Consider the following 142,876-nt stretch of genomic DNA (forward strand, 5'->3'; position numbering starts at 1 on the left):
GCGTGAATACAATATAGCGTGAATACAATAGATGCTTTCATAAGGAAGTATCCATTCCCAGGAATGTTATGCAACATCCGTTTTCTTCCTTCTTAATATCTTTCAGTGCCTGATTTCAGAAATACCATGAATCAGGACATTCACAACAGTTTCACAGAGCAACTGAGATTGCTTTACCATATTAAAAATGTATATTCACTTACATTGTATATTTTTAGGTTTGATCTGTAACGCCTTTGATGAATGATGTAAATTGTCAATTTAACGGGTATTGAATATTAAAACTCCAAGTCATCCTATTTTTATAACAAGAGTTAATAAAATGTAATTAAGCTTTCAAAGTACTAAATGAAAAATTTGGTTCTATTAAATGATTTTGATTTAAGTTTTTCACATTACCCATACATTCTATTCTCCTTCACATTTTAATAGATCATTTTGAATATTTTAGGAGAAAGTAACTTTTAAAATAAGAGTGATTTAAAATTTAAATCGTGGGATTTTACATTTATTTTAATTCACTTATATCAAAATATTTTCTAATTTTGTACACTTCGAATACATATACATGTTTAACTTCAGAATCATTGCTTTCAATAGGACATAAATTATATGAATATATTAATTTCATAGTAGAATTAAGCAATTTTGCTGAAATGACAGAAAAAATACATTTTACGAAATAAATATATTTTCTAAATTATTTATGTCATACATCAATGAGTAGTTTTAAAACTTTATTGTCTTTAGTGTTTTACCAACTTGCAATTACATAAGATCACACTTCATGAAAATTTTTGTTTTGTTTTTCTGAAGTTATGTCTGAAATAAGAAAATGGGACATATTTTACTTTACACTTTCTAGTTTGACTTATTGATTTCTAACCATTCTTTGCATGTTCTAGACACAACATGTATGGTTTGCAAACGTCACATGTATGGTTTGCAAATGTTCTCTCACATTTGGTGGGTTGTCTTTTCACTTTCTCGATAGTGTCCTTTTAAGGACAAAAGTTTCTAATTTTGAAATCCAGTTTATTTATATGTTCTTTGGTGGTTTGTGCTTTTGGCGTCATATATAAAAAACCATTGTCTGATCAAAAGTTGTAAAGAAAAAAAAAGTTGTAAGGATTTTGCCTGTGTTTTCTCATGAGAGGTTTACACTTTCAGCTCGTACATTTAGGTCTTTGATCCATTTTGAGTTGATTTATTTTTACCTGTGAGCAAGTGGTCTGACTCCTTTGTTTGTATGGGGATGTCCAGCCTTGGCAGTCCTGTCAAAAAAATCAATTGAATTGTCTTGGTACTCCTGTCAAGAAAACCAACTGCCCATAAACATGAGGATTTATTTCTCAACTTTATTTATTGATTCGCATGTCTATCCTTATGCCAGTATTACATACTGTCTTAATTACCGTAGCTCTATAGTAAATTTTGAAATTGAGAAGTGTCAGTCCCCCAGTTTGTTTGTTTGTTTTGTCCAAGATTGTTTTGGCCATTGTAGGTCCTCTGCTCTTCCCCCATGAACTTCAGGATCACCTTGACAATTTCTGGGGTCCCTGGGTGGCTAAGTCGATTAAATGTCCAGCTCTTGATCTCAGGGTCAGGAGTTTAAGCTTAATGTTGGGCTCCATGCTGGGCATGAAGCCTCCTTAAAAAAAGAAAAACAGAACAAAACCAAACCTTGTCCATTTTTGCAAAGAAAGCAACTGGAATTTTGATAGATTTTGCATCTCCTCAGTAACTAAATTTAATTAAACTTTTTAACATTTCTACATATGATATGTAGATCTTCAGCTCCCACAAATATAAAGTTGGGCATGACTTTATTTATGTTATTTTCATAACTCACACTGACCCTATGGGGAAGATATTATAAAGGAACTTTCTCAAGATCACACAGCTAGTAAGTGGCTGAAATGGACTAAGTGCCCTTGTAGGTTTGGTTCCCCAAACTGTAACTTTCTCATGGTATTATGCTATCTCTAATAATAATATCATATAGTTTTAGAATTATAGATTTTTATATTTTCTTGCATATTGTCATTATGCACAAAAACTATGTTGAGAAAGGATAAAATTATCACTTCCTAGTTTGCTGTCACAGCACACCGTATCTACCTTTATTATTGTAACTCTCCTCATGCTATTTGCCTTTTCTTCACCACACTCAGTGCTGAAGGACAGTGTCTATGTCTCGGTATTCCTGTATGTGATGGCTGAAGGAATACATGATCATTCAGAGGCTGGTGTTATAAATTCCTTTATTCTGGAGTGTGGTTCGTGTCCCCCCACCTACTCTGGCAAAGCTCAAAGGCCGAGCCAGAGTTTTGTTCACAGTAGGTGCTCAAAGCTTAAAACTTATGGTCCAGGAGGCCACCTTCCTGGGTCCAAGAAGAAGAACCAACATATCTTGAGAAAACAAATATATGCAGTTCACAGAGAAGAGAGAGAAGTAGCCCACCAGTAAGTAGGAAGAGGCATTCAACGTCTCTGCTGGTCAGAGAGACCCAAATGAAACAAGAATTTGCCTTATGCCTCTGAAACTAGCAAAGAGTGAAAAGTTGACAAAACCCAGTTAGGTAAGAAATATGAAGCAGAACAGCAAGCAGTGGTTCTATACATATATGTATTTTTTAATTTTAAAATTTAAATTAGGACATAGAGAAATGGGCCCTCTCGTGCAGTCTTGGTGAGAATGTAACTTGGTACAACTTTTCTGAAGAGCATTTTGGCAATGAGTATTAAATTGTAAAATATAAATGTAAATGTAAAATATAAATGTGCTTGGGAAAAATAAGTAAATAAATAAATGTGCTTGGATGTTGCCTGTCCACACTTTTCTTTACAAGTGTGCAGTGTTGGGAGAGATAGTTCTTCTTGGGCATCTCGTACATTTTTTGCTGGGGAGGGGGTGGGAGGGAGAGGGGTGAGGGGAGGTGCCAAGACTGCAAGACCCCCCCCTACTCTGTCCTTGGGGCCAATTCTCAGGATTATCTTGCACAGCTGGTCAACCGGAGGGATACGTTAACGTCTTCCTTTCGACCAAGAACAGACTTGTTTAGTGCCTGCTATAAAACCAGCAGAGGCTCCAAGCTCAGTGCTCCTCTGAGGCCACTCAAACCCACTCCGTGTGTGGCATCACCATGGCTCACATCATGGCCATGGGACCTGGAGGCACAGGGGAACCACACAGCCATGTTGATGTTCGTGCTGCTTGCTATGCAATGAGTAATAAGCCCTTTATCTCTGGGGAAAAAAATTATCAGACCCATTTTCTACAGATAAGCAAAGGGATTGTCAAAGCAAAGGGACCATCCCAGATGACATGGTCATTTACTGGTGGAGACAGGAGAGCCCAGACTGAGAGTCTATCACAAAACACAGAACACCTGGATAAGCATTTTGAGCGGGAAGGATGGGAGCAGCTCTCATCGTCAGACTTCATTTAGTTCGTTTACGTCATTTGCTCTGAAAATATCCACACTGTTGCCCACCCCAGCTACCAGATTACTCTCAGGGACAGCAGTTCTCCAAGTATGATCTCCGGGACCAGAAGCATCAGCATTCTCCGATAAATTGTTAGAAATTCAAGTTCACAGGCTTTAACCCAAACCAGCTGAACCTTTGCAACCTGTGTTTTAACAGGCCTGTGGTGATTCTGATGCATGAGAAAGTTTGCAATACACTGCTCTGTGCACAGTCCTACCCCACCTTCTCCAGCTGGGTTTGAGGGTCACTAAGGGACTCCTGGGTTTATTCCCCCACCTGTTTGTGCTGGTGTACTTGTCATTCCATTTACATATTTTCATTAACTATTGGGGCACCTGAGTGGCTCAGTCGTTAAGTGTCTGCCTTAGACTGAGGTCATGATCCCAGGGTCCGGGGATCAAGACCCGCATCACATTGGACTCCCTGCTCAACGGAGAGCCTGCTTTTCCCTCTCCCTCTGCCCCTCGCCCCCTGCCCGTGCTCTCTTTTATGGTCTCTCTCAAATACATAAGTCAAATCTTTAAAAAAAACTTTAATATTACATTTACCAATGAAATATGAGGGCAAAAAGAGAATTGCTATTTCTATGAAAAAGAAACTGAATCTTTGAGAAAGATTCAATGAAGACCCATCACTAAATAATTGTTTTTGAAAGAGGGTGAAAAGTAGCAAGCACCCACTGATTTGAACTCAGTCTGTGTCATCCATATCTTTAGGTGTTTATTCCACTTCAGATCTGGAGATGATAAAAAATGGATGTGGTTTAGGTAAGAAGTAGGGAGCAGAAAACCAAGCAATGATTCCATACTTTTTTTTTTAATTTGTATTTATTTATTTTAAAAAAGATTTTATTTATTTATTTGTCAGAGAGAGAGAGAGAGGACAAGCAGGGGGAGCTGCAGGCAGAGGGAGAAACAGACTCCCCACTGAGCACGGAGCCTGATGCAGGACTCGATCCCAGGACCCTAGGATCATGACCTGAGCCCAAGGCATATACTTAACTGACTGAGCCATCCAGGCATTACACTATCTATCTATCTATCTATCTATCTATCTATCTATCCATCTTTATTTTAAAAGGCTTAAATCTACATCAAAACATTTATAAAGATGTGGTATTGGGATTTAAGTTAAAATGTGTATAGTATAAGTGTTTTTCATAATTTCCCTTATAAATAATGTTTTTCCTCTATTAACTGACTGATTTCTGGCTTGCACTTTGTAGGGGAGAGAGCTTCCCTTGGATATAATTTAGACCCTGATATAAAATTACTAGCTAGAGGGAAGAATGAGACCCACAATATCTCCTAACTGCTTTTTCTTTCATTCTTGACTCTCTAAGAAAGAGCCTTGAGTCTCCCCTCTTTGGTTCTCCTCTTCTGCCTCTAAAGCAAGAGGGCACCATGGCTGATATGCCTACCCTTGAGCAGCTCTTCCTAGGGGCATGTTTTGTGAGAATATCCAGGACATGTCCTGGAGTCCATCATTAAGCCCAATGGCTGATCAGTTTGTAGCGTGGGCTTTAGTCAGAAAATTCTTTGTCCTGCCAAAAGGTACAGAAGCTCAAAGGACAGAACAGGCAGAAGGAAGAGGCTTCAGGAAACCCCTCATGCCCCTCACATCTGAGAGAAGCCATTTGTCCCAAGGCTCCTCCTCCAAGAAACTTCCTCACCTCCTTCTCAGTAATCTGGCTGCCATGTTGGCCCACTCCCTACGTTCCTTGAACTCAGGGCGGAAACCTGATTTCCACCCACCAGTCTCTTCGCTCTCCTGCAAACAGGGATGTGGCATATAGAGACTTAACCTCTTCCCTGAATGAATGAATTATAAGGGGTACACAGCTGGGGCGGGAAGGGTGCCAGGATGCTCCCTGGTGCTGGAAGAAGCAGAAAAAGCCATCCCGGAAGAGAGAAAAGAAAGGGCGTGCCTAGAGAGAAGCAGAAAAGAGTGATCCTGTAAATGGGGACAGAATAATCTTAGTTGGTCGACCAACTGAGATTATGAGAAACAGTGACCAACAGAAAGTACTTAGCCCAGACATCTTCAGGAGCCTATTCAAAACAAACATTGGCGATTCTATGGTAATAACTCTGTTGTTGTTTCAAATATGAACTTTAAGCAACTGCAGATAGAGGGAGTTTACTGATTAGGAACAAGAGCCCTGACACAGACAAACATGACTTTCTGGTAAGACATGGGAACAGCCTTAGTATCATTTAAAAAAAAAAAAAGATAAGCAGACTTTGGACAACATATTACAGAATAGACATTTAGACTAGAGCAAAACAGAGGCAATTATCTTAGTCATTCCTAGCAAAGGCAATATTAAAGCAATTCTTGCTTGATAAAGATATTAGAAATTAATATCAGGAACACTTGAAGTGTTTGTTTTATTGTTCGTGATTATGGTTAAATTCATTCTTATTCTACAGCATGGACTGAGTAGTTTCTCAGAAACCCTGTAGCTATTTTAATGAAAGCTGGAATTAAAGAACCTTCCCGCCCTTCTCACCCCTTCACCCAGAGCACTATGGAGTCAGGACATAGTCATGGGCCTTACCTGCCTAATATGGTCAAAGCTCAGGTGCCCAGAGGGGGAAATGGCCCCACTGGCTGAATATTCTTTTAGTGAGACTTCTCTTCTCTCTACTCTCTATGTGGGAGTGTGAGACACTCTAGAAACCACTGAAATGACACCACGGTTTCCTCCTGCACCCTTTCCCTTGTGTTCCCTCCTGACCTCATTAAGAAAAGAAAACAGATGGAGAAGGTATGCCGGGAAGGACCCAAAGGAAGAGGGTGAGCCACAGTTCAAAAGAAAACAATGCTGACATTGACTCAGGGCATCTCTGCTTAGGGGCTTGGAGAGGGGCTTTGGGAAGGAGGCATGAAGGCTGCTGGGGAAGCAAGGATCCTCAGCTAGGATGCACGGAGGCTCGGCCTGGCTGGGAGAGGCGGCTGGGAGGTTCTTTTCTCTCACACCCCACCCCCACCGCCAGGGGCTTTGAGAAGTAATGGAGGGATTCAAGTGAAAGGGTTGGGAAGAGCTGGGCTGGGGCAGAATCTGATGGAAGGGAAATAAAGGAAGACAGACCATAAAAAGGCAGAGAGAAGGGATTCACTCACGTCTGGAAGTGGCTGGGCGGAAGTCAGTAAGAGCCAGGTGCGTGTCTGTGTGTATCCGTGCGTGCGTGTGTGGTGTGTGTATGTGTGTGTGTGCGCGCGGGTGTGTATGCATGCATACTTCCACCAAGGAACAGACTTCTAGTGTAATGATTCAAGGGAAACAGCATATCCATTTCACCTTCTTGTTTGCTTTTTAAGAAAATATTTTAAGATTTTATTTATTTATTTGACAGAGATCACAAGTAGGCAGAGAGAGAGGGGGAAGCAGGCTCCCTGCTGAGCAGAGAGCCCGATGTGGGGCTCCATCCCAGGACCCTGAGATCATGACCTGTGCCGAAGGCAGAGGCTTTAACCCACTGAGCCGCCCAGGCGCCCCTTAAGAAAACATTTTTAAAAGCCTTATAGGATGAGGAGTGTAAATTCTGGTGTTAGACAGACCTGGTTTCAAAAAATGGGCTTTACACCTAATTAACTGGGTGACTTCAGTAAACTTAGTTGATGTAGTTAACCTCTCTAAACCTCCCTTTATTCAGAGTAAGTCACCTTCGTTCCCAGGGACTAGGACTGCCCTAAGAAAGAAACGAGATAATGAAGGGAAAGCAGCTAGGTCTTGGCACACGTGAAGTGCTATAAATGGGCTCCACCCGTTGACTGATCAGGAAATGAGTGTGGAGACCTGCTTATGCCAGTTCCTGTTTATACCTTTAATACCTCCCCGCGATTGGAGCTCCCGTTAATGACAGCGTTTACACCAAGATTTGTGACCTCATCCCTGTATTCTGTTTCCTGATGACTTTTCTCCATTTCCAGAGTAGACACGAACACCATGAATGTGTTCTATATGAATCAAGCACATAAAACCTGTAGTCCAGATTGAAATTAGTTACATATCCTATTTTAAGAACAACCTGGTTTTGTGATTTTTTAAAAAAGATTTTATTTATTTATTTGACATACAGAGATCACAAGTAGGCAGAGAGGCAGGCAGAGAGAGAGGAGGAAGCAGGCTCCCTGCTGAGCAGAGAGCCCGATGCGGGGCTCGATCCCAGGACCCTGGAATCATGACCTGAGCTGAAGGCAGAGGCTTTAACCCACTGAGCCACCCAGGCATCCCTGGTTTTATGATCTTGATATAAATATTTGAGAGGTGCCTGGGTGGTTCAGTACCTGAAGCGTCTGCCTTTGGCTCAGGTCAGGATATGAGGGTCCTGGGATCAAGTCCTGCATGGAGCTCCCTGCTCAGCAGGGAGCCTACTTCTCTCTCTCCCTCTGCCCCTTCCCTCCGCTTGTGTTCTCTCTCTCTTTCTCTTAAATACATAAATAAAATCTTTAAAAATATAGATAAATGTTTGAGTCGATGTCCATTACACAGAGGAACATACATATATGAGTTGTATAATGTAATGACTTTTTCATAAAGATTTTATTTATTTGACAGAGAGAAACACAAGGGGAGAGGGAACACAAGCAGGGGGTGTGGGAGAGGGAGAAGCAGGCTTCTCGCTGAGCAGGGAGCCTGATTCAGGGCTCAATCCCAGGACCCTGGGATCGTGACCTGAGCCAAAGTTTAAGGACTGAGCTACACAGGCACCCCTGTAATGATTTTACAAGGGCGGCTACCACCTATCAGCATGCAACACTGTCACAATACCATTGACTGTATTCCTTATGCTTTAAATGTGATTATTTTAAAATAAATTTGCCAGCATGTGCAAGAAAATAAGTTTCATGATTTTATAATCTCCCTTCTCTTTCCCTGTCTTTCTTAAAAAAAAAAAAAAAAAAAGCAATACCTAACTATTCACATTCCAAAGATCTTTGGTTCTTTTTCAAAATAATCACCCTCCATGGGGCACCTAAGTAACTCAGTCCATTAAGTTTCTGCCTCAATTTTGGCTCAGGTCATGATCTCAAGGTGGTAAGATTGGCCCCCAGTGGGGCTCTGCCCTGGGTATGGAGCTTTCGTGCACTCCCTCTGCCCCTCCCCACCCACACACATGTTTTCTTGCCCTCCCCCGCAAAAAAACCCTAAAAAACAAATCATCTCCTTTCTTAAATCTAAAGCTTTTCCATGCCAGTATAGTCAAAAGAATCTGCCACGGGCAGTAACAAAGGGGACGCCTAAGAGAATCTTTTGCTTTCTGGAGCACTGGCTCCTTAAGGCTACAGCTTTAAGGTTGGGGGCGGGGGACCACACTGATGTTTGGCATGTGAGTTAAATCCAGGCTTTTCCTCATACGCGTTCCTTGGTTTGCCTTCTGTACCCAACTTTAATTCTCTGTTCTACCTTGCCCAAAGGTTTATAATCCTCTATGCTCCTTGCAGTCCTGTGTCATTTTGTGGTAGGACCTCACAGGGTGACCGAAATTCCTCAGAAAGCGATTGCTGGTTTGGTTTCTGTCCCCGGGGACTAGTCTACCTACTATAGTATTTATTTTTACATTTAGTCCTTGGAAGCATTGTTTCTTTTTTTAAAATCTTTTTTTTTTAAACTTTATTTATTTATTTGACAGAGAGAGATCACAAGTAGGCAGAGAAGCAGGCAGAGAGAGAGGAGGAAGCAGGCTCCCTGCTGAGCAGAGAGCCCCATGTGGGGCTCCATCCCAGGACCCTGGGATTATGACCTGAGCCAAAGGCAGAGGCTTAACTGACTGAGCCACCCAGGCGCCCTGCATGGTTTCTTTTTATAAATAAGTATAAAGTATCATTATGGGTGGGCTCGGGGAAAGCATAGGATTATATAGTAGCATAGATAGGAAAATGTTATCTAGACCTGTACTATATAAAAATAACATATTATCTTCTATTCCTATGCAGTAAGAAAGCCCAGGTGCGATTTCTCTCTGGACTCTAGCCTTTTCTCTATCATCCTCACCCTTGATACACTATCTTGCTGTTGTTTTATTCTCCCTTGTCCTGCTTCTGCTGTGAATTTTTCAAACCAAATATGTACATATGCATGGTAGAGGCTAATTCAGAAACTGCATCCTACTCTATTTTTAAAGACCTATTTAAGGAGCGTCTGGCTGGCTCAATGGGTTGGAGTGAGTGACTCTTGACCTCGGGCTTGTGATTCTTAAAAATATTTTAAAATTATTTATAATTATTTAAATATTTAAAATTTTTTTAAAATAAAATCTTTAAAAAAATAAAAGCCACTTAAAAACCCGTTATGGTTTGAGCATTAGGAAAGCTCAACAAATTTACCTCATCTCCAGATGAACATCATGTCCTGGAACCAGGGAGCAAGGAATGAAACCTTAGTTAATTTTCATCACAGATGATGTAACTTCAAAATAAAAGCTTTCCCTGGTCTCCATTAGAATTAAGTAAATATATAAAATATGAAACATGAACTCAATATTGCATATAGCATTGATGAAATTCCTGGTGAATATTTTTCTTCTTCTTGCTTAGTTGGCTGAGAAATCTGTATTTTGGACAGATAGCCACTCACTGCCGTCCGGGCATGGCCAAAAAGCAGAATTTTTTTTTTTTTTCCTGCAGAAAGGTCTGTGTGCAATTTGTCTAATGATATTTATTTTCTGAAGGTGATTATCTGAGCTACATTACATGATCCTTCTGTGCTTTTTCTTGATGGGGATCAGATTCTAAGTCATACAAGTTGAAGAAATTTAATAAGCTTTCATTAGCATAAAGCTAAAAGAAACAGAAGCATGAGTCATTAAGTGATCAGAGTTCTTTTTAATTTATGGATATCATATTCTAAAGTGAAATGAATAAGGGCAATTATGAGATGAACTTTCTGAGCACATGTTATCAGAGTAATAAGCAATACTTTCAGAGGGATAGCCCGTCATCATTTTGTCAGGACCTTTGGAGCTCATATATAATCAGCATAAACATTAAAATGCCCAATAACTTAACATGCTATTCATTTGTGTTTTAAAGATTTTATTTATTTATTTGACTGACAGGGATCACAAGTAGGCAGAGAGGCTGGCAGAGAGAGAGGAGGAAACAGGCTGGCTCCCTGCTGAGCAGAGAGCCTGACGCGGGCTCAATCCCAGGACCCTGGGATCATGACCTGAGCCGAAGGCAGAGGCTTTAACCCACTGAGCCACCCAGGCACCCCTATTCATTTGTTTTTAATCACAAGCCCCAGCTCATCCAAATGATTACTAAAGTATATTTCATTCCTATTTCCTAAAAAGTCAAACGGGTGAAGTGACAAAAATTCAGATTCTGGGCTGCGAGGCTGATCGCCCACGGAATGCAGTAGTGGAATAGTGAATGTCTGGGGCAAATGTCTAGGGTACAGGTGGGAGACCTGTTCTTGAAGGAAGCAGATAATACAGTGAAAGACAGTCCCGTTCAGATCGTAAAACGTTTCCCTCAAAGCTCAGCATGAAACTCTAAACTTTTCCATTGCTTAATTAAAACCAAACCAGAGATTAATTGGAAATTAATCTGAAAACCAAACCAGAGATTAATTCTTGGGCTCGCCTTATTATAATAGTTGAATTCAGCATCTCTCCGTGTCTTTTAAGAAAATCAGGAAGACAGTGTGGGAAAATGAGGATGCTGATGGCTAGAAAAGCAATGATCAGGATTGGAGAATCCAGGAGGCGCCCTCCCACCCCGATCTGAAATACTTGTTCCTGCTTACCTTTCCTGAGGCTCCCCTCCCTTACAGAAGAAAGGGAACAGTCCTACAGGAAGTCCCCACTGTGGTTTGGCTGGTGACCAGAATTCAAACTAAGACAGAGTGGGGTATAGAACCAGAGTAGGGAAAAATAAGAGCTTTACATTACAAAGAATTGCAAGAAATTACTAACTCACGTCATGTAAACTTGAGAATGTTCGTGGAAATGGCTTTGGAAGGAGCTCAGTTTTCCCATAGCTTGTATTTCGATGTGGGTGTTGCTGTTCTTTGGGCTGGTTCAGGAAATCGCCTCTGATTCTCAAAGTTTGATGGCTGCACAGGCAACTATAAGCTGGCCATGAACCAATGTATTGAAAGGCAACAAGTTCCTTTGCATGAGGCTGTGGAATGAATTCAAAGACTTCAGAGGACATCCATGTCAGATTTGGTATTTGAAATCCTCCCTCCAAACTCCCCTGTCCCCAAAGCAGCCTTGAAGACTGCAGCCCTGCCAGGAAGGATAGATTGGAGAGAAAATAATCTGCACTACTAAAGGATGCCTTACTAGCTGTGCTAGTCAGCTGGGAAGGCTGGTGGGAAAAGCTGAAAGAAAATGGGCTCCCTAAGCTCATGGGGTCAGGAGGGTCCCTGAAGACAGTGCCCTACAGAATATCATTCTGCTCTGTATACTAGGCAACAGACCGAGCTTGTTAACTGCAGCTAAAACCGGGTGTCCTATGCAGAGATTTCACTGTGGTTGATTCATGGCGTCCACAGGGATAAAACCAATAAGCAATATATGAAGTTCTAATTGATTTATGTAGTCACAGCCACCAAGTAGGATCAATGTTAAGAGCAACCTTCATCCACTTCCAGGCCTGAATCTGTTCCCAACCCTAGAAGGTCTTGAGTAGACTGTTGGATATCCTTAGGAAAGTTTCTTTCCCTGATCATACTACTAGCCTCTGTCCTTGGACCTTGGCCATTTTACCTTGGAAACATACACTTGGAATAATAATTTCAGTTTTGAGGATTATTAAATACTAGCTAGCTAACACTCATTCCAGGGTCTCCAAACATCACTTTGATTCATCAGTCAGAGCAGGGGTATACGGGGTCAAGGGATACAGGGCTTCGATTCAAGTCGGCCTCACCCGAAGCCCAGTTGAGCCCAAGATATATACATTCTTTTTTTCTTTTAAGATTTATTCACATATTTTTAGAGAGAGAGGAAGTGTGAGTGGGAGAGGGGCAGAAGGAGAGGGAGAGAATCTCAAGCAGACTCCCTGCCGAAGCATGAGCTTGATGGGGGTATGGGAGGGGGAAGTTGGATGCTTGATCTCATGACCCTGAGACCATGACCTGAGCCAAATTCAAGAGTCAGATGCTCAACCGACTGAGCCACCAAAGCGCTCCTCAAGAGACATTCTGCAGTCATTTTCTCAGCTCCTGATTAAAGGGCTGGTGTAGCAACAATAATTGAAAACATTTCCAGGTTACCTCCTAACCCACGGAAGGAATATTGGCAACATGGCAAGACGCATCAGATGGAAGTTATCAGAGCTCCTTCTCAATATCAAAATACTAAGTCAAGGGGCACCTGGGTGGCTCAGTGGGTTAAAGCCTCTGCCTTCGGCTTGGGTCATGATCCTAGGGTCCTGGGATCGAGCTCTGCATTGGCTCTCTGCTCAACGGAGAGTCGGCTTCTTCCTCTCTCTGTCTGCCTCTCTGCCTACTTGTGACCTCTGTCATATGAATAAAATCTTCAAAAAAAATTTAAAAAATACTAAATCAAAATAATACCAAGGAAAATAGGGAAATCCTGGATGATTCCTAGATTTCTAGATAAATAGATGTGACAACAATAGAAGGAGACCATTGCTTAGAGCCAGACTAGCCTTCTCTTTTCTGTTTAATGAATTTTATTTTTTATTAAAGATTTTATTTATTTATTTGACAGACAGAGATCACAAGTAGGCAGAGAGGTAGGCAGAGAGGCAGGCAGAGAGAGATGAAGAAGCAGGCTTCCCGCTGAGCAGAGAGCCCGATGCGGGGCTTGATCCCAGGACCCTGGGATCATGAACTGAGCTGAAGGCAGAGGCTTTAACCCACTGAGCCACCCAGGCGCCCCTGTTTAATGTATTTTATATAGTAGTGTAATCCAGAATAGATTGTAGGTTAAAGGCTCATAGACGGTGACCTTATTGAAGGTAGTGTCTGCCTCTTTCGGCAAGACCACGACCAATGTTATTTTCCAAGTGCCAATGTTAAGCTAAATGTTAAGCTAAAAGACATTGTTTTATTATTAGTTCTTGCCACCCAATTATACAATGTGATATAAAGGACATTGAATGTTGTTAGCCTCGCTAGTTAAGCACAATGCAAATGAACTAAGATTCTCTTCAATTACTCCCTGCCCTAACCACCCATTTGCAACTGTTCCTTTCCATTTGTCAATGTAATTTTATTTCCAACCATGATATTCCTACATATTGAAAAGACGTTCATATCCAATTAAGGGTAAGCCAGTAAACACAGTTGTTTGAAAATGTCATGCTCTATAATCCTAGCATTTTCCAGTAGTTAAAATAAGATTGCTAGGGGCACTTGGGTGGCTCAGTCGGTTAAGCCCCTACCTTCGGCTCAGTTCATGATCCCAGGGTCCTGGGATTGAGTCCTGCATCGGGCTCCCTGCTCAGTGGGGAGCCTGCTTCTTCTCCTTCTGCTGCTCCCCGGGCTTGTGCTCTCTTGCTTGCTCTGTCAAATAGATAAATAAAATCTTTAAAAATGAATAAATAAGATTGTCATGTATAACAATACAAGAGGGAAGAACTGGGACCTGAATGCTGGGTGCTCTGTATCCAAACACTTATCATTCTTATTCTCCATCCCTCCACTCACCCCTTTCACCAAGATTTATTTAACACCTATTATGTGCCAAATAATGCAGCAGAGAAAAGGCAGTTTTCTGTCTTTTAATGTGCTTATTTTAAAAAGAAGAAACTATAATAAAAATAAAGATGCTTGACTTTTTGGTGTTTCAACCCAGTATTTCCTTCCTCCGTGGGTCAGAAGCCACACTGGAAACGTTGTCAGTTACCACTTTATAACCAGGCACCCAGCACAGTGCCTAGAAACCCAGCGTTCTCATTCACAGAATGCCCCCTTACAGTTTTCTCCATGATAATTGCTCTCCGCTCTACTGCCAGGCAGTTCCAGCTTCTTGAACATCACCAGGATGTCGTTGAATTCCTGAGTATTACTATGAAAACCTGAGTAGGGCTTCATTTAGGGAAACATTTCCTTAACCTCAGGAAAAGTCAATGAATCAAATCTCTCTGTCTCTCTCTCTTCCCCGACCCCCTCTCCATATTTGTCCCCCAGCATCTTTTATATGCTACTCGGTCACCCCGGCCAGTAGCTTTTCTCCTCTTCCTGTAGTCAGTCACTCATACCATCTTCCATCCTACACCCTTCCCAACAGGTGCCCCTCAGCCATCAGCCGACATGCTTTGGTTTCTGGTCCCCACCATCTTTTCTCGGGGACACCGTACCGGTCTTTCAGCTGGTGATACTTCACCTTTCTCATCCAGTCTTCATAGGGCAGTCAGATGCTCTTTTTACAATACGACCCGAATCCCAATAAGGGTCCTAATCCTAATCCTTATTCTCTCATGCTTCAAACTTTTCAGGGTTTCTTTGCTGCCCTGGGAAAACATCCAAATATAATCACATGGCTTTCCAGAAGCTTTGTGATCCATTCACACTAACCACTTTTACCCTAATGTGCTAGGACTGCAAATCCCCCAGGAGAAAGGAACGCGGCGGGTTTTGTGCCTGGGCAGAAATATTACAAAGGCTGCAGCACCCCCTGGCGCCGGCTTCGTGTTGCTGTGGCTAAAGACTAAAAGATGAAGGGGAGTAGGGACTCGCAGAGCCCTGCGTGTGCACAGTGACACCTGTGTGCTTCCAAGGTAGAAGGCATCTTCCTCCATTCCTTCCCACATATGGGGTAGAAGGCAAAACTGATGTTCTCAAGGAAGGGGGTGTGTGGATGACTGTCTTCAACTTCAATTTTTCGAAACACAAAAACATTTTCCCTGTGTATTTAAAATATCACGCCCTAAGAGTGGGCTCCAAACATAAAATCTTAACTCTACAATGTGGAGAAACGTCTCCGAAGAGGGGAAAACCTGGCCCTGGCTTCTGTGCTTTCTGATCGCTGACAGTAAGGTGGAGCGGATTTCTGGCCTCCAGGCGGTCTGTCATTGCATCTCCCCTGGGGAGAGACGTCTGAAGACTAGGGGCTTCTGAGTGTCTGCCCTTTTCTTGAGATACACGGGAGACTCGTGTGATTGGCCGACATCAGGGTTTCCTTGCAGGTGAGTTCTTGCCAGCAAGTAGACAGGCACTGGCAGCAACATTCTGAAGAGGTCACACCAATTTATTCTATAGATTTAGTGCCGCCTTGGAAAAATTATATGCTGTGTACAATCCTGGCAGATTTGGGAACTCGCAAGAGTCTGGCTGTGCGTCCTTGGGGACAAATCTGTGGCTATCTCTTCAGATAGATTAAGGAACAATAAAGAATAACAGATTAATATCCCCCTCCAAGTCTTTACTAGGGAGCTTTCTGTGGGGAGCTGGGCAAAAGCGCAGGGATCCCTCAGTTTCTGAATTCTCACCATCTGAGAACTGCAGACAATTTTACTCCAAGTTCACTCTAAATCAAAGCTCACTCTAATGAATCTGCAGGTACCTGCCAACCAAAATATGTATTCTAGGGACGCCTGGGTGGCTCAGTCAGTTACACATCTGCCTTCAGCTCACGTCATGATCCCAGGGTCCTGGGATGGAGCCCCACATCAGGCTCCCTGCTCAGTGGGGAGCCTGCTTCTCCCTGTCCCACTCCCCCTTCTTGTGTTCCCTCTTTCTGTATATCGAATAAATAAATCCTTGTTTATGTGGTTTGTTCATTATGGGTATCAGCTCTGGATTATTAATGGCTATGGAATGAATGTTTCTGTGCCCCACCCCCCCATCAAAAAAATGCTTATGTTGAAGTCCTAACCTCCAAAAGTGATGACATTAGGAAGTCGAGCCTTTGGGAAGTGATTGGGTCTTGAGGGTAAAGGCCACATGAATGAGATCAGTGCTCCCTTGCCCATTCCTTCGTGTGAAGACACAGCGAGAAAGAAGCACAGGCTATATACAGGAAAAGGGTCTATGCCAGAAGGCAACAGGGTGTAACCTTGATTTTGAACTTCCTACCCTCCAGAACTATGAGAAATAAATTTCTGTTGTTTATAAGTTTGTTGTATTTTATTAAAGCAACCCAAAAGACTAGGACATTAAATAAAAATGTCTTCTGAGAAATTGATCCTGCTGGTTAGTTGCTGGCTAACAACATTTCAGGGGTAGAGATCATCTCAAAGTCAAAAGTCACAGATATCGCTAACGTGAGAGTCCTGTAAATACACATGTAAATATAAATATATATATACACTATAATTATATAGGGAAAATGTGAAAGAACATAAAGTTCTGGTTCACCTTAATGCTCACTGTTGGTCAGCAAAAAGAGGAAGGGGAAGGAGAGTAAATACTCAGTGCCAAATGTTTAAAAGATACTTTAGGTCACACACAGGAAATGATCGTTGGTGTCAGTGACCGTGATCGTGACACGAGCAGAAGCATCACATCAGAACTGCATTTCCAGGCACGATTTTGTTCCTGGGGACTGCCTAGCAGGAAGATAAGGAAACGCTAGCCATTTTGAGGAGCTGTTTTATTGGCTGTTTGGGGTTTCGTCCTAGTGTTTCAGGCAGCGCTTCTCAGTCACTGACTCAGCCTTAATTGCCAAGTTGAGAAGAATAACTATTCCTTGAGTTTCGACCCAGATAAACCTCCAGCAGGCACCTACTGCCCACTTCTCTGTTCACTAGCCCATTCTCGCTCAAGCCTCACCAGTTGCCAGACCTCCACCAAGACCATAGTCCCTCTTCCCTCCCACCCACAAACCTCCCTGGGGTGGTTAGAAAGTAGCTATTTTTTAATTTCCTCACTTTATCCAATTTTCTTTTCCTACGTGTTATTACATACATTCAACAGAGTATGTCCTTTCTTGACCTTGCAGTGCGCCGTTCATTGCCTTGTAAAAGGAAAGCACAATCCATATCCGATACCTTATAGTCTCCTTGAGTGCTGCATACAAACATACTGTTCATGAGCTCAGGAACTGTCAAATAACTGAAAAATAAGTATTTTATTATGTTTTTAATATTTTATTTATTTATTTGACACAGAGAGAGATCACAAGTAGGCAGAGAAGCAGGCAGGAGAGAGGGAGGAAGCAGGCTCCCTGTTGAGCAGAGAGCCCAATGCAGGGGCTCCATACCAGAATCCTGAAATCATGACCTGAGCCGAAGGCAGAGGCTTTAACCCACTGAGCCACCCAGGCGCCCCAACAATAAGTTTTTTAAATGCTTCAGTCATGCACTTAATAAATCGTCACAGGAGTTGAAAAGCGATGTTACTGATATGTAGGAAACGTGGTCGCATTTTTCATATGGACAAGGCATGAATGAGTATTTTTCCCATTTAAAATACTAGCACAGGAACGCATGGGTGGCTCAGTCTGTTAAGCGTCTGCCTTTGGCTTGGGTTATGATCCCAGGATCCTTGGATTGAGTCCAATGTTGGGCTCCTTGCTCTGCCAGGAGCCTGCTTCTCCCTCTGCCTGCTGCTCCCCATCCTTGTGCTCTCTCTCTCTGACAAATAAATAAAATCTTTTTTTAAAAAAAAGATAACTTTTTAAAAATGGTAGTCTTTTAAAGGACAACTGTACAGAGTTTCTACTGCATTCCAAGCAAATCTCTCATTTGGTTACTTCTGGAGACTCTGAGGGAGAAATTTCCAGGCCTTTCTCCTACCTGCTGGTAGCTGTGGGCAATTCTTGGCATCCCTTGGCTTGTAGACCTATCACTCCAATCTCTGGTTTTGACTTCACATGGCCTTCTCCCTGTGTGTGTGTGTGTGTGTGTGTGTGTGTGTATCTCTAATGTCCCTCTCTTTTCTTTTATAAGGACACCAGTCACTGGATTTAGGGACATTCCAAGATCCAGGGTGATCTCAACTTGAGATCCTTACTTACTTCTGCAAAAACACCCTATTTCCAAGTAAGGTCTCATTCACTGGGATGTGGAGTTAGGATGCAGATATATGTTTTTAGGGGACACAATTCAACCTGCTATCCATGTCAACACAAATAACACATTTTAAATGAAAAATAGCCATATATTCTGAGTAAAAATTTAGTGGTGAGTGATATTGCTGCTTATTTTTGTAAATCTTTTTAATATCAGGATTCATGAGCTAAGTGCTCATCTGCTTTTTTATTTTCAATCCATTATTTTGTTGTTTCGGTTGAGATACATGATGAATAAAAAGCCTCCACTCAGAGAATCTCAGACCCTACTGGGAGGGTTTCAGAGGCTCCCAGGGGTCTTTGGGGCACACCATGATAAGCACTCTCTCAGGTGTACACTTTTTAAAATATATGCCAAGTGGAATTTCTAGGCATATGTATGTATCTCCTGCTTTCCTAGGTAATGCCACACTCTTCATCGTTTGTATCACTTTACACATGACTAGCAGTGTTTGAGGGATCTTCTTGCTCAACATTGCTGCTCACCAACCTCTGATATTGTTACACTAGAAGCAGGTGAGTGGGAGGGGCGCCTGGGTGGCTTAGTCCAGTAGGGCATCTGCTTAGTCCCATCAGGCTCTCTGCTCCCTGGAAAGCCTGCTTCTCTCTCCCTCTGCTGCTCCCCCAGCTTGTTCTCTGTGTGTGTGTGTGTGTGTGTGTGTGTCCAATGAATAAACAAAATGTCAAAAGAAAAGAAAAGAAAATAGAACCCATGTTTCCTACTTTGAAATTCATTCTTTCTTCCTCTCAAGGCGCAACCAATGCTCACCAAGGTGCATTCTCCTCCAGATCTTATCTCCTTGGGGGTCCTCTCCCCACTGCGGAGGCTTTGGGCACCACAGGCCAGTGGAGGTCCTGCATCTCCCTCCTTACCAACACCCCCCACCCGCACCCAGCCTCTTCCTCTGCCTCCCTCCCTTCCCTGCCTGGCTCCTACCCACCTCACCCTATTTACTTCTCATAAAGCCCTCTACCACCTTCTGCTGATCATCTTCGAGTGCGTGAGCCTCACCATGGTCATTTCTTTAAAAATGGCATAATCCCTAAGATGTGTTCATATGCACAAGAAAATGTATAATTTAAGAAATCAACACGTTTGTTACCATTACCTACAGTTTTTTTTAAGCTCTCCAGCACAAACCAGGCTGTGACCATAGGCAAGTTACTCAACTTTTTGGATCCTCAATTTACTCATCACGAAAATAGGTGACATCATACCTGACTGCGCAGAAGGACTTGTGTAATACTCTTGGCACGGTACCTGATAAGGAGCGCTCAAATGACGTTTATTTTTATTTAACAAAAGCTTATTGAGTGCTTAGAGTACCAAAAAGTAAGGTACTCTCTGCAAGTACTGAAGCCCTGTAATAATGCTGTGGGTAAGGCAGTACTGTCTTCATCGTACAGATGTGAACGCTGAAGCAGAGCGGTCGACGTGATACCTGCGGGCGGCACGCCCCACCTAGACACCGGCGGGACACACCCTTCTCTCTGGCCCCGCCCCGCCACGTTCAGGACGATGGCCCCGCCCCTCGCCTCCGGAGCCGGCGGCCCCGAAGCCGACGTCTCGCGAGCTTCCACGTACACACTCCAACGCCTCTCCGCCTCTGCGCGGGGAGAGCACATCCGGGTTGCTGGAGCAGGTGCCTCAGGCCCCGCCCCCTCTTTCCAGGCGCTCGCCCTACTTCCGGCCATCTCAGGCCTTTTCCGCCGGTGCCGTACCGGCCTTATCTCCGCTCTGTAGGTCGTTCCCGGCGCCAGGCCCCGGTCCCTGCGCAGCGCTCGCCGGCACCCAGCGGCTCGCTCCTCCTCCCGAATCTCTCCGAGGCTCGGAGCGACTCTGCCGTGCGTCTTCGCGGGCCGCCCGGGCCGAGGCCTGCCGCGCGCGGCGAGTCGGCGCCCACCTGACCCCGCGTCTCCCCGCAGCTCCGTTGAGGCCGCCGCCGTCGCCTCGGGATGCCGGGGCCGGGGTCCGCGCAGCGCTGGGCGGCCGCCGCGGGCCGTTGGGGCTGCAGGCTGCTCGCGCTGCTGCTGCTGGTGCCGGGGCCCGGCGGCGCCTCCGAGATCACCTTCGAGCTGCCGGACAATGCCAAGCAGTGCTTCTACGAGGACATCACGCAGGGCACCAAGTGCACCCTCGAGTTCCAGGTACTCCGTGCTCTGGAAGTCCAGGGGCCTCAGCTCGCGGTTCCGGGGTCGGGGCTGCAGCCTGCCTGCTGCCTCCCTCCTGCCGTGGTTTTTCCCTGCTTTGGCCGAGTCAGGACTCACCCCTAGGTAGCCGGTGCGGGGCATTGGCCTTTCCTGTTCTCAACCTGGGGCGAGAGCCATTTTAGACCAGATACGAAGATGCGTGGATTCCAGAAATGCTTCTTGTAGCTGTGACTTGCCCTTCCATGCTCCGGTGGCCTGCCTTTCAACGCCCATCGAACTTCCCTCCTTGAAAGACTCTCCTTTCTTAAGAAAAAGTTCTTCCTGTTCTGTGGTGCTCTCCCTGACCCGCGCCTCCACTTTAATCAGATTTGAAGGCCTGCCAGTATCTTTTCCCACTGATGTTGCTAGGACTCTAGGTGAATTCTGCCCCCTGTCATGGGAAGAGCTCCGTGGGAGGCCTGGTGAGCACCTGCCAAAGGTGTAGAACGAAGAGGTGTGATCAGTGAGAGGCCCCTTTTTGTCTTGGGGATTTTATAGAAAACGGACTTTAATTCACAGAATGTAGTTTATTAAGTTTGTTACAATAGCCTTTATTTCTATTTTCCTTGGTAGGCTGACTTAACATATGAGTAGCTGTTGAGTGGTAGGTGCTGGTGATTACAGAAGTGGTTCAAAAAGCTTGGGTCACTGCCATCATGCTTGATTCCCTACCCATCCTACTCCCCCCCCCATCCTACGCTTTTCTTAGTAATTGCTCATTCATCAAGACTCTGCTAAAAAAAAAAAAAAAGACTCTGCTTTAAAAAAAAAAAAGACTCTGCTTTAAGAGCAGAAAATAGGAGATTAAATGATCTATCTTTGGGAGCGAGGAGGGCTTCCTTTAGGAAGTGATTTTAAACTCAAGTCTAAAGGATTAGTTGTACATACTCTGGTATGTACCAAGAGTGACTGGGTCTTTGAGGACCACTGAGAGATCCAGTATGGTTAGGAATAAGGAGCCAGAGGAAGGGAGGTCAGGGGCCAGACCATGTGCCTTGCTGGCCTCGTTAAAGATTTTAGTTTTTCTTAAGAGTATGGGAGAGCTCTCAGGGTTTTAAGCAGTGCAGTGCTGTGATCCAGGTGTTTGGGGTAGTTATATGGATATTTATTTACTTGTGCAGGTAGAGATATTAGAGTGTTGGAGAATGGTTGTGGAAGACTGATGCGGAGAGTACTACAGTGGGCCAGCCTTCTAGGATGGGAGCTGTGGGGAAGGAGGAAAGTGAAGGGATTGGAGAGAAGTTAGTAGGTGAAATCAAGAACTTGATTTGGCTTTTGTGAGTGAAGGGAGGGAGGCTAAGGATCACCCTTTGGTTTGTTTAACTTCATGGATCAGAGCCAGGGGACGGAAAAGAAGATAGCAGGGGTGGCATTACGGAAGTGTGAGTGTGTTTCAGGTGTCAGTATCAGACACTGTGCTTGGTGCTGAGAATACTACCACTACTATTCCAGGCTAAAAAAAAATTAGATCTTTTATGTAGCAGAATATAGATACAGTTCTTTTTCACTTATAAAGCGGAGGCTTTAGAAGCTTTAAACAGGGTCACAAAACTTAGCCAGGAGCAGAATCAGTATGCAGTTCTAGGTTAAATTCTCAACTCCTTTAATAATATACACCACTTCCCAAAGATCAACAAGACTGACCTTGACCTCCGGGAGCTTCCATGGACACATTACCGTCATGCAGTGTTAAAAGCAAGAGCGAAAGTGCACGCTTGGTACAGTGCTAGCCAAAGGAGGAGGAATCCTCAAGGGAAAGGTAGCTGAGGGGTTGATGTTTGAGCTGTGTCTAGGAGATACAGAACTTACTCTACCAGATGGCAGAGGGGGAAGGGCATCCTAGGCAGGTAGATTGTGAGACTCAATTCCTGAAATCAGCTTGAGCCCCCACGAAATACGGTGAGTAATAGTGTTGCTTTGTAATTGTGGATCCAGTAGCACTAGTGGTCTATCCTACCAGTTTGTCAACACTGTTTATGGGTAACAGATCGATGATGAAATAGTCTTGCTGAAACTGCCCCCCTAAAAGGCTGCGTTGTCAAGACTAGTTACTAGGTAGGAATATCTCAATGTGACCAGCAAAATAGGGAAAAAAACCCAGGCAGGCCTCCATTTGGAGTTTACTGGCTCACTGGTACTTTGCACACTTGGGTGCTTCCTCATCTGAGAGTCTGTGTCTGGCTTCAGCCCTCACAGAGGGAGGACGAAGGAACCCACACCTAACTTCCCAAACTCTTTCTGTGAGACAGCTTTTGACTCTGGTAGTTTCTATTTTTCTCCTGTAATAAGCTGTAGATTGGTAAGCATTGCCATTGCGGGTCCTGATTCTTTAACAGACAGGACCTGTTTAACCTGTGGCTGTTCATGCAGGTATAGAACAGATTGGTTCAGAGACCTTCTGGCCCTCTGCTATTTCTGGAACACAGAATGAGGAAGGGTATAAAAGAGGTGCCAAGGCTACCTTGAAGGAGGTGCAGAGGAGTGGTTTGGTATTGTTTGCACTTTCTGGAGGTCACAGGAATTGAGAAAAGGTTTTAAGTGAATGAGGGATGGGGAGGTGGGGAGGTTGCCCCCCCACCCCCGACGTGGGAAGTGGGGAGGCTACTGGCATCTGGGGGTTGGAAACCAGAGAGGCTGCTCAACAGGCTGCGGTGCCCAGGGCCACCCAGTCCCCTCCCATGAAGAATTATCCAGCCCTAAGGGAGCTGAAGCTGAGAATGAACCCCTGGGTTGGAGGGAGGAGAGATCGGGTTGTGGGAAGACCTTTTAGGAAGTTGTGCCTTTAGTCCTGTCTAGGGTAGGCCTTGGATTAGGAATGAAAGAGATGGGATGAATTTGAGAGAGGCAGCAACGGCAAGAGATTTCTGTGAGAACTGGACAAGTAGGGACACTTAGTTTGGAATAATTCCCAGTTTCTAATTTCTGTGACCAGACAGATTGTGAAGGGGTACTTTAAAAATCTGAAATAAGATTATTTGTTTTAAAGCTTGGTGGAGGAGAAGTGGCATGACGATCAATTCTGGCCCTATTCCATTTGTGTACACATTTGATGATCAAATACAGCGGCCACATATGAACACTTGGATTTATAAAAAACTGCTTCTGCCTTTAGCTCAGGTCATGATCTCAGGTCATCTCGCTCTGCTCAGCAGAGAGCCTGCTTCCCTTCCTCTGTCTGCCTGCCCCTCTGCCTACTTGTGATCTCTGTCTGTCAAATAAATAAATAAAATCTTAAAAAAAAAGTCATGATTTTCACTTGGAGGAAAGGTTGACATTTGGAGGAATGGTAAATGTCTAATTGTTAAGACGCTTTTTATGTCAAAACATATCCTTATGTTAATATATGCCTATTTTTGCAGTTCCCTCAGTACACAATTATACTTCATTTAATTATCAAAATGATCTTGTAGTTAGTTCAGTTATCCATCTTGTCTTCTGTGTGACAAAAGGTCACATTAGCAGCTAGGCCTTCTTTGAAGTGCAGAGTTGGATCGCTGTCCTACAAATCTATAAAGTCAATATTAAGCTAACCAAGAGGGGTCAAGCCTGAAAGTACAGGCTTGTACCCACCCCCGTTCCCATCTCGGGTGCTTGGGAGCCCTCAAACGCTTGCCTCTCATATCTTTCCCACCTTTGCAACTTACACCCTTTCTTTCCTATGTCCCTCTCTCTATTCCCGCTTATTTCTCCCTCCTATAAGGAGGCCTTTCTCCTCCCTAATCCTTTTCTGACTATGCCCATCCCATTACCTCGGGAAAAATTTCCCTCCCCTTCTGTGCAACCCCGATGGCCTATAAACTGTAACTGATTAAGCATAAGCCCTTGAAAACAGCTCCAGAATCCTCTTCAGAACATTTCATTTACCTCCCCCACCCCAGCTTTCTTTCCAAATGTGCTTGCTCTAAAATACAGGCTTTCCAGATAAGCAGAAAATTTGTTTGCTTTTGTTTTGTTTTTGCTTTAATCACAAGTGTACAGACAATATAGTTTAGTCCTTAATGTTTCTTTGGAGAACAAATTCGTAAAATAATGATAAACTCTTAAATACCCCAGAAGTCTATTCAGTTCATAATGTAGTTCAAAACAAAATATGTATCACATTCCATATAACTGACTTATAGAAGCACTTATGAAACAAACCTGTCTGTAATTCGTCAGTAAAATGAGTTGAAGTTCTGTAATAGAAACATGCTCGGGGTGTCATGCCAGGGGCCGGTCTGCTTTCCTACTTTACTGAATTATCCTTGTGTGTGCTTGGATGGTGCTGAGAGGAAACCACGGGAGATTTGGGGAGGGAGAATATTTTTTTTTTTTTAAAGATTTTATTTATTTATTTGACAGACAGAGATCACAAGTAGGCAGAGAGGCAGGCAGAGAGAGAGAGAGAGGGAAGCAGGCTTCCTGCGGAGCAGAGAGCCCAATGCGGGGCTCGATCCCAGGAACCTGAGATCATGACCCGAGCCGAAGGCAGCAGCCCAAACCACTGAGCCACCCAGGCACCCCTGGGGAGGGAGAATATTACGTGACAGTGAGTTTGAGGGACAAGAGTCTGACTTTAGAATTCAGGTTCTGCCTCGGCCTTTTGCTAGATGAGCACTCTTGGGTAGGTTGCTTATCTTAACTCCATTTCTCAGCTTGTCAGATGGAGAGCAAGATCCCTCTCTTGTAGGGTCATTGGGAGAATAGAGTGATTCCCTCCCTTTACTAGAACGTGGCCTGACTGGTTAGCTAGTCCCTCTCTTGTCATAAGGAAATTTGTTTGGTTTCTATAAAGCTTCAGTTGAACTGACATCTGCCTCCCAAACTCCATCCCCTGCTGGATTGAAAAAAAAAGTAAAATTGCCTGTGGTAGGGAAAATCCTTTGCCAATAGCCTTATTGTCATTTTAACAGGAAATCAGGTTACTTTCTCAAACTCATTAGTTGCAATGATGTCTTCCTTTCCCCCTTCTCTCTACAGGTGATTACTGGGGGTCACTATGATGTAGACTGTCGACTAGAAGATCCTGATGGTAACGTGTTATACAAAGAGATGAAGAAACAGTATGATAGCTTTACCTTCACAGCCTCCAAAAATGGGACATACAAATTTTGTTTCAGCAATGAATTTTCTACTTTCACACACAAAACCGTCTATTTTGATTTTCAAGTTGGAGAAGACCCACCTTTGTTTCCTAGTGAGAACCGAGTCAGTGCTCTTACCCAGGTAAATAAAACGTCAGCAATATAGCGGTGTGTTTAAAGAGGGGGAAGTATAAATTAATATGCCTTAACTTACTGACGAACACAGAAGTTTGAGGCTTTTACATAGTCTTTAAGATCTATCTTAGTTCTTACAGTAGATTAAGCCCTTCACAGAGAACTTTGGACATTTTCGGTGAAAACCACTGTTAAAGGATGTTACGAACTTTTAAGGTGTAAAGAAAATAAACTTTAAAATAGGAGGATCACTTCAGTGGGAAAAGAAGTTTAGGAAGACTGGACAGTGCTCACACATTGTGAAGGCATGGAGGGATGTGATTTCATTAACTGGAAATAAAATGATGCCTTAATTGATGCATAAATACGCCACAGGCAGTGTTTAGTGTCAATTCACGCTGCTCTTTGAATAGTGTTTGCTGTAACTTAAAGTAAAATATTAAGTAAAGTAAAATATTAGTGGTAAATTTAAATAAAGTAAAATATTAGTGGTAAACCATCTAACAGAAAATAGGTAAAGGGCGCCTGGGTGGCTCAGTTGTTTAAGCAGTCGACTCTCGATTTTGGCTCAGTGTCTCAAGGTCTTGGGATTGAGTCCTGAGTAGGGCTTTGCACTTGGCTCAAGGGTCTGCTTGAGGATATTCTGTCTCCCTCTGCCCCTTCCATCTCTAAAATAAACCAATTGATCTTAAAAAAAAAATAGTTAAGGAAGATAAAGGTAGATTGGATTTTATTTTGAAGAAGACCTTAAGGAGAGAAGGATAAGGAAAGAAATAGAAAGTCAATGAACAGATGCTGCTCAGGTGATGAGAAGGGCTCTTTAATTTCCAGTTTAAATGTAGTCTGAGCTTAGTTTGTATCTAAAAGATATTCAGTTGGGTATCCGGAGGAATTGTTTACTTTCTACTTGTTAGGACTTTAAACTGGTATTTCATTCTCCTTGTTAGGACCTTAAACTGGTATTTCATTCATCCCAGGTTCTAGTTAGTCTGTTGGCCAAAGTCATAGAGGCAGTTTTGAATAATGTGTAAGAACCTTAATTCCTAAACCTACTGTAAGCATTAACGGGATGTATTTACATGCTCGTGCTTTTAGAATTTTAGCATCCCGTAAGAATGGCACTTTGTTTTGTTTTTTAAAGATTATTTATTTATTTGATAGAGAGAGAGAGAGCACAAGCTGGGGGAGAGGCAGGCAGAGAGAGAAGCAGGCTCCCCGCTAAGTAGGGAGCCTGATGCGGGGCTCAATCCCAGGACCCTGGGATCATGACCCAAGCCAAAGGCAGGTGCTTAACGACTGAGCCACCCAGGCATCCCAGCACTTTGCTTTGTAAAAAGATTTATCTTTGGGGCCCTTGTTTATAGCTGAACCTTCATGAATTTTGATTTGTATAGGAAGGTAGCTTGCCCTCAAAGCCTGAATAGATAAATATAAGAAATACGTGGTAATAAAGCAGTTGGTTTTTTTTTAAATAGTATAATGAGGAATTACTTTTTTTTTTTTAAAGATTTTATTTATTTTATTTATTTGACACAGAGAGAGAGAAATCACAAGCAGGCAGAGAGGCAGGCGGAGGGAGATGGGGAAGCAGGCTTCATATCGAGCGGAGAGCCCGATGCGGATCTCGATCCCAGGACCCTGGGACCATGACCTGAGCTGAAGGCAGAGGCTTAACCCACTGAGCCACCCAGGCGCCCCCAACATTGGTATTTTTTTTATTAAGATTTTATTTATTTATTTGACAGAGAGAGATCACAAGTAGACAGAGAGGCAGGCAGAGAGAGAGAGAGAGGGAAGCAGGCTCCTTGCCGAGCAGAGAGCCCGATGTAGACTCGATCCCAGGACCCTGAGATCATGACCCGAGCCGAAGGCAGCGGCCTAACCCACTGAGCCACCCAGGCGCCCCAACAATTGGTATTTTTTATCCATTTATTCATCTCACATTTTTTAATTTTTTCTTAGTCTTAACTTTTCTCCTTTCAAAGAGCTAATAAGTCCCTCAAACAGTAGTGATACTTACAAAGCAGCTGTTCACACCTTAAAGTGAAAAAAAATAAGCAGCTGGTAAATGCAGAAAAATTATAGAGTTGTTGTAAATTCTTGTTTTTCACCTGTTAGGAAGGCGATGGGTTTGGAGTAGACCGTGATTACGGGTCCCTGCTAAACCACGAGATGAAAGGCTTGAGGGGAGGTTTACAGTGACTGGATCACACTGATAGCACCTCAACCTAATGACCAGTCCCGGATGGAGAGATAACTAGGCATTGTGTGTCTTCTATGTGTCTTTGCATTGAGGACGTACATAGCATTGTCTGGAAGGTGTTCCTATCCAGAACATTGTGTCTGAATCCCTTCAAGTCTGTTGCTCCAATACCGGTTTACAGGAAAAACAGGATGGAGGAACACCATGAGGATACATGGTCAGTATAATCCAGGATGTTGGAATTGCTGCAGGACGGTGGGTGGACCCATTTCTTCCAACAGACAGGAAGAGAAAGAAGCAGGAAGAGAACCTTAAGATTCAAGTAGACTTAAAAGACACACCAATCAAGTGACTGTGTCCAAGTTGTTTGGATTCCGATTTGGAAACAACTCTTTTGAGATACTTGGGGAAAGTTGAACATTAACTTTCAATTGAAACATTTTAAAAACTATTTTTGATTATTTTATGGGCGATAATGCCCCTGGGTTTACAGTTTTCAGGGTTGCCTTTCAGAAATGAGTATAAAGTGTTAGAGTATCACTGAAATGATAACAGACAGGGGATTTGCCTTAAGTTAATTAGAGCGGGGAGGAAAATAGGTGAGGAATACTTGTTGGTGAAACAAGATTAGCCGTGGGTTCTTTACTGACATGAGGTTTCATTGGACTGTGCTCTTCTGAATGTGAACTTGAAGGTGAATGTTTCTGCTTAGCATTTCCCTTTTTTCCCTACATTTTCTGTCTCAAAAACTATATGAATCCATACAGTTGGTCCCTTAATTTGTGTGATTTTCTTTTATCCAGCACTTCCTAACCCTCACTCCATGTCGGGCTTCAGGGAATCTTTAAACATTCTGAATTTGTGTGAGATCCTTACTTCTATGCATACTTCCAGGGTTAGCCCGCATACCACTCTGACAATGTTTGGAAAGTAGAGATTGTTGGAAGCACATCTGTAGCCCCCTACCACAAATTGGAAGGCATTCGTTTTAGCACATTTTTGCTAGTCTTTGATTCCTCGATGCCTAAACAAGAATAGCAAAGATGTCGGGAATTCTAATAGACACCTGCAATTTGTGGACCACATAATTTCTCACACTTATTAGAACTGTTTTAATGGAATATTTTTATAAATGATTTCTTTCATACTTTGGTAGAACTTAATTAAATGTTTGAATTCTTTTCCAGTGTCTATATTCTTTCATTAAAATTAAGGCAGGAAAAAAACATTCCCAGAATCTCTAGAGAGATTCTGTGGATTTATTAGTAAAAAGAGGGAAGAAGCTGTAAAAGTCATAAACACATTAGGAGACATGAGTCCAAATAACTTTGTAACGTAGAGGTATTATAGTGACTGAGTTAGCTTAACGATTTTGGGGTCCAAAAGGAGAGAGAGGAGCAGAAAGGAACGTTGGAAGGTTGCTAGGATGAACTTCATTTAGTGGAGAATATTCCAGAATACAGGAAAGTAGTAATCTTTACCACCTTCCTCCCCATGCTTCCCACACTCAGTGTTCCTCTGACCTCTGTCATAAAAATATTTTTCCTTTGTATGGCTATGCATAATACACGTTCCTTCTGTAGTGATGAGGGAAAAACCCTCAGATTATTTTAAAAATTCTTAATATATGGTTTGTGATATAGAACAAGTATAATTTAATTAACAATTAATAATATATAATATAATAATTTAATGATTGTATAATTATATACTTGTATATATTATATAATATTAAATAATATATACTAATATAGATAGATAATATATGTTATATAAAATAATATATAATTATATGATAAACATAAAAATAATAAAGTGTGTATTTCATCACTAAAATTAAGTTTTCAGCAGTAGAAGAATACTAAACTCTGCCATATAAAAGAAAGTTTAGACATTCAACCCTTCTCGAAGCAGATCACGTGACGAACGTGTAGAAAGGTGAGGTGCTGTCAGGAGACGGCTTACAGACTATGACATGGTGAAGCTGGAACTTCTTCCCATCAAGAATGGTCCTATAGGTTCCGTGGACTGGCAGGAGGAAGGAGACATATTTAGCAAATGGATAAATTAAAAAAAGAAAGACTTTGATGCTCTGACCGATCACTCTTAGACTCAACTTCTTTTAAAATCATTAACTCTGACTGATTCAATCTATTTTTGTGTCATACTTGGTTTATTTTTGTAGACATTTGGGTTTTGATTTGTCCTCTTACTCATCAAATTTACTGACCTGCCATTCTCATCCTCCTAAGTCTTCCTCATGGAGGAACCTGAACTTGAAATTCTGTCACCACCAACCATAACTGCTAAGTGTTCCTGCTGCTCTTAGCTCAACGTTCCATCTAGCACCTGAGTGCTGCTACAGCTGTGACTTTCCCAGGTGGCGCAAGCCACCTCCTCCCTGAATCTCCGCCTCAGGAGTTCCCCTCGAGGGGCATGGCCAGGAGGGCAGCATGGCCAGCACCACTGGCCTGCACGAGTGAGCGAGCCAGAGCCACTTCAGTAGCAGCTAATCAGATGAGGAATGGAGATGAGATTGAAAGATGAGTTACACATACTAACTGGAAATCTTTCTCTTTAGATGGAATCTGCCTGTGTCTCCATTCACGAAGCTCTAAAGTCTGTCATCGACTATCAGACTCACTTCCGTTTGAGAGAAGCTCAAGGCCGAAGCCGAGCAGAAGACCTAAATACCAGAGTGGCCTACTGGTCCGTAGGAGAAGCCCTCATTCTCCTGGTGGTCAGCATAGGGCAGGTGTTTCTCCTGAAAAGCTTTTTCTCCGATAAAAGAACCACCACAACTCGAGTCGGATCCTAACTACGGTTTGAGAGTTGACACACCATTGCCACCATAATATTGCTGTCCTCTAATTAATTGTAGGTACCGAAGAACTTAATATTGGCAACATTTTTAAACCTTCCTCATACACTTGTTGGGGGGGGGATGTACCGTGCATATCCCCAAACTGTGGAAAGGACACTTTTTTTTATTTGTAAAGGTAGAAAAACTTTGGAACTTATTTTGGGCTCCCCTCGTTAAATAGTCAGCACCAGTGATCTTTTCTTGGTTGTTTCTATCTACTCTTCGCACACTAAACTTTGGTATTTTGATTCCTTTTAGCCATTTAAAAGTACTTTTCTTATAGGTAGTGGATATTTTAAAAGCCTTCAATTTAACGTCTTGTGTGTTGTGGAGGAAGAAAATTACCCTTTAATTGTTTATAGTAAAGTTTTGTTTTTCAGAAGACCAAACGTGATTTACTGTAGCCCAGGCCCTATTCTGCACTGTTTAATTTGGGGGTGAGGGGGCCACCATGGAAATGTTAGTTAATATTGATATAATTTTAAATTGATGCATCATGGTATAATTTATTTCTTGCTAGTTTGGGAAATGTCAGATTTTTGGTTTTTGTGTTTATTCTATGACTTACAAGCAGATATGTTCTTTTTTTCATGAAGACATTCTTACCACAGGGAAAATAGTATGTTTCAATAGTGTAACAGTTTATACAGGCCTTAAAAATTAGACTGTTAAACAGGTAGAATAATTACAGAAAAACAAAAGATTCTATAATGGGAGGCAAATGAAATGAGAAAAGTTTTAGCAAGTTATCGGCACATATTATATTTCCAGTGCTTTTACAGAGACAAAAGGTGGTCTGTTTCATTTTAACATTTTGATTGGCTGGTTTGGGCCCTAATGTGGTTTCAATGTCTGAGTCATTCCTGGCTTAAATTAACAGTTGTAATATTTGTAATGTAAAAGTGCCATATATTTTATCCTGATGGGTGTGATGCACTGAGAAGTCAGTTTCTTTGTTTTTTTTTTTTTCTCTTTCTTTCTTGTTTTGGTTTGGTTTGGTTTTTTGGTTTTTGTCTTGCACATGTAATTTGTACAATCTCTGGTTAGCCACCCCAAGATGATTTAAAACTTTAGAATGCTGTGTGTTTCTTATTTGATAATCTTCATCAGTTGTACTGCATTTAATGAATATTAAACAGTGCATATTCTGTACACTATAGGGTTTAGACTGTGTTTGTATTTTATAATTTGTGTAGACTGAGCTGATCGAAATAAGATTTGTTCAGGTATTCCAGAAGAGAATACGAGACAAATGCGAAACTATAGGTGTTTAAAGCTTTTCTGCTGTTTAAAAAAAAAAAAATGCAGCTGCTTTTTGCCCTGCCTCCCTCCCCCACCCAAGACTGTGGAGTGCTGAACAAGGCTGTCCTATTGTAGAGACTCTGGTAAGTGACACAAAGCTAGCATACTGATTGAATAGCAGTTCGAGTCACTTATCACTGCGGACTAGAAGTTAATTCCTAATGCTAAGCTGTCTTTAACTGTCTTCAAAAAGCATATATGCTTCTGCATGTAAGAGCAAAATGAATTCACAGTTGTCATGCTTACTAACTTCAGATGCCCACTATGTAGCAAGGGATGAACCCGTTTTCAACCCTTGAATTCTAAAAATTTCTAAAACCAAATAGCAACTCTTTAAACTGTGTATCAGCAACAGAAGTCTAAGATTTTGCAGATTTACCTGTTTGGGGTCTTGCAGTAGGTTTGTCCTGCAGCTTTGTAAGTATCCCTCTAGATAGATTTGCACATTTTCAGCACTAGCTTTAATGTGGCTGATAAGCATGGGCGTATGTCCAATGTCCTTCTCTCTCATTGCCTGTCTGCTCTGTCGCCTTCAGACACTTAACACCATAATGAAGCAGAGCTGGGTACCATCAGTGCCCGGAGTTAGCAAAAGTAATGCAGTCATTTGGTCTGTGCCTATCAAAAACCTCATCATACTGGACTACTACCATAAATAACTTCTGATGACACTCTTGAGACTTGTTAAAATTTCTGGAAATGCCCCTGTCACCTGCTGTAGAAGATAGTACAGGCTTAGTCTCATCTGTATATAACTGGTTCAAGTTTGATGGCTGTCGGTACTGAACCGGGTGTGTATAGATAAATTAGAAAATACATCTCTATCCAGACATAAATGTCAAGACCTTTTTTCTTTCTTCCTCCTACTATATAATTTGTAGCTCATCTTTTTTCTTTAATCCTTTCATAACTTGTTGGAACAGTTTGAGTTTCTCAAATATTTATGTTTAGACAGATGGCTCAGAATATATATTTAACATCACTAGCTGTATATATTTTTAAAGTAAAATAAATAATGGAAAAGGACTTGATACACAAGTTTATTACTAAAATTCCAGCTGTGTTAAGATATTACTTTGCTAATAATCTAAACATTCTTTTTTCTATTAAAGAAACAAATGGTTTGTGGTTCACAGCTTTCAACCTGATACGATAATCGACTTTGAAAATACAGTGTACTGAAAAGCAGTTTTATCTTTGAAAGATTTCATTTAAATCTCTGTACATCCATTTTTGCTTCAGTTTGTAAATGTGTAACATTTGTAGTTAAATAAGACAAAGCAGACCCTATGACTATTGTTTTAAAAAATTAAACAAGTTAATATATAAATAATTCAAAGGGGGTTTTCATTTACTTTTGAAAAGAAAAATTTCTCTAAACAGATGTTGGTTCTCCGGGATTGCACCAATCAATTCTTGTAGAATAAAAAAAAAAAAAAAACTTTCAACAAACTGACTTCACTTGTTTCTGTCAGGATTTGTATTTTTAAAGCTCCTTACAAACTTGCAGCTTGGGCTATAGTTTGTAGCGAGAGTGATTTTTTATTTATTTTATTTTTTTTAAAATTAGGCTCCATACTCAGTGTGGAGGCCAGCCCAGGGCTCGATCTCACAACCTTGGGATCATAACCTGAGCTGAAATCAAGAGACACATGCTCAACTGACTGAGCCACCTAGGCACCCAAGAGAGTGATTTTTATTTGGTATTTCATTTAAACATCTCAGGGGCTGGCCAAGAAAGAAAGATAAAGAAGAATACCACCTCTAAACCACCTCCTTTTTAGCCTTTGTGTATTTCTTACTGAAAGTTTGGGTGAAAAGGAATTAAGCCCTCAGTTCCCTAAAAAGCTCTTCATTTGTTTTAAGTAAATTAACTGCAGTTGTTCAAGACCAAGTTTCCTCAAGTTTTTTTCTTCCCCTTCATAATGCAGTCATAGGAGATGTTCTGGTTCCTGGGCAAAATTCAACAAAAGTAGCAGAGAAGGAACAGTAAAACTAGGTTAATATTTATTGAACGCATACCCTGTGTCAGGTGCTATGCTAAGTATTTTACTTGTAGCGACACATTTCATCTTGGCAATAAGGATATTCTTCCCATTTCACAGATGAGGAGATGGAGGCAACAATAGGTTAAGGAGCCTTCCTGTATCAGTCCTGAGCATCAGTGGTGTGACCCATGGCAGTCCGGCTCCAGAGCCCTCTCCAGCCACTCTGGCACTGCCTTCCACACCCCAGCTAGGGGTAGATTTCAAAAGGTTTCTCTGGCTTAATTTCAGTATAGCTCAACAGCGGGTCAGGGCTTTTTGGCTTTGGAGTTACAGCCAAGTTCAAATCATGGTTGTGTGACTTCACACAAAGGATTTTATGAACTCCATGTATTTCTGTTTCTTCATCTATTGCTAAGATAATTTCTACTATAATGGGAGGTGTTTGTGAAACACTTAGCATCAGTGCCTATCACATAGAAGTACTTAATAAATAGCTCTATTTTTCTCATTGGTCCAGTTCTAGTCTCTTGATCTTTAGTTTCTAAAGTTCTCACTATAGCCTCTGTTCTGTGGCTCTTAAATGATATGTAACACAAGTGTGAAAGTGTTTATCTACCATGTACTTCATAGTCTGCTAGAAGTTTCAAAAGTGAGTCAGACAGTCAGATGACCAGGAGCTTAACTTAGTTGAAGGAGACAGGATAGCTCTAAGGGCAACCAATTTGCATAAGTAGTGAACCGACTTGGAGTCTTAAGACGTTCTAGGATGCTCAAAGTGAAAGAGAACATAACGGATCTAAAGACTTAACTGCCCAAGGAATTTAACTCTTGTCTTCCCACAGGGGAAGCCCATGGTTGTCTAACTAGGCCGGTGATTACATGGATTAATCTCTAATTCAGGGATATGGACTGTTAGCCAGTCTCCGTTGCTACGTATTGAAAACACATGTTAACTTTGTTAGTAATAAATGTGATGTTTGATCTAACTTCTCTGTCATGGTTGCTTCCAAATTTGGGGAGGAAATACAAGGATGTTATCCCTAAAGCACCAAATGCGCTGTTTTTCAGTCCATATCTCTCCATTTTATCCATAATATATCAGAAGTGATCATATTACTTGCTGGAATCAGGATTTACCAGAAATACCACTGGTCTGGTACAATCTCTTAGTGTGGGTAACTACTAGTGATTACTACTTAAATAAAGAAAAGGCAGCACAAGAATTTGAGAATCAATAGTTCAAAGAGTAAAATCCACTCAATCCACCATCCACTTGGGTGTATTTCGGTTACTTTATCGATACGTGCATATATATATATATTTTTTAAAGAGTTGGTATTATATTGCCTGAATAAGATTTTCAACTTAAAATTGTAAAATCTGACATAATACAGAAGTCATTAAATATGTATAATTTAAAGAGAAATAATTTAAAGCATACATTCATATAACCAGTGCTAAGGTTAAATGCAGCATTGCCAGCACTGTAGTCAGCTTCTGTGTGTCCTGAACTGACTACATCCTTGACCTTCCCCACTAGGCATAACTAATGTTCTGATGGTAATGAAAATTGTTTTCTTATTTTTCTTTTTATTCTTACTACACAAAATTCTTATTTTGTGTAGTAGTTCTTTTCAAGCCACTTTTCTTTTTTTAAGATTTTTTTTATTTGACAAAGAGATAGAGAGAGTACAAGTAGGCAGAGAGGCAGACAGAAGGAGAGGGAGAAGCAGACTCCTCGCCGAGCAGAGAGCCCGATGCAGGGCTCGACCCCAGGACCCCGAGATTATGAACTGAGCTGAAGGCAGACACCTAACGACTGAGCTGCCTGGGTGCCCGGTGTAGGATCTCTTGAGAATAATACATCCAAGAGTAGAACTGTTTGCATATGGAGTATGTGTATCTTCATCTCTACTAGATCATATCTCACTTTTCCAAAGCAATTGTAATAATCAGTGCTTTGACCAGCAGCAGGGGGAGGTTCTACGTTTGGTATTGTCAGACTTGAAGACTTTCAAACATCTCCTGGACGTGTGTGTGTAAAGGCAACATCTAAGAATTTGAGAAATAATAGGGCAAAGACTACAATGCATCCGTAATCCCACTAACCATTTTAATGTATATTGGTTGCTTTTTTAGATACATGTATATGTTTTTAAAGAAACTGATATTCTACATGGCGTTGCATAATTTGCATTTCCACGGGGTTCATTTGTTTTCTTCTCACAGCTTTGCTTACCATTTGGATTTCCTCTTCTGTCAAGTCCCAGTTGAAATCATTTGCCCATTTTTTAAAAAGGGATTGTTTTGACTTTTTTTTGGTTCACAGGATCTCCTTTTAAATTCAGGAGGCTAAACCTTTGGTTATAACTGTTTCAAATATTTTCTAACAGTCTGTTTATCTTTCTGCACCTAATGGAATGTATCAGCTTTTGTTTTTTTTATTGTTGTTGGTTTTGTGTCTTGTTGAAGACCTACTTCTTCATCCTGGAGTCACGAATATCTTCTTTTGTACCATTTTCTAAGCTAAGTATAATTTTGTTTTTTACTTGAGTCAAGTTTTGCATACAGGCTAAGATATATAACCTTATTCTCATTTTTTTCTTAATTCCTTGCTCATCTTTCTCTGTTTTGATTTGCCGTACCAATTCTGTCATCAATAAATGCCTGTATTTACCAGAGTCTATTTCTGGGCTCTTTGTTCTGTTCCATTGGTCAGTCTGTGTGCACATCAGTAACATATTGCCTTAATTACTAAAGATTTTAAAATTCTTGATGTCTGGTACAACAAGTCTTTATACCTTTTTTCTTCGAGATTTTGGCTGTCATCTTCCTTGGCATTTTTGTACAAAGTTTGGAATTAGCCCAGGTTTCAACTAAACAAACTAATCTGTCACTTTTCTGTATTACTTGTCACCAATATTAACTCAGATTTTCAACTTCCTAGTCTAATATATATTTTAAAATAGAATTCCAGGGGCGCCTGGGTGGCTAAGTGTGTTAAAGCCTCTGCCTTAGGCTCAGGTCATGATCCTAGGGTTCTGGGATAGAGCCCTGCATCGTGCTCTCTGCTCAGCAGGGACCCTGTTTCCTCCTCTCTCTGTCGGCTTGTGATCTCTGTCTGTCAAATAAATAAATAAAATCTTAAAAACAAAACAAAACTAGGATTCCTTTTAAAATGAGACTTTAGCTGTATGTTCATTTTCTGTGCTCTGTGACCAGTGACCCCAAACTTGCCTGTCCCCAGTAGCATACTTCTGTTATTCTCCTAGTGTCTCTGCACACAGCTTAGCTGGGTTCTGTGTTCAGGGGTTCACAAGAATGCCACAGGGAGTCACCTAGCCTGCATTCTCAACTGGAGCTTGGGGTCCTCTTCCACATGCATCAGATGGTTGCTAACAAAATTCAGTTCCCTGCAGCCCTCCGCCACTAGAGGTTGCCTCTCCGTACAAGTGGATCAGTACTTGACAGCATGCCGCTTCCTGGCCGGCTAGAGAGACACTGCTTTGAGTCTCTTTCAGAAAAGGCCAGCCAGGATTCACCTGATGAGGTCACAACCACCCAGAAGGTGCTCCCTTTTGACTCAGAGCCAACAAAATAGGGACATTAACGGCATCTCTAAAATCTTTTTACCTTCGCCCAATCTGTTGATAAGAAGAAAGTTGGTAGGTTCTGCCCTCACAAGGGTATGACTATGGGGATGGGGAGGGAGTGCAGAGGCTGTCTTGAATTCTGCCTATCATAGACTCCATTCTGTACGTCTGGTTATCTGTTTTTTAATCACTCATTAATTTCAAAGAATTTTCTGATTTCATTTTTATTTGTATCTATTTGGAACTAGAGGTCTCAATTTCAGGACATAGCAAGCTAAGTGATAAATGCATTGTTTAATAACAATAACATTAACATTGTTTAATAATGATATACATTCTTTGCATGATCAGAATTCTTTGACATTTGTTGACCATTGCCTTATGACTCCATTTACCTCCCTCTCAGTTTATATGTTGTCATATATTTTGTATCTCTTTAAATGTAAGTCATGACTGTTGTTTTGTATAGTCAGTATTCATTTAGGTTTACCCATATATTTGCCATCTTTTTTGCTCTCTGTTTCTTGCTGGGTCTTTGAGCTACCATCTGGAACAATTTAGTGTAGTTCGGCTCGTGGCAGATTCATTTGAATTTTTTTTTTAATGTCTTTATTTTTCCTACCCCCCACCCCGCCTTTCTTTTAAGATTTTATCTATTTGAGAGAGAGAGAGAGAGTAAGAGAGAAAGCACGAGGGTGAGGGGCAGAGAGAGAAGCAGACTCCCCACTGAGCAGGGACCCCCCAATATGGGGCTCTATCCCAGGACTCTGGGATCATGACCTGAGCTGAAGGCAGGCACTGAACTGACTGAGCCACTCAGGCGCCCCTTTTTCCTTCGCTCTTAAAGGGAATTTTTTTTCTGGGCCTGGAATTCTCTTGGGGGTGAAGATCTTGAAGCTATCTTCCCATTGCCTCTGGCTTCAGTATCATAGCTATGAAGAACTTAACTATTAGTCTCTTGCTCCATTGAAATTAACGGGATCTTTTTCCTCTGGCTGCTTTCAAGGTTTTTTCTTTGTGTTTACTTTTCTACAGTTTTAGAAACTGTGAAGATTTCATTGTATTTTTCCACTTGGATTTTGTTTTGCATCTTGCTATGTGGATTGATACATCAGTTCTGGGAAGTTCTCAACTACAATCTTCTAAATATCGCTTCTGCCCACTATTTTCTCTCCTTGACTTTTGGGGCTCCAAGTAAACACATGTTAGATGTTCTTTGGTGTGTTTCCTATATCCTCGTTTTTCTACATGTTCTACATTTATTTTCTCTGTATCCTACATGGTTTCTTTTGCTATGACTATAAATCATGAACTCACTTTTCAGCTATATTTAATTGGCCATTGGTCTCATTAAGTTTTGTAAATTGTTTTTATATTTTTTAATTCTGTGTCTGGGTTTTGGTTTTGTTTGGTTCTTTTTCTTATCTGCTCTGTGACATTTTATGGTCTCCAGTTCCTTGCTGCATTTTAAAGCGAGGATTTTATTTCCATACGTTCTCCTTTGTGTCTGATAATTCCAATATCTAAAGCCCGCTGTGGTTCTGTTTCTGCTGTCTCTAGTTCATGCCACGGGTCTTCAGTGCTGTCTTGGCATTGTTTGCTTGGAAACCCTGGCGGGGGAAAGAAAAAAGGAAAAGAAATAATTTGAGACCTGGGTGATTTCATCTTCCTTGAGAGGTTTTTGTTTCTCTCTGCCAAGTGCCTAAGGTCATTAGCAGTCTGGAACCTCAGGCTTTAGAGTCTCTGTCCCCCTCCAGGTGATCCACTACACTGCACTCTGTACCCCCACTCCAGGTTACAACCCTTGGGCTCCAGTCTTTGGGTGGAGACCAAACCCAACCATTCCCTTTCCACTCTAATTGTTGATGAAAATACACCTCTGCCTCTCCACTAATTCCTTTAGACAGGGGCAAAAGAGCTCTGGTACTGTTTCCTGAGCTCTAATCCTCTTCCTTAATTTGACCTGGTAAATCCTATCTTTTATGTCTTCAAGCAGATGCTTAACTTTTTCCTCATGTTTCATCTTCAGTAAGAACACTGGTCCAAATGACCTCTTTTCTCATTACCACCTCCAGAAATCCAAGATTACACCTGCTCTTAAACAAGACATGTAACCTCTGTTCGTTGATTCTCTACTGCACCCTTGGGTGACTCAAGGAAGGAGTTCCAGGTAACCCCCACCCCAGATGCTATGTACCCATTTATCAGTGAGTGACTCATTTCATTCATTCAACAACTATCTCTTCAGTGCCAAGTATGTTCTGTGCTTTACCCCTAGAAATAGGGATTTGGGGATAGACAAGAACTTACTGTTTTGTTCCAGGAGACGGACAGGTCAGTTTTCACGTGAAAGATGAGTTTATCATGGGGTCAACCCCTTGAAATGATTTACAAGATTTTACGTACATCTTTAATCTTCTAGAGAGTTTGTGGTTTTCATCACATTTTTGAAGGAGTCTATGACTCAAGTATTTTAAAGAATCACTGCTTTATGCGCTATTAGAGTAATTTTAGCTTTTTTTGTATTACTAAAAAGGTTTAGGGGTGCCTGGGTGGCTCAGTGGGTCAAAGCCTCTGCCTTCGGCTCAGATCATGGTCCCAGGGTCCTGGGATTGAATCCCACATCAGGCTCTCTGCTCAGCAGGGAGGCTGCTTCCTCCTCTCTCTCTGCCTGCCTCTCTGCCTACTTGTGATCTCTGTCAAATAAATAAATCTTTTAAAAATAAATAAAAAATAAAAAGGTTTAGAGTCTAAGCCCAATTTTTTATTTATTCCGCATTGCAAGAATTGGAGGGTTGGGTGTTGATTAGCTTAAGGATAAAACTCCCTACCATTCAGTAGATGCTTGAGGAAATATCTAGGCATTGGGGGTTCTGGCATAAATATGATAGTTTCTCTGGACATAGACACTAAACAGAAAATTAGAATATCTTACCTAAAAGTAGTAGTTCTCAAACATGGAGATGATGAATCAACTAGTCTACTTGTAAAATACTGACCTTTCTCAGATTCCTTCCCCTGACCCTGAGACTTTGATTCATTAGTTCTGGAATAAGTCTTGGAATCCGCCCCCTCCCAGGATTCTGATGAAGTGTTATACCACATTCTGAGAAGCATGGTAAACTCTTTTGTAATACTGCATGACTGCTCCTCTGTATTCTACATTCAGGCGATCTAATTTATTTTTTCCTCTGAACAGTGCTTTTTCCCCCATGGTACCAGCCAAGAAACCGAAACACAGAACAGTTGAGTCGACTTGCCCACAGTCACACGGTTAGCGCTAGAACCAGGTTTCAAGGGCAGAAAGCTGCAGGGGCAGGCTGGTGTCTCCCCTGTGTGTATGTAGGTAGGCTCCTAGCCATGCAGAGATATGGGAAGAGCTTATCCTGACCCTCATTGGCTCTCGTTTCCAGGGTCTCCCTGTTAAATTTTTGGTTAGTCCGCTGGTCTACTTCTCCCCTCAGGCGAGACCACAACTTCAGGTTGGCGCAGCTGGGGGCTTTCCCCATTCATTTCCTCCTAAGTTTGCAATTTTTATTGCCAGCGCCATTAAGAATGGACTTTTTGCCAACCATTGCAAATCAAGTTAGCTCTCTCCAGCAGTGGAGCTCCTGGCCCAGTGTGGCCCCAACCCAGGTGGGGAGTCTGGGGGGTTTGGGAGATCTGAAAAGCTTCTGGAAAGAATGCAACAGACTCCCACTACTCGTGCCCACAATTTGCAGAGTTTTGAAAAATGAATAAATGATTTTCAGTTTGTTGTTTGCCTTTGGTCAATTTCCAGAATCCTCAAATGATTGCTTGGCAATTTTTTCCAGTTTACTTTTTTTTTTTTTTTTTTGGCGTGGCGGGCAGTGGGGGCAGTGAGATTTGACATCTTTACTCTAGATAATCGCTAGAATCCCAGCTGTCCATTTTGTCAGGTCTGGGATTTTATTTTAGCCCACATACCATCTAATAAATTATCTAATAAATTAGTAATTAGGTGCTGTTTAATCGGTGCTTTCAGAAAACACAAGACTCCTGGCACAGAAACAAAGGACTTGGTTACCCATGGCACAGCAACAAGTACAACCATCAGCATATTTGCAGTGGTTCTTCTTGGTCACACATCCCATGAGGGTGACACGAAGAGGCTTAGGTGGGTGCTACACACGCAGTGGGTTTGGGTCATGTCTGAAGAACATGGAACTTGAGGAACCCACCACTTTTAAAGCAAGCAGTAGGCAAGCCTGTTCTTTGTCTTGGAGGGAGATATCCCCTCATGTCTCAAGGCTGCTCACTATAAACAGCAGCCTGGGAAATGGCTCAGTTAAGGAGCAGTCAGGGTCTTCCGTTCTTGATGAACCCAGCAAGACACCCAGGAACATGAGAGGCAGAGGCACATAACTGTCTCTCCCAGCTCATTTTACCTAGTTTATTGGAATGAAGTTGTTAATAATATCTTTCATCTTTTAAAATTTCTTACAGTTTGTAGTGTAGCAGTGCTTCCTTTTTACTTCTAGTATGATTTGTGTCTTTTTGTCCCTTTTTTTCCCTGAGTAGTTTTACTAGTACTTACTAATTCTATTAGTCTTTTCCAAGAACCATCTTTTACTTTTGTTGATCCTCAGTTACTTTTTTCTATTTCTTTGCCTTCTGGCCTTATTTTCATTATTTACATTTTTTCTCCTCCCTTTGAATTTAATTTCCTGTCCCCCCCCACCCCCAATTTCTTGTTATGGATGAAAGTTGATTCTCCGGCTTTGTTTTTCTTTTTCTTTTCTTTTCATTTTTTTTTTAATTGGATTTGGTTTCTAATACATAATTTTAAGATTAGAAATTCTCCTTTAGGGGCACCTGGGTGGCTCAGTGGGTTGGGGCTTTTGCCTTCTGCTTGGGTCATGAGGGGTCCTGGGATTGAGCCCTGTGTGGGGCTCTTTGCTCAGCAGGGAGCCTGCTTCCCCTTCTCTCTCAGCCTGCCTCTCTATTTGTATGTGCACTCTCTCTCTGTCAAATAAATAAACAAAATCTTTTTTAAAAACCCCCTCTAGTTATATTTTTAGTTATAACCCACAAGGTCTAATATATGGTATTTTTAGTAATATTTAGACCAAAATCTGTATTTCAGTTTTTTAATTTGTTTTGATTTTTCTTTGTTGAGATGTGCTCTGTGGCCAAAAATATGGTCTAGTTTTGTTACCGTCTGATTTTGTTACTGTTCCCTGTGTACTTGAATATGTATCCTAAAATTGTATTGGGTGCCATAATATATGAATGTCAATCAGGTCAAGTTCCTTAATCATATTCAAGTCATTTCCATCCTTACCTAGTTATGTGTGGGTATGCTGGGCATACATTAGATATCCAGGAAAATGGTGCAGTAAGCTAAAGAGGTCAGAGGTTCAAGATCTTGAAAACACAGCATTTAATGCCAAACATTTCAGGGGTGTGAAGCCACAAGAAAAACATTTTACATGTGGGGAGGAGGCATCTCTTCCCTGATTTAATTAGCACTCTTCACTTTGCTCATATCAGTCATTCATTCACCATGACCAATGACTGGATCTTGAGTTGCCTTACTTGTTGTTATTTTGGACTAGACTTCAAAATCTCCATGAGGACTGGAACCTCGTGTGTCTTCTTGACGCTCTATCCCTCCTGCCGGTTACAGAGATGATACCGGATATTTGTGGCATAAATGACTAGTGCATTTTCTCGAAATGTAAACTTGATAATTTGAGGAGAAAACCAATTAAAATCATAGCCAATTTAACACATTTTCTTAGTATGTCACATGAATATTTACAAAGAACAATGCAAATTTGGATCGATTTAAAATATAAAATGGAACACTTCAAGTAAATTTGCCCTTGACACTGGTGACTCAGGGTTGATTTATGCATGCCAGGTGGTGGTGAATGGGAAAATAAATGTTTCTCAAACTTGTCATTAGTGGTATTTCAGTAAAAAAACTGAAAAGCACTGATATGAAGGATTGTCAGGTGAAGTACAAGCAGAGGAAATTTTGGCAGGGAGTGAGGATTGGTGAACTAGGTTGATAGGGTACGAGTAGGATTGGGGTCTTGAGATAGATAGGGTAGAATTAGATACTTGGCTTTATAAAGCTTTTTATGATTTTTGATTGCATTTTTGTTCTCCGTTCATATTCAGCGGAATTCCATTCTGTTTCGTTTGGGCGGAAGAAACCCTAGAGAGGAAACCAGCTTTTTCGCAGGGGTTGATGCGCCACGCATCCCTCCCCAGGGATGCGGCCAACGACAGCACTAGTCAGTGAAGGGGCCCCAAAGGGAAGGAGAAGCCAGGGGGCAGCCTTGAGGACCAGGAGAGCGGCAGGACCTCGGGAAGTGTTTAGCGTTTGGGTTTGCCTGGGGATTCCTTCCTTCAGAGTTTAGGGACTCCAGTCCGGGATGCGCGAAGGCAGCGGCTGCAACCCTCATCCCAACACCCAGATCTGTATGGAGCAGACACACTGGCATCGACCGCACACACCGCCTCCGAGCCAGGACGCCCGGGGACATTAAAAAGCAACAGCAACAGCGCCTGGAGCGTGCCTGTTGGCCTCGGGGACAGTGCCCCCCACGCGACTGCCGTTGCTCCACCACTTCCGGCCCTCTCGTACCTCCACGCAGAGACCCAGGAGGGTTCTTGGGCCAGGTTGCCGCTGGGCCCCGCTCTGCCGGCTCGCGTCCTGGCGCCAACCCGCAAGGACGCGCCAGGTGGACACGGGCACCCCGCCCAACCGGCGGCGCGCGGGGGCGGTGGGCGGGGACACCCGAGGGGCAGGGCCTGCGCGCTGGACCTCCCTCCAGGCGGTGCGCGGAAGGGGCAGGCGTGGGCACGCGAGGGGCGGGGACTGCGCGCCCGACCTGGGCACCCCTCCCTTCAGGCGGTGCGCGGAAGGGGCGGGCGTGGGCACGCGAGGGGCGGGGACTGCGCGCCCGACCTGGGCACCCTTCCCTTCAGGCGGTGCGCGGAAGGGGCAGGCGTGGGCACGCGAGGGGCGGGGACTGCGCGCCCGACCTGGGCACCCCTCCCTTCAGGCGGTGCGCGGAAGGGGCGGGCGTGGGCACGCGAGGGGCGGGGCCTGCGTGCCGGACCCGGGCACAGCGCCCTCCCCGCGGCGCGCGGCGCGCGGGCGCGGTGGGCGTAGGCCCGCGAGGGGCGGGGCCTGTGCGCGGGGCCGCGCGCCCTCGGTCCCGGCGGCGCGCGGGAAGTAGCCGCAGGCGACGTCTCCCGGTGGGGTGAGGAAGAATAGGGAGTCGCGGGGCGCGGTGGTGGCAGCCGCTGTGCAGGCGAGTAGCGGGCGCCGGGGCGGGAGCGGCGGCGGGGCAGCGGGGCTTGGGGCCGGCGGGCGCTTTCCTCCCTCTGCGGTGAGAGTCCGCGCAGCCCTCTGCTTTGCTTCCCAGTTTCCTTCTGACCAGAACACCTGTTTCTGGGGGAAAAAACCTCAGAACAGAAGCAGGCGGCCGAGACGTCCTGCGCGAGCCTCAGCCGGACCCGCGGAACCCATGCTGACGCTTGCGGTTTGGGTTTTTGTGTTGGCCGGCGTCTTGGCCAGAAGCGGGTTTGGGTAAGAGCACGTCGGACCGGCCGCTGTGAGCCGGCTGTCCGCCGTGAACGGAAGAGGGGAAAGGACTCTGTCAGGGCAGGAGAGGAGGCCCGTGAGCGCTCGGAAGAGCGCGTTGGCCGGACACGGAGCCGAGTAACTGCCTTTTCTGTCTCCCTGACCCCGGCCCGCCTCGCTCGCGCGTCCGCTGTGCCGAACCTGAAGTCACGCTTGGGCGGCGGAGTCGCGGGCACCTGGTCTGTGGTCATTTGCTCCTCGCGCTGCTTTTATCTCTTTAACAAGGACCTGCTCCTGAACCTCTTCGTCCTTTAACACCCCCTCGCCCAGACGTGCCCTGCGAGGTCCCAGCCGTCCCTTTATTCAAGAACGAAACAAAAAGCAGCACTCTGTTTGAATGGAAGCCTTGCTCCGCAGCGTCAGGCTCCACTCGCGTTTCCTCCTGCGCCCTCTCCTCGCGGGCTGCCTCCACCCCTGTGCAGGTGTTCACCTTACTACACCACGCGGGTGGTTGCTCCCTCGTCTTCCATGGTTTTTTTCTTCAGTTGGCTTCCAGGCCGCCACATTCTCCCGCATTTCCTTCCTTCTCCCCGGCCCCTCCTCCTGCATCTCTAGGTTTCTGTTTCTTTTCCCAGCCGCTGAAGTTTCGCGGGCGAGCCGCAGCGCCCCGTGCTTGGACGTAGTCTCTTTCTAGCCATACTTTGTCCCAAAGCAGTTTCCATCCCAGATCCTCTCTCATGACTGTAAATAACATCCATAAGCTGGTGCCTCCCAGTGTTAAGCTTTCCTTCTGTCCCGAGTTCCAGATGCATATTTCTAGCTGTTTCCTCAACAGCTTTGCTTAGAAGTCTGATGGGCATTCGAGTTTAGGATGTCCAGACAGAATCTGGGGGGTACCACACGCACCCAGTCCGCCCTTCTGTTTCTCCCTCATTGACCTTCCTTACCACACTCGAGGTTCCTGCGGTCCTCTTAGCTCAGACCCAACATCCAAGCAGCCAGCCAATTCTGCTAGCTCTGCCTTGAGGAAATATCTCCAATCTGACCACATCTCAGCCCGTCTCCAACAAAAACCACAGTAACCTCTTACCTAGATGACTGTTAAGTCTCTGATTTGGTCTTCCTGCTTCTGCTCTCCTTCCTCTATGGTCTCTGTCCAAACAGCAGTGATTTTTTTTTTTAAGATTTTATTTATTTATTTGACAGACAGAGAGAGAGAGAGATCGAGATCACAAGCCGGCAGAGAGAGGGGAAAGCAGGCTCCCTGCTGAGCAGAGAGCCCAATGTGGGGCTCCATCCCAGGATCCTGAGATGTTGACCTGAGCCAAAGGCAGAGGCCTAACCCACTGAGCCACCCAGGAGCCCCAGACAGCAGTGATTTTTTAAAAAATATCATCAGAACTTTCACTTCCCTTCAAAACTTTCTGGTAGCTTCTGATCAAAATCATGAAAACTGGACTCTTGCGTTGACTTCAAAGCCCTGTGTGGTCAAACTTCCAAAAACTTTTCTGATCTTGGCTCTCCCCTTGGTCCTTGCTTACTCCGCTAGTGACCTTGACCTCACTGCTGTTCTTTTTGCCTGCAGTGGGCCTGGGCTGCACCCTCACAGGCTGCCGACCTTCACTCACCTCGCTTCCGTGTTGAAATGCTATCTGGGATTACTGCCTTTTTGGCTATTTTAACAGCCCTTTGCTCCTGACCTTTGGTGCCCGTTGTTGTTAGATACTGATTGTTATTCTCTAGTGTTCCACAAAGCCTGGGCCCCTTTAAGCCCTTGTTGGCGTCTAGAGTTCTCTAATATTAAAAATGCACAACCATGTTTGTTTTGAGCCTCATTTTGATAAGACATACAGTTTGTTGTTATAGTCAGTGTTTTTGTAAAATGTGCTTCCTGATTTGGAGAAGATTTCCCTTTAAATATAGAAAATGAAAGAAAAATGTTCACTTTGCCGAAAGGAATGTGCAGTTTTTTTTTTTTTTTTTTTTTTTCAATTCCTTCATCTCATTAGGAAATGATAGTTGCTCATTTGGAGGTTTTTTTGAATGGCACCAGGAATAAGTAGTTTTTTTGTTTGTTTAAGATTTTATTTATTTCTTTGACAGAGAGAGATCATAAGTAGGCGGAGAGGCAGGGGGAGGGGGAAGCAGGCTCCCTGCTGAGCAGAGAGCCTGATGCAGGACTTGATCCTAGGACCCCAGGATCATGACCTGAGCCAAAGGCAGACGCTTAGCAGACTGAACCACCCAGGTGTCCCAGGAATAGGTAGTTTCAATGGGAAGAAGAAAACGAAGGCACTTGTTCGGGGAATATTATACACGTTTCTGAGTTGTGTGGTGACAAAGTCAGTATCAGAATATCAAGAATTTGTAGTGAAATTCGGGTCTCTTTTTAAGATATGTGGGGATAGAAGTGAAAAACAATATTTTTATTATTAGGAAAGGCTTTTGGGGGATAAAAGACTGTTTAATGTTTAATGCTTCTTTATCACTTTCCTCCCGAGGAGCTAGTTCTGTGGTGACATCAGTAGCATGTGTACCTACTTTCCCTTCATTTATTTATTTATTTAAAAAAATTTTTTTTAAAGATTTTATTTATTTGACAGAGACACAGCGAGAGGGAACACAAGCAGTGGGGAGCAGCAGAGGGAGAGTGGGAAACAGATTCCCCACTGAGCAGGGAGCCCGACGTGGGTGGGACTTGATCAGATCCCAGGACCCTGGGATCATGACCTCGGCCCAAGGCAGGCTTTTGACCGACTGAGCCACCCAGCTGTCCCCTTTCCCTTTTAAAAGAGAAGACACAAAAGCTCTCATTTCAGATTTGGGATTTCAGGTGCTTGAATAAATATGTAAAATGGAGGATTAAATAAACATTTCCAATGAGGGCATTCTGAGTATGGAACAAACTGAAGATAAGAATAGGTCAGTTAAGGCGAAGCCAGGAGTGACGTTAAAATCAGAACATCTGTCACAAGCTGCTGTGTTGAGTACTCCTTAACCTGGAGCTTCCCAGCAGTGGAGAAAGGAGGCCACACAGCTGAAAAGCAGGTACCCTTGAAGATCCGTGTGTGTATTTTTGTTTTTATACCTTGCAGAAACAAAAGTTTTTGCGTTTGTTTCCATTGTTTTATAATGGACTTGCTCTAAGTCCATTGACTTGCTCTAAGGACCTGTTTTCAGAACGAGGGAGGTACATATTCTGCCTTCTGGTGCTTTACCATAAAGTAGAAATTGGAGGGGCCCTGTTTTGATTTAGAATTAGCAATCCTGGACTCTGGGGAAGTTTGTATACACATTCAAAAAACGGAGAGCAGGGATGCCTGGGTGGCTCAGTGGGTTAAGCCTCTGCCTTTGGCTCAGGTCATGATCTCAGGGTCCTGGGATCATACCCCGCATTAGGCTTTCTGCTCATAAAATCTTTAAAAAACAAAACAGGAGAGCAGACAGTTAATCATGGAGATGGGCTAAAGCCACCTGGAATGTGCAGATATGGCCCATAAGCAATATATCTGGACATCATGTTCATATGTCTTCTATTTAAAAGTACAAAGCCCTCAAAAACCATTTTTTTGAAGATTTTATTTATTTATTTGACAGACAGAGATCACAGGTAGGCAGAGAGGCAGGCAGAGAGAGGGGGGGAAGCAGGTTCCCTGCTGAGCAGAGAGCCTGATGTGGATGCTCGATCGCAGGACCCTGAGATGATGACTTGAACCTAAGGCAGAGGCTTAACCCACTGAGCCACCCAGGTGCCCCCATTTTTTTTTAACTTACTAAAAAACTCCCCCCCCCCGCACTCTTTGCACTATCATTGTAGAAAAAGAAGATATATAGAGAGATGCATATAGATATATGTATATTCACACATCTACCACACACATATAACCAATGATATCTTTTTGATGTACTTTTTTCCCATCTGTTTTCTCTACAGCATGTTTCACAAAGCTGATATCATACTATAGGTGAGATCAGACTGTATAGGCTACTTTTGTTCAGTTATAGAAACATTTTCTCAGGTCCTTAAAATTATTTCCAGCAAACTTTTTTTTAAGAGATTTTATTTATTTATTTATTTAGAGAGAGTGCACACAAGCAGGGGGAGGGGCTGTGGGAGAGGGAGCCCTGACTTTTTTCTAATTATGCTTGTCTTTCACCAGTATTTGGACATTTTGATTGTTTTCCTCCAGTAGAACTTCAACTAGCCTCTGATACTGCATCCACATTCTCTAATAATAAGAAAATACAGTCCTCTGCCTCAGACGTCAGAATTGCAATGACACGTTCCCAGAGATCCTGTGAGAGGACAAAGCTGAGCTAACCTGAGGAACATGTGTAGGGAACTGGGGGAACATGGGGAGAGAGACATGAGAGGACGCTGGAGGAAGAAGCCTGATCAAGCAGTGTCTCGCCGTTTGCCATCTTAAGAAATTCTGTGGGAGATAACTAGGCTTTCAGGTGCTGGTCATTTTGTAGTGCATATAGATATTGAATTATAATCTTGTACATCTGACACTTGCATAATTTTATAAAATTGTTTTTAATAAGAGCAGTAGGAAGCCCTTGCGGAACTGTAAAGGGGAGTAATGTCATTGTTTTTCATGAAGATCATTGTGGCAGCCAGGCGGGGAAAGGAGCAGGCTGGCTGGGAGAGCGTGTACCAGACCAAGAGGGAAGCAGGATCGTGGACATGTGTTGATCCAGAGCCAAAGCGAGGTGCAGAAGGACCGTGGGAAGACTTGAGATGTATTTTGGAGGTGGAATAGATGGATGGGACTTTGGGAACAGCTCAGAGGTGAATGCACGGGAGAGCATCCAAATTCCATAGGAATGGAAGTGGAAGTATCTTGAATGTACTTACTTATATTCACATCTTTTTTTTTTTAATGCAACATTATGGCTCATTTAAAACAAGGTACATTAGAATGGGCTAGCTAGTTCCTCATCCTCTTGAGTTAGTAATTTGTGTGATAGTGAAGATGATGGTGGTAAAGCGGTCTGTGTTTAGCTCTCCCTCGAAACCTAGAAGGCTACGTTAATCTTATATCTGGAATGCTGTCTTCTTTCGGGGGGTGTTCTTGAATGCTGGCTGTGCTCTAGACCCTGGAGTTACAGCGGAGAACAGGACAGATCTGGGCGTCATTGTGGTAGGGTTTACATTCTAGGGGGAAAAAATGAGAAACTAAGCAGATACACGTACACGTCATTAACTGTAGTTGTGATCAGCGCATGACACCACAGTACTAGGGGGCGAGGCTCCTGTAACACCTTTCTCATACAAGCCTGGTACCTAAAATGAAAAATGCGGGCACTGGTTCCCTTTGACTATGAATAAATATCAATGGGGAATACACGACAGTTAACCTTTTTATTGATGTCGGCTTTTGCCATCCTACGGATTCTGGGCAACCCCCAAAAGAAGAAAATGAATACGTGATGGCCAATCGTCAATAATGTTATTTCAGTATAAGATCGAGTGCCTTCTGATTCTATTTATTGTATTCCTGAAGTTATTGAATACCCGAGTGGGACTTGAAAAGATTTCCAGTGTAAAGAAGTCAAAGAAAAGTCCACGTGTTCCTCCTCTGGCTGGCATAGGTCTTTTCTTTGACATCCTGGCAGCCTCATGGAGCTCAGCCGTCCCATGCTGTATGTAGTTCCGGGAATTGCTGTAGTTCAGCATACTTTCTGGAAAGAGCCAAAGAGTAAATATCGTGGGCTCTTATGGGCCATATGGTTTCCCCTGGAATTACTTGGCTCTGCCTTTCTGTGTGAAATTAACCATAGACAGCACATGAGTGAATGTGCATTGTTTTCTTTTAATAAAACTTTATTTACAAAAACAGCCATAGGACACATGGGTGGCTCAGTCGGTTAAGCCTCTGCCTTTACTTCAGGTCATGATGCCAGGAACCTGGGATCCAGTCCCACATCGGGCTCTCTGCTCAGCAGAGAGTCTGGTTCTCCCTCTGCCTGCTGCTCCCTCTGCTTGTGTGCTCGCTCGCTTGCTCTCTGACAAATAAATAAAATCTTAAAAAAAAAAAAAAGCCATAGACAAAACATCAGTGAATGTGCATGGCTTTCTCCCAATAAAACTTTATTTTCAAAAACAGCTGGCAGGCCGCATTTGGCTGCTGACCTCTGCCGTCATGCCTTGTCGTGAATTTGGATGCTCTGTCCGTCACGGCTGGGTTGCATAGAACAGAATCTACTGCAGGTAGTTGAAGCAGAAAGGTATGCATTTGAGGATATTATGGGACTTAGAATATCATGGGGGGAGTTGAAGAACTAGACTCCAGGTTGGGTTTCTAGGAAGACCTCAGAGCAGCACGTAGCAGACTCGGTCTAGCAGAGCTGGGCTTCTGCCATGGATGCTCCTGCCAGATCAGCAAGCTGCTGGCTTGGGAACCTTAACCAGCAGCGCCGCTGCCTTGGGCTCTGCCTCTCTCTGCCCATGGTTAACTCAGACATGTAAGTGCCTCTGATTGGCAGAACTGATGCTATACCTGGGATCTTCCTTTTGGGGGAAGCCTGGGAAATTCAGCTTTTAGCGCTGGTGGTACAGGAGGTACCAGAGATCTGCAGCCAGGAAGTCAGAGTCATTTTCAGATGAGCCATTTTGCAGGCTCTGCTGCAGAACACCCCATTGGCGGCTTCACCTCCAGACTCTCCCCCATCTTCACATACTCGTGCTTCTAAAAAGCACAGCAGCAACAGGATGCTGTCTCCCAGTATAACTCAGCTACCCCTCCTAGAAACAAGGGGCAGTCGCTTTCTCCCTGGAAGTCCCATAGGTCATAACATCATCACAGGTGTTATCCCAGGACCCAGCACACTCAGGAGTGAGGTGGCCTGAGGGAGAGTAGGAGAGACCGAGCTGCCCAGTGACCAGAGCACACCCATATTTGTCATCCTCTCTCTATGAGCAAATCCCCTCCATTTCTGAGCATTCCCAGTTACTCTTCTTCTAACAACGTCTCCTGACCCTGCATTGCCTTGTAGCTGCTGGCTCTTCTTGCCGTCTTAGCAAGGCTTTTTCCCCTTCCCCATGCCCCCACGCACTGTAGACTCCAGAGCACACTGCGGCTCCTTCCGTGAGTTTGCTGTTCCCCTGTTATTGCTTCTGGGGGCCTCGAGGTGCTAAGTACTGTGGGTGCTGACCCCTGTCAGAAGCCCTCTCTTCCTTTGGCTCCCAGTCCCACCCTAGGTCTGACTTCCCTGCCACGCTGTTGCCACCCCTGCCCCTCCCACCTGGCTCCTCCTGGTCCAGACGCCCCTTTGGCATCAGCTCTGTCTTCAGCTCTCTGCTCTTCTCCTTCTGCATATTCCCAGGTGCTCAGGATTTCACCTCTGGAGCCCCGGACCTACAAGTGTGAACACCCCCTCCAGGTCACGGGGCAAGCTCCCTGTGTCCCAGACTAGAGGAATGGGTCACGCACCCCCACCCTGCTCCCATCAGTGGATGGCAGCACCACTCACAGGCTACACAGGGCACTGGCTTGGGAGGCATATCGGCTTCTTGCACTATGAGCCCCCAGTGCCTCCCTGTGAACCTTTGTGTGTCCCCTGTCCCTTCCTTAGTGCAGGGCTCTGCGTCATCCCCTGGGTTCCTGCCACAGCCTCTCAGCAGGAGGCTCTCCCAGAGCAGAGCCTCATACAGCGCAGCCTGGTCTCCTGCCCTGCGCGATGTGAGGCCATCCTGGACAACTCAGACCATGTCTCGCTTGCTCACCACCTGCCAGTATGATCACATTCAAAGTCTTTGGGCGCCTGGATGGCTCAGTCGGTTAAGTGTCTGCCTTCCGCTCAGGTCATGATCCCAGTGTCCTAGGATTGAGCCCCACATCAGGCTCTGCACTAGCTGGGAGCCTGCTTCTCCATCTCCCCTTGCCCCTCTGCTCTGCTCATGCTCTCTCAAATAAAATCTTAAGAAAAAAAAAAAAAACCCACAAGAGTCCTCAACAGAATATGTCAGGCCCCTCACTCACTAACCCTATTTATCATCATCCTTACATCTCACTGGTACCTTCCCCCTTCCCACCCCCACATACCTGAGCCTCAGAAGCACCCAGCAGGGACCAATCCCAACTTCGCTCTGTGGTGCCCCAGTGGTTTTGCAGTTGCTGCCCCTCCCGCCCCGAAGCGTCCACCTCCCTCGGCCTTACACAAGTTTCCTCTGCTGCAGGGATCCCTCCTGAGTGCTTCTGCAGTGCCCCCTCTCCTGGATGGAGCACCAGCGCGGTGACTGTCGCCTTAGCCTGGCTTCACATCCCTGAAACCCAGAGGTCTTGGTGCAGAGTAAGTTTCCCACCACACTTCCTGCTAACGACTTCCTAATTGAACAAGGAACCACTGATGTTACATGTTTTTGCCACGAGGTGGTGCTGTTCAAATGGGAAAGAAGGCGGCTCTCGCGGCTGGAGGGTTCAAGCTCTGGCTGCCTTCGTCCAAAATGCCTTGTTTCAGAGGCAGTGAGTTCCGCAGTAAGCTTTCTCTGGGGTAGATATGCGGAGAGACAGAATTGTATGAGTGCATGCATTTTATCGTCAGATGATTATGGTTCCTTCTTTCACTCACTGCTGTTGGGAGCCTCTCTTCCCACGTGGTCACAGTGTTTCAAAAATACACATGTGAACTCCTCACTCTGGGGCAGCAGCACTCTTGAGGAGGGTTCTCAGTTCTGAGTAAGCTTTCTACTGAATGTGTATCACTTCTGCGCCGTGGTGAATTCGAAACATTGTCAGTGAAACCATCATAAATTGGGGACCAGCTGTATTGCTCTGAAGGTTGTCACCACCCACAGTCCGGGGGGTAATTGGCTTGACTCCCAGGACACCCCTTTACCTGGTAAGCCCATCTAAAAAATACCTTCACGGCAGCATCCGGACTCCCCGTTTGAACTACAGCTGGGGCCCAGAACAGAAAATTAACCCTCACCAAAGGCCAGGTGAGATAAGTCAGCTGAGCAGGAAGGGAAGTTCCCAGTGCTGTTTGCGTTGAGCCCGGGATGGGGTCGAGAGATCTGATGGCAATAAGCAACCTTGAGGAACCCATCCGCGATTTCTGAGGGAGAGAGGCTGTCCTGGGAGGGGCGTCCCTGGCTGTTGCCTGGAGCGCTCCTCCTGCTGGAACCTCTGCTGGGGTTCCTACCGGCCCAGCCCTGGGGCTCAGAAATGATGATAGCCTTGGGGACACCGCCATTTCCTCCTGACCGGCTCCGTCCTGTACTGCTCATGTTTCAAAATGCCGGGTCGCCTGGTGGCTCAGGGGGTGAAACCTCTGCCTTCGGCTCAGGTCATGATCCCAGGGTCCTGGGATCGAGCCCCGCATCAGGCTCTCTGCTCAACGGGGAGCCTGCTTCCTTTCCTCTCTCTCTGCCTGCCTCTCTATGTACTTGTGATTTCTATCTGGCAAATAAATAAATAAATAAATAAAATCTTTAAAAAAAAGAAAGCAATTGTGCGGCTAAAGGGCTATATAGCTTCATCATGCTAATTAAAAAAACAAAAAAAAAACAAAACAAGGTAGAGGTTTGGGGCAGTCCTTAGGAAGTGGTTTGGGTTCCTATTTTACTGAGACTGTTGAAGCAGTCAGAAGGGAACGAACGCGGGTGTCCCTGCCGTACCCATCCGTACCTGTACCTGTATCTGTTTCTTCCGCCCTCTCTCATTTTCACTGGGGAAAATGGTCACTTTTCTCCCCAACAAAGGCAACCCCTCTGTTGGCCCACCAGATCCCCCGCTTGCCTATATAAGCCGTCCCTCCAGTAGTTCTTGTCTTTCCAGCGTTGCTGAACTGCCCCTCTCCACTAGCTCTTTCTCTAGGCAAACAACCACCTTTAAAAAAAAAAAATTTATTTAGGGGTGCGTAGGTGGCTCAGTCATTAAGCCTTTGGCTCAGGTCATGATTCCGGGGTCCTAGGATTGAACATCAGGCTCCCTGTTCAGCGGGAAGCCTGCTTCTCCCTCTCCCACTCCCCCTGCTTATGGTCCCTTCTCTCTGTCAAATAAACATAATCTTTAAAAAAAAAATAAAAAGGGATGCCATGTAGACAAGGAGGAAACACTATGCAGAAGAGGGGTGATCAAGCTCCCTTCTGACAGGTCTGAAGGAATGCTCTCAGTCCCTGTAGATCGATTTGCATTTTCTGGATCTGGATATAAATGGAATCAAAATCTCTTTTTTTTTTTTTTTTCCCAGTCTGGCCTTCTTCATACACCATAATGAGTTTGGGACTTACCCACGTCAGGGTGTTTATCGTTTATCTCTCCTTCGTGTTGCCAAGCAAGGCCTTCCACGGTCTGGACATCACAGAGTTTGTTTCTCCCTCCCCCTCTTGGTGGACGTTTCTCATGTCTTCCTCATTTCTGTAAGCTGGAAATTGTGTCTAAAGACTTGGTCAGAGCTGGGCTAAACATTTTTGGCAAGACTGTGTCATGCGTTTTGCTGACTGCTTGGCGAATGGCATCAGAAAATGCACACACTGTCTGGTTGTGATCAGTGAGCCTGAGCATTTGATGGAGGGCGGCGAATCTGTTCTATCTTGGAATTTTGTGTTATGTTCATCGGATTTTCTATTTCAGATGCATTGGTTTTTTTTTATTTGACAAAGATCACAAGTAGGCAGTGAGACAGGCAGAGAGAGAGAGGGGGAAGCAGGCTCCCTGCTGAGCAGAGAGCCCAAGGCGGGGCTCGATCCCACGTCCCTGAGCTGAAGGCAAAGGATTAAACGACTAAGCCACACAGGTGCCCCAATGCTTTGGTTTTTACTCTTTTTTTTTTCCTCCTAATCTCCATAGCTATGTTTGTTTGTTTTTTCAAATGACTTTTACTGTCATTTTACATTCTCTGATTTTTTCCAAGCCTTTCCACCATATTCTGCTGTTACGGCTTTATCATGTTTATTCCGTTCGTTGCCTTCTCTGTTTTTTCCTAAGGGTGCTGGACCCTCGATTCTTCTACAGTCTCTCTCTCCATGTGATTCTGTTATCCCCGCTTTGATATTTCTGTTTCTTTGGTTACATTCTCTTTAGGGTGTCCAAGGACTGTATCCCTTAGAGTGATTGTCTGTGATAAGACAGGCACACCAAAGGGAAACTGTGCGTCTTCCTTCATTGAAAATGTCCTGCAGGGATGCCTGGCCGACTTGGTCGGAGGAGCGTGCAACCCTTGATCATGGGGTCATGAGGGTCATGAGTTCAAACCCCATGCTGGGTGTGGAGATTACTTAAAAATAAAATCTCACAAAAAAGGAAGGAAAGGAAGGAAGGAGGGAGGGGAAGAAAAGAAAGACTGTCTTGCTCGGAGAAGAATGTCAGCTGAACTGAAAAGCACTTACCTGGTTGATTTATATCCTGGCACAGTCTCCTGCTTTTTGTCCCGGGCTGGCGCCAGACCATCCAGAGATTGGCCGTTGTCCCCAGACAGCACTTGGAGCCATCCCGTCCTAGAGGCTACACACTGTTGGTGTAAATTTTTCCTTATCTTCCTTGTTATGTCTCTAATAACCATAACGGCTGCCAACATGTATGAGAACGGTTCTCGGCCATTTTGATCTTCATAAAAGCCTTCAAGGCAGCGGAATTGTCACCGCTTTATATGTGGTGAAACTAAGGCCCAAAAATACCACGTAACTTGGACTAAGTCACACAGTAGTTTTAGAGCAGGGTGCTGGGATTTACATTCAGGCAGTCAGATTCCAGAGCACATAGTCCTTTTTTTATTTTCCCCCATGAGCCCAGGAAGAGAGAGAGAATCTTTTTATTTTATTTATTTGACAGAGAGAAAAGGCGAGAGAGGGAACACAAGAAGGGGAGTGGAAGAGGGGAGAGCAGTTTCCCCACTGAGCAGGGAGCCAGATGCAGGACTCGATCCCAGGAACCTGGGACCATGACCTGAGCTGAAGGTAGATGCCTCACCAACTGAGCCATCCAGGCACCCAGAGACAGAGAATCTCCGCTGAGCGCAGAGCCCAAGGTGGGGCTCTATCCCACCACCTTGAGATCATGACTTGAGCTGAAACCAAGAGCTGGCTGCTTAACCGATTGAGCCCCCCTGGCGCCCTCCATAGTCTTCATGAAAATAGGTTATTTTTGGCGTTTGCAAGCTATTCTTAATATTCGTTTTCATTTCCTGTAGTCTGTATGGCTACTTGCCAAGAATGCACATTTGTCAGTCTTCTTTTCACCTTACTCCTATTTAATGTGGGGGAATCCTATTGGGACCCCCTTGGGCTAGAAACGAGGTGGGTACCTTCTGGATTCTGCTTCCTTCCTTATCTGAGACCTGCTGATCTTCCCTTGAGAACTTCAGCTCAAGAGCTCCACTCTCTTGGGTTGAGTTTTTCCACGGGATAGTTGCCCTGAGAGGATGTCATTGGCTCAGTGGGACTGTTGTCTTGTAGCAGTGATCAGTAGTTTCGGTCTTAGATCTTTTCTGGGAGTAGGGGTAGAGGTAAGGATGTCATTCTATCAAGTTAAAAGCACACACACACAAAAGTTTCAGTCTTTCAGAGAGTAATTTGGCCTAATCTCTCATTATTGCAAATGCATTTGTCCTTTGATGTGGAAATCCCATCTGGGGAAATTATTCTGCAGATGAAGCTGCACATCGATGGGATGACTTTTATACAAAGCTGCTCTCTGCAGAGTTGTTCGTCCTAGTAGCAGACTGGGAACAGCTCACATAACCAAGAACAGGGGACAATTATGGTACAACCACAAACTGCAAGATTCTGTTGTAAAGAAGTCATTGCTGCCATGGAAAGCTCTGAGGTTCTAGTCTTTTTTTTTTAAGGTTTTATTTACTTGACTGAGAGAGATCACAAGTAGGCAGAGAGGCAGGTGGGGGTGAGGCAGGCTCCCCACTGAGCAGAGAGCTGGATGCAGGGGCTCGATCCCCGGACCCTGAGATCATGACCTGAGCCAAAGGCAGAGGCTTAACCCACTGAGCCACCTAGGTCCTCCAGAGGTCCTAGTCTTAAAGGGAAAAGCAGTGTATCTCTGTCTCCTGTTTTGCAGTGGGTGTGTTTTTTATACATACATATGTATGTGATATTTTTTATGAAAAGAAAAATATATATATTATAAAGAAACAGTGGAAGGATGTTGAAGGAACTAATCGAAGTGGTCACCGGTAGGAGGCCGTGGGGGTAACAGGTGGCATGGGGAAAGGAGATTTTTCCCTGTGAACATTTTCAAAGTCATTAGGTATTTTAGCCTCTACCTCTTTTTTTTTTTTTTTTAAGATTTTATTTATTTGACAGAGAGAAATCACAAGTAGATGGAGAGGCATGCAGAGAGAAAGAGAGAGAAGCAGGCTCCCTGCTGAGCAGAGAGCCCAATGTGGGGCTCGATCCCAGGGTCCTGGGATCGTGACCTGAGTCGAAGGCAGAGGCTTAACCCACTGAGCCACCCAGGCGCCCCAGCCTCTACCTCTTCTTAAAAAGTAAATGAAAATATGTATATACACAGATGTCTTCATTCCCGTGACCAGTGATTTTGTGTGCCGCTCCTCGGCGACTGCCTTCAGGCTCCTTCCATTTCTCAGAAATGTTTTCACTTGCATTTGCAAGTGATGGGGAGGGGACCTTCCAGAGGCTTCCCAGGCTCCTTCCATCAGCCCTCCATGCCTGCCTTGCACTGTGGGAAAGCCCTCTGGTAGACAGAGTCAGTGGCTTGGTGGGAGCACAATCCTGTTCTCTCCGATCCTTCCAGCGTTGAGCACCACAGTCCAGGATGGGGACCATTTGCCCATCTAGGAACCACCATGGTGCCAGCAGAGGCTGCCCTCCACCTCACAGCTTTCCACATGTCTTTCCCTTGGCCGGCTCCTTGCTCTCCCCCTCCACATGGAAGGTGGTAGTGAAGTTCTCCAGATGTTGTCACGCACTCTATTCTCTCTGGGCTGGGTAGGAGGGCTCAGGAGGGGGCTGGAACAGCACTGTCAAAGATTTCTGGAGGCTTTTGCTTTGTTTCTGACCAGTGTTTAAAAAAAATGAGACCTAGGGTCACCTGGGTGGCTCAGTGAGTTAAAGCCTCTGCCTTCGGCTCAGGTCATGATCCCAGGGTCCTGGGATCGAGCCCTGCATCGGGCTCTCTGCTCCCCAGGGAGCCTGCTTCCCCCTCTCTCTCTGCCTGCCTCTCTGCCTACTTATGATCTCTGTCTGTCAAATAAATAAATAAAATCTTTAAGGAAAAAAAGAAAAAAAAATGAGACCTAAAGTTGCAGTTCTTTCCTTTTGTTATTTTTTTCATGTCAAGAGATTTCGTTGAGCCTGGCTTGACACATCATTTTACCCCAGTAGTTTGGGACAACTCCAAGCGTACTTACCTGCAGTGGCTAACGAGGAAGGTCATGGTGTTAAGTTGGTTTAACAAACTAATCTCAGTGCATAAGTGAAGATCATTTAAATTCACACCGTAAATGCTTCTGAACGCTTTAACAATTCTTTTGAAATTGTGATGTAGTTAACATAGTGTTGTGTTAGTTAGTATAATATAGCAATTCAACGATTCTTTACATTGCTCAACAATTATTTCCTTTTTTAATACAGGAGAAGCTTCTTTCTGCAGCTTTGCAGAGTGACACCTTTTTTTTTTTGTAACACAACAGAGTCAGCAGTGAATCCTAACCAGTGAAGAGAGTCCAAATTCACCCAGTTTTGTTATTCGGGATGTATGTATTAGCATTTTAGAATTATGTCTTCAGGTATCTCTCAGAAGCTGTCATAACAGCTTCTGTAACAGCTTTGGCTGTGAAGTAGAACCTCAAGTATAGACATAACACATTCATCGGGGTAGCCAGGAGGAGCCTCACTGTTCAGAGCAGCAGCAAACCCTTTCTCTCCCTAGGTACGTTAGAAGGAAATGTTCTGTGTTTTTCCTCTTCTTTTCTTCCTGTAACAGTTCTTCACCATTTTTGCTGAGCGGTTTTCTTTAACCTTGAATTATATTGGTACTTGTAAGCTTGTGTTATTGATGCCATTATGATCCCAAGCCTAATTCAATTCTTGACTTGAACTCTAGTCTTTGTTCAGGAACAATAAATTTAAAGCCCCTGCCCCCCCCCTTTTTTTGGAAATAGGAAACCTGTTCTGAATTTTCTATCTTTGGATAAAAGAATCCTTTTTGAAACTGCCTGTTTGGGGGTTCTGTTAACAACGTTGTCAACATTATCTGAAGATTTGTTTAAACTAGGTTCACGTGAAGCAGTATTCTCTCGCAGCTGATTTAATTCTTCCACTCTGACTTCCAAATTTTTTAAATTAATAGAAGGAGGGGCGTCTGGATGGCTCAGTCAGTTAAGCATCTGAATCTTGATTCCAGTTCAGGTCATAATCAGGGGTTTGTGAGATCGAGCCCTGGTCATTGTGGAGCCTGCCTGGGAGACTCTCCCTCTCCCTCACGTGCGTGCGCTCTCTCTCTCTCTCTGTTACAAAAATAAATAAATAAACAAAATAAAATAATGGAATGAGGATAGACTATAATGATTCTTTGTTGATTTCACTGGAGGAGATCCCTAGCCTTTGTTTCCAGAATCACTCCCAAACCCAGAAGTGAATTTTTCCCAAGGTGAATACTCAGTCTTCTGAACCATTCCCAGGATTAGCTAGAAAAAGGTATTCCTCACTTTTCAGAACCCTTAGTATAATTGCTTCACCAGCCCTGACACCAGTGCCTGACCCCAGCCAGGGAGAAGAGTTCCAAGGCCGTGAACCCCGCATGTCGTTTTGGTTGACGTTTCAGATCTTCTCTTTGTGCTGACTTAGTCACAATGCCAGCTGGTCATCTTATTTGTGTCCTGTTTTGTAATTGTGTTTGATATGAAAATGAGTTGTCTATTTACTACTTGAGTGTTCTGTTGCTCTCAACTTTTCTGTTTCTAGTTTACACAATAACTCGATAATGAAGAAGTTGTATTTAAACTCCATATGGATAGACTGGCATGGGACCGACTTGTCTCCCTCAAATACCAAAGCAGTTGACTTTGTTCTGAAGGTTTCTAATTCCATGTCAGACTTCCAAAAGTCTCCTGTTAGCATTACAATGACTCCCTGTTCCACTCCCCCTTGACCATCCGTGGTCATCCTCATGAAACTCACGGAGGGTGATCTTTCCCCAAGATCCGATCGGCATTTTTTTCTTAGGACCTCTATATTACAGTCTCTTGGAGGCTTTCAGGTTGAGTGAAAAAAAAAATTTTTTTTCCGTTTGTAACGTTTGGATGACATTTATAACATTCGTCTGCTGTGTTATTTCTTCTCCTTGTAGAATGAAAAGAAATGTTGAGAAAGAAGTGAAGCTGTCCTCCTTTCCCTCGGATATTGATGATGGGTGTCGGGAAGTCTAAAACAGACGCCTGCCCCCTCTCTCCCTCCTTGGGGAAAAGCCCCGGGGTGGAAAAGAGTCAGGGACTCCAGGAGTCAGCTTCCAAGAAACCGGACAACCTCCCCATGCACGATCTGGCTGAGCCAAGCCCCACGACCCCGGTCCCGGTGCCCACTGGGGAGCACAAGGGGGCTGAAGCCCAGGGAGACATGTTGGAGGGGGAAGAGGAGAAGGAGGAGGAGGAGGAGGAGGAGGAGTTCCTCAAGTTTGTGATCCTGCATGCGGAGGACGACACAGATGAAGCCCTCAGGGTCCAGAATCTGCTGCAGAATGACTTCGGCATCAAGCCTGGAATCATCTTTGCTGAGATGCCCTCCGGCCGGCAGCATCTGCAGAACTTGGACGACGCTGTGAATGGGTCCGCATGGACCATCTTGCTGCTGACCGAGAACTTCCTAAGAGACACCTGGTGCAAGTTCCAGTTCTACACGTCGCTCATGAACTCAGTGAACAGGCAGCACAAGTACAACTCGGTCATCCCCATGCGGCCCCTCCACAACCCCCTGCCCCGCGAGAGGACCCCCTTCGCTCTGCGGACCATCAACGCTCTGGAGGAGGACAGCCGCGGCTTCCCCACCCAAGTCGAGAGAATCTTTCAGGAGTCCGTGTATCAGATCCAGCAGTCTCTGTGGAAGGACACCCGAAGTAGCATCCGCAGACAGGTCCTCTCCTGAGACGGAGCCCCCAGCACATGGCTGGCTCTCCTCTGGGAAAGCCGACCCCTCATCTCCACATGAGAAATCACAGTTCTGGCAAGAAGTTGGCAGAATTTTACAGAAACACAGGAGCTCAAGCACAAGACGTTTCTGCAGGACATTGTATAGACTTTGGAGGTGCTCTTTGATGCCTTGGATAAACTTGAGACTGTCCAAACTTTGAGAACATTCCTCTCACGGTTTTCCTGGTCCACGCATATCACAAAGGATAGCCTTAGTTCATAGCCCTGGTATCTGTCCTTGAACACAGACTTCTGTGGGAGACGTTGTACAGATACAATGATGCTTTCATTTTGTTGGCAAAGGACGTGCAGGAGAGAAGGTCCCTGGGAGACCTGACCACCCTTCCTCAGACAGAAATGTCACAGCCAGGTTGACTGGTATCATCGCCCAGAAATACAGAGAGCCCGATGAGAACATTCAGAACGTTCAGTATTGATACTTGCGAAACAAAAAGCCAATGCGAGAACGGTGGGGCATTTTACAAGAATCCAGCCAACTGTGTTCTTTCTGTGGACTTTGGGGATTTGGAGACCGTGCCTAGCCCTGACTAGCCACCCATTTGCTGGCGTTGTTGTTAGGGACGCCGGGGAGCCATGTTGTGAGGTCCCCGGAGCCTCAAGCTCTTGTGATGTCATCCGTAACTAGGGCTTTATGTGTGGGGCTTCTGAATAGTTCTGTGTCCCTGACTGTGAGTTCTCCTTTGTCTCTCTTAGGACAGCCTTGAGAAATTCCTCTCACTCCCAGTGCCCTACCAGGAAGTGTTCCTCAGCTCGGTGATCAGAGTAGCCTGACCGTGTGCATGTATGCTGTAGGTTATTGCTAGACTCAGGGTGGAAACAGGAGACGCATTCTGTGGCCTCCTCTTCTGTGTCCCACACTTCAGCACACCACACAGGCCCACAAAGTCCTGTCCCTTCCCCTCTTGCCCTCCTGTGCCACCTGTGGCTGAAGGAGAGCCATCGGTATGGATGGGAAATGGGATGGGGCGGGTGTCACACCAGGTAGCTAGGAAAGCGCCCATGGGGACCTAGCCTAATGGGGACCAGGAGACCTGGTTCCAGTCTAGTCTCTGCCTCCAAGGCTGAATGTGACCTTCGCCTCCTTTATCTGTGAAATGAAAGGCTTGAATTGATGGAGCTCTAAAGGGCCTTTGTCCTCTCTCAGAATGTGAACAAGTAGGAACCAGAAAAGGGAACAAGCAAATAATAATGTTGTAGTGTGATGTGTAATAAGTTTCAGGAGGCGTGAGATCAGCTCCCAATGAAAGGAAACGCTAATGTGTTTACAGCATAATTGATTTCTGATGCTATCTGTTACACTTTAATAGTCCCAAGAGAATTCCAATACTTGCCTCCTCAGATTCTTTTAAAATACATTTTTTTGTAGGGACTGTTGAGCAAAGATGGTCTGCCTGATTTTTCTTTCTCCTTATCCTCACTTCTGTGTGTCTCCTCCTGGCACTGGGGTCTGCTCACATCTTTCTCCATCCACCTCTTCATAGCCATCACCAAATGTTCCATGAGGAACTTTTCCCATAATCCTGCAAGTTAAGTTAAACCTCCTCCTTCACTAGTACTCCTTGAAGAAGAGATCGTTTTCGTCGTGCCAGGGACATTTTCTTAAAGTCCCTTTCTGTCATAGTTGCTTACTACTTACTTTTCTTTCTCCGTTTTAATGGTGTTCTTTTTCCCCCCCTGTGGTCTGTCTCCAATTTCATACAGTAAAACAGCATCAACCCACCCTTTCTGCTTATTACCAAAGCGGGAGCTGTGGGTGCTGGGTGGTTTTTTTAATATATGTGCTGCTGAAATGGGCCCTCGATGGTGTTTTTTAAATAAATGTTTTTACTCATTTCCCTTGACTACCCTTGATTATTTCCAACCCCAGGGAAGATCGTGGGAAAGTATTTTGAAAAAATGGCATTCATCTGTACTTGTCCCTAGAGTACCAGGCACAGCGCCTCCTTCAATCTGGAGTGAAATATATTTTTTGTGATGAAGAAAAATGTGAAGCCCTGAATAACGATGCATGTTGAAATTACCCGCCTTAGAAAGAATTACCAAATAACTAAACCGAGGATGACAAGAAGGCAAGGTGTGGCCTTAGTTGTGTGTTTGTGTGTGTGTACACATCCGTGTAGATGAGATTCATACACACACATGCACACACAAGGAAATTCTCTAACATTCTGCCACACATTGAAGGGTGTCCATGGGGAGGACCCTCTGGGCCTCACTGCCCACCCTGGAACCTCACAGAAGAACCTGAGTTGTGTCTAATGGGTCAGTTGGGATTCTTCCAGCTGTAGGAAACAGAAAACCCAATGCCACATGACCTACACCATTAAGGCAAGGGTCTCTAACTTAACAAGAGGTCCCCTAAGGTATGGTGTCTCCGAGGTGTTCTTAAAAACCCAGGTTCTTGGGTTCCTGGGTGGCTAGATTGGTTAAGCATCCAACTCTTGATTTCGGCTCAGGTCACGATATCAGGGTCCTGGGATTGAGGCCTGTAGCAGGCTCCCTGCTCAGCCCAGGAGCCTGCTTCTCCCTCTGCCTGCTGCTCCCTGCTTGTGCATACCGTCTCTCTCTCTGTCAGATAAATAAATAAAATCTTCAGAAAAATTAACCCCAAGTTTATAAACAACCGAATAATATTCTACCTTAGAAAGAAACAAAATTCTAATACATGCTCCAACGTTAGAAGAACTTGAAAACATGTGAAGTGGGAAAAACAAAAACAGGCACAAACACGAAACACAAATACTATTGATATGATTCTGCCCTTTGAGGTGCTCTTAGAGCAGGCAAATTCATAGCAACAGGAAGAACAGAGGTGGCCGGGGGTTGGAGGGAAGAATAGAGAATCATGCCTAATGGGTACAAAGCTTTTATTAGGGGTGATGAAAAGGTTCTGGAAATGGGTTGTACGACATTTGGAATGTACTTACTGCCACTGATCTGTATGCTTAAAATGCTGAATTTTATGTGTATTTTACCACAGTAATAAATAAAAATAACCCAGTTTCTTCTTATCCTTTGGTCCTGCCATTCTCAATGACCCGGCTGAGCCTCCTCAGAGTTGAACCCTGGCTGTTCTGGCGTTAGGCCCCATTGATAAAGCTGGGGGAGCCTCAGTCTCATGAGAGGAAGGGACTGGTTCACCCAAGCAAGGACCCATGTGTCCTTACTGCATTATTGAAAATTACATGGGGTGATGATAAAAAGCCATCTGACTTCTAGCTGGTTTTATTATTTTTTTTTTAAATTTATTTATTGGTTTTACAGAAGGAGAGAGTGAGAGGGTAGGGGGGAGGGACAGAGGCAGAGGGAGAGAGAGAATCCCAGGTGGGCTCAATGCCCAGCGTGGAGCAACCCAAAGATCACAACCTGAGCTGAAACCAAGAGTCAGATGCTTAATGGACTATGCCATTCTGGCGCCCTGGTTTTTTAATTAATTTAATTAATTAATTTTTAAAAAGTATTTTTATTTTTTAACATTTGTTTCTCTACCTGCATCCGGTGGACCCCTCACCCACCCCTTGAAATACACTGCTGTGGACTCAGACCCCCACCCTTGCCCTCGATAGACTGTGATCTTAAGCGAGACCCCTCACCTTCCTGGGTCTCCGTGTCCTCATCCAAAAACAGAGCTAAGATTCCTGGCTGGTGGGATTATTTCGAGGATTGAATGAAATAAAGCGCATGGGGTGCTGGGGAGGGACCTTCCGCTCAGCCATGCTACTACAGTAAGATGGGGCGGGGGGAGGGCAAATAGGATTGCCCGCAACCCTACTTCTGGAACCCTGGGAACTCGTAGGGAGCAGATTGTAAAGAAAGAAAGCCAGCCTTGTCTCCACAACATGCACTATGGATCCCATCCCAAACCCTGAGGAGCCCCAGAAGGCAGGAGTGTGTGAGTTATTGCTGGTGGTCGTGCCTGTGGACAGGCTGGTGCCCGGCAGGAGGCCACCCCGAGTGGTGGGGCCCCATGACCGTAGCAGGTGGGAGGAGTAGGGCCATCCGCTCCAAGAGCAGCAAAGCGGGTCTGGGAATGCCAGCCCGGAAGCCAGTTCAGGGCAAGGACCCAGGGCACGCCTCCTACCCTGTGTTCTGTTGCTCCTAACACTCAGGAGAGGTGGATACATTTCCTATACGCTTTTCTTTTTATTATTATGTTAGTCACCATACAGTCCGTCATCAATGTTTAACGCAGTGTTCCATGAGTCATTGTTTGCACATAACACCCAGTGCTCCATGCAATCCGTGCCCTCCCTAATGCCCATCGCTGGGCTAACCCTTTCCCCTACAACCCTCCCCTCTAAAACCCTCAGTCTGTTTCCCAGAGTCCACAGTCTCTCACCGCTCATCTCCCCTTCTGATTCCCCCCTCCTTCATTTTTTCCTTCCTTCCTTTTGTCTTCCATGCTGTTCCTTATGTTCCACAGATAAGTGAAACCATATGATAATTGTGTTTCTCTGCCTGGCTTCACTGAACATAATCCCCTCCAGTTCCATCCATGTTGATGCAAACAATGGGATTTGACTCAGCCATCAGAAAGGATAAATACCCACCATTTCCTATACATTTGATTTGAGGTGGGTCACCCACTCACCTCCGCTCCCTTCTGGGACTCAGGAACTCCAGTTTTGCCTCCTTTGGGAGTACTGGCTGGGTGAAGCTTAGACTCTTCTCCCTCTGGGTGGGCGGACAGGGTGGTAAGCAAATGACACAGTCCTCTGCTTTGCTCCTTCCTGCCCTGCCCAGGGATTTCTACCCTGTGCTCAAGGCTGCTGGCTGGCCTCAGTGCCTTGCCATTCGGGTCAGAGCTGTTCCCCACTTGAGTCCTTCGTTTGTATAGAGCCTTGTGGTGTGGGGGGGGCACCTTCCGACCTCTCCCAAGGGCCCCCGGCCTCTGTGTATTGGCAAGGGATCCATCCAACTAGTTAACAGGACTTAGGACCACTTCCGAGAGGACTAAAGCTGGCTGCTGATGGTGGGCACCGGAAAGCCTGAAAATGCTGAGTCACTTAATCCGCCAATAGTAAAGACTAAATTCACATGCGATTGGTGATTTCGCCACACCACCTCCCTCCGCACAGGACACTGCAGTGATTTTCACAGACTCATCACAGACAAGTCTGAGCTGGGACGCGGAGCTGCAGAGGACATACAGTGGCTCAGCATAAACGGCCAATGTGGGGACATTGCCTCGGTGCAGGTCCAGAAACCCCAAGTCACAATTCACAGTGGAGTCCAGCTCCTTCCGACTTCAGGTAAAGTCTGTGGGCCCACTACGGGGATGGGGCTGGCCCAGGTAGGGTGTGGGAGAAGCAGTGGCCACAGGGGCCCCCCCGGCAGCGGGTGCCTGTATCCCTGCGTCTCCTCTTGCATGTAGCCTGGCCTGCCACCTGCTGCCGGGCTGTCCCAGAACGTCCCAGTTACGTGACTGTCCTGCTGTACTTTCGGGAAGGTCCAAAGGGCAAGCAGGAAATTTCAGAAAGCTGCCACACCCTTGACAGTGAAACCAGAGCGTCTGAAAATGGACTTCGTTAAGCCAGGGACAGACAGGAATGAACTAGCAGCAGAGAATGGATGTTGTCCTTGAACCCGAGGTTTCTTGAGAGTTGCCTCCTGAGTGGAGAGATGCTTTTGATTTTTGAACTTTCCACAGCTGCCTAAGAACAGTATTCTTTTTTAAAAAGAAAAAAATCTATTTATTTAACAGACAGAGATTACAAGTAGGCAGAGAGACAGGCAGAGAGAGAAGAGGAAGCAGGCTCTCCACGGAGCAGAGAGTCCAATGTGGGGCTCAATCCCAGGACCCTGGGACCAGGACCTGAGCCAAAGGCAGAGGCTTTAACCCACTGAGCCACCCAGGTGCCCCAAGAACAATATTCTTAAATGTGTAGTCTAAGTCCTAATTGACGATCCACATTAATACATGAAGTTTGAGTTGGAGTAAAGGGTACTTGAAGTTGCCATTAATGAGTAACTCAGAGCCCTGAAAATTACTTGATCCAAAGCCCAACAAGTGAAGCTGTGGGGAGAAATGGGAGAGATGCTCCCTTTGCCAGTGAACTGGCTTTCACAACTGTTTACTCCAACATCCATACTCTGTTCACACCTCCTTCCCTTTCTGGCATGAGCAAGAATTGGGGGGGGGGGCGGGGGGTGGTGAATAACGCCTTCATTTGGAGTCTCACTCCTCTCCTTGTCTTCAAATAGAGTTAGCTCTGAGTCACTTTACTCGAGGTGAATAAATAGGAATGCTTTTTTTAGCAAGTAACAGGAACCTGCATTTAAAGAGGTGGTTTCTTCTTCTTTTTTTTTTCCTTTTGCATAATCTAATTAGGAATGTTCCTGCCAGCTACCTCCTCAAACAGCAGGTTTAAAACAAGGAAATCTCCACCAACTAGCTCCTCCCAGGGGATTTTGTGGCCACGTTGGATGGGTAAGCAGCTTTACAGATTTCTTCATTCTATTATAAATAAAAACATGAATGCGAAATTATCTTGTGATGTTGGTTGCACAATTGTGCAAATATACGAAGGCTGCTGAATTGTACACTTTACATGGGTAGATTTTATGGTGTATAAGATACAGCTCAGTAAAGAATGAAGAGCAAACAAACTCACCCACGCACCCACCCCCTCCCCACAAACTGCAACAATAAAATGCTGTAGCCATTTGGAACACAGCTTGGCAGTAGTGAGTGAGGTTGAAAATGGGGTGATCTCGTGAACCAGGCGATTTTTCTCCTGGAGCTGTAGGGTTGTACTCTAGAGAAAGTCTCCCACAAGTATTGAAAGAAACACGTATAAGATGTCTGTTGCAATGTTCTTTTACTAATGAAAGATTGGAAGCAATCAAAGTCTCCCAACGGTGGAAGTATTCAGAGATCTATCATGGTGGGTACCTACAACTGATGACTTTAGAGCATTTAAAATAGCAAAGCTGTATATACCAACTTGGGTTAAGTCCCAAAAACACAGTGCTGCAGAGGGTGCAGCAAACTATAAAATAATATAGACCATCTGATAACCGTGTATATAAAGTCTTAAAACACACAAGGTGGCACTCTTTCTTAACAGATACATACACAGGTGCCAGTATGTTATTTTCTGTGTTTTTCTGTGTGTTGGAAATAGCTAATAATCGTTTTGTTTTTCAGTTAGCAAACACTTGCAGTTGTGTTCAATGCTATAGGAACTTCCTTAAGCAACAATGATTTGAGGAATGAAAAACAGAGAGAGAAAGACTTGACAGTTTAGAAAAAGATCTGCTAATAATAGGTTTCATTTTTTTATCACCTACGGTCTCAGGGAATGAACTGACATTACGTGCAATATTCTGTAGTTTCTACATGCCTGATGTGATCGTGTGCAATGTGAGTCCCAAGAAGTTGAGGCTGGAGTAAGTCCTAAGCCCCAGGCTGGAAGACGGAGTCCTTAGACTGTCCCATGGTCTGACTCCAAAGCCTGGTTGTTGGTGGTTAGGCTCTGGAATGCTGTTTCTTAGTAGCTCTGCCTGCTTTTTCACCGTAGGAGAGTCTTAAAAGAGAGGTCAGTGCTGCAAAGAAAAAAGGAAAAAACCATAGCAATTTTAAGTTAAACCCTGGTGTGGTGAGGTTGCCCTATTTTTAGTCATCTTTGCCTACAGTGAATAACTCACGCCTGGGAATCAGGAAATAACGTGTCCTGACTCCACGGAGCCATCTCTCCTAATGTTTTTCAGTCTTCTGTCTTCGTGAGGCTGAACTTTTGTCCTCAGTTCTGCTTAGGACCCCTGTTTCGTTTCGCTTTGCCTCATTTGTTTTCTTTGCGCGCGCTAGAGGTCACCGATGGTAAATGGAACACTGATTTAGAGGAAAGACGAAGAATGAGAGGAACAGGATAAGTGGGCCTCATGCTTATTTCAGGAAAATCCGTGTTGCAGGATACGTCTAACTGTGGGTTGTTTCTGTGTCCCTTTAGGAAGACAGGGCGGTGCTGCGGTGTCACAAAACATCAACTCAGGGAGCAAACACAGACGTTCACATATACACTCCGATCTGTGAGTTTCAAGAGGGTCTCATTGTAATGCCAGTTATTTTTCATGAGTAAATGGTACTACAGATAAAATCCCTACGACCTAGAATGCTGTGTATTTTGATGACAGGTCAGCCCGTGAGGCCATATCATCTAAGTTCATGTTTTAGAGCTGCTGTGGAAAGTAAATGAGTCAACCCAGGTAAAACGCTGGACACAGGGTGAGGCATTCCAAGAAGTCACTTTCGTCCCGATCCGGCCCATGACTTCTGGCTGACTGCTAAGTGATGAGCTAAGCAGTTAGCTCCAGATCTTGGTTGTTGCCCTATTTTTTCCCCCCTTCCAGACCATATGGGTTCACTTTTCTCCGAAAACTTTGCCAAAAAAACAAGGAACAATCCATCTGCCACTTAAACAAGAACAGATTTATTGCTTTTAACTTAAAAAAAAAAAAGATGTCAAGTGCAAAAAAAAGATGCATTCCTCTCATTGGGGGCCTAATGCAGGCTGCCATGTCCGGTGGCTGATGCTGTCCCAATATCCATTCATTGGATCGAAGCCAAGGGAGAGAACCTAGGGGTTGTGCCCTAAAGTGGGAGGTGACAAAAAGGATCAGTAGTCGCTGGCCCCAGGGACTCTAATATCTACTTTTTTCACTGGATTTTATATTTGCTGAAGGCCTGGAAGGCTCCCAGCCCTTCATCCATGGGTCAGGCAAACTTTGTTATAGTAGGGTCTGCAGTGCTAGTGACCAGTAACCCTGCACCTGCCCCAGCTGCCAGGGACATTCAAGCATTGGTCATAAGATGGACAATGGATAAGTCAGACTGCCTGACAGTTGGGGACTTAGGAGAACATCATTTTCCTTTTGCCAAGATCATTCTTCAGGCTGCCTTGTTAGGACCCAAGCTATTTTCTGTGGTCACGGAGACCTACTTTACTTAAAAAGTTTAGTTTTGTTCCATTTAATTTTCTAAACAGATAATATGTTCAGATGTTTCAAAATTCAAAGAATAGAGTGAAGCAATCTCATTTGCATTCTTTTTTTTTAAGATTTTATTTATTTATTTGACAGAGATCACAAGTAGGCAGAGAGGTAGACAGAGAGAGGGGCGGGGGAAACAGGCTTCCTGCTGAGCAGAGAACCTGATGTGGGGCTCCATTCCAGGACCCTGAGATCATGACCTGAGCCGAAGGCAGAGGCCTAACTCACTGAGCCAACCAGGCGCCCCTCATTTCTATTCTTGAAGCCAACTAATATTAACCAGCTCCAGCCCCGTGTGAGTTCTCCTAAAGGTATGCTATGCATATACCACTATCACGTGTACATAGCTGCATATATTACACATGTCCCTCTCCATCACTGTCAATCAGTCCATCTCAGAAGCTATTCCTTTATCGATACAGGAAGAGCTTCCGCGTTTCATTCTTTTTTCGACTATCTAATATTTCGTTGTTTCAATGGATCAGAGTTTATTTAAGCCAGTTCCTATTATGAGCTTTTAGATTGTTTCCAGTCTCTTGCTCTTCTCATGCTCCTATGACAACCTTATACCTGTGAAATTTTGCACATGTATGAATGGGTATATCAGAGAGATAAAAACCTAGTAGTAGGCTTGCTGAGTTAATGAGCATGTGCGTGTGAAATTTTAATAGATGCTGACAAAGTTCTCTTCACGAAAGCTGCATCAACTTACATTCCCACCAACGTTTTATGAGAGGGTCGGTTTCCCCAGGTCCTTCTGAGAGGGTCAGGAAACTTTGTGATCTTTTGTCCATCTAATCGGTTTAAAAAAAAATAGATCTCAAAAGTACTATCTTATCCTGAAGTGTTAATTGTGTTTGTTTGTTTGTTTTTAAAGATTTTTATTTATTTATTTGACAGACAGAGATCACAAGTAGGCAGAGAGGCAGGCAGAGAGAGAGGAGGAAGCAGGCTCCCTGCTGAGCAGAGAGCCCAGTTCAGGGCTCGATCCCAGAACCCCGGAGATGATGACCTGAGCCGAAGGCAGAGGCTTTAACTCACTGAGCCACCCAGGTGCCCCTTAATTGTGGTTTTTAGGAAAGAAAACATGGGTAAGAGTCTGAGTGTTCCATTTTTTGTGAACTATGTACACTCTTTGTCCACATTTCTCTTGGATTATTGGTCTTTCATATGGTTTTGTATAAGCCCTTCATGTGTTGGATAAGTTAGCCCTTGTCTGTGATTGAAGTTGAAAATATTTTTTTCAGTGTAGTTTTGACTTTGCTTTGGGTAGTTTTTTCCCCATGTAAACATTTTTTATTTGTAAGTGATAGAATTCATCAATTTTTTCCTTTATTTATTCCTTTTTTTTTTCCCCTGAGTATTCTTTCCCTCGGGTTTGTTTGTTTGTTTTCATTTTTAGGAAGCTCTCCCCCATATGAAGATATTAAAATTAAAATTATCTTTCTTTGGCATCTGGCTGGCTCAGCCAGAAAAGCATGTGATTCTTGATTTCGGGGTTGTAAGTTCGAGCCCCATGTTGGGTGCAGAGATGACCTAAAGATAAAATCTTTAAGAAATAAATAAATAAAATAACATTATCATCTGGTTTCATCTAGCCCTTTTATGGGTTTATCATCCACATGGAAGTCTTTGACCCTTGTGCAATTTATTTTGGTATTAGGCGTGAAATGTTGGTGTAATAACTTTTATTCCAGTTGCTCTAAACATCCTCTGTCTCTCCCCAATAGGTTTATTTTGATTTTTCATTTATATTTTTAAGTTTTTTATTTATTTTATTTTATTTTTTTTAAAGATTTTATTTATTTGACAGAGAGAGATCACAAGTAGAGAGAGAGAGGAAGGAGCAGGCTCCCTGCCCAGTAGAGAGCCCGATGCAAGACTCAGTCCATCCCAGGACCCTGAGATCATGACCCGAGCTAAAGGCAGAGGCTTAATCCACTGAGCCACCCAGGCAGCCCCAAGATTTTTATTTTTAAGTCACGTCTACACCCAACTTGGGGCTTGAACCTACAGCCCTGAGGTCCAGAGTCACGCAGTCCACCAACTGAGCCAGCCAGGTGCCCCCACCCTCTCCGATAGTTTTAAACACCATCCCTTCACCTCGTAAGTGTTCATGGATGTATTTGGGGCTTCTTCCCAGACTCCATAGTGTTTTCCATTAATCTGTCCATTTATTCACGCCTACTCATCTCACTGTTTCAATCATGGTCAGTTTATAATATGTTTCAGCATCTGAGAAATGCTCTTCATTTTCAGAATTTTCTTCTCTACTTGCATGTTTACTCTTAAAACATTAGTTTTAATAGATTAATGTTAAAATATGCTTATAATCCTGCAAAAGTCCTTCTGTTACTTTTATGAGGACCACATTACATTTATGGCTTAGTTTAAGGATATTTGATATCTTGAAGATGGGTGTCGTCCCCTTAAAGAACATTTTATGCCAAAGAGCAACGAGGGGGGCACCTGGGTGGCTTAGTTGTGGAGCTGCTGCCTTCGGCTCAGGTCATGATCTCAGGGTCCTGGGATCGAGTCCCACATCGGGCTCTCTGCTCAGCAGGAAGTCTGCTTTTCCCTTGCCCTCTGCCCCTGCTTGTGTTCCCTCCCTCGCTGTCTCTCTCTCTATCAAATAGATGAGTAATAATTTAAAAAGCCCTTAAAAACAGCAACAAAAAGGTAGCAACGTGGATGTGCCATCCTGGGAAATTTTAACAAAAACGCCAACCAAGGTTTTGTGTACATTGTATATGTCAGAATTTAAAACAGGTCTTGGACTGGTGCACCAAAAATTTTACTTTAGGACTTGGGAAAAACTTTTTTAATCTGCGTTTTGTGATTATGTCTCTAAAATTAATAGTAATAACTTTAAATTTAAAAATATGAATTAAGAGGTGCCTGGGTGGCTTAGTCGGTTAAGTGTCCAACTTGATTTTTGGTTCAGGTTATGATCTCAGGGTCATGAGATCAAACTGTGTGTTGAGATCAAAGCCTGTATTGAGCTCAGAGCCTGCTTAAGATTTTCTCCCTTCCTCCTTCCCCTAGCTCACTCGTTCTCTCTCTAAAAAAGAAAATTAATAAAAAGCAATAAATATATGTATTAAAAAACTCAAAAATGCCCATTCTAGTAATTATGTTCCAAAGCAAGCAAATCATTAGAGATCTATAGAAAACATTGTGTATACTGAGTATAAAAAGATTTATTATAGTATTTTTGTAGTAACAAAAATTGCAAATTATGTAAATGCACAGCAGTAGAGATTTGGTTAAATTATGGTAATTCTTGTCTTGAAGTACCATTCCACAATTCAAAATTTTTTCTTCTCATAAATATTTATTAACATAAAAATCCCAGTTATAAGCTTAAGTGGAAAAGCAAAAAACCAAAGTATATTTAGTATGGCCCTAATTTGCTTTTTTTTTTTTTTTCCCTAATTTGCTTTAAAAAGTTGACTGTGGGGGGAAAAAAGTTGACTGAGTATGTATTATATACACTTTGAAAAAAGACAAGAGTTTAGTAAACCAAAATGTTAGCATGAGCCGCCTACAAGGTTGGAGGATGGGCAATTTTAATTTTTTCTTGGTGTTTTGTTGTATTTTCCAACTTTTTTCTAGGAAGCAATAGACTTTTATACATGATGTAATTGTACATGGAAATCTTACAATCTGCATGCATCACAAGGTTGCAGTAGATAATGGTCATAGGAGGTATATTGGTGATTGAAATATTTTCTGAAGTCGGAGCAGACTACAAATGCTAATGTCCCTCCATATTATTTATGATAGACCTGCCCTGCCTGAAGGAAATCTTATTGAAATCATGGTGCCATTAATTAATGGCTGATATGTATAAATCATAGCTTTAAATAGGGTGGCTAGCAGGAAAAAGTTTTTTCCCAGGAAACACTGTAATAAAAGTAAATGTGCATAATTAAAATGAAGAACAGCCCTTCAACAATTTTATTTGCCAGTAGCTTGACCATGTGTTTGTTACAAACCACAACAACAAAGAAAGAGAAATCAGTTATTTTTTTTTAAGGATTTTGTTTATCTATTTGACAGAGAAAGCACAAGTAGGGGGAGCAGCAGAGAGAGAGGGACAAGGAGACTCCCTGCTGAGCAGGGAGTCCAATGCAGGACTTGATCCCAGAGCTCTGGGATCATGATCTGAGCCGAAAGCAGATGCTTAACCCACTGAGCCACGCAGGCGCCGTGAGAAATCAATTATAGTTAGAGTTTTATTGTCCAAAGAAATAATTTTAACCGTCCGCAAGTCAACAAGAGGAAAAAGAAGCTAAAACTGTGCTTTTGAGGGGGATTGTGAGCAGGGGAGGATGGCAGGATGGCTGCCTGATTTCCACTACCTCTGAAATCTCTCACACGCAGAGGAGCATCCGCGTTCCACAGTGCGTCTCCCTGCTCTCACGGTGAGTGCTGTACACTGTGGGCTCCGCGTCCTGTGCTGAGGAATCACGGCTACTGTCCTCAGATAACAGGGAAACACGAGAACTGGAATGCAACATTCAGAAATGAACATTTCTCTTAAGTTTGGTTTTATTTGAAATAGTTCTACAATGCATTTTCCTCTTAGTCTCAAAGTATTTTACTGCCGAGTTTCTAAATGTTCTTCCTAATTTTTCTAAGAATTTCAAACTTATGATATATATGTTTTTTTTGGACACTTGAATGACTTCTTTGAGCTGAAATTTTGTAGACACACCACTATAAATTTTAATCAATGAACATACATCAAGGTTTGAATTGAAAGAAGACTTATATACTAGCAGCCTTTCCGTTTGTGGATTTGGGAGGATACAAATTTTCTCTGAACAAAAAAAGGGGCGCCTGGGTGGCTCAGTCGGTTAAGTGTCTGCCTTTGGCTCAGGTCATGATCCCAGGGTCCTGGGATCGAGCCTCATGTCAGCTCCCTGCTCCAGGTAAGCCTGCTTCTCCTTCTTCTCCCTGCTCCTGCTTTGTCTTGCTCTCTCTCTCTCAAATAAATGAATAAAATCTTCAAAAAAATTTTTTTCTCTCAACATGCAGTTCCATTCAGTGCTGAGCCTCTCATTTAGATGTCCCCGTATATTTGTGATCACATATTTTTCTGGGAAGTGCTGATTTTTCTCAGGTTGAGAAATAGGACTCCTCCTTCCTAATTGTCATAGAGGGCTATTCCTACCCTCACCGCCATTCAGAATCTTTTACTGAGAACATACCACAAGCCAAGCATTGTGCAAGAGGCTGAAAATAGAAAGATAAGGAAGATGTGGTCTCTGTTCTCAAGGAGTATTCCTGAGTGAAAGACACAAGTCAAAGAGAAGTATGGCCACAGTAACAGAGGAAATGCCATGTACCAGGTACTGGGGAGGACAGAAGAGGAACTCTTGGACACAACCACCTGGAAGTCTCAGCTAGCGAGTGGCATCCTTAGCGTGCTGTGGTAATAGTGTTGATAACTGATGACAAAGACGGTGATGATAACAGGGCCAGGCACTGGGCTCAGTACTTCGAACATCATCTACTTACTCTTCACCACAGCCAATAGAGTAGGTTAGGACAATAATCGTAATTTATTGATAATCAAATAAGTAATAACTTATTTTAATTAATTAATTTTAATTAATTTATTAATTAATCAAATAATGAATCATTGAAGCCACCGATGAAAAGAAGCAAAGCCGAGCTACGAACCTGGGTCCATCCGACATGGTGTCCCAGCCCGTAAAGAGGGAGGGCTTTGGGATGCTACAGAGCTCGATTCCAATTCTAGCAACCATCTACCGAGGTAGCTGTGGGTCCATTACTTCACCTCTTTGAGCTTAAACGTGACTCCCCTACAAAATGGAGATAATCATAACACCTGGGAGCAATGCTGCCCCTTTCTGACAGCTGCTGCCTCTCCCTCCCTTGCTGATGGAGCCTCCCTCCGATTACTGAGGCTGAAAACTCTACATACTCCTGTTCTTGGTTGCCCCCTTGCCGCTGGTGTCTGGACACATGACCAAGTCCTGAGCAGTGCCACTGAGTAAGAGCAACAGCTCTTCTCTGATACAAATTAAAGCTAGAGGGCCACCTGGGTGGCTCAGTTGGTCAAGCGTCTGACTCTTGATTTCAGCTCAGGTCATGATCTCAGAGTCATGGGATCGAGCCCCACAACGGGATCCATGTTGGTTTTGGAGCCTGCTTGGGATTCCCTCTCTCCCTCTCCTTCTGCCCCTCCCCTTTCATGTGGCGTGAAGCCCAGTCCTATTCTAGCCAGCTTGTGGGCAAAAAGAGGGATGCCATCGACACACTGAGGAAAGCTTCAGAAAGCACAGGAAGCAAAGCCCTCCTTGTTGACATCCTTGAGCCAATAATGTCACAGAGAACGGAGGACACCGTGAATAGTACATTTCCTACATTTTTTAAACCACTTTTACTTGGGCATTCTGTTACTCCTAGATACAGCCTATTTATTGAGTTTTAGATGAGCTAAATTGTACAAAGCACTTAGTATAATATTTGCATGTAGTAAACGCTCAGCAGTAGCCTTTTTTGGTCAAAATTATCTTCTCATGACTTTTATTTTGTAACATTTGTTTATTAGTATAATATGGAATTCTCTTTCTTTTCTTTTCTTTTCTTTTTTTTTCTTTTTTTTTTTAAGATTTATTTGTTTGTCGGGGAGGGAGAGAGTTCAAGCAGGCAGAATGGAAGGCAGGAGGAGAAGACGTCTCCCCGCTGAGCAGGGAGCCCGATGTGGGACTTGATCCCAGGATGCTGAGATCATGACCTGAGCTGAAGGCGGACACTTAACTGACTGAGCCCCCAGCGCCCCTATTCTTTATTTTTTCGTAACTAAATTGACCAAATCTAAGCACGTTTATAATGTATAAGGCAAATAGTCAATCCTTCTGACTTCTTAAGGGATTAAACAGTGCAAAGTAACAACTAGGTGAATTAGATGAGGCCCCAAATCTATCATTCACTGTTTCCAGACTCATTCTATGGTTGGCATTAAAGGATTACGGACCTCCTGACTGATCGTCAGGAATGCACCTGTCGCTCCACTCTCTGCCATGTTAGAATATAGTGAGAGGTCAGCAGTCTACAACGCAGAAGAGGGCTGTCCCCCAAGTTCCACTGTGCTGATACCCCAGCTCACACTTCTAGCCCCCAGAATTGTAAGAAATATGTATCTGTTGTTTATGAGGGAAACAAATGCTCCTGTAGTTAGACAGGTTGGACTTATTGCCTGCTGCAGACAGGGAGAACATACATTTTAGGGAGTGATGGAACATTTCTTTCCGTAAAAGCGTATTTGAAAGAACCTGTTAGGGGCACCTGGGTGACTCAGTCAGTCAAACATCTGTTTTTGGCTGAGGTCATTCACGATCTCAGGGACCTGGGGTCAAGCCCCATATGGGGCTCCCTGCTCAGTAGAGTCTGCTTCTCCCTCTGCGGCCCCCAACCCCCATCCCCACCCACTGCCTGCCGCTCATGCTCTTTCTCGCTGGCTCTCTCTCTCTCAAATAAATAAATAAAAATCTTCAAAAAGCACAGAAAAGAAAAGAATCTGTTATAGGATTGGGATTTGGAGTGGGCAGTTTGCAGGGGGACTCTAAAAGAAGGCAGGGCTTTGCTCCGGGTGAGATGCTCTAAGAAAGCAGGGCCTGTTCCGTAATTGGGAATCAATAAATCTTATCTGTAGAGAGGGGAGGTTAAAACAAGGATAAAGTTGCTCTTGGCTAATAAGCGGCAGTCAGTCCATCTTAGCCAATGTTCGGTATTTTCTAGATGGCACAGTGGCTTTATTTTTATTTCTACTTAGATAAAATTACGGAGGGAAAACAAAATTACGGAGGGGCCTTATTTTGTTTCCACTCTATCACAGTCCTAGAGTGACACTGGCTGAGGTAGATGTTCTGTGAGGTGATTTATGTCTCGTAGGGGAGTAGCCCAGACCCATTATGAGTGTAAGGCAAGCTTCTGACTGACAGGGGCTGTCATTTCTGTTCCTTCTCAGTGCCAAGTGCAACTATAGAAGACATGCCATTCTCTATGTAATGCTGTGTTTCGAAATTCAGAATGAAAGGCAGTAAGGGGATGGTGCTTTAATATAAAGAGAGGGAGGGGCACCTGGGTGGCTCCGTGGGTTAAAGCCTCTGCCTTCGGCTCAGGTCATGGTCTCAGGGTCCTGGGATCAAGCCCCGCATTGGGCTCTCTGCTCAGCAGGGAGCCTGCTTCCTCCTCTCTCTCTAACTGTCTCTCTGCCTACTTGTGATCTCTTTCTGTCAAATAAATAAATAAAATCTTAAAAAAAAAATACAAGGAGAGGGAAATGCATTGGTTTCTATTAATGGTTCATGCTAGAGAAATTCTGGAATTGCCTTTGGCTGGTTTAAGGAGGTTAGCCTGGGGATACCCCACCAAGAGCATGAAACTCTTTCCTCAGAAGGGTATAGGCTGGCCATCTCCTTCTTCCTGGTACCAAAGATAAAAAAGGAATTCCCACATGTATGCTATTCATCTATGCTTAGCTTTTGGCAGTCAAATCTCCTTTGTCATTCCTGGTTTAAAAAAAAAAAATCCAGGGTTACCTTTTGGAAAATGCTTTGACTGTCTTTGGTTTCTCTTGGTATTTATTCTTGTTTATATATTTGACAAGAGAAAACAAAAAACCATGGTACTAACTTGTTAATTAACATATGGGGACTGGTATTCTATATCAAAGATGAGCCTCAGTCACTGTGAATTCAGTTCTCAGTCCTAGAAATATTTTATTTTTTGAAGATTTTATTTATTTATTTGTCAGAGAGAGAGAGAGAGAGCACACAAGCAGGGGGAGCAGCAGAGAGGGGGGGGGTGCAAACTCAGCAGGGAGCCTGATGCGAACTGATCCCAGGATCCAGGAACTCAGGATCATGACCTGAGCTGAAGGCAGATGATGCTTAACCGACTGAGCCACCCAGGTACCCGGTTCTAGAAATATTCTAGAGCCACATGTCTACTTGCAAATGAACGGTAAACTATGAAGACATAGCAGTAATCATTACAATAAAAGCAGCAGTTAGATCCTGGTTTGCAAGTTGGGAAATGCATCGCATAGGAACTATTCAAGGAGACCCTTAATAAAAGCATGTTGGTAAATGTCATTTCTGAAAAAAACATTTTTTTAAAGATAGTAATAAAGGGTATAGAGGATTGCTGAAGAAATGTGTGCGAAATGGGCATCAAACTGTCTCTCACATGCATACAGCAACACTAATCTATGTGATTTTAACTTAGGTGGGATTTTCTTTCTTTTTTTTTTAAAGATTTTATTATTTATTTATTTATTTATTTGACAGAGAGAGAGACAGTGAGAGAGGGAACACAAGCAGGAGGAGTGGGAGAGGGAGAAGCAGGCTTCTTGCCCAGCAGGGAGCCCGATGTTGGGGCCGATCCCAGGACCCCAGGATCATCCGAGCCAAAGGCAGACGCCTAACTACTGAGCCACCCAGCCGCCCCAGCAGGATTTTATTTCTTATTTCATTTTTGTTGCAAAGACCATTTTCTTCATTCAGAGAAACTAAACAGCGCATTATAAAATCTTTTTGTTTTTCATGCGGGAGATCTCCAGGGTGAGGATTACCTTCGAGCTTTCTCATGGCTTTGCTTTTTTGTTTTGTGCCTGGCCATGGCAAGTTGCTAATTGTTCCTTCCCCCACCCCCCGCCCTTGCCTTTTTGGGTCATAATTCCACTTAGACCTGTTCCTGCAGTAATCGTTTATGTTCCCCTATAAACCTGTCTGGAATTCATATGCATGAATTCACCTCAGTGACCGTCTGCTTTAGGATATGCTCAAGATGAAAAGAAAAATGAACAGCATCTGACTGCTGCCTTGCCCTTTCGTGGGAAAACAGGAAGCAAGGCCCATGGCTTGGCTCTGTGGACCTCAAGTTGCTTGTCAGGGGACAGTAAGGGTGAACACACCGTTGTGTGGTTCTCACACTTTACTGCACCCCGGAGTGCCCCAGTGGGTGTGTTAAAATGCCAGTTGCTGAGCCCGGCACCCAAGGGTTTCTGATTCCTTAGGTCGCAGCAAGCTCCCAAGGCCTGCTGGCACTACGGATCCAGGGGCCACGCTTCAAAAACCTTTCTTGATAACTTTCTATCTTTTGAAACCCCAACCTCCGTGGGCTGTATGTTCCTCCTTTCAGGTCTAGCCTTTCACCATGATGAGATGACTTCCGGGGGCACCAAGTGTGAGGTCTCCTCCTGTGGCTAGTCCCCGGGTCAGCTTCTTGGACCTCCCGGCTAGAACCTGAGTCTTGAGGCTCAGTCTTCCTAGGCTGGTTCCTGACCAGTTTCGCAGGCTCTTTGCTCATGTCCCTGGGCCTTTCTTTCTCCAATATCTCACCTGGGGCTATGGATCCTTGAAACGTCTTCTCTTGCCCTTCCCTCCAACCTGCCTCCTGCACCCACATGATTTGTGGTGCCTGCCCACCCCCGCTTCTGTTGGCATCAACCATTGGTGGCCCGCCATGTTCTGCTGTCACCCAAGTCCTTCAGAAAGCTTCTCACCTATAGAATGCTGACTTCGTTCAGTTCCATGGCTGGGATGATTATAACAAATCAGAATTTCCCTGAGGGATTTCAGGCACATGGGACTTTGTGCTTTGGTTGAGTTTGGAAGTGGGGATAAGTCATGATTAGCTGTTGAGTCATCATAACTTCAGGACAATGAGCAATGGATTTGTGTAATAAATGGCTTGAGTTCTACAAAGGCAAGCTTAGATAGAGCAGAATCAATGTGGATTTAAGAATTGTGTTAGTTTTGTGGCGTCTGGGTGACTCAAGCATCTGCCTCTGGCTCAAGTCATGATACCGGAGTCCTGGGATTGAATCCTGCATCGGGCTCCCTACTCAGTGGGAAGGCTCCTTCTCCCTCTCCGTCTACCCCTCCCCCGCTGCTCATTTTCTCGCTCTCTCTCTCTCTCAAATAAATAAAATCTTTAAAAAAAAAAATGGTGTTAGTTTTTTCTTGCTGCATACTGAATTGTCACAATGACTATTGTAAAGTAACACCCACCTGTCAGCTTCCAGGTCTGTGGGTCTGAGGTCCAGAGCAGAGCAGGGTCCCCCCTGCTCAACCCCAGAGGGCTGAACTCGGAGTTTTCGCTGGCTGTGGCTCCCTCCCCTAGAGGAGGAATCTGCTTCCAAGCTCACTCAGAGTGTCAGCAGAAGTCAGTTCCCTTTGGCCAGAGGACTGTGGTCCTCATTTTCTTGCTAGCAGCTGGGTGCCACTGTCCACTCCCAGAGACCGCGGGCCTTCCCTCTCACAGGCATTCTGGGAACACGGCAGCAAAGGGATCCTTCAAGGCCAGTGAGACGCTCCCTCGAGTCACACCCTTTCTTGGTCTGGCTCTTTCTGACTTCAACCCTCTCTGATTTCCACTAGCCAGAGGAAACTCTCTGCTTGGAAAGGGCTCATGTAATGAGATGAAGCCTGGTCACATCATCTCCCAGTGGATATTTAATGTCCCTTAATCATGGGAGCAACATCTTGTAGTGCTTACATGTCTCATACACACTCAGAGGTGAGATGATTGTGCAAGGTTGAGGGACACTGGCCAGGGATTGGGGTGGAGGGATTCTGTCTACCCTCCGAGCCCCAATCATTCACGTCTGTCCTACGTGCAAAATACACGCACCTCCTCCAAAGATTCCCAGGGGTTTTATTCCTTTACAGTGTTAGTTCAGAATCCCAAATCTCATCCAAAAATGGGCAGCTCAGAAGTCCACCATCGGAGTCAGATGCTGATGAACCTCCTGGATATAAGCAATTCTGAGTGTAATTCCTTTTATCTATGGATCTGTGAAATTAAAGAGACAAGTTTTCTGCCCCCCACATGCCCCAGAGATGGCAGTTATGAGCATTTCTGTTCAACAAGGGGTAAATGAAGGCATGAAGGAACTATCTGTCTAAAGCAGTTTTGTGAGGTTTGTTTGTTTTTTTTTTTTTAAGATTTCAGGGCGCCTGGGTGACTCAGTGGGTTAAGCCGCTGCCATCAGCTCAGGTCACGATCTCAGGGTCCTGGGATCGAGTCCTGCATCGGGCTCTCTGCTCGGCAGGGAGCCTGCTTCCTCCTCTTTCTCTATGTCTGCCTCTCTGCCTGCTTGTGATCTCTCTCTGTCAAATAAAAAAAAAAAAAGATTTTATTTATGTATTTGACAGATACAGAGCACAAGTAGGCAGAGAGACTGGCAAAGTAGAAGGAGAAGCAGGCTCCCCACTGAGCAGGGATCCTGACAGCAGGACTTGATCCCAGGACCCTGACATCGTGACCTGAGCTGAAGGCACTTAACTGACTGAGCCACCTAAGTGCCCCAGTCTAAGGCAGTTTTGATATCCAAATGGGCCAATTTCATCGGGTTTCAAGGGTTGGAAGTAATCATCCCCGATTCTCTGTTTCACTCTCCAGGTTCTTGGTTTTTTTTCCTCTTAGCCCTTGGTTCTGCCCTCTGGGGGCGGGTCACTGAAGGTCATTCTTAGAATGCAGCCTCCCATAGCAATGATATGATTTTTTGTGTAGCCCACACTTCAGCTACCTTGAGGAATTTATGGCAGATACATAGCAACACATGATATCGTGATAAGCGTAATACAACCCAAATGTTTGTAAAGCTGATAAAATGGTTCCCGGGTTTTCAGGCACAGTGATATTAACCACCACATGTCAGATTATGAGTCACTCCCCCAGCAGTGAGCTCATACTCATAAGAAGATGACTTCTTGAAGCAAGAAACTTCCACCAGGAAAGGTCATCTGATAGGTGATTATCTTAAGAACAAAACATGAGGAAATCAAAGCACTTAAAGAGAAGTTTACAGTCAATGCTTTAAACAAAGTCCACTCCCATCTCCTTCAGCCAGGGGTTCTCTAGAGTAGTCAAATCTCATCAATAAGAAAAAGCCAACTGAATCTCATTTGCGTTTGGGTCGTTAACTTCCTAATAAAAAATAAGAAATCACCAAGATCTGCTCTAGGCACAGCGTCCCCACGTGGAATGCTCTTTAGAGGGGAATTTCTGCAGTGGCCATTAGCTTAAATCCTAGAATGTTGGAGAGCACTTCCATGCAGAGCATCTTGGGTGGGACCTTTGGACAAAGTCGTGAGAAGACTGATACAGGCCAAAAAGAGAGATCTTTAAGGATCTGAAGCAGACAGAGTAAAGGGAACCACCTAGTAAGTGAAACGTAGAACATAATCACGATTCTGATTCAGAGGGAATCTTTGAGATTTCTGAATAGAGTAGAGGGGATAATAGTGTTGGAACAGCAGGCCAGAGATCACGTTCGCAACAGAGCAGAAAACGGACTAGTGGACAGAAGGAGGAGAGGACAGAGGGGAGATGTGACAGTGATAATGTGGACATTTCGTTCTTCATAAAACAATGGTCTGGGCCCCCTGTCAGCACAGAATGTTCTCTGGGGCACTTCTCCAGTAGCAGTCGTGGACTGGTGCTAATATAACCATATTTTCTGGTCCAGTCTTTCCTGTGAAGCGGGGGGCAAGCATGACAGTGGGTCATTGTTGCAGCTACGACCGTGTGTAAGGTTCTGTGAAGATTCAGCATGTGGTTGGAGACACACACGTATTTAGCCAGCAGGGACAGGACAAGAACTCTGGGTTTGGCCTTCTTAGATAATCGAATGGATACTCTTTATTGAGTTCCTCCTGGGTACAAAACACTACATTGAGTGTTTTGCAAATATTAGCTCGTTCAGTTCTCAAAGCAATCCCTTGGCAGTAGGAACTTTCAGCCCATTGAACAGTTCAGGAAACTGAGGCTCCAAGAGCTATTGCTGTTTGGCCCAAGGACACAGGATTAGTTGGGTGTGGTTGGCTCTATAGCTCTCTGTATACTTTTCTTCATAGCTTGTCCATTAAATCCAAATGATCTGTTACATGTTTGTCACTCACACCAGACTGTCAGGCCCGAGGACTCTGTCTTATTTTGCACCTAGTACCTGCCATACATGGGTGTTGACCTGAACTCTCTGCCTTTGAGGCCTGTGTTCTTGTCATCCGGCAGGTGTGCTAACTCCCCAAACTCAGTAGCCTTAGGAATGTTGTAAAAGTGTGGCAGGGACACAATTTTCAGGCCTGGAGGCAAGGAGAGTGCAGAGTTTTAGAATGCCAGCTAGAAATGACCTATGTTCTCTTCAGAGGAAGTCATTCTCGAAATCCTTCATTCACGCAAATTCTTTTTATTTATTTTTATTTATTTTTTATTTTTTTTTTTAATTTTGTAAAAAGATTTTATTTATTTATTTGACAGAGAGAGATCACAAGTAGGCAGAGAGGCAGGCAGAGAAAGAGAGGCCCTGCTGAGCAGAGAGCCCGACGTGGGGCTCAATCCCTGAACATTGGGATCATGACCCAAGCTGAAGGCAGAGGCTTTAACCCACTGAGCCACCCAGGCGTCTCTCTTTTTATTTTTTTAAAGATGTTATTTATCTGTCAGAGAGCACAAGCAGGGGGAGTGGCAAGCAGAGGGAGAAGCAGGCTCCCTGCTGAGCAAGGAGCTAGGTGTAGGACTTGATCCCAGGACCTTGGGATCGTGACCTGAACCAAAGGCAGACTCTTAACCGACTGAGCCACCCAGGTGTCCCCGTTCATGCGAATTCTTGATAAGGAGGAGAAACTGGACTCCATGAACAACACCATTGTTATAGAGACACTGTTACAGAAATTCTTTGTTCTTTTAACATCCTCTCCCCTCCCCCTCCCAGAGCACACAGAATCACAGGAGAAATTGGGCAAATAGTTGTGTCATGTGTCCTGTGTTCTGGCATTCCTGCTCGTCACCAGGTAGCCGAAGGGGATGGGATGCAGGCCCAGGGAATGCGCAGATGAGCAAGACAGTAATGAAGGCCTCCCAGCCACCAGAAGGGCTCCAAATTAGTCTTTCAAGGTAGATAAAATACAGAGGACAATTCAGACCTCCAGGCAGCACGGTGTGGAAGTAGGCATTCCCTCTCAAAGCGTGGTGTGTGAGGCCTGAAGCCAAGTTCAGAGCAAGAGTGTGTCCGGGAGGCAGGGTCAGGATACCAAGATGGTGGGTCTGAAGGCTTGGAGGAGGAATATGGTAAGAACCAAGGACGGGGGCAGATGGAGGCCAGATTCTGGAGTGCCTTGTCAACGACATTACTCCTTGTAGCTTTCTCCCTAAGAGCAGCGAGAAGCCCCCAAGGAACAGCCTGACCTACGTGCCTTCCTCTCTGGGCAGTGGAGGGAAGTATGAGCTGCAGAGAGCACATAGGGAGTTAGGGGAGGAAAGCCTCCCTCTGTGAAGATTAATAGGACCACCCTGGGAAGCCCTAGGACTGCATTCATCACCGGGTTGATTCTCTGCCTGGCAAGACCTACTTTGCATCCATCATGAGTCTGTCTGGACACTTCCTGAGGTTAGAGTGAGGTGAGTGGCGGGCTGGCTTTGCCTACTCCTGTGGCTTGTGCCATCCAGACTCTCTCCTCCACTATGCTCCACTCACATTGGCATTCTTTGACTTTCCTGAGAGCCTTGAGCTCTTTTTCTCTTTCTTTTTTTAAAATTTAAATTCAATTAGCCAACATACAGCACATACTTAGTCTCAGACGTAGTGTTCAATAATTCATCAGTCGCGTACAACACCCAGGGCTCTTCACAGCTTTTCTTTTTGTTTTTAATTTTGCAACAAGCCCTTGATCAATGATGTTTGCTTACCTCCACCCCCACTCTTTCTCTCTGTTCTTCTCCTTCCCACCAGTTAACCCTTGTTCCTCCAGCTTTCTCCCCAGATGTCTTTTCCTTGGGGCAATGCACCCTGACCCCTGAGAACACGTCAGGTCCCGTCGTGTGCGCTCACAGACATCCCATGTTTCTCCTTCCTAGGTGCATATCGCTGTTCGTATACATTATGTTTAATTGTTCCTGCTGTTCAAAAACCTTTGAATACCGAATGAATGAAATCTTACTCAAATGGGCTGAAGCCCAACATAAAAGAGGTAGCAGGAGGGAGGCACTGGTTCACAGCACGGGGAGGCTGGGACAGGGGCGGCATGACTGGGAGCATCATGGTCCATGGCCCAGAGCTTGGGTTCTGCACTGAGACTGTCTGGATACCGACTCCACCTGCCACTGGCCGACTGCCTGTGTGGTCTCGTCCAAGTTACTTCACCTCTCCATCCCTCAGTTTCCCCCTCCATGTCCCAGGCCGTCCAGTGTTAGGAAAATCAATCAAGCAACCAGCCTTGAGCTTTTCTGCACAGCCCCTTACACAGAGAAACAAGAGATAAATGCTCACTGTTGGGGCACTTGGGTGGCTCAGTGGGTTAAGCCTCTGCCTTCGGCTCAGGTCATGGTCCCAGGGTCCTGGGATCGAGCCCCGAGTCGGGCTCTCTGCTCTGTGGGGAACCTGCTTCCCTCTTTCTCTCTCTGCCTGCCTCTCTGCCTACTTGTGATCTCTGTCTGTCAAATAAATAAATAGAATCTTTAAAAAAATTCTTTAAAAAACATGCTCACTGTTTTCATCACTGTGACAGCGTGTCCTAGTACTCATTAATGAGGAAGGAAACTGAGGGATGAATACCTGGTTTCACATTTCTGGAACGTCTTCTCCCATCTCTTCACGAGGCTACAACCTCCCAACCTCCTTTCGGGTCTTGGCTCGCACACCCCTTCCTTGAGGTTGGGGCTCCCCTTCTGAGGAGTAGGTGAAGAGGTGGGGTTCTGCCCGCCCACACATTGGGTTTGGTCTGGAAACTAGGGCAGAGGCTGAGTCTTCTTGCCCACGGTTCCATGTGGGGCCTGATGTAGAAACAGACTCAGACTCAGCGGTGAGTTACATGATCCTAACTAGGGGACCCAGTCTGGTGGTTTTACCCCCCAAAAACCCACACCCTGGATATTGTTGTTTATTCTAAGGGCAGAAGAGACAGAATTTTGATGGGGAAGGGCTCTTGTGGGAAGGAATAATATGGGATTCTAGTCGCAGGACCTACTGAAGAGATCGATGCCTTGGATTAGAGACAGGGTGTGGGTTTGCTTAGCGGCATGTTGTTAGGAAAGTGGAATATGGACAAATCAGGCTTTTGACTCGCTGATCTGCAAGGCAGACCTTGAGACCTGGGTGAAAGACTTGTATTCGGGATAGCCCCCTGGCTGTGGGGCCAGGGACTTAGCCGGGCATTTTTAGCATCCCCTGCTGCTGGCTCTCAGTAGAAACAGAAGTCCATGGTTACTGGGCGGCCCTCAGCCAGCAGAGGCTAACCGCGGCCCTGCCCAGCTTGCTCAGGAAAGCTGCATGGCCATACCATTCAAGTTCAGCTTCGCTTGCGTGGTTTCCTAAGCTGCTTCACACCCTCACTCCTTCCGAACTCCACCTTCACGCCTCACCACTCCTCTGTCTGGGTTGTTTCCCAGCCCCGCAGAACTTCTGTCTGTTCCCCAGCACCCAGCCCCCTCTTACCTCTTGGTCATTTACTCTTCCTGGAACTTGCTTCACCTCTTCCTCTGTGACAGCTTCAACCAACCCTGCCTCCGGAAAGCTCTCCCCCGAACCCACGTGAGCTGCTTCCGATGTTCCAGGAGGACACGTGGGAGGTGAACTCGCTCATGCGCACTGTGTCCCAGGTCTCATTGCTGGGCATAGTGCATATCAGCAAAGAGATGCATGTGGAGAGACGAAGAGACCGAGGGAAGCCGTGAATGAATGGATGGGCGAAATATACCCATGCTCCATCAACGACTAATCTGCAGGTTGCTTTCAGTGGGGTGGGACCTAGAAGGTCGGGGTGTGTGGGTGTTGTTGGGCTGGGTGCTCTAGACTAAGGAACTGAAAATTGTCCAAAAGGCTCTGGAGAACCCTTAGGTCAAATAATAAAGTAAAATAAAATAGCAGACTGATTTAGCCAAAATACAGTAAATCCTAGAAAAGTGAGATTGTCATGAGTGGCCCTCAGCTTCAAAGACACATCTGCTAGCCTGCTCCCGAGAATTGGGCCTATACTTCTCAAGGGGAGAACCTTCCACCTAGAACACAGATCTACCACCAATGTCGTCTTCAGACAATTCTCCAAGGGCGCTCTGCTAGAACACTGAGCTCACAAAACTGAAACTTAGGGCCTTCTCCCCTTCTTACCAGCAGCATCATCCAAAATTGGACTATAAGTACAGTGGGCTATTCTGGCCATGCAGGGGCAGGAAGAGAGGCTGAGAGTTCGCATGGTGCCTACCGACTAGCATGGGCCAGGCTTTGAAGAACTAACAACTTCACTGCAAATAATGACGGTGGTTCGAAGAGCCAGACGGGACCCACTCTTACAAGGCAACACAACAGCTTTGGTTAACGACTCAGGCAGCCTTTGGCCAGAGGGTTTCTAATCAGAAGTATGGGGAGCTCGAAGGCGTGTCCATGAGTGGCTTCAGCAAGTGTCAAAGGAACAGAATCCTCAGCGTCAGGGTTGAGTTCAGGTTTGGGGTTGGCACAAGGTCATGGTGGATCTACCAGTTGGTGGCAGGAGAAAGAAGCAGGAAGTAAGTGGGAGGTGTCAGAGAAAGTGACTCTGTTGTAGCACTGGCCTCTTCAGAGAGAGGTCAGCGTTGAACCAATGCAGGCGCTCACAGGAAGGACCAAAAGATGGGGTGGCTGACCCAGAATCCGTGGACAGGGTCCCTAGATGCTCAGGAAGTCACAGGGATGAGAAATGAGGTGGGACAGAGCTTCAGGGAGAATTGTCTTACAGAATTCTACACTAGGACATAGCGGATTCCACCAGCAGGACAGAGGGTGGCCTGTGGTTTCTAGAGCCGTGAGCATCTGGAAGATGTTGCAGCCACTCTAGAAATCGGGTCCCCTTGGCAGAGAGAGAATCATCTCTAATGCTTGGCGGGTAGGGGATCTTCCAGCTGAGTGTCCAAGGAGGCAACTGGGAGCTTCTGTATCGGGGTGCATCAGGAGGTGTGAGAGAAGGCAGCTTTGAAGTAGATTCTGGAACTGAGTCAGGATGTGAAAACACCAAAGGGGTGAGGGTTGTGAGAGCCAAATTCATTTCCAGGGTTCTGCATGAACTGAGGCACCAGAAGATCATTTGGGGGCTGAGGGACAGGTGTGGTAGCTCTGTTCCCAGGGCTTGGGGAGCAGGGAGGAATGCCCTGGACCCAGGGCGGGGTGGGGCATGCTACCGGATTAGGAGTGTTCTGACTCCTCCCTCTCTGTAAAAGTGTGGCTCCTGAGACATTGGGTGGAGTCTCATGTGTTCGCAACTGACAAGAACCCAGCCTATGTGACATCAGTCCGGGCAGCGACAGAATTCAGTGCCAGGATTTCTCACTTAAATTGTGGCTCAACAGGGTGTAAACCAGGTTGGTAAATTGACCCATAAGCAATTCTTATTGGCATCATTGGGGTCATCTGTCAGTCATGTAGCCAACATCCTTGGGCCTGGGCTGAATTTCTTCTTGGCTAATGGCTATCTTGGGTTTTCTGTCCAGTGAGTCCTACTGAGTAGATGCTAAGGTAATTGGAAAGAAACAGGGCTGGGATGCACACCAGTGATGTCATATTCTTTTCACAAAGTTGGAGGACAAGAAGCCATAAGACCATGTTCTCCACCTTAGAGGATGGAAGAATCATCTCCTGGATTTGTTAAAACCACAGCCTCTTGTGTTTCACATTGAAGCTAGTGAATCTGAATTTCCAAGAATGGATTCCAGGACACTGCCCCTTAAATAACTTTCCTAGGTGGTCCATATTCTTAAGATCTGTGTCCCATTCTCTAGGAAACAATGATGTGGAGGCCCATTTTGCTGCAGGAAGTAGAGATGGATTTTCATCTTATGAGGACTGTATGAAATCCCCCTTCCCCCCGTTTGGCTCAGTCATGATGGCCTGGATGCTGTTGTAAGGTGTCTGAGAGAGAGGTGGTCTTCAGACCTGAGCCAAAATCAAGAGTTGGGTGCTCAACCAACTGTTCCCCCGCAGGCGTCCCTCAGAGTTCACCAATTTTTTTTTTTTTTTTTTAACATCGTCTGTCTGGGCAGGGTGTCTTGTGGCAAATGGAAGACTCCAGTGGGTCAAATTTCCTATTACTAGTCATTTATTTTGAGAACAATCTAAGCATCGTCCCTCTACCCTCATCCCTAACTCTGCATTCTAGTGGAAGACCTCAGCAAAATCAAAGGTCCGTGTGGGTGCATCTGTAATATTTTTCTACCTGCTCCCTGATTCACAGGAGCCAAGACTCATCCTCAGAGCGAGTTTCCAAAAAGTAAACACTTTCTCTGTTCACCAGTCCTTGGTCAGCGTGCATCTGGTCTACCCGTAAATTAGCCAGCCTATCATTTAGGTCATCCCGTACTTTGTAAATCAAGATGTTCTGTATATCCTGCCTTTAAGGACTGGACTTTGGGCTGCTTCCTAAGGAAAACAAATGTAGGTAGGTGGTTATTATTTAGAGTTTAGAAGCCCGTTGTTAGCACCTTGTATTATGATGTCATTTTGCTGAAGATCGCAAGACTCTGTCTGGATCCCTAGAGGACCAGAATGCCTTAGTTTAATTCTTCTTCCTAGCTTGCAAAAAGGGACATATTCAGATATTCAAAAGGAATTAAAAGGCCGACATCTGGAAAAGAAAAAAGAGATGAGATGGATAAATGTTCAGGGTGGATAATTGCTAGACTCGTCCGTGGGACTGGGGCTGAGGCCAGCGAATTCCTGGTGAGGCAGCAGCTATTCCTGGTTGATTAATGGCCACCCACACAGGCATGGTCAGCCAGGCAGGGGCAGGGACAGAGGTCAGGGCAGGAAGAAGGTCAGAGACTAAAGGTCATGAACAATCAGGGATCATTGCCAGCTGCCCTTGATGGACAGGACTGTGTTTCTGACTGTGGCTTCATATCTGGGGGTGACTCTGGTCTCTTTCATCTGCCCACACCTGGGAGCCTCCTTGAAGCTCTTCGAGATTCCCAGAGCAGATTTCCTGCTCTGAGTGACCAATTACATCCTCATCTCCTTGAGAAATCTGGGTTGCTGGGTCAGAACTTCTGGACAGTGTTGGGTGGGCTGGGTTGGGATGTATCAGGGGGAGACTATCAGAGGCTGGAAGCCAGTTCTGGAGAATCTGCAGGCTTTTTCTCATATATTGCTTATAGAGAGCTAGAGTCAGGCCCTGACAACTCCAGGAAATGGGCTTAACAGAGGAAAGAAACAGATACTTTTACAATGACACAAGATTTCTAGCTTGTGATAATGGGATGAGTAAGATGATGGCACCATACCAGCGAGGGAGACTGTGCCAAGAGAAGATGATCAGAATTTGGTGATCAAGTTGCTGCCTCCTCCTCTTGCATTGTTTCAGGAAGGAAAGAGAGGCTAGACCCAAATACACAGGGGGATTCCAGAAATCTCTGGCTGAAAGAATTCTGCTCTTACTTCTAACACCGTAAGCTTCATCAGAGCTCATGAGTTTCCTTTGGAAAAGGTGAGTACCTCCTGGATGTATTCTTGCTTTAAGTAGATTGCATCCACCCAGCCTAGCTCCTCCAAAAACCTCCCAAGAGGGCCGCTGACCTAGAGAATGTGAATTCTGGTGGAGTTGCACAAACTGGAAATGGTGAACTATGATGCACTTTGTGGGAGGTGGGGAGTGAGGGCTTTCCACATTCAGAAGGTTGCCTAGGGTCCCACCCTGTGTCTGGGGGGGGAGTGGGGAAGAAGGGAGGGGCCATCAGCTCCCTGCTTTCTCCATTGGGCTCCCTCCCTTCTCCCACTGCCTTTTGGCTGGGCCTACTCCCACTCATGCTTCAGGATCCGGTTTAACCACACCTCCTTCCCAGACTCACCCAAGGAGTCTGGGAGCCTTGGCAGCTCCATCCCTTGGGCCCTCGTGGCTGTTTATATACATATCTCATTCACTCCGATCTGTTTATAGCTACATTTCTCCCACAGACCATGAATTCTTTGAAAGCAGGGATCATATATTCACTCAGCCTCCAACAGAATACACAATACGATTCAATAACTATGCATATGATGAGTGGATTTATAACAGTTAAAATCCTTCGCACCCTGGTCAGACACATGTTCGGTGTTGATTAAATAGGTTTCTCAATGGCATGGGGCACCTCTGTGCTATTTTCGTGTTACTTTTCTGTTCATTGAAAGAGGTTCCTTTCATGCTTTTCTGAATTAAACTGCTGCCCAGTTTGCCACTAAAAACAAAAGGTATCTTCTTTTGTTCACTCAAATCAGACCAAATTAATGAAGATCATAAAAACCGTGCAAGCGGACTGTTTCATGGAGGTTTCTGGTTTAAGCAGAGGCCAGCAAGAGGTAAACATTCGAAAATCCCCAGGAGAGGGGCGCCTGCCTACCTCACACTCAGTGAAGTGTGTGACTCTTGATCTCGGGGTCATGAGTTCGAGCCCCACGTTGGGTTGGTTGGTAGCAATTATTTAAAAATAAATAAACTTAAGAAAAAAAAATCTCCAGAAGGAAAACTGTAAAAGGAATACCCTACTAATTACAGGAGATTATATGGACATCCCCCCAAATCACAAGGGTGGCCAGGCAAATTTGGGGAAATTTGATGCATCATTTTCCACATTCTAGCAAGAACTGAAGAAACGTAATCTGTAGTGGGTGCCCGGTTTGGTGAATTCAGCATACTCCTTTGCTGCTTGCCCAACTGTTTGGGAAAGCGGAATGCCAATATATATGAGAAGCCAGAAGGAAATTCCATAATGCAGCCCCTGGAAATTTATCCCAAAATACATGAAAAGAAGAAAACCTATATGCTTGAAATTGTGTGTTGTTCTCATAATAAGGGCGCCCTCCCGCTGCTAGTCCAGTTGGTTGCAATCACCCTTTCAGGCATGGGGTCGTGCTGCCTCTGGGTTCCCAGTGTCCTGGGGGCCTCCTAGGGAGGTACCCTCCCAGGCATTTGTAAAGTGTTGGGTCTCCCACAAGGCCGGTGAATCAGAGCTGTGGGTGCAGGTGACACCAGACTCCCCTCAGAGCAGACCGAGTATTCACCTTGGCTCCTGGCAGTGGCTCCTCATTTTATGCCCCAGCCTTCTGGGTCCCTCCCCATTTTTCCAGTCCACTGATTCCCACATGCACCATCTGGAGGCTCCTTAGAACTTGAGTCCAGCGTTCTTCTTGGTATATACCCCCCAGAGCATTCTGAGGCTTTTAGGAAGGCAATAATTGCTGATTAAACCAGAATCCAAAGCTTTAGTAACCAAACCAATCCCTATCCAACCAACCCAGCCAAACCAAAAGCTTTTCCTCTCCATTCAGAAAGGGTTGAGAGGAGGCAGGTGTTTCAAAAAAGAATGTAAGATCATTTAACCACAACAAAATAAAGTATTTTAGTTGATGTTCTTTAAGAAAAGTAAAAACTAAAAAAAAAAAAAAATTGAAGAACAAATATTGCTGAAATCTTTAGAAATGGAGACGACCTCCAATAGGGGATTGATGAGTAAAATTAGCGGTCCTTAAACATTTCTGTTTACTATAGGACATACTATTTACTTTCTTGCATATTTTTAGGTTAACATTTAAAACGTTTCATCGGAAGTTTAAGTAGTTGCAAAGAATGCAATTTCCTGCATACTGTAAACATTGACATTTTAAAATGGAATAGTCACTCTCTTGAATGAATCCAATACAATCTAAACACCATAGACATTATGCCTACTACTCCCCGTTTTAAAAATATAAGAAAAACCTCTTCTTTACCTACAGTATATTTTACCTAGTTTATTTTTCTCTTTACACTATAACTCCATTTCACATTCTTGCCCTTCAGGATTATATCCTAATTTCATGCATTTCTGTGTTTGGATGTATTTTTTCTATCACCCTACTATATTTCTCTGCAGTGAGAAAATATATACATTTAAACTTCAGTTTTTGTAATTTTCCTGTGGCTAAAAGACTGTAAGTGCTGAAACACTTTCTTCTAGATTGAGATATCATATTTATTAGTAATAATCAAGTATTCAAAATAATATAAAATATATTACAAAGTTTTAAAATTAGACCTAAGTATTTTTTTTTTTAACAATTACTGCATGTGTTTGTTGTTGAATACTATTTCTTACAAGAAAGAGATATAGTTTAGCATCAGGGTTTTGTTTTTCATTTTTGTAAATTCTAAGAATGTTTTTACCATTAATAAGTAGATGGGATTGTAAGGCGTTTTGAACTTTTCAATTCTTTGAACTCCTTCTAACTTATACAACTCATTTAGTGATCTCTAGGCCATCCTTTATTGAAAGCAACTATTTGGAAATCATATGACTTGTAGAAGAATTTGTTACACAGCCATTAGAAGTACATACTTTCTCCACACAGTCCAGTCTTTTAAAGTCCAGATAGAAAACTGACACAGGTTCCCTGAAGTTTTTACACCCTGGAATAAGGCACCCTTTTAAGATTCTCAGTGAATGAGGGTTAAGCCTTCCTCTCCCCCACTTCCTTTTTTTACAATTTGGAAAATCTATGCCTATGGTGATACAGTTGGGAAAGGAAACAGGCAGACAACTTGACTGCATTCTTTAAAGCAGCAAATCAGTTTCTGGAAGTAATATGGATGCAAGTTGAAGATTGAAAAACAAGCAATCTTAAAATGATCTTAAGTGTGCACTTACCCCTTGAAAATCCCCCAGGGGGAGCACATCCCATTTTGCGGGTCACTTACATCATCTTACTGAATTTGTAAGAGAGACAAATCAGCTCAGGCTAGGTCTTGCTTGGGGTTTGTGACTGGCGTTTATCTGCACCTTGGGAGTATAGAACTGTGACATGCACACTAAGGATAAAACAGCTAGTCCTCTGGGCTGGTTGATTGTTAAAGAAGGCTGCCCTGATCCTTTATATTCTGTTCTTCTATATTTTCTTTTCAATGCTAGTAACCTGAATTTTGGGGTACCAATGTGGAGCCTGTGTACTGACTACCTAAATAAAAAATGATTATTAAGACTGTAAAAACATAAGAAATCTTTAGAGTATGGTAAGGGGAAAAAGCAAAATATGTAGTTGTATGATTTCAGTTATGCACTGAACTACATCATCTACAACTATAACTACAACTACAACCCAACTACATCAATTACAAAAGTACATAAATTTATCAACAACACTGTGAGTCAGTAAGCAAAAATGAAGCTGTGATTTTCTCTCTGTGTGTGTGTGAGAGAGAAAGAGAGAGAGAGAGAAATGTCTGACTTCAAAAATAATGATTACTTTTGTGAGGCTGGGGTCAGATAATCTGTCTAACCTAATATTCTCTTTCCCCTGGTGGTACTCAAGGAACTGGGTTTGAGTTTAAGTTCCCCAAAATAAAGTGTTCAAGAGATTGATGATCAGTTTTTTTTCCCTTTTTTTTTTTTAAAAATTTTTGATCAGTTTTTCAAACCCTATTTACTCATCACGATTCACTACGCTGTCATTCCCAACATGCTTACACTCTTCTTCAAGCTAGTTTCATACATCCCATATCTTAACGTCATAAATGTGATAAGTTTTCCTCCTGCTGTGTGATAAGACTCTGCACTTATGTGCTGGTTTTACTGTTGTCAGGAGCTCGACCTTGCTGACTTAACACTGCTCTGAAATTTTACCACTTTTCGTAAACTTTGTACCTTTTAGAATCCTTACTTAAAAAAAAAAAACAAAAAACAAATCATGTCTGGCAGCCTCCCCAACGGATCTTTTTCCTCCTATTTCTGTTTCTAGTGTTTTTCTGGTCTTCTGTTTTTCCGAGATCTGAGAGCTCGGTGTGTTTCTACCCAAAGGAGAGAAAGAGTAGTCCGAGAGCATTGATGGGTGTGAGAGAGGAATAGGAACTGCCACCCTTCTGGAAGTTCTGGCCGTGGGAGCCGAAGGTCCCGCCAACCAGCCTCCCGAGAAACAGGCGCGGGGAAACCCGAGCGGAGAAGCCCGCGACCCGTCCGCACCACCTCCACCGACCCGGGCACACGCGCGGCGATGGGGCCCCACGGCCCCGCCCCCTCGTGGGGCCACGCCCCCCGGCGTGCCTCACGCCGGAGCGTCTTCCGCCGGGCTGGCCGCCCCGCCCCGCCCCTACGCGGTTGCTCGCGGCGGCCGCCGCCCTCCCCCGGCCCAATGGCGCGGCTGCCGCGTCAGTGATGTGAAACCTCGCTCAGGCTTGCCCGGCCCCCGGCCCGCAGCCCATTACACCATCCGCCGCGGCATCCGCTGCAGCTGCTGTAGCCCGCGCGGACGGGGAGGGCGGGAGGCGGCTCGGCGTGGCGGGGCGGGGCGAACGGCGCGGCCGGATTCATTCCTCTGGGGCGCGGGGCATGGAGGAGCTGTGCGGCTGCAGGCGGAGCAGGCCGGCCCGGGCGGCGGCGGGGACAACGGTTTCCATTTAAGGGGGCGGCCCGAGCCCCAGCGGCCGGCGGCGGCGGAGAGGACCAGCCCCCGGGCAGGTAGTGGCTGCGGCCTGAGGCTTCCCGCGGGGAGGCCCGGGCGAGAAGGGGAAGGAGGGCGCCCTCGGGCCGCGGAAGGCGGGCGGCGGGCTGGAGGCCCCGGGCTCGGCGGCCGGCCGGGCGGGGGTCGTGGTCGCTCGGGGAGGACGGGGAGGAGCTGCCTGGGTCTGGAGAAGGTGGCGGTGAAGGTTATGGGGGGAGGGGGCCCGGGGGTCTGGGGAACCTGCGGTCCCTGGCGGGGGGTGCGGGGACGGATCGAAATGGGGCGGGCGAAGTTCTCTAGAAGGCGGCCGGATTTCCTGAGAGCCTCGAGTAGTTTGTAAGGAAAGCGAACCTTTAGGGCGAGGGCTCTGGCGCCGGCTGGCCGCGGTTTGTGTGTCCGACCTTTTTGTTCCTTCGCGAAACCCAGTCTGGCCACCGCGAGGCCTCGAGCCTGGCGCCCTTGGCTCGCTCTCCTCTGCAGATGTGTGAGAGAGAAACACTGCTGGACCCGCGGCTCTTGCCTCTTTCGGTTGTACTCTCCCTGGGCGTGTGCAAAGCAAAAACTAGAACAAAGCTTGGCTGCTTAGGAGGCGAGAAAACCGGTTGCCTGGAGTGTTCAATTTACCACATATAGAAGAGAAACTGCCTGCCCCCAGAACATTGGGGTCGGTGTGCACCTTTTTGTGTTCTTTCCCAGCGTGTTTGGGTGGCTTGAGTCGTCCCTAAAGTACGACCACCCCCCCCAACCCCTGCCACCTGGGAGTAAGAATTAAGAAAACCCAGTATTTTTGCCTTCACCTCTGGAAAATTCGAACCTGCTACTTTTCCTCTTCCTTTTCCTTTTTCTAGTTTGGTGCTCTGGTGGTCAGATGTCGGAAGGCAGTAAGGCGACAGACTCTCCGTGGTTTTATATCCGTTTGGGGTGCAGCGGTTGACGTTGAACTTTGGTTCCTGTCACTCTTGCCTGTGTCGATAGAGTTAAGCGGGAGCTTTGCTTTGAGGGATAAAGAACGCGCAGCCTTTCCACTGGACATAAATGGATCTAAAGACAGCAGTGTTTAACGCAGCTCGGGATGGCAAACTGCGGCTTCTCACCAAGTTGTTGGCCAGCAAATCCAAAGAGGAGGTTTCCTCCTTGATCTCGGAAAAAACAAACGGAGCCACGCCACTCCTGATGGCCGCCAGGTATGGGCACCTTGACATGGTGGAGTTCCTCCTCGAACAGTGCAGTGCCTCCATAGAAGTGGGGGGCTCTGTCAATTTTGATGGCGAAACCATCGAGGGGGCTCCCCCGCTGTGGGCCGCTTCTGCAGCGGGACATCTGAAGGTGGTGCAGTCCCTGTTAAACCATGGAGCATCTGTCAACAACACAACTTTAACCAATTCCACTCCTCTTCGAGCTGCCTGTTTCGATGGCCATCTGGAAATCGTGAAGTACCTTGTGGAACACAAAGCCGACTTGGAGGTGTCCAACCGACACGGGCATACGTGCTTGATGATTTCGTGCTACAAAGGACACAAAGAGATTGCTCAGTATTTGCTTGAAAAGGGGGCAGATGTTAATAGAAAAAGTGTGAAAGGTGAGTCCAACTTCTTCGTTTTGGCTTTCTAAGTGTTTGCCATTATTTTCAGGAAGTCTGGTCCCTAACTATAAACAGCGGCTGCTGAGTCAGCTAGCATTGACAGACCTGTTTTGATGAGGTGTCCCTTCCAGCAAACCTTGTTGGTCGTTTCTCCCGTGTTTGAGAATTCTTTGCGCAAGTGTGGTACAAGGACCTTGGTCACGATGTTAAGGAGCATTTTTTGTCTCTGATTTGGAGGCCCTTCCAATTCCAGGGCTCCCCAGAGTTACAGGACATGTTAGTGGCAGTTGATCAGAGCCCTTAGGCTTGCACTGAATCCACCTGAGAATATACTTCAGTGTAATGTATTTTCTTAGCTTTGATTTTTTTTTTCCCCCCTAAGAACACTGGTGGAGTAGAAACTACTATATTTAGTGAGTCATTGTCTTATGTGTCTTAGCTAGGCATTTCGTTTGTTACTCTGTCGGGGAAGGCCAGGCCACACTGACCTGAAAGGATTAATACCAGTGGAAAAGGAGAAAATCCGTTCCCTTATTCTCTATTTATTGTGTGGCCAATAGAAAATTCTTTCACATTAGAACATGTATTAAATATAGCAGGAGAGAAAAGAGATTTTAAAAACTGCTACAATCCTGAGAGCCAGACAAGCGCTAGGTTAGACAGAAGTGGATTTGTTGGCTAGCAACAGTGTAAACACCTCTGTCCAAAAGAAGAGCTCAGGTTTACAGTTGTGTGTAATTTTCAGGGATTGTAATAAGCCTAAAGCAGCAAAATGATAGTTGAGAGACTTTTTTTGAAACTTTTAAAAACAGGTGTTTTGATCGCCTGTTTTGATACTTGGAAAATTTTTTTTTTCCTTCAGCGTATTTATTTATACAACAGCAAAGTAATCCACTGCCCCATTAAAAAAAATCCATTAAAACTTAAAAAGTAGCCTACCTATATGGTAAAAAAACAAAACAAAACAAAAAACCTCAAACAATATAAATTGATTGACGGCGTTCCCAATGACAAATCTTACCATCTGACTTCTAGACTTCCAACCCACTGGCAGCCACTATTTATAAGCCCTGTTTATGGGGTTTTGTGTGTCCTGGAGATGGTCTGTGCAGAGACTTGTCTTTTTCTTCCCCCTTTCCCTTCTGTTAGTTGATACATACAGTTTCGGTTGCGGTTTTTTTTGTTTTTTTTTTTTTTAAACCTTAGATTATCTTGGGTGGCATTGAACTCCAGCACACAGAGCTGCCTCATTCAGTTTAGCGGCTGCACAGTATTTCATTGTATGAATCCACATAATTTATCTAGGCCCTTTTGATGGAAAGTTAGGGCATATCCAGTGTAAGCCGTGATTCTGTAAATATTCTTGAACACAAGTGTGTCTTCGCACACTTGGGTGAGAAGAGCAGTAGGGTAGATACCAATAAATGGGATTGCTGACTCAAAGACTCCGGTTGTTGTTGTGATGGTGTCTGATTGCCTTTCAGAGAGGCTCAAGTACATCATTATCGGATAGGACATAGTTATTGGAAGAATTTACTCAAATTAGTAGAATCTTTTTTTTTTCTTTTAAAGTTTTGATATGAAATGATGTGGGCTCATTGTGATTTTCTGTAATTTTTTTTTTTTTCTGGAGAAAACATAAAAAATCTTAGAGAAAAACTGATACATGTATGTAGTTTTATTTTATATGCTCTTCTATAGTCTTTTTTTTAGCTTAATCAGTAATGTCTTTAATGGCATTAATTTTAGCTCCCAATTTCAATAGCCACATACTCTCCCAATGGAGTTCTCTGTTGCTTCTGGCTTTTCAGTAGGAGACAACGAGTTTCCGTAGACATTCTTTCATTTGTTCCTGATCATCTCTTTGAGTGACATTTTTGTTTGTTTTAAACATTCATTCCTTTAAAGAATGCTAGTCTTAAGAGAACGGTTACTATTTACATGACCATGTTAACTATGAGGAATGCTTTGAAATCGTTACTAGTAGAGAAAGCATTAAAAGGTATGGCCGTTTGTTGAGGCTTGTTGGATTTTTTGTTTCTTTGTTTTGGGCTTTTCGTTCATTAGCCTAATAACATACAGATTGTCGAACTTACATATTTAGGTGAAGTTGTTTTAAAAACTCTTAGGTCGTTGAAGAGATGAGTAGTGGTACTGTTTCCCTGAACAGTAGTACTACTTCCCTTTCCTCCTCCTCTTTCCCCCTAATGAACTGAATGGTATCTAACTTGACTGATTACCTTTGCTTTTTTGGACGAATGTTCCTTTCATCACCATCCTCATACAGCCTTGTATGTGAGGTTGTGGTCAAACGATCTAATTCTAGAGTCTTTCCACCTCCTCCCCTCCCCCAGCCCCATCAGTGTCTAGTACTTGTGCCTTTCGAAAAAATTACACATAACATGAGAAAACAGTTTTCAAAAATTATTTTCAGATAGTCTCAATTTTATGGACATACAGATATATGATACGTACATATGTGTGTGTCTGTATATACATACATATGTATATAATTTTGTGTGCAGTGCTTTTACCTGTTATGGTCTCTTTTAATTTCAACAGTGACTTAGTTAAATTGGAGGCAGATTAGGATGTATATGCACCCATCCCCATTCTGATCCCGAAGCTTCCATTCTTTGGTAATCACTCTCTCACTGACTCCAGATTTTTTTTTTTTATGGGTTAATGTGTAATAAAAAAGCAGGGACCAGTTAAAACTGAGGCAGGAACACTGGTGAAGGATCAATCTGATAGGGCAGCAGGAAAGGAATCTCCCCCCGCCCCCCCCCCCCCATTTTGCTCTATCCAAGAAGTAGAAAAGAGTGATGAAATGAGGGATGAAATGGAACCGTTTCTTAGGAAATGGTATATGTCAGCTGTTGGAAATGGTTGTGAAGAAGGAAAACCCCAGTAGATTTTGCTTGGTCTGCTTAAATACTAATTGCACGTGACTTCTACATTCCATTACTTTTTAACAGGCAGTTGGCATTTGAATATACTATTTAACCTTTTTTTCCCCCATGACTTTTTAACAGGCTGTTGGCATTTCGAACAGGTTTTAACCAAAGGTGGAATTCATTCCCTAATTAAGGGAGCACTTCCTGAGTCCCTCAGCGTACCAGGTTCTTAGATTGAGGATAGACAGAGCTGAGTAAGACCACGTACCCAGTCCTTGTTTCCTCGCTCTCCAGCTCACAGCTTTGTCACAGAGACAGGCTCCTCCGCAGGTCCTTGCGCCACAGTATGCAGAGCGTGGCCTCAGTGCTTCCTTGTGTTTGATTTTTGGAATTACCTTATCCCCAACCATCTCGGTACTTGAGGGGACCCTGCTCTCACTCTTTTCCCCTGGCGTTCACAAAGAGGAGAAAACCTTGGAGATGTTTACCAGTACTTCTCCAGTTGAGCACAGTGGTTGATTTGTGAAACAGGAGAGTGGGGTTGCTGTTTAAAACCGTAGACCCCAGGGTCGCCTGGGTGGCGCAGTGGGTTAAAGTTTTTGCCTTCGGCTCAGGTCATGATCCCAGGATCCGGGGATCAAGCCCCACATCGGGCTCTCTGCTCAGCGGGGGAGCCTGCTTCCGTCTCTCTCTCTCTGCCTGACTCTCTGCCTACTTGTGATCTGTCTGTCAAATCTTAAAAAAAAAACAACAACAACAAAAAACGTAGACCCCAAATGAGAAGTGATTCAGCAAGCTCATCTCAGAGCTTCCACATTGATTTCACCACATCATGGTTACCGTCATCTTCCGCTCGGTTTGTTGTTTCGTTTTGTTTTAATGTTGTTGGTGGATTCAGAATAGGATCCGTGGTAAGAGACTGGCCCTTCAGTTCTGTTTTTGCACCCAGATTCTGTTGGGAATTGAGCAGCTGAAAGTGATTTGAGTACTAGAGACCAGCAGAAGAGCTGCTCTGGCTTGGGTTGGGAAGACTGACCCTTAGAGAACAGGCTACCCTCCAGCATGGGTTCACCTGTTTAAATATCCAGAGGTTATTAGGGTATTGGTAATAAGACAATCACTGTGCATTTTCTGTAGGCAGGGCACTGTGGTGAGCATTGTGGAGGCTGTGAGAAGGTACAGGACGTCGCGTTTGTTAACTGCTGAAGGAAGAATGTGAACCTGTGCGGGATGGATTTTAGGGTTGTGATCTTTATGGGGATGTTGAACTGGGCCTTGAAAGGATTGTCAGGGTTCAGACCTGTAGAGTGCACTGGATACAGTTTTAAAGGCTTAGGAAATGGTCTAAGGAAAGGCACATTGAGAAATATGCATGGAGGGCCAGGAAGTGGAAAAGTCAGCATATTTGGACCCCAGGGCACTCAGGGCTAGATTATGAAGGACATTGACTTCTAGGTAAAGAAGTTTGATTCTTTAGGCGGGGGGTAAGCTAGTGAAGTTTTCAGCTGAGAAGTAATTGGGATCTTTATTTTCTTTCCTCCTTCCTCTCTTTCTTCTTTCTTTCCTTTTTTGTAGGGAAACCCACCTAACTGCATTCTAATTCTTTTACATTGTGAGCTCTTTAAGACTAGAGACCTGGTGTTTGTATCCATGTGTTAGAGTGTCCGGCCATAGTGGGATTTTGGTATATGAGTTTGTTGAATGAAGTAGGTTGTATTTAAGAGAGGAAGGATTATAAGCTCCTTGAAGGCAAGGACTGTTTTGCTCTTCTTTCACTCCAGAAATAAAATCCATACCTGCAGATGTGAAGTTTAAGAAGTTAAGGCCGTAATCGTGAAAAATGAGCATTACTGGTCTTCAGAAATGGAGAATTCATGTAGGCCCATAAGTGGAGCTGGCTTTAAAAGGGTTTGAGAGAGAGCTAGGTCAGGCAGTTTATTTGCCTTTTTATTACAGAAATTTTCTAATTTCTGCATAACTGGAGAGAAGAATATGACTGGAACCACTATGAACTTATCACCTTGCTTTAGTAGTTACCCGCATTTGCCAAAGTTTTTTAAAACTTTGTTTCTAAAAATTTTAAACATATTTAAAAAATACATTTCTCTCTCCTTTCCTTTTGTTTTCTGCAGTCGTTTAAAGCAAACCACAGGCATGTTATATTAGTTGTCTCCCATATTACAGGCATTTTAGGGTATGGATGTATTTCAGTCAAGAAAATGTGAAAAGAAATCCTATTATTACTACTATTTTTTTAATGCACTGTAAGTGCAGAGGAATCTCAAGTAAGAAAAATCTCCCCTCTAAATTAAGAACGGTTGTCCCCAATTAGGGACAAAGAAAAAAAAAAGATTAGGGACAAAGAAAATGACCTTTGTCCCATTGGTAGGCTTCACTCTACTTGAGGACTCTCTGCGTGTTGGAGGCAGAAGTTGTCCATTCTTTCTTGACTTTCCAGTGTTCTCGGCTGCTGGTCAGCCTCCACACAGTTACTTTCAGAGAACAATTAGGGAGAGGGCCTTAAAACTTCCTTCTCTTCTGTGGCCTGTGTGTGTTTCGTTTTGATAATAATGTTTAAATGACTTAAAGGCATCAGGTTGTCCCTCCAAGATGTGCACGTTCGTCTTTTCTGTCTCCCCTGCCATACTTCTCCGTGTCCCCAGGGTAGAAGAGAAGGTGTGTAGACTGGGTGCAGTGGGGAATTACCCTCCATGTCCCACTCGGCCTGGAGATTGGATTTGGAGCTGTGAATCCTCACAAGTGAGCTGGAGTTGGAGAAAGTAAGTAGTTCCTGAGCCCTCCTGCCCTTTCAGCTGCTCGAAGTGTGTTTCACTTACCGTTGGGGACAAGTCGTTCCCTCACCGAGTACATCTTTATCAGATTTTCGTAGATTACAGTTGTTTCTTAAAACAAGTTTTCAGTAAAAGGCAGTTCAGGAAGTCCTTGGCATTCTGGAGGCTAATGCTATTGAGTCATTAGGAATGTACGTGGTGGAAGCTGGAGGTGAGGAAAGGCCCAGGTAAAGAAGTCACATGAGGGCAAATCTGCCAGAAACGTGTGTCTTGCCTTTGTCCCCCACGCTTGGGGAAGAATGGCCAGAAAGGGAGTTTTAATGAAGCCTGAATTACAATGTTGATGCTTTGACATTTTGTAATTTTCACCCAATTACACTAAATATTGGTTGCTGTAGTCCGGATCCCTTAGTTCAGTTCCTCTTGGCCTTAAAATTCCACTAGATGTCAAGACCCATCTTCCAGGCGCTTTCTGATTTCTTCAAGTCATAAGAATTCAGCTTACCTCTGGATGCAGATGTTTTTAGCCTTTAACTTTGTTATGAGTGTCAAGGGCCTCAGCTGTTAAATTGCCATATGCTCCCAGCTCACTGCCTTACACAGAGAATGAATGAAGGGAAGGCACGTGGTTACCGTGGCACAGTTCGTATTCGGTTCTGTTCTGATTCCGTTTTCTTTGAACTCCTGTCCTTGAGTGTCTCTGGTGTTAAAATACACCCTAAGTGGAGGAGCCTTCTAGTGCTCCTTAGATATCCGAAGTGTTTCTCTCTCCCCTTTCCCACTTCTTCCCTTAACATGCACCATTTAGTTATTCCAGGAGTAAAATGCTTGGGATCAGGATTTTTCTGTAGTTGAATCGCAGGCCCCTCCCCATCTTTAGAAGTGGCCTCTTAGAAGTCCCAGCTAGAGTTGAAGAAGAATGGATGGCAAGCACAGTAGGCTAAAAAGGAGAGGTGAGAATTCTTTTTATGCATTTCCAGCAAGTCAGTTACAGTAAGAGACCCTTTAGTGGTTGCTTCTAAAGGTCAAAACTTGCACTTTTACCAGAGACACAGGTATGTTGATTTTTTTTTTTTAATTTATTGGACAGACAGAGAGATCACAAGTAGGCAGAGAGGTAGGCAGAGAGAGGAGGAAATAGGCTCCCCTTTGAGCAGAGAGCCCGATGTGGGGCTCGATCCCAGCACCCTGGGATCACGACCCGAGCCGAAGGCAGAGGCTCAACCCACTGAGCCACCCAGGCGCCCCCAGGTACGTTGATTTTAAAACAGCTTTGAGACACAATTCACATACCCTTCACCCGTTAAAGTGTTCAAATCAGTGTGTATTCACAGGGTTGTGTGGCCATTACCTCAGCCACCTTTTTATCACCCCTTCCCCACAAAACCTATATCCAGTAATACATACTCTCATTTCCCCCACCTCCCCCACCGCGACTGAAGTAACCTCTGGCAACCACTAATCTTTCTGTCCCTCTGCATTTGCCTGTGGTGGACATTTCGTGTAAATGGAAGCACAGTATGTGGTTCGTGGTGTGCTTCTTTCCCTTAGTATGATGTTCTCGGAGCTCACCCATTTTGTAGCATGTGTCAGTACTTGATTTCTTTTTATTGCTTTAGTCTTTTTATTGTATAAGCTCTTGTGTAGATAGACCACATTTATCAGTTAACAGGCATTTGGATTGGTTCTACTTTTTGGCTCATGGGAATAAGGCTGATACAAATATTCATGTGCAAGTTCTTGGGTGGTTGTAAGTTTTCATTTCTCTTGGGCGTACATGGAGGAGTGGAATTGCTGGGTGACATGCAACTCTCTGTGTAACCTTCTAAGGAACAGCTCGGCGCGGTGCCATTTCACATTCCTGTCAACAGTGTGACAAGTGTCCCAGTTTTTCCACACCCTCACAAACATGGGTTATTACTCTTCTCTGGGAATAGCCGTCTTAGTGGGTGTGAAGTGGTATCATTGTGGTTTTGGTTTGTGTTTCTTCAGGGTTCTGATGTTCAGCATCTCTTCATGTGTTTATTGGCCATTTGTTTATCTTCTCTGGAGAAGTGTCTTCTTGTTGATTGCATGCTTTAAAATTGGGTTATTGGGGCGCCTAGGTGGCTCAGTGGGTTAAGCCTCTGCCTTCAGCTCAGATCATGATCTCAGGGTCCTGGGATTGAGCCCTGCATCAGGCTCTCTGCTCAGCGGGGAGCCTGCCTTCCCCCTCTCTCTGCCTGCCTCTCTGCCTACTTGTGATCTCTGTCTGTCAAATAAATAAAAATAAAATCTTTAAAATTGGGTTATTGTTTTATTACTGAGTTGTAGGAGTTATTTATATATTCTGACTACAAGTCCTTTATCAGATACATGATTGGTAGGTATTTTCCCCAATCCATAGATTGTTTTTTCACTTTATTTTTTTTTTTTAGTAAATTTAATTTTTTTAAGAAAACGAGGGAAGTTAAGAGTAACAGAGTGTCAGATACACCAGTCAAAAGAAGAGGAATGAGTGAAATGGGTACTGGTCACCAACTTAATTTTTTTGGTAAAACCTGACATAATTATGAAATGTTTCTCCCATTTCTTTTCCTTCCTTCCTTTTTATCGAAGTATAGTTGACATACAATATTGTATTAGTTTCAGGTATACAACATAGTAATTTGAGTTAAACATATGCAGTGTTCACCATAGTGAGCGTAGTTACCATCTGTCACCATACCATGTTATTACAGAGTTATTGGCTATATTCCCTCTGCTGTACTGCTGTACTTTTCATCCTCATGACTTCTCTTATAGCTGGAAGTTTTTACTTATTAATCCCCCTCGCCTATTTCACCCATCCTCCCTCACACCCTCCCTCTGGAAACCACCAATTCTTTGTATTTACGAGTTTCTGTTTTGATTTGTTTGTTTGGTTTTGTTTTTTTACAGGCGAAACCTCTATATTTGTTTTTTGCTTGACTGACTTATTTCACTTACCAGATACCTTATGGCCCATCCATTTGTCTCAAATGGCAAGATTTCATTCTTTTTATGTTTGAATATTAATCCATTGTATATATATACACCACATTTTCTTTATCTCTTTATCTGTCAGCAGACTATTAGGTTGTTTCCCTGTGTTGTCTGTTGTAAATAATGCTGCCATAAACATAGGGGTGCATGTATCTTTTTGAGGTAGTGTTTTTGTTTTCTTTGGGTAAATAAATACTCAGAAGTGGAATTACTGGGTTGTGTGGTATTTCTATTTTTAACTTTCTGAGGAACCTCCATACTGTTTTCCCCAGTGGTTGTACCAGTTTACATTGGTTTTTTTTCCCTGCTCTTTTAAAGGTATTGGTTACAACAACTTGGATTTTATTTTACAAGCCGATTTTTTTTGAAATATGCAACTGTAGCTCACTTAGATTTGACTTAAACAAGAAAATTGTTAAGAAAACACTGCAGGGTTTATTGCTACCCTTTACTACCTAGATAGGAACGGAACGTTTCTGTGGGTCAAACTGTGGAATCTAGTTGTACAGCACACCCTTTTCATGCTCTGGCATCTGATGTTCTCATTTAGCATAAAAAGGAATGGTGAAGTTTCATTTTCTGTGTGGTGTAAAACAGGCTGTGACCTAACCTTTCTTTAACCTTATTTTCGTATTACATGATATAGCTGTTAGATATTCCTCATCTATTTCCTAGTGCTCCGGGTAACAAAGACCAGCAGCACAGGCGTCCCTTGGACCCAACGTAGATTGGTTGAGTCAGAATCCACATTTTACTGTGATCCTCAGGTGATTGTGTACATTAAAGTTTGAGAAGCACAACTGTATTTAACTAAAACACATACACACAAAACTTGAACTGTGTGAGGACTTTACGAGGTAGCTGAATCTGTTGAAATGATATTTCTAGAAAAAGCAGTTTAAATTATAATAGACATTTTGTATTTGTAAAACATTTTACAGCCCTTGTGAGAACATTTTTGTATCATTAAAAATAGAAATTGGGAGAGGCTTAGAAACTGACTTAATTCTGATCCTGGAGTATCTAAGTAATCTTACCCAAATTGAGATATTTATAAATTATGTGTTGAAGTTCTCATAGGATTTAAGTAGTTAGTCGATTGGTAACAATGTTATGCAAACAATCATTTACTTACTATTTAGTCAAACCCAAACATTTGGTTTGGAGCAATGGAACTCTTAGGGCTCCAACTAGTTATTACTCAAAATCCTGGTGTGTTTTTGGATTACTTATTTTAGGAAAATCTTGATTCCCTTGTTAGGCACCTGCATGAATCCCTGTCTGTTATGTGGCTGCTGTCAAAAGATTACAAGTCTCTTTAGAATTAACAGCAACTGAGATTGGCGCTTTCAGAGAGATACTACCATGTTTTTTGTTGGTTTGTTGTTTTACTAAGTATTTTAATTCCAGTATAAACATACAGTATAATATTAGTGATTCAGAACTTTCGTCCATCACCTGGTGCTCATCACAAATGCATGCCTCAATCCCTGTCACCTGTTTCCCCATCCCCCACCCACCTCCCTCTGGTAACCATGAGCACTTGTGTCATTTCCTTCCTTTAGTATCCATCCCAGAAGCATCTCCGTGAATATGGCTACTTTTTATTCTTCCAGATTTTCTTAGCACTATTTCAAGGTTAAGTTACGTAGTTGAAATTAGTATATTTAGATCTTATGATTTTAACTTTCTGTGTAAGTACTTTAACAGAATTAACACTTCATGAACCATTAGCTTGGTTTTTTAAGACATGTCCATTTAACAAGCATGTCTTTTGAGAAATCATGAGAATTTTCCATAATGAATTCAGTGTCAGAAATTTTATTTTTTCTCCAAATGAACATGTTCTGAGTCAGATGCTGAGAATTGTATAAGATAGTGTTTATTTTCTTTCTTTTTTTAAGGGATTAATTAAATTTCAGTGCTAAATAGCCTTAATTTCATCTAAGACGCCTGGTAGTATTTGTTTTTGAAGTTTATGAGTTCAGTTTTTTTTTTTTAAAAGATTTTATTTTATTTATTTGATAGAGAGAGATCACAAGTAGATGGAGAGGCAGGCAGAGAGAGAGAGGGAAGCAGGCTCCCTGCCGAGCAAAGAGCCCGATGTGGGACTCGATCCCAGATCCCTGAGATCATGACCTGAGCCGAAGGCAGTGGCTTAACCCACGGAGCCACCCAGGCGCCCCATGAGTTCAGTTTTTTAATTATCTTTCTCACTCTGAGGATACAAAATTAAGACATTATGAGGTAGAGCTACTGAATCTTCCTTCATATTGTGGAAACATAGAGGCACATAACTGAGGAAAAATGCTTGAGTTGAATATTCAGTAGTATTTGACATATGGTAATATGCACCAAAATTCTAAATCACTGATGTTACCTAGCAAAAATAAATATGATTTTATTGGTCTTTGGCACGTAACTTAGCACAGACTGGTCACAAGAACATAGTAACTTGATTTTTAAATTCATCTTTTTACATTTTTTCACGAGAACTCGCATTTCCTCCTGAAAGCATAGCCCTCTTGAGTGAAATAGTTAATAGAGCAAATATAGCAGACTAATAACTCCAGAAACTGGAACGTAAATAGACTTGTCATAAAAAAAAAAAGTTTGTAAACAGACATGGAAAAATGTCCTATATACCTAGGTACAGAAGTAATATAAATTAAAATTCAAAATTAACTCTAGTGCCAGAAAGAATACTGTAAAAGTGGATTTTTTAAAAGATTGCCTGATTCCTTTGGAATGATTTGGAGATGTATCTTGTGCTGTCATACACTTGTGATTTTATTCTAAATTAGGCATTAATTTTTTTGTCATTTAGTTATTGAAGTATAATTTTCTTTTTAAAGATTTTATTTATTTATTTGACAGAGATCACAAGTAGGCAGAGAGAGAGGGAGAAGCAGGCTCTCTGCTGAGCAGAGAGAGCCGATACCTCGATCCCAGGATCCTGGGATCATGACCTGAGCCGAAGGCAGAGACTTTAACCTGCGGAGCCACCCAGGCGCCCCTGAAGTATAATTTATACACAATAGAATCCATCCTTTTTAGTATATAGTTGTGTAAGTTTTGATAAACATATACTGTAGTTTATCCACCAGTGCAACAAAGATGGAGCAGAAAGTTCCTTCATGCCTCTTTGCAGTCAGCCCCTTTTCCTGAATCCACCCCCTGGCAATCACCTGTTATCTGTCATTAAGGTTTTTAAGCATTCATTTTAGTAGTGAAAATTCTGAAGCAGCGCAGATGTCCATTGGCCAGGGGAGTGTTCATGTGAACTTGGCCATGCCTCCTTACTTGAACTTCTACCATAAAGCCATTAAGAATGATGACATAGTATCTGTGAAGTTCATGGAGACTATGTACTTGTCACTTAACAGGAGAAAATGACCAAGATGTGGGAAAAAAGCAGGTGACAGTCATCTGTGGACTGATTGTAACTTTATCAAAACATCTCTATAGAGAGCCTTGGACCTGAGACAAAAGTTATAGTTGCTTTAAAATTAAACTTTTCATTTCATTTTCATAAACTTTTTTTCGCTTGTTTCTGAAGGTTCTCTTTTCTAAACTTTATTTATTTTTATTGACATAATGTATTATTAGCCCCAGGGGTACAGGTCTGTGAATCATCAGGCTTACACAGTTCACAGCACTCACCATAGCACGTACCCTCCTCAGTGTCCATAACCCAACCACCCTCTCCCTCCTCCCCCTCCCTCCAGCAACCCTCAATTTTTTCCTGCGATTAAGAGTCTCTTAACGGTTTGTCTCCCTCCCTGATCCATCTTGTTGCGTTTTTCCCTCCTTACTCTCATGACCCCTTACCTTGCCTCTCAAATTCCTCATATCAGAGATCATATGATAATTGTGTTTCTCTGATTGACTTATTTTGCTAAGCATAATACCCTCTAGTTTCATCCATGTCATTGCAAATGGCAAGATTTTGTGGGGCTTTTGATGGCTGCATAGTATTCCACTGTGTGTGTGTGCACGTGCATATATATATGCCACATCTTTATCCATTCATCTGTTGATGGGCATCTAGTATGGCTATTGTGGATCTTGCTGCTATAAACATTTAGGTGCATTGTGCCCTTTCAGATCACTATACTTGTATTCAGAAACTTTTTTCAGGCTTTGAGGGTATGAAAGTGTGATGGTCATATGCTTGTTAGAGTAGTTATGATCTCTCTCCTAAGATTTTACTTTTTAAACTTATTTTATTCTCAGAAGCTAAGTTTGAATCACTTTGTGATAATGAAGTATTAAAAATTTAAGACTCTTGCCTTAGCCTTAGTAGTATGGTAACTGCTAGTTGGGGTATGAAGGACAAACTATATAGGATCTGTGGACTTTCGGACTAGAAGACCAATTTAGGCAAGAAAACTGATGTGTGTGGCAGTAACATTGTACTGTTATAAGGTATTATATAATATCATCATAGTTCATGTATTAGGAATAACTACCAGAATGAGTGACACATTTATTCACTAGGCATCCTCAAAATGCAAGTTGGTGTGCTATAAACAATGAAGTGTCTTGAGGCCGTGGAAGTTGCTTTTGAAACTTGAAGGACAAGAAGTTAAAATGGTGAAGAAGAAAGTTACAGAAAAACAAGAAGAGTGCAGAAAAACGAAGAGCAGAGGCGTGGAGGTGGAAGTGAGCAGGCCTGTCTCCAGTGCTGGGAGGGACACTTAGGATGGAGTAACAGGAAGTGTAAGTAGGGTCTCAGCTGTGTGATTGGCAGGTATTAACGATGTCTCCGAGAAGGTGTTGGCCCACTAGGGCCCAGGGGCCAAAGCCTGCCCACCTCCTGTTCTTGTTCTGCCTGACTGCTAAGATGTTTTGTATTTTAATGGCTGGGGAAAAAAAATTAATGAAGATGAATACTTTATGACACATGAATATGCCCTGGAGGCCCTATTTCAGTGTCCATAAGTCAAATTTTGTTCGAACAAGGCCATCTCCATTAATTGGATGTATTGCCAATGGATACTCCTGGCCACGGATGGGCTGAGTGGTTACAGCAGGGACATTACAGCCTCCTAAAATACCATCGAGCCCTTCATAGAAAAAGTTGGCCAGCTCCTGGAGAGATTCACAGTGCAGCATTCACTTTGGGCACGATGAGACATGAGGCTGGGCAGGTAGGGTAGGCAAATAAGATCTCAGTCTTCTCAAATCCATTTCCGATAGTGTACTTGTGTGTGTTCCCAGTAACTGAGATTAAGCTTTACTCATATAACATTTTCTGAAGCTCTGGCTTTCTTCCTCATCGCCCTCCTGCCTTACAGGGATAATGCTTTGAGAAGCAGTGTTGTAGAATTTTGAAAGCCATCTTGAAGGTTTTCAGTTGTATCTTTAGAGGAAGCATGGAAGCAGTTGAGTTGGAAAGGCACGTGATGGGGGAGTTCCATTATGAGGTTTGCCTTCTATTAGGTAGAACTTACTCATCAGATTCTAGTATGACTAGCATTTAAAATATGACCCCAGGAATGCACAGTACACTACATTGACGATTGGGAGACAGGGGTTTCTGTTTTACTGCCAACTTCCCTGCTTTCTATTTGTATAAGTATTTTCTCTGCTTTGCCTAGTTACGAATATAAGATAACGAGGGGGCAACTGCTGATACGTAAGACTCAGGAAAAGAGAAAAAATGCTGTGCTAACATATGGATACTTTTTTCCTCTCCATTATGTTTGCTTTTATGATTTGCTTCAACTTTCTCTGGGTTTAATTTAATGTTTTTCTCCTTTAGTATCTTGAGATGGAAACTGAGCCATCTTTTTAAAGGGCTTTTTAAAGCCTTTCTTCTCTAGGGTGCACGTTGAAGCACAGGTTGAGCCACGTCACACAGGATTTGTTACTTAAGGTTTTCATTTTCATCTGGTTACAAACATTTCTCTTTTTCCATTGGGTTTCTTCTTTGACCCATAGGTTATTTAGCAGTATGTATTTAATTTTCAAATCTGTGGAGATTTTTCTAGTGTTTTGTTGTTGCTGCTGTTGGGGTATGTGTGTTTTCTACCTTGCATTGTGGACCTAGAAGAGAATCAGTACTATCAGTCTTTTGCCGTTTCTGTGCGTTTCACTTTGTGGCCAGAATGTGGTCCCTGTGTCTGTTCTTTCATATATCCTAGAAAGAAAATGGCATTCCACAGGTGTTGAGTCCAGTGTTCCTTTATATACCTCAGTTAAATCAAGTTTGTTCATGGTTTCACATCTTCTCTACCGGTATTGGTTTTGTTCTTTGCTACTGAGAAATGTGTGCTCAAGTGTCTGGTGATGGTGGGTTTGCCTCATTCTCCTCATTGTTCTGTTGATTCTTGCTCTGCATAATTCAAACCTGTGTTTTAGGTAAAAACGAATTTGGAAATACTGTATCTTTATATTGTTTTGTATTTTATTTATATCCTTGTAAAATGTTTCCCTATATCTCTAACCATGCCTTTTGCCTTAACGTCTCCTTGTATCAGACAGCTTTCTTATTTATGGTTCACTTCTGCATAGGATCTAATAAGGTATAATTTTTTTCTATTTTGTTCACTTCAGCCTTTTTCTATCCCTGTGTTGAAGGTTTTATCTCCTCTAAGCAGTTGTGCATATTTCTATTTTCAGTCTTAGAATTTGTGTCTTTTTAGGAAGCATTTAGTTTGCTTGCATTTGATGTAATTACTGATCTGTTTGGGTTTTAATCTCTGACTTTCTGATTTTTATTTGTCCTACCTGGTTTGTGTTCTTTGTCTCTGATTTTTTTTTTTTGTCTGCCTTTGAATTTTTTTTTTCTTATTTCATTTTTTTCTCTGTATTAGAGGGTATGTAGTGATGAGATGCATATCCTCTGTTATTTGAGTGGTTACTGTACTACTTTGAATTACCAAAGGAATAACATAAATTTCTGAGTTTCCTTCTTTAATTCCAATTGCCCTCCTTACCTTGATGCTCTTGCTGTCAAGCATTTGACTTCTCTGTGTATTTCAAGCCCTATGAGACGCTTGTTAATTTTTGAAGTCATTTCTTCTCCAAGATTTACCCCTCTTGTTGATGCTTATGCCGGTATCTCTGTGCTTCCATGTGCATCCTCATCCTTTTGCCAGTACTAGGTAGGCTGGTAATAAATACCTTGGGTTTTCTTTTTCGTTCTTACCTGAAACAGTACTTCATTCACATTGATTCTTGCTCTGGGTATAAAATTCTCAGTTGGCAGTTATTTTCCTTTAGTGTTTTCAAGTCTGTTGGCCTCTGGCTTCCTGTTCCTGGTGAGAACTTTGCCACTGGCCAAATTGTTTCTCTTGTGTAGGTCATTTCCACCTGTTCTCTGGTTGTAAAGTTTTTCCCTTTGCCTGCCTGAGTGCTGAGCTGTTCTGCTGGAGTGTGCCTTGAGGGGATTTTCATTGTATTTCTCTTTCTTGGTGTGTGTAAAACTTATTAAATTTATATGTTAATACTTTACCAGCTTCAGAAAATTCTCAGACTTTATCTCTTGTGTATTGCTCTGAGCCCATTTTCTTCCTCTAGAATTCTGGTTTACAAGTATTAGCCCTCTGACATCGTTCCCTCTGTCTCTCACTGTCTCTACTTTGCCAGCCTGTCATCTCAATGCTTCTCTCTGTATATTTTCATCTGACGGATTTTTCCAGCCACTCATTTTCTGTTCAGCTGTGCGTAATCTGCTTTTAAAGCCACCCACTGAGGTTTTCAGTTCTAGAACATCCATTTTGTGCCTTTTTGTAGTTTCCAGTGTTCTGCCTAATTCTCAGAATTGTTTTTTAATCTCTTACTTAGCTCAGCATAATTACTGTTTTAAAGTCTGTGTCTGATGACTGTATGATCAGGATCTTCTGTTGGGCTTTTCCATCAGTTCTTAACTTCCTTTGATTTTGTGTTGGGGTTCCTTGATTGGGTATCAAACATTAGATAGAATATGAAAAATAATTTGAACCCTAGTAAATACATACTGTCTAGATAATATTTTCTGTAAGTAGCATTTGTATTTGCTTTTGGCTTTTGTCTGTTTTCAACTAGCAATCCTGAATTATTATTTTTTTTTTTAAGATTATTTATTTATTTATTTAGCAGAGAGAGATACAGTGAGAGAGAGAACACAAGCAGGGGGGGGTGGAGAGAGGGAGAAGCAGGCCTCCCAACGAGCAGGGAGCCCAATGTGGGGCTCAATCCGAGGACCCCAGGATCACGACCCAAGCGAAAGGCAGACGCTTAATGACTGAACAATCCAGGTGCCCCCTGAATTTCTTTAGTTCAGTATTGACATGATCTTAAATTGGGTTTTGGTTCCTCCAATAGCTGGTTTGTAATTTGTCTTTAAGGACTAGGGTGCAGTTCTTCAGAACTCTAACTCAAAGTATATGGGGGGTTTCAAAGTTCCCATTTTAGTGGGTTCTGGACTCTAGTTTTCTCCTCTGGCCCTGCCTACCTGTCAAAAGCTCCACTCAGTGTTTTAGCTGCTGGTTCCAGAATCAGAAGAGGCCATTGGAGGAAGCTTCCCTTAGTTCTGGACTTCTCTGATTTTCTTTCTTCTTCTGTATGTTGTCTTCCTTTTAGCTCTTTACATGCTGACAAACAGATTTTTCAAAATAAAATTTTCAGCTTTTTAAGTTATTACCGGGGAGGGTGATCATACCGCTTCTGCCATTACTAGATATGAAACTATTCTGTAGGTTTTTTTTATCTTAAGAGAAACCGTTTCTTTTTTTTTTTTCAGTGTTTGGTGTATTCTAATACAGTAGTTTAAAAAAACTGGCTTCTCTTGCATTCTTACTCTTGATTTTATGTGATTGTACAGAGCAGAATGCCATCTAAACCTCCTGTTTCTCTTATATTGTCTCTTAGAGGAAAAGGGATTCTTAATTTAAAAGAGCTTTAAAAACACATTTCATAATAGCCGTGTTTACTTGAAATTACTTTGAACAAATGAACATTAGTGTTAGTAGGGAGAGGCTCTGGGCTCTTGCAGTGCTTGCTTACAGATGCATGGCTAAAACGTTCCGTCCAACACCATTCCATTATAGAACTATGAAATCCTGAGTCAGAGTAAATGTGTGCAGGTAGTGCTATAGTTGTGTAGGTGCTGTGGAAGTCTCCACAGGATGACCCAGGGGAGAGTCAGGTCCCAAGGTGCAGTAACTGGCTCTTTGAAATTTCAGTCACAAATTTGTTATGGGAAGTGGTCAGGTTTCAGCTACTTTCTAGTCCCCTGAGGCCTTCTCTGTCTCTGGAGGTGAGTCAGCTGGTCATGGGAATCGTGGTATGATAGGGACCTGGAGCTGGATCCTAAGGGGAAAGGCACCGTGTGGCTTAGAGGAATCTGCAGGCTTTTTCTGTCCCGGGGGAGACCCATTAGGAGTCTCCGAGCTCAGGGTGGGCACCCTTCCTGGAGATACCCCTGGGAGGAAAGCAGGTATTAAGCACAAACTGTATTGTTTGTACAAACAGTGATTCCCCTTATCCTGGAGGGCAAGTTTTTGGAACAGACCAGCTCTCTGATGTCCACCGAGGGCTGGCTCCGGGCAGGCAGCTCTTTCTAAAGACACCAGTGCCAGCCTGCGAGAACTCTGCTGCACTCAGCCTCTGGTGACTCACTGCAGAAATTTTCTGTAAACACTGTAGGGTGATACCAAAGGTCTATGTGATAATTTTTGTTACGATAAGTAGTAAGATGTTTGGCATGAAACTTTGGCAGCTAAAATAGTTGTGTGCTCAGAATGTCTTGGTATGTTGCATACGGGCGTTTCCTGATGTGCCAGTGTCTGTTGTCCATTTGAATCCACGTGTGGGAAGAGCTGGATGGCATTGGAACATTTAGTATGGCTTCAGAGAATGTTTAAAAAATTAAATTACAGTGGGAAATTATCCATTACAAAGGACACTTCAGATGGCTCCTTTTAAATTTCCAGTTGAACCACCCACATATTTTTTCACATTTTACTGGACTTGTTTTTCTCCTGGGAGCTTTCTGAGGAAAAGTACTCTGTCACCGAGAATTTTGACTAAGGCAGCTGAAGTTCACTTGGCAATCAGAAATATGGAAAAACCAATTTCTGACTCCTGTTAGAATGAAACTAGAGAATCTCAGATGTTACAGATTAGATTTCTCACTTATAAACGTGGACCCTTACCCAGAAAGTTATGTGACAGTCTGCAAAGCTGACTAGCTGGTTAGTTGCATTTCATCACTTTTTAGTCATAGAATATGCACTTGCAAACGCTACTGAAAAAACCCAAGAGGACATGGATTCAAGTTGAATTTCATTAGTGACTTTGATCATCTTTTCATGCCTAATTTGGTCATTTATTCAACAAACTTTATAAGTATTTATTTAAACCTTGCAATGTGTCACGCTAGTCCTGGGGGCTGTGGATCATTTTTTTTTTCCTCATTTGTTTTCAAATTTAAGTCCCATTAGGGGCCCCTGGGTGGCTCAGAAGCCTCTGCCTTAGGCTCAGATGATGATCTCAGGGTCCTGGGATTGAGCCCCGCATCAGGCTCCCTGCTCAGCGAGTAGCCTGCTTCCTCCTTTCTCTCTGCCTGCTGCTCTACTTACTTGTGATCTTTCTCTCTCTGTCAAATAAATAAATAAAATCTTAAAAAAAAAAAAAAAATTCCCGTTAAGGTCAGCCTGGAGCTGCCTGCTTTTCATGAGGTTCCTAAGCTACATACATGTATTCCATTGTCTCCTGCTCCCTCAAAATCTGTTATCTCTTTCTTTCCTCTCCTTAAGGTAATACTGCATTGCATGATTGCGCAGAGTCTGGGAGTTTGGACATCATGAAGATGCTGCTTATGTATTGTGCCAAGATGGAAAAGGATGGTTATGGAATGACTCCCCTTCTTTCAGCCAGTGTCACCGGTCACACAAATATTGTGGATTTTCTGACTCACCATGCACAGACCAGCAAGACAGAACGGATCAATGCTCTAGAGCTCCTGGGAGCTACATTTGTGGACAAAAAGAGAGATCTGCTTGGGGCCTTGAAATACTGGAAAAAGGCCATGAACATGAGGTACAGTGATAGGACTAATATCATCAGCAAACCGGTACCGCAGACTCTGATAATGGCTTACGATTATGCCAAGGAAGTGAATAGTGCGGAAGAGCTAGAAGGTCTTATTGCCGACCCCGACGAGATGAGAATGCAGGCACTATTGATCAGAGAACGTATTCTTGGTCCCTCTCATCCCGATACCTCTTATTACATTAGATACAGAGGCGCTGTCTATGCGGACTCTGGAAATTTCAAACGATGCATCAACCTCTGGAAGTATGCTTTGGATATGCAGCAGAACAACTTGGACCCTCTAAGCCCCATGACCGCCAGCAGCTTGCTGTCGTTTGCGGAACTGTTCTCCTTTATGCTCCAGGATAGGGCTAAAGGCCTGCTGGGCACCACTGTTACGTTTGATGATCTTATGGGCATCCTGTGCAAAAGTGTCCTTGAAATAGAGCGAGCTATCAAGCAAACTCAGTGTCCAGCTGACCCATTGCAGTTAAACAAGGCTCTGTCCATTATTTTGCACTTGATTTGCTTGCTAGAGAAAGTTCCTTGTACTGTAGAACAGGACCACTTCAAAAAGCAGACTATCTACAGGTTTCTGAAGCTGCATCCGAGGGGGAAGAATAACTTCAGCCCCCTTCATCTGGCTGTGGACAAGAACACGACCTGCGTAGGGCGCTACCCTGTGTGTAAATTCCCGTCTCTGCAGGTCACGGCCATACTGATCGAGTGTGGCGCCGACGTAAATGTCAGAGACTCTGACGACAACAGCCCCCTGCACATCGCCGCTCTGAACAACCATCCCGACATCATGAATCTCCTTATTAAATCAGGTGCACACTTCGATGCCACAAACTTGCACAAGCAGACTGCTAGTGACTTGCTGGATGAGAAAGAGATCGCGAAAAATTTGATCCAGCCCATCAATCACACCACCCTGCAGTGTCTTGCTGCTCGCGTCATAGTGAATCATAGAATATATTACAAAGGGCATATCCCAGAAAAGCTAGAGACCTTTGTTTCACTTCACAGATGATAATCTGCCTGGCTCGTCGCACTGTCGAAAGCACGGATCGCTGACAGTTGCCTCGTAAGTGAGCACTGTTGTGAGAACACCAGCATTCACTTGGCTTGACACCTCGTGCTCTCATTGGCTAAAGCATTAGAAGCATCAGCTTTCCAGGATTGGTTTCCCAGTATTTAATATAAATACACCATATAATATATTGTTTGTGAATTATTGAGAAATGGAATGTCCTACTCGAATTTCTTAAATTGTCTGCCAAAGGCTTACCTGTTCTGGTTCTGTTTGCTGTTGGGTGTTCGGGACAAAATTCACTGTTCTTCAGTGGTGTCTTTATACTTTACTGGTTTGTGAATTTTATACAATTGAAGGTCTTTTTTTTTTTTTTCCTTTCCTGCTTCTTCCTTCTCTTGTCCAGGCTTCTTCACTCTTTCCACTTGATTTTTTTTCCTCCCCATTTCTACTTACCATCCTTCCCCCCCCTTACGGACCCATGCTAGGTTGCACACCCTTTATGGACCTGTTACCATTTGCAATTACCATAAGTGCTTTATCTTCTCTATGCACCGGCTTAAACTTGACTGTTGTATGTTAGCACATTTTTCTATGCAGCAGTTGGTCAACTTCAACTCAAAACCTGTTACATTTGTTACAAAGTTCCTTGTTTTGAAAGTAGTACTCTTTGTAGCATGACAGTTTTTAGAGCTATAGGTCAGCTACCTGAGCTTAGGCTTTTCTGTTTATTTGTTTCTGTGGGGGTTTTTTTTGTTTGTTTGTTTTTTGCCTTCTTCTTCTTCTGAGGTTTCTCTCTCTAATCCACTGAAAGTATTGTGTGCTAAATTTGGGAAACAAATCTCTCCTAACTCATTAACCCAGTTGGAATTTAGGTCTGTTGTCTTAATATAACCTGCTGTAAAAGGAAGACTCCTGACAAAGTGACCCACCTTTCATGCCGCCGGCGTTGTCCTGCTCGGGCTGATGATGTGATTAGGTATAGAGAATTCACATCAATTTAACCTCAGAGTGTATCATGCAGCTTTAACGAGTCACATTGAACTCTTCCGCAGTCAGACCGCAGATCACTTTTAGTTACAAAAAAGAGCTACAGCATGTCAGTGGCACGGTGCTTGCCAAGCCCGATCTAGGCATCTAGGATAATTAAGGTATTTTCGTATGCAATTTACTGCCGTAGTATCCAAGGTCAGTACCAGTGTCCATCCGTCCTTCCAGCTTCGGTATACCTTTCCAAATAACTTGCATGGATTACTTTGGTCTTGGTTATTCGTCACCCTAGTTAAACACAAAAGGTTGCAGTGCTTCCTGTCCCCTTCCTGAAAGTTAGCTTGGCTCTGCTCTTCTTTCCATACGGTTTTCTGTTTTGTCTTGTTTTTGGTTTGGTTCTGTCGGTTCCTTTCACACAGTTTCGCTAATGCCACAGAAAGGGCTCTTTCAAGAAGAGATTAAGAGAAAAGTACTAAAGAAGATTCAGGTAGTTATCCTTCAGCACTTTATTGTTATTCAGGATAAAATGTATGACGGCACATTTGCCCTGCAAATGTCTTAATGAAATTGTTCTGAATAAAAAGCTCCTTATTAGTTTGAGGAAAAAACAGACTCAAGTGTACCTGTGAGTTGAATGAGCTGGATCCACTTGGGTTTTTGCTCGCATTTTATCCTGAGGGTTGATGTCATGATCTTTACAGAGTCATCACTGCAAAGAATTGCCTTAGGTTTATTTCATCTTTATTCAGTAAAACAAAAAACAAGAAAAAAAAAAAACTCATGATGAAAAGTAGTAAATAAAAATCATTAGACTTACTTTCTGATTAAGTAATTGAGGTTTAATTTTTTTTTTTTAAGGTATCCTGTTTTTACTAGGTTCTGAATTGCATTTCACTGTCGAAAAGGGTGAATGGGATGTAACTGATCATGGTTGCTCTCCAGCCTTTTGATGAAGAGCCTTGAAACCCGTGTTTACCGCGGGCAAATTTGGTGGAACGTTTGGGCTGCCACATATTATTAACCATTTGTTATTTAGACACACATTCTAGAAATAGCAGACATCAACATTTTGAAATCATTTGCTTCTAACCCTCTGGTACATATGCATGGGCAACCTTTTTTTTTTTTTCTTTAAAGGGAAACTCTGTACGTGCAGTAAATCAACACTAGTGGATCCCAGTAATTTGGGGGTAAAAGATGAGCAATGGAATTTTCCAGTGATTTGGCATTTCCCCTTCCTTTCTCGGGCGGGGAGAAGAGGGCTCACGTGCTCGTTTGGTACTGCACACTTCACACTATCCAACGGGTGAACCGAAATCGTGCGGCTCTAGTGGAACTCAGGATTTCTTCACGTAGCATTTTTCCACCGCTAAAGATGGATCGCTTCAAAGTGTTCTTCAGTCTCGAGAACTGGAATGCCTTATTTCAGTTAGGATACGACTCTCCTCTGTTTGCCATCTCCCCAGATGCTGTTAGGAGCTCTTGACAAATCGAGTGGTTTGATAGCTCAGAGTTGTCTACAGTTTCATTCTGGAGGAGGTTGGTTAATAAAAGGTGACCTCAGACATTGTGAAGGCCTTTGTCAGAAAGTATTCTCAAAATTGTTTTTGACTGAATTGAAAAAGATATGTCCGTTTGTTACTTTTTTTTAACCACAAGTGAGTAATACTTAATGAGCTACTTGCACTGGTGTGAGTGGAACTAAACCACACTGTAGCGAGTGATGTTGGCTGGAGTTTCTAAGTTCTGATTCCCTTTCTGTAAAAATGCCTCGTGAGGCCTGCTGAATTTTAGATGCTCCACTCGTGATCATTCCTGGAAAAGAAATGGTCATTTTGCTCAGTTGAGATACCAGTCTACTTTATAAAGACAAGTGGATTCTAGATTTTTTTTTTTTAAAAAAGAGTCATTTTCTTACCTGTAAACCTGACAGGGGCATAAAACCCAAATCAGCAAAAAATCAACCTGGTGCCCATTCTGACTTTGAAGTTACGTGCTTATTTGTAAAGTGACTACCTTACTGTATAATATTTTAGAGACCCCCATCTACTGTGACTTGGGAAAATTCTTTAAATTATATATGAAAAGGTCGCTCTTCAAAATCCTGTCACCCAGCTAAAACCTTAGGTTGACTTTTAGAGGAAAAACGATCCTTGTAGTTATCAGAATTGTGGGGGCCAGATGAGATAATAACCATCTTCTCGGACACTGCGACAGCAGCATTATTGCTTGGAACTTTAACCATTTTAGAGTTAGATCCTAAAGAAACTAATTGGTCCTCATCCTTTTTTCATTTTTCTTTTTTCTTTTTATTTTTTCCACCTTCATATATCACTAAACAACTAGTTTCTCCCTTTTGTCACTTCCCATTGTGTATTTTTCAGAAGTACTGTATTCAGATGCCAGCCAATAAATTGTCACATAATGGAAAATGATACGCCACAACATTCATTGTAAGGTCTAATAAAATTAAATTTGCACCAAATACAAGCGTATTTGTATTAACTTTTTTTTTAAAGTTTTTATTTATTTGAAAGCAGTGTGTGGGGGGAGGGGGAAGGGTGGGGGGGCCAAGGGCAGAGGGAGAGAACCTCAAGGAGACTGTGCTGAACGTGGAACCCTACGTGGGGCTTGATCGCATGACCCTGAGGTCATGATCTGAGCTGAAACCAAGAGTCGGGTTTTGGTTGGGCACCCCTTGTATGAATTCATCTTTGATTGATGACGTCTTAATGCTTTGATGGTGTGCTTCTGTTTTAAAAAATACCTACTTGGTAATTTACGGTCCATGAGAAGTGTTAGAGCATTTATTGTTCATACTTATATGTAAAAAAAGATGGTTTTTGTACAGTTTGTTCTGATTTCTTTTCCAGTGAAGACCACAGACACTAAGTTATAGAAAGGCTTCTGTTGTTCAGTGCATGGGAGAGCGGCTGCTTTTAACTCCTACTCTTGTATTTTAACTGGTTTGGTATTCAGTATCAGAAGTATGTCAGAAATACACATTTAAATACAAGTATGTAAATATTTATATTTATAAAGCATTTATAAAATAGTAAATACAATATACCGTGAAGGTAAATTTCATCAATTCATTTCCACTTTTTGATGGTCAAATCTGAGTAGTCCTTGTCGTCTTGTATGTAAATTTCCTAATACAAAAAGTTTTAGTAGGTCCAAAAATGCTCCGACTAGAATATTATCTTATATTATATATACAATATATATTATATTATCCAACTAGAGGTTATCTAACCATAAACGGAAATATCCAGCTGTATCAGATTTCCCCGCTTGAATCCTTAAACTGCATTACCAGTTACAAGTACAGACTTGGTCATCTTCCCGACAGAATCCTTTTAAACCTTAGCCTTCCGTCCCCTTGGTTCTATGGACGTCCACCATCAGCGTTCAAGAGGAAATCTTCCAAATGTGTAAGGATAAGAAAATTACATTTTTGAGAATTTGATAAAGAAAAAGTCTTCCGTCCTAAGGATGTTTTTTCTTCAAGATACTTTCTGTTCATTTTTTCCATCTCTGTACTATCAGAATGTCCCTTTTTTTCTTTCTCCTTAATCTTTATCCATTTTGCCCATCCCCCTTACCCCCAGCAACCGCCAGTGTGTTTTTTGCATTTAAGAATCTGTGTGTTTTGTTTAGATATCATGTGGAAATGAAATCATATGGTATTTGTCTTCCTCTGACTAACTCCACTTAGCACAACACCCTCCAGAATGTTCGTGCTTAAGTAATTGATGTGAGGCTCAATCCCAGGACTCTGGAATCATGACCTGAGCTGAAGACAAGAGGCTTTAACACACTGTCACCCAGGCGCCCCGCAAATAAATCTTTTTTAAAAAGTAAAAAACTTAGCAGATACCTGACACCTTGATTATCTTGTTTTTTAAAAATATATTTATTTAACATAGGGGTGCCTGGGTGGCTCAGTTGATTAGGTGGCTGCCTTCAACTCAGGTCATGATCCCAGATTGCCGGGATCGAGTCCCGTATCGCCGGGATCGAGTCCCGTATAGGGCTCCCTGCTCAGCAGAGAGTCTGCTTCCTCCTCTGACCCTCTCCCCTCTCATACTATCTCATTCTCTCAAATAAATAAAATCTTTAAAAAATTATATATATATATTTATTTAATATATTTATTACAAGGGCTGAACTGAAGACTATTAAAAAACCGAAGAGAAAAAATTGCACCACACCTTGAAATAACAGAACATCTAGGGAAAAATACAAAGACAACATAAGGAGTGAGGCAAGACAGCCAGGTTCAAGGCTCTTATAGGGACACCTGCTCTGAGGACGTTTCTTGCAGGTACCTCAAAGTTGTGGGTGTTTCCAGAATTTACCACCCTATGTTCACAAAGGGCTGCCAGTGTTGCAGCACGCTCTGCTTGGAGAGTGGGATGGTTCTTGACATTACAACAGGGCAGTTCTCCTGTCTTCCAGGATGTCCAGGCAGCTGTGACCGTGGTGGTCCTGTGGTGGGGAGTTGCAGGGCGTGGAGGCTCCCCCCACAGGGACGCTGTGACAGCGGCCACTACGGACCCCCAGGGAAAGCTGCTACCTCAGGGCTCCCCAGACTTTTGGGGATGCCTTCCACCCATTTGTAGAGATGAGGCTGAAATCTCCTCCTTGGCAGACTTCATGAGGATCATCAGCTCCCACTGGAGCCTCTGGTCCACAGAGCCTTGATGGCACCCCCACGGGGACCCCATCCTTTATGGCTGGAGGCTGGGGCACAGTTCTGGGAGCCATCTCCGCCTCGATTCTTTAATAGTTCCTGCCATACCAGTGCACTGTTGAGTTGATAATATCGAATTTCTGCTGTACCAGGCACTATGCCAAATGATGATTATATCCATTCACTATGGAAGACTTGGGGAGCTAAGCAAAAAGGAAACCACCCCTCTTGCCTCCCGTTATACACAGTTAATGCTAAGTTGTGTTTTCGATCTCCCGTTCCGTTTTAAATCTCAAAATTCTTTCAGGACAAGCAAATTCTTAAAATAGTGGGTGGTAGCTAAAATTCAGGAGATGCTGAGTAGAGAATTAGGTCAATGAATTTAAGTGAGTGTGACCTGTTTATACTGGAGTGTTCAGGGAGAATTAGGGATAGTCCTCTCAGGGTCTCAGTACGTAGTCGAATTGTGACTTGTTTATTTCACAGGCGACGTGTACCAATTAGTAAGGATTATAGGATATTTTTCTTTGCATACTCCGACAAAATGTTTTGGAGTAATTTTGTATTTACAGAAGAGTTGAAAAGGTGGTAGGCAGTATTCCTGTGTGTCCTTATGATGTAGGTTCCCCTAACACTAACATCCGATGTACGCGGTATCTGTTTATGGAAACGTAGATTGTCAACACTAAGAAATTAGTGTTGGTACAATACAGTTAGCCAAATCTATGGACTTAATTTGTACTTCAGTTTTTCCACTGAAGTCCTTTTTCCGGTCCCTGGACTCAGTCTAAGATACCACCTTTCCTTTGGTCATCATGTCTTCTTTGTCCATAACAGTTTCTCAACCTCTGATGGTTTTCCTAGACCTTGACATGATCAAGAGTATGGGTCAGATATCTTGTAGAAAGTGCTTCAGTGTGGATCTATCTGGTATTTTCTCCTGTTTTCCTGGGGGCGTGATTTTCTAGGGAAGACTACCACAGAGGTGCTATACCATTCTTATTACGTCTCATCTGGCATTACGTGATGCCAACATGGTGATATTAACCTTGAACATTTGGTTATGATGGCGTCTGCCAGATTTCTTTCTCTGTTGGACACCTTTCATTTTTCCATTCCATAGGCTATTTTTTGGAAGTGAGTCGCTAAGCTCAAGTCTTGCTCAAGGAGGAAGGGAACTAAGCTCTACTTCCTAGAGGGGGGGGTATCTACATATATTATTTGAAATTCTCTCTCTCTCTCTCTCTTTTTTTTTTTTAAAGTAAGCTCAATGCCCAGCATGGAGCCCAAAGTGGGGCTTGAACTCATGACCTTAGATCAAGATCTGAGCTTAGATCAAGAGTTGGACACTTAACCAACTGAGCCACCCAGGGTGCCCCTGTTATTTGGAATTCTTAAAAGAAGGGAAATTTGTCCCTTCTCCCTCATTTAGTCATTTTTCACCATAGTCTCATGGATATGTATTTCTGTGTGTTACAATCGCATACTATAATTTATGTTTCATTGCTCAAATCGTTCCAGCTTTGGTCATTGTGAGCCACATCTTTTTGAATTTCTTTTCCTTTTGAGCCTTCCTTTTTTTTTCTTTTTCTTTTTTTAAAATTTTATTTATTAGAGAGAGAGAGAGATCACAAGCAGGCAGAGAGAGAGAGGAGGAAGCAGGCTCCCCTCCAAGGAGAGAGCCCGATGTGGGTCTCGATCCCAGGACCTGGGGACCATGACCTGAGCCGAAGGGAGACACTTAATGCGACTGAGCCACCCAGGCGCCCCAAGGCTTCATTACTTTCTGTCATGACAGAATACACCGGGCTCGTCTTGCATTTGTTCACCCCAGCCCTAAAGAACCTGCTGTTTCTCCAAGGAGCCCCATTCCTTTTATCGGGGAATGGTATTCAGAACCCAAGACTTGATGGTCAGAAGTGCTTGAGTATACATTGTCCCAGGCACACAGCCCGATCTACAGTTACCTCTCCGTCCGTAGTGTTGAAAAATACATCTGAGTTCATGCCTCTGTCCGCACCTGCCCCTGCAGCTCCCCAGAATTCGTCCCAGCTTTCTCCCTTTTGCTTCTTTGCAGCTTTTCTGTCTCTGTCTGTGAGAAACCCGACTCCTATTATCTGTAACGGATTATTTTTTTCAGCCCCGGTGGACGACTAAGGCAGTTTCAGAAATGCTAATCCAGTACCCCCGCAAGAAATCAACCTCCCAGAATACAGGGCTCAAATGCATTTCTCTCTCTTTTTAAAAAATTTCTCCCTGTCCTCGGCCTTGCCGTGTCCAATCCAACGACCCTTCTCCAAGGTTACTTAAGGCTGCGCCCTTCGTGTGCGACAGAACTTGTGTGCGACGGGAGATTCTGCCTGCAAAGCTGTGGCTCACCGTCCAAAACAAGGAAACGGAGAAGAGACATAATGTGCAAAAGTAGAAATATGAGCATTTAACCTGTTGCCAGCCCACGCTGTTCTCCCTGTGCCCGCTGATCGGACTCTGGTATCTTCCCCCTGCTTTTGCCCGTTGCGCCGCTTTTTCCGCGTTAAATTTAGATGCTGTGATTCCTGAAATAGAATCACACGTTCCACTTGCTGAAATTAGTCTGCCGGCCACTTGAATAGGCCTTACAAACGAAGTGATGTTTGAGGATGGTTGGCCGGGGGGTTGGGGGCAAGTTTAGGGAGGAGTCTTGCTTTGAATTAGCTTTTCAAGGGTGTTTATTCAAATGATATTATGCTCCCTGATTGCATACTCCAACCCCTTAGGCAATTTGTGCTGAGAGCCCAAATAAGGGAATCGGTAATAATCCTCTCAACACATGGCTTTTCTTTAGGCCTCAACTAAATGTATCGTGCACACATTACACATTACGACACGTGCATACATCACGACACGAAGGGACACTTGGGTCCGACTCGCAGAACTTAAACTCCTCCAGCCTGTCAACATATCAGAAAGTTAAGAGAAAGAGCCTTTATGGTGGAAGGAAAATAAATTGGGGGGCACTTCACACATAAAGTCACACGTTCAGTAAATAAGTTGACCATCAAGCCTGATCCAGTGAGCCAGGGATATAAACAGTCTTCAGGGGAGAGGCAAACAAAGCCAATTTTCAACAGATCTGGAGAGCACAGGAAAGGGGTGGGGGGGTTCTGACTTTCAGGTTTAATAAAAATGGAGATTTTTCTTTTTAAGATTTTACAGATTTGTTTGACAGAGAGAGACAACAGTGAGAAAGGGGACATGAGCAGGGGGAGTGGGAGAGGGAGAAGCAGGCTTCCCACTGAGCAGGGAGCCCAGTGCAGGACTCAATCCCAGGACCCCGAGATCATGACCTGGGCTGAAGGCAGATGTCTAACGACTGAGCCACCCAGGCGTTCCAAAACTGAGAGAGATCTTGAATGAAAACTGCTTCTATATTACTTGTGCTCCTTCCCTCCCCGCTAACCCCCGCCACCCCCCCCCCCATCAAACCCTAGTTCACACGGTTAGGATCTGTTCTTTCCTTTTTTGATTGAAATGAGGTTTAGAGGAAAAGTACACAGTGCAGCTGAATTTCTTCATCTTTTTGACATCATTATTGTGCTAAAATTTGTACTTTATATCTTATTTGAAACGTGTACTTTTTCTTACATAAAATCGTGGGAGCTGTCCTTTGAATGTGTGTGTGTGTGCATGGAAGTGACCTTTTTTGTATTCCGAACTCGTTAAATCTGGCCCATACTGTGCATTCAGAATGTGTGCTCACCACGATTGAAAATCAGAGTCTACCCGGCTCAGTAACAAGATCTGTTCTCTGTAGTCTGGAATTTCAGAGTTTTTTTTTTTTTTTTTCTCTTAACTAAGATGTGGAATTGGAAGAAGAATAAAGATGAGTGAAGGATCAAAAAATAAATCTCGCAGCTTGAACCTTTTGTTAATCTTTTAAGCCATCTAAAACTACTTTTAAACAATCCTGAAACTGATCCAGAAAAAGTGACTTCTTAGCTACCATGAGAATGGGGGGAAGCAGTGTTGAAAGCAGTGTTTTTCCTTTTTTTCTATTCTGTAGCCTCTGTTTCTAGTCTGTTCTTCTTTTTTTTTTTTTTTTTTAATGATTTATTATTTGAGAAAGAGACAGTGTGCAGGGGAAGGGACAGAGGGAGAGGGAAAATCTCAAGCAGACTGTGCTGAGCAGAGAGCCTGATGCAGGGCTCAACTCACGACTTTGATACCACCATCTGAGCTGAAGGCAAGAGTCAGACGCTTATCCAACTCTGCTTCTCGGGTGCCCTTATAGTCTGTTCTACATGTTGACCCAGGTAAAAATGCTTCCAGGACCTTAATCCAATGAGAATGTAGTACTTCTGTGAAGCTATGGTGCCAACAAGATAGTAAAGAGAATATTACCCAGGTCTGTAAATATTTTCATCGGCAGTGGTATATGTTGTTTTGGGTTTCTTTCATTTTTAACCAAATCTGAATCTGTCTTTTTAATATTTGCGTCTCAACTTATTTACCTTTAAAGTAATTTCTCATTCATCTGGATTTCTACCATCATCTTTTGCCCAACTTTTACTTGGTCTTTTTGTCTCCTTTCATACCTTCAGGGAGATTGTTCTCTTTATTTCTTATTCTATTTGTTTAGAATTTTTACGTTATGCTTAAAACAAAACAGAACAAAACTTAGTTAGTGACTGCTTTTACATTTTTTTAAACATGTATACCGGGTTGAATTGTAGTCCGCAAACATATGTCCACTCAGAACCTCAGAATGTGACCTTGTTTGGAATAAGGGTCTTTGCAGATATATTTATAGGGCAAGGATTTCAAGATGAGATCATCCTGGATTAGAATGGGCTCTAAATCCAAAGAAGAGTGTCCTTTTGAGAGACAGGAAGCCAGGGGAAGCCTTGTGAAGTCAGAGCCACACGCAAAGGTCATACGAAAATGGGGGCAGAGATCAGAGAGTGGTAGCTATAGGTTAAGGCTTGCCAAGGGCTGGGAGCAGCCCACCAGAGCTGGGACAGGGGCACGGAAACAGATTCTTCCTCGGATCTTCCAGAAGGAACTAATCCTCTTGACATTTTGATTTTGGACTCTGCCTGCCACAACTGTGGTGGTGGGGGGGGGGTGGTCTATTGCTGTGGTTGGAAGCCAAGCTTGTGGTTAATCACTAGCAGCCTGAGAAAACCCATATGACATGCACGCTGGCTTAACAGAGCTCTGCACACCCTTGGATGTTTGCACACCTGTCCCCTCCCTCTGGAATTTCCGGTCATTGCCCACCTCCAAGGACGGGTCAGCTGGGATTTAACATTCCTCCCATACACATGAATCACTTTCTTGTTCTCCTTTATATTCGAACGTGCTTATTTGCCAGTCTTGCAAACTACTATTCATTACCTGCAGCCCATTTTTTTCCTTTTGGGGAAAATTCTTTCTAGCTTACAGGAGACACTTTTTTTTTTTTTGGAAGATTTTATTTATTTATAAGAGAGTATGCACGTGTGAGAGAGAGCAGGAGAAGGGGCAGAGGGAGAGGGAGAAGCAGACTCCCTGTTGAGCAGGGAGGCCAGTATGGGGCTGGATCCCAGGACCCTGGGATCATGACCTCAGCCGAAGGCAGACACCTAACCGACTGAGCCACCCAGGCACCCCATGCAGAAACACTTTAAAGATGTATATTAACAGCTTTTCCATGGACAGCGTTTCCCCTCCTCTGCATTTCTAAGACACTCTTCCATTGTCTTCTGGCCTCTAAAGTTGGGAGAAGTGCGGTCATTCTTTGTTCCACTGTGGGTGATGGATTTGGTGTCTTTTTCTCTCACATTTACCCTGTTATTTTCTGTCTTCAGCATTTTGCAGTTTCTTGACAATGTGACCAGGTTGGGATTTATGTATTTATCCTGCTTGGAACTCAGTGTGATTCTTCAACCTGTGGACTCGTATCTTTCTTCAGTTCTAGAAGATTATCCCCTGTTCTATCTTTGTGTGTTGACTCTTCCTCATTCTCTGCCGTCTCCCCTTCTGGAACGCCTACGGGACCTGTTTGACTTTTGTGATCTCTTCTTTGTCTCTTTTCTTACCTCTTCACCGTCTCTGTACTAGACTCTCGTTTTCCTGAACCGTTCCTCCCTTCACTACTTCCAAGGTCTCCTAGATACATCTGCTGTCCAGCCTGTCCAGTTCTTAAATTTCACTGCATCTCTTTTTGTTTCTAGAAGTTCCCTTTTGTTCAAGTATCCTTGTTCCTTTTTCAGTTTCTCCTGAGCCCTGTGTTAACATTCCTACTTCATGATTCCTTTTCGTTAAACTGTCTCAAGTTCGTGGGCCAATTCTCCTGTCTATGGTGCTTTCTCTTGGTAATGCCTTGTTCCTTCTGAAGAGGATAATGTTATTTTTACAGCTGTCCTCAGCAGGTGATAGTTTTTCAGGTGTGAGAGCTCTGCATCTAGGAAATATCCCTACAGAGCTACCAGGGCCCCAGGGGTTCCAGAATTCATTTTCACACTGAAGTTTCAGTGGAGCTGGAGCGCCCTCTAAGAAGAGGGTGAAACTAATTTGAATCCTGTGCACAGTGGACTGGCTTCAAGTTAGTTTCACGGGAGAACCTTTTGTTATTTAACCTGATGTGGAGTAATGAACATACCACAAAGGCTCCTTGAGGCTGAGGTTTTCTTGGTCCCCTATACTTAAGGACTAGTCTTCCAGGGCTCCGGACATGATGTGAAGAATTCAGATCCGGCTCCCGGTCTGAATGGACTCACGGAGCTGCCTTCTGTGGGTGTGGAACCCTCAGTCCCCAGCCATGAGAACCCCCTACCACCATCCATGTTGGTATTAGCTTGTGCATTTAATCTCTGGCTTTGCATCCCCTCTTCATTTCTGAAACTTAAAGAGTTTTCCTTCTTCTCTTCCTCCTCCTCCTCCTTCTTCTTCTCTTTTAAACATTTTATTTATTTATTTGAGAGAGAGAGTCCACAAGCAGGGGGGGGGGTGGCAGGGAGAAGGAGAAGCAGGCTCCCGGCAAAGCAGGGAGCCCAGTCCATGTAGGACTTGATCCCAGGACCCTGGGATCATGACCTGAGCCATAGGCAGACACTTAATTGACTGAGCCACCTAGACACCCCGAGAGTTTTTCTTTCCTTCCAGCTTGGCTATATATTAAAAAACAAAAAAATTTTTTGAGGTGGGGAGGGGTGGTGGGTTTATCTGCCATCTATCTCTAGGTGCTTGTAATTAGAGAACACCTGGAGTAAGCAAGACCACCCGCCTTATTTTCAGTCTAATGGGTGGCAAGTCTGAGAGTGATCAGCGGGGGTCCCATTTTGTAAGTTAGAGGTGAGTCAAGGTCATTCTTATATTGATATTCTCCCTGGAAGTCAGTTACACTTGGTCAATGGATCAAAAAAGCACGGGATTATCCTAGACGACCTTGGGCATGCCCACGGGACTCACTTCTGAATGAGAACATCATTTTCCCTCCTCCGCCGTAGAAAACGAAGCTGCTTAGGGCAACCTGTAATGAGGCCAAGATCTGGGGCTGAGAATCTGTTGACCCACAGAGAGGTACTAGGTCTTCATTTTGTCGTCACAGCCCGTAGACTTCATTCCTGTGAGCCTGCCTGCAACGTCCAGGGCAAAAGAGGGGGTGAATGTTTCCCATAGCACATTTTCTCTTCTTTACTAGAAAAATTCACTTGTGGGCTGTTTGGGTGTTCAAAGTACAAGTTCTGTTTTTATTCTGATTTACATGTCTGTGAAACACTGAGCATTTCATGACCCTTTAAGAGAGTGTCATACACCTCTAACAGTGGGCTGATATCTCAGGGTAGCTAAAAGAAGAAGAAATGTGTATTTAATGGATCTTGCATCATTCCACTGTGCCAGAATACTGGAATTCTGGCATTCCATTTTATATAATATATATATAATATAATGTATATATATATAATTATATATAATTATAATCTCATACAATAATATATAAATGTATAATATTTATATAAATATATAATGTATATTGTATATGATATAATATAAATACATATATAAATAAATGTATAAATTATGTACTATGTTAAATATATACACAAATATATTAATATAATAAGTATATAAATATGTATTTATATATGATATATACTATATACACACATGTTTTTGTTTTTTAAAGATTTTATTTATTCATTTGACGGACAGAGATCACAAGTAGGCAGAGAGGCAGGCAGAAAGAGGAGGAAGCAGGCTCCTTACTGACCAGGGAGTCCGATGTGGGGCTTAATCCCAGAACCCTGGGATCATGACCTGAGCCGAAGGCACAGGCTTTAACCCACTGAGCCACCCAGGTGCCCCTACATACATGTTTTATATATTAGAGATCTACAGATATATCTATACACACACACACACATACATACACCCACACACACACACACATAAATAGGGAGAGAGAGCCCTCTCAAGACACTATTGAATGCAGAGCGAAATGGTAACGTGCTTGTTGCCCTGGGTCGACAGCAACCAGAGAGTGTATTTGCTGGTGTATTTGTGCTGAAGTTAAGGATGGCTTATTAAATGATAATCACAAGGCTGTTTTTAGTCGTAGAATATGATAGCCATTCAAACGTCAGGTGTCTTAGAGAAAATTAGACCCATCAGATGGGAACACACTTTAAATAATCGTGACCACATTTGTTTTGCCGGTCTCCTAGCTACCCAGGGGACATGACAGAATTGCAGACACAGAGAAGACATAGTAAATTACCCTGATCCTCAAACAGTTGGGAAAAACGCCTTGGCGCTGGTGGCCGAGAAGCTGGTCAGTTCAGAAAATAAGGCAGAGCCATTGGAATTTCTTGTTATGTCGGCTGGTTGTTTCCTGGGTGGGATTCATTCAGTATATCCTCTTGGTTGCGTCCAAGTGCAGCGTCAAAGGGTTGAGTGGTAATTACAGATGTGTTCACGTGCCCTTAGCGTGTACAACGGAACACTGCCTTTTCTAGAAATGTAAAAGTTGCACGTGGGTCTATTTATTCCCTCGATTGGATGTCGCAGACTAGGTCAAAGGCAGCGATGAGCAGAACACAAAGTCACAAAGGGGACTAATGAGTAAAATACAGGAGAGTAAAGATTGACGTCATCACTTAAGTGAATGAGTCTCCACGTGCTGGCTGATACTTAACTTTTGGAAGCCTCAGATCTACAGTTAATGAGAATTGATAATACCGATCTCACACGGATCTTAGGAGGAGGAAATGAAGCCCTTAAGGAGCTAAATAGAGAACGTCTGGGACATAATAATTTGCTCATATGTAGAAGCTAATATCACCAGCTGGTGGGGAAGTAGGTGAGAAGATAAATACTAGATTTGCTCGAATTTTAACCTTCCGGCGAACTGGACATGCACCACGAACTTATCCTATACTTGATTGCAAGTGTAAAATTTTTATTTTCTGAAATCCAGACTCTAAAACTGAAGAGGGCTGCCGATATCGGCCGCTAAGAAAGCTGTTCTACTTTCCTGGAAGATGGACTTGGAGGTAGTAATGGGAAAGAGCTCAGCTCCAGAAAAGCTTCATTCTTAATTCTGAATCAGGCAGAACAAGGCTCAAACTCATACACTAAAATTCTGTAATCCTTCTAAAAATCAGCCCCCTAGCAACAGGGACCAGGATGAGAAATGTGCTAAGCTTTTCAGAAGCTTTCCTTTGAAGGGTCTCCGCTGTATTCTTTCAAAGGTGGCTGATTTCTGATTCTGCCTCGAAGGGGAGATTGGCCACATTTTCCCTATTCTGAGCTGACTCCCAATGCCCAGAGGGAATTATGTTCCGTCTTCCCCGGCCTGTGGGAGGGGTGTTGCTAAGAAACAGAATTCCTGATACATTCTGAGGCAAGCAGCTTGCACTGAGGATAAAATGCAGCAGAGGCAATGTGTTTGCACAATCGAAAGCTGTTACTATCCAGAGAAGACCACATCTCTGGCTGATTAGGCATAACTCATCTGATTATGTGAAGCTAAGAAAACAAACTTGAAAAGCCTAGATATCGATGAGAAAGCATGGAGGGCATGCTGCCAGATCCTTCTTTCTCGAGCGTCTGAAGGACAGAGGGAAAAGAGCTACGGGGTCTGAAGGATGACAAGGCACTTTCGTGTGCTGAGCTCTTGGGCTCCGGCCGTGGGCTGGGCTCCCCCCGCAGCCAGATCCTGCCGGCGCCCCCGCAGAACCTGCAACAGGGGTGGCATCATCTCTTCTGCCTGGCGAAGGGAATAAGCTCATCAGACGTTTGGCCAAAATCACCAGGCTGGGGGTGTCAGTGCTCATGACTTCAAACCTAGATTTTCTGACCCACAATGCAGAGTTCCTGCCGTGGTCCTTCCCGCATGATGGGCTCCTGTTTGTAGAGTTTGTAGGGTCAGGGTGACCTGAGTAGGTCAGGTCAGGGTGAGTTTGCAGACAGAGTCTGTGACGTCCGAGCTCGGGCCTGGAGTTCTGGTTTCCCTCGAGGAAGAGCAGGTGCTCCTGGTTTGGGGTGTTCTTGAGTGAGTGTGCGTTCTTGCCAAAGACCATTAGGGCACAGGCAGCAGGGAATTGCTGGAATGGTCACCATCTCAGTCACCTTGCAAGTCTGGTACGACAGAGGAGCCTCGGTGACACGATTGGGACCTCCAGGGCCCCTCCCCATTAGACACCCCTCCTCACCTTTCAGCCTTCAAGAGTCTCCTCGGGGAGGACGCCTGGACTCCTAAGTAGCTCACAGGAGGAAACCCTTGTCCTCAGAAATCGGAGAATCCGTTGGTCCCACACATCTTGACCAAGAGCATACCGTGTGACGGGCAGCCGCAGCGATTCCCCAGAGCTCCCGATCTTGGGGCGCTTGTCTTCTGGAGACTGACACCCATACAGTAATTTCAGCTAGATTACATGCTCTGCAGGAAACATTAAGAGCGACGTGGAGGGATGGAGAGTGAGTAGGAATGGGACGGTGGTGGCAGCTCAGGATGCGAGTTCACTGGCGAGTTCACTGCAACCGCAGACCAAAGAGAGGGAGAAGGAGAGACGGAGAGACAATGGGGAAAGCTGTCCTGCCTTCAGGAGCCAGCATAGCCAGGCCCTGAGGGGGCTCTGGCTTGTTTATTTAAGGAATGGCAAAGATCCAGCCCATGAGTGGGAGAGGTGGTCAGGTGCTCTGTATCCAGACTTGGTGGCCGTTTTGGTGGGGTAGGAGGAGGAAGGAGTAGGTTTGGATTTTATTCTGCTGTGATGGGACACCCTTAGAGGGGGCTGTCCCCCAGTTGACAGGCTGGGTGTGATTGAAAGAGAACTCAGCTGCTGCCCGGAGCAGTGGTGGTTGACAGCGGCGCTGGAGAACTTAGAAGGCTCTTGCCACAGTCCAGGTGGGAGACGGTGGCAGCTGCGCGGCAGGATGCGGGTCACGGAGTGCGGGTCCCGGTGGTGGCTGCGCCCAGAGTGCCGGTCCCAGTGGCGGATGGGCCCAGGGTGCCAGTCGCAGTGGTGGGTGCCTCCAGGGTGCGGGTCAGATGCGTCCAGGAGGCCGGTCACTGTGGCAGATGCGCCCAGGGTGCGGGGCACGGCTGTGGCTGCGCGCAGGGTGCTGGTCCCAGAGAGGGAAGTAGGAGGGTGCAGGCGGGCGTTCACACAGAGCCCCTAAAGGGTTGTTGATGGGTTGGATGATGAGTAGGCGGGGAAGAGGACTCGCTCGGGGACTCTAAACATAGTGCTTGGCGACTTGTCACTTCCTTAGCAGTTACGAAACCAAACCCACCCTCGCGGATGATTCCCTCCCATTTGTGCTCCTCGCACCGCTGAAGCACAGCCCCAGCGACTGGCGGGGCGCACAGGGGCGCACAGGGCGGCTCTGCATGACGATGGGATTTTAAACATCCCAGCTTGACACTGTTTTCTCTTAAAATTACCACTGTAGTCTTGTCTCAAAAAGGGAAGAGCAACTATTCCCTCAGCTGTCAGAATCTCTAAAAAGAAAGAAAGAAAGAAAGAAAGAAACAAACAAACCCAAAGGCACAAATACCTGAGCCCTACAAATGCCCTTGGCTAATAAGGAGAATAAAAATAAAACCCACGAGGAAAAAGCCAATTTAAAGAATTGTTGGCCCTGGGGCGCCCGTGTGGTTCAGCCAGTTGAGTATCCCTGCTCTTGATCTCAGCTCAGGTCCTGACCTCAGGGTTGTGGGTTCAAGCCCCGCATGGGGCTCCTTGCTGGGTGTGGAGCCTGTTTAATAAGTAAATAAGTAAACAAACAAACAAATAAAAAAAATGGCCTACTGAGAGACTCACGGGAGACTAACGATCCACATGTGGAGTACGTCTTCTTCCTAAAATAACAATAGTGCCAAGGGGGGGAGGGGAGTAACTATAGTCAACCTAGGGGTGTCTAAGGAGCACGTGCATGAGATACACCTGAATCATAAAACAGAAAAAGAGAAGCACAAGTGCAGTATGCGGTATGCATAGCATGAGAAGTCAACGAAGAGAATTTTCCAGGTAATGAGAGGGGGTGGGGGAGGACAGTATCTTCAGCAGCACCTAGCTTATTCTGTCCAGTACAAATTCAGGACAGTCCCCGAGTGGAGCAGCTGTTCCTGACTGCTAAGCCAAGGCATCACGCAAGAGGCTTTTCTTAATGTATTAAATGAGTCACTGTCCTGAAATTAATACCTAAAAACTACCTGATTAAGTTGAAAACATCCTCCATCCGTAAAGTCCCTTGGGGCTCTGGAGTGGACCTTTATGCACCTCTCCCCCACCCGTATCTCCCACGGCTTGTCTTTTGGTGGCAGCCTCCTGATGACATTCGGTAGACCCCCCGTCCCTCCTAGTGGGACTGTCGCACTGACCATTCCCTAAAGGAGGGCGATCGGATGCTCTGTCCCCATAGACTGAATACAGAGGAGAAATGACTAGAACACGCTGCACTCAGTCACATCGATTCCCAGAATAGCCTCATTCCTGTGCCCATTGCCGAGATCTAGCGTCTCCTTCCTGAGTATCGGCTCCCTTAGCCTTGTTACCTCTTTAGTAACAAGTCCTGGTTTGAGTCAAAGCTGGGCTTGACCACCAAGCGGAAGAAAGATAGAAAAACTCTCGGGCTCCTCAGCCGCTCTGCTAGAGGTGAGGCTCCGGACGGGGATGGTGTTAAGAACCCCTGTGTTTAGAAATGGCTTGAGATGGCACGTCGGTTCCCAGGATGTCCTCAGGCAGACGTATCCTCACTCCACATAAGGCTGCTTTCTTTCCCACATGTTTTCATCACATGTGCTTTAAAGCGGCAACTCCCTGCCTTGTGCACTTTTTGGAAGACCCGTCTTCAGTTTGTGTTGCTCTTTCTGTCTTCGAACGTGTGCACGGTGTGTTAAAATGCCCCCCTCTGACCTGTGATTTGCTGTCGGGAGACAGGTGGAGATCTGGAGCAAACGCAGGGCACCCATCAGGCGAGGGTGACCCCGGCCCTGCAGAGCCACTGAGCAGGGCCCAGCATCGCGTTCAGGACCGGGAGCAGGATGAAGGTGCATTGGGGAGGATGGAAGAAGGAGAAGGCGTTTTGTTTTCTTCTTTTTCTTTTTTTTTTTTTTTTTAATTTTTTTATTAGCACCTCCAACATGGTACCGTTCAGCCCAGTAAGTTGTTGCTTCCATCTTGCTTCCTTGGTTGCAGTCACAACCTACAGTTTCCGCGAGGCATTCAAAGATGTGCAGAAGGATAATAAAGCCATGGAAGAGAAAGGCCTAGTTAATTTGTGAGTGACATGAAAGACAGGAGGAGTAGGAAGATCATTAGCTTATGTAACCAAATTCCTGTAAAAGAGGTGTTGGGGGTGAGGGAGGGCATGGTGCACTCTCACCCGCCATGGGTCAGGCACGCCGCCACCCAGCCTGCATGCCTTCCAGCACCGAGTCATGATAGAACGCTGTTGTGGAGATAAACTAGTCAACTTAGCCAACTTACTTGCTTTTCAGCCTGTTACCTCGAACAGTATTTCTTTCTTTCTTTTTTTTTTTTTTTTAAGTACCTTTAATTGAGGGCTCCCTCCTCCCCTGGCCTCAGGTTTCCGTGAAGGATCTGTCACTAGCCGACCTTTTCTCCATCCCTTACTCCCAACAAAAGATAGTCTCTGATTATAGAGTTAGTTAGGCTTGCCCCCTCCACCTTGGCCAGCCTGCCCTTAAGATGGGGGCACTTTGCTTTCACTCCTGTCCCCGTGCAGCAAGCATGCCTGGGTCAGGCCTTCTGGAGACCCATGTCCCCTTGCCCTTCCTGTCGAGGTGTGGAAGGGCTACGAGGCAGCCATTTCCCATGGTGCTCCCTGGATGAGTTTGGGGTGGTCTGGAAACCCCGTCTCTTCTACAGGTGGGTCCCCAGATCAGGACGTCAGCCTGGTTCAGGCCAAGTATAAGTGCTGTGGAGAAATGAAAGCAGTGTTTTGGGGTGGAAGGTGGGGGAAGAAATGGGGACTGACCCTGCATTAGGGAAGACCTCTAAGGAGACAACAGCGAAGCTAAGGCACGAATGCTGGGAAGGAGAAAACCATCATGAAGGTTTGGGGACAGGGGCGCCTGGGTGGCTCAGTAGGTTAAAGCCTCTGCCTTCGGCTCAGGTCATGTTCCCAGGATCCTGGGATCGAGCCCCACATCAGGCTCTCTGCTCAGCAGGGAGCCTGCTTCCCCCTCTCTCTGTGCCTGCCTCTCTGCCTATTTGTGATTTCTGTCTGTCAAATAAATAAATAAAATCTTTAAAAAAAAAAAAAGAGGGGGAAGGAGTCAAGATGGCGGAGAAGTAGCAGGCTGAGACGACTTCACGACTTCACGTAGCAGGAGATAAGCTAGATAACTTATCTAAAGATTGCAAACACCTACAAATCCATCAGCAGATCGAAGAGAAGAAGAACAGCAATTCTGGAAACAGAAAAACAACCACTTTCTGAAAGGTAGGACCGGCGGAGAAGTGAATCCAAAGCGACGGGAAGATAGACCCCGGGGGGAGGGGCCGGCTCCCGGCAAGCGGCGGAGCAACGGCGCACAAAATCAGGACTTTTAAAAGTCTGTTCCGCTGAGGGACATCGATCCAGAGGCTAAACCGGGGCGAAGCCCACACGGGGTCAGCATGGCCTCAGGTCCCGCAGGGTCACAGAAGGATCGGGGGTGTCTGAGTGTCGCAGAGCTTACAGGTATTAGAACGGGGAAGCCGGCTACAGAGACAGAGCCGAGGAGTGAGCTCCCAGCTCGGGGTGACCTTGAACCGGTCGCAGGATCGGTGAGCTCAGAGCCCGGCCAGAGGTCAGGCAGACGGGAGTAACTGGCGCTGTTCTCTGAGGGCGCACTGAGGAGTGGGGCTCTGGGCTCTCGGCTCCTCCGGGCCAGAGACCAGGAGGCCGCCATTTGTATTCCCGTCCTCCGGAACTCTACGGAAAGCGCTCAGGGAACAAAAGCTGAAAGCAAACCCAAGCGGATTACTCACCCCGGCCCCTGATAAGGGCGGTGTAATTCCGCCTGGGGCAAAGACACTTGAGAATCACTACACCAGGCCCCTCCCCCAGAAGATCAACAAGAAATCCAGCCAAGACCAAGTTCACCTACCAAGGAGTGCGGTTTCAATACCAAGGAGAGCAGCAGAATTCCAGAGGAGGAGAAAGCAAAGCACGGAATTCATGGCTATCTCGCTATGATTCTTTAGTCTTGCAGTTAATTTAATTTTTTTTTCTTTTTCATTTTTTTGTCTCTTCTTCTGCTAAATTTTTTTTAACTTTTACCCTTTTCTTTTTTAATGTTTTTTAACTAGTTTATCTAATATATATATATTTTCTTTTTTATACTTTTCTTTACTCATTTTCTTTTTTAAATTCTTTTCTTTCTTTCCTTTTTTTTCCTTTCTTTCTTTCTGAACCTCTTGTTATCCCCTTTCTCCCCCCTCACAATTTGGGATCTCTTCTGATTTGGTTAAAGCATATTTTCCTGGGGTTGTTGCCACCCATTTAGTATTTTACTTGCTCCTTCATATACTCTTATCTGGACAAAATGACAAGGCGGAAAAATTCACCACAAAAAAAAAAGAACAAGAGGCAGTACCAAAGGCTAGGGACCTAATCAATACAGACATTGGTAATATGTCAGATCTAGAGTTCAGAATGACAATTCTCAAGGTTCTAGCCGGGCTTGAAAAAGGCATGGAAGATATTAGAGAAACCCTCTCGGGAGAGATAAAAGCCCTTTCTGGAGAAATAAAAGAACTAAAATCTAACCAAGTTGAAATTTAAAAAGCTATTAATGAGGTGCAATAAAAAATGGACGCTCTCACTCCTAGGATAAATGAGGCAGAAGAAAGAATTAGCAATATAGAAGACCAAATGACAGAGAATAAAGAAGCTGAGCAAAAGAGGGACAAACAGCTACTGGACCACGAGGGGAGAATTCGAGAGATAAGCAACACGATAAGACAAAACAACATTAGAATAATTGGGATTCCAGAAGAAGAAGAAAGAGAAAGGGGAACAGAAGTTATATTGGAGAGAATTTCCCCAATATGGCAAAGGGAACAAGCATCAAAATTCAGGAGGTTCAGAGAACGCCCCTCAAAATCAATAAGAATAGGCCCACATCCTGTCACCTAATAGTAAAATTTACAAGTCTTAGTGACAAAGAGAAAATCCTGACAGCAGCTCGGGAAAAGAAGTCTGTAACATACAATGGTAAAAATATTAGATTGGCAGCAGACTTATCCACAGAGACCTGGCAGGCTAGAAAGAGCTGGCATGATATATTCAGAGCACTAAACGAGAAAAACATGCAGCCAAGAATACTGTATCCAGCTAGGCTATCATTGAAAATAGAAGGAGAGATTAAAAGCTTCCGGGACAAACAAAAACTGAAAGAATTTGCAAACACCAAACCAGCTCTACAGGAAATATTGAAAAGGGTCATCTAAGCAAAGAGAGAGCCTACAAGTGGTA

General features: G+C 44.0%; 4 protein-coding genes and 1 long non-coding RNA gene across 7 annotated transcripts; 4 read left to right on the forward strand and 1 right to left on the reverse strand.

Annotated features, from left to right (window-relative positions):
* Positions 1–20,073: 20,073 nt before the first annotated feature.
* On the forward strand, positions 20,074–32,037 carry TMED7 (transmembrane p24 trafficking protein 7). Its single transcript, XM_013059721.2, has 3 exons — positions 20,074–20,579; positions 25,581–25,826; positions 30,604–32,037. Exons 1-3 carry the CDS (start codon positions 20,388–20,390, stop codon positions 30,838–30,840), a joined length of 675 nt encoding a protein of 224 aa, XP_012915175.1. The 5' UTR covers positions 20,074–20,387; the 3' UTR covers positions 30,841–32,037.
* Positions 32,038–42,977: 10,940 nt separating this feature from the next.
* On the reverse strand, positions 42,978–46,508 carry LOC123388909 (serine/arginine repetitive matrix protein 1-like). Its single transcript, XM_045069346.1, has 2 exons — positions 45,823–46,508; positions 42,978–45,689 (listed from the first exon to the last, which is right to left on the reverse strand). The coding sequence occupies exon 2, from the start codon at positions 45,581–45,583 to the stop codon at positions 44,651–44,653; it is 933 nt and encodes a 310-aa protein (XP_044925281.1). The 5' UTR covers positions 45,584–45,689; positions 45,823–46,508; the 3' UTR covers positions 42,978–44,650.
* TICAM2 (toll like receptor adaptor molecule 2) lies at positions 44,960–65,470 on the forward strand. 2 transcript variants are annotated; one of them, XM_004759064.3, is made up of 2 exons: positions 44,960–45,060; positions 61,604–65,470. In XM_004759064.3, exon 2 carries the CDS (start codon positions 61,660–61,662, stop codon positions 62,392–62,394), a length of 735 nt encoding a protein of 244 aa, XP_004759121.1. In that variant the 5' UTR covers positions 44,960–45,060; positions 61,604–61,659; the 3' UTR covers positions 62,395–65,470. The 2 variants fall into 2 exon arrangements, with proteins under 2 accessions (XP_004759121.1, XP_012915174.1); XM_013059720.2 differs by lacking the exon at positions 44,960–45,060 and adding an exon at positions 53,513–53,630.
* A 1,463-nt stretch (positions 65,471–66,933) lies between these two features.
* LOC101671438 lies at positions 66,934–71,543 on the forward strand. The gene is made up of 3 exons (XR_199934.3): positions 66,934–67,711; positions 68,791–68,889; positions 70,412–71,543. It is a non-coding gene; the product is annotated as an uncharacterized LOC101671438 (long non-coding RNA).
* Positions 71,544–97,550: 26,007 nt separating this feature from the next.
* FEM1C (fem-1 homolog C) lies at positions 97,551–123,709 on the forward strand. Of its 2 annotated transcripts, XR_006603403.1 has the most exons (4): positions 97,551–97,919; positions 98,751–99,481; positions 118,925–120,288; positions 122,362–123,709. XR_006603403.1 is itself a non-coding variant. In XM_045069270.1 (3 exons), exons 2-3 carry the CDS (start codon positions 98,938–98,940, stop codon positions 120,232–120,234), a joined length of 1,854 nt encoding a protein of 617 aa, XP_044925205.1. In that variant the 5' UTR covers positions 97,551–97,919; positions 98,751–98,937; the 3' UTR covers positions 120,235–123,709. The 2 variants fall into 2 exon arrangements, 1 of the variants encoding a protein (XP_044925205.1); XM_045069270.1 differs by having other exon boundaries at positions 118,925–123,709.
* Positions 123,710–142,876: the final 19,167 nt, after the last annotated feature.

Source organism: Mustela putorius, unplaced genomic scaffold (assembly GCF_011764305.1).
Source record: "Mustela putorius furo isolate JIRA1106 unplaced genomic scaffold, ASM1176430v1.1 tig00003923_pilon_pilon_pilon, whole genome shotgun sequence".
Classification (NCBI taxonomy): Eukaryota; Metazoa; Chordata; class Mammalia; order Carnivora; family Mustelidae; genus Mustela; species Mustela putorius.

What these genes read in the sequence shown, in the direction of transcription:
- TMED7 (XM_013059721.2), top strand. Translation starts at nt 20,388, where the DNA reads ATGCCGGGGCCGGGGTCCGCGCAGCGCTGGGCGGCCGCCGCGGGCCGT. An exon ending in AGTGCACCCTCGAGTTCCAG is followed by an intron (nt 20,580 to 25,580) that starts GTACTCCGTGCT and finishes TTCTCTCTACAG; the next exon opens with GTGATTACTGGGGGTCACTA. An exon ending in GAGTCAGTGCTCTTACCCAG is followed by an intron (nt 25,827 to 30,603) that starts GTAAATAAAACG and finishes CTTTCTCTTTAG; the next exon opens with ATGGAATCTGCCTGTGTCTC.
- FEM1C (XM_045069270.1), top strand. Translation starts at nt 98,938, where the DNA reads ATGGATCTAAAGACAGCAGTGTTTAACGCAGCTCGGGATGGCAAACTG. An exon ending in TAATAGAAAAAGTGTGAAAG is followed by an intron (nt 99,482 to 118,924) that starts GTGAGTCCAACT and finishes CCTCTCCTTAAG; the next exon opens with GTAATACTGCATTGCATGAT.
- TICAM2 (XM_004759064.3), top strand. Translation starts at nt 61,660, where the DNA reads ATGATGGGTGTCGGGAAGTCTAAAACAGACGCCTGCCCCCTCTCTCCC.
- LOC123388909 (XM_045069346.1), bottom strand. Translation starts at nt 45,583, where the DNA reads ATGACCACAGACCAGGTGCCCGCGACTCCGCCGCCCAAGCGTGACTTC.